Source organism: Salmo trutta, chromosome 33 (genome assembly GCF_901001165.1).
Source record: "Salmo trutta chromosome 33, fSalTru1.1, whole genome shotgun sequence".
NCBI classification, from domain to species: Eukaryota; Metazoa; Chordata; class Actinopteri; order Salmoniformes; family Salmonidae; genus Salmo; species Salmo trutta.
Window position 1 is genome coordinate 37,392,495 of NC_042989.1, and position 121,896 is coordinate 37,514,390.

Consider the following 121,896-nt stretch of genomic DNA (forward strand, 5'->3'; position numbering starts at 1 on the left):
CATAGATGGGCAGTTTTGATGGGCCAGTTGTTGCTCAGACCTTCTGGGGGGCCTGTGAAACTGTGGATGCCACTGAGAGACAGGCCATGTATATAGACTCTGTTAATAGACATAATAGGACATATGAAATATATTTATTATTTTTTAACTTTTGTGATTGTAATGTTCATTTTTGTTTTTATTTCACTTTTGTTTATCATCTATTTCACTTGCTTTGGCAACGTAAACATATGTTTCCCATGCCAATAAAGCCCCTTAAATGTAAAATTGAATTGATAGAGGACTCATCTTTGTATGTGTGCCATTATAGTGTCTGACAATATGGGCAGCGCCATTGAGGCTATCTCCATTTTAAAGTAGTAAATGTTGTTCTCCTTCATTGGCTGATTGCTCCCAACTCATGAAATCCCCACTCAGTGTACTGCTTTAAAATGGTGGAAGCACTCAATGGCAATGTCCATGCTAAAACAGATTATATCCATGACCAGTCCTCTCTCTATGACAACCGGCACAAGATATAGTCGTTTTTTTAAGATGCCGAAATGCCACTTGCCTCTACTTTTATCAGTGTATTCGTAACAACACAACCATTACAAAATATATATTTTGCGTGTGTTTGTGTGTGTGTGTGTGTGTGTGTGTGTGTGTGTGTGTGTGTGTGTGTGTGTGTGTGTGTGTGTGTGTGTGTGTGTGTGTGTGTGTGTGTGCCGGTGTGCGCGTGTGAGAGTTTCTGGTGTGCGTGTCTGTTTGTGTAACACCAGAGTAATACAGTATATCCATGTGCTGTACTTACATAGAACGCTTTAGTTAGAAAGGGAATTAAGAGGTCAGATTTACTGTACTTGAGTTAAGGTTTGACTGACAACCTGACAGGGTTGGGTTGTAACAGTATCTATTCTGGAGACATACAATCACACTGAACAATGTTTCCTTCAGATAAAAAGGCTCTTATAGAAAAGTCTTAATTTGTCACTAACTGTTGAAAAGGAGGAGTACATGTTAAGAAAGAAGATAAGTAGATAATATGATGAAGTCAGTCCCTCCAGGAATTTGCTGAATGTTTTTGTTATAGTTAGGGGCAAAAATGCTTGATTTTGCGGCAACCTTTCTTACATTTTGCATGGCAACTTGCAAAGATTGTTGTCCAATTTGACAATACTGCTTGGAATTGTAATGTATTTCCCAGTCCTTCTAGGGCTTTTCTATAAATGGAATGGGTAGAATGTAGACCAGCACGTTGCTAGGCTGCTGTGTTCCAGAGAATAGAATGGGTAGAATGTAGACCAGCATGTTGCTAGGCTGCTGTGTTCTAGAGAATAGAATGGGTAGAATGTAGACCAGCATGTTGCTAGGCTGCTGTGTTCTAGAGAATAGAATGGGTAGAATTTAGACCAGCACGTTGCTAGGCTGCTGTGTTCAAGAGAATAGAATGGATAGAATGTAGACCAGCACGTTGCTAGGCTGCTGTGTTCTAGAGAATAGTATGGGTAGAATGTAGACCAGCATGTTGCTAGGCTGCTGTGTTCTAGAGAATAGAATGGGTAGAATGTAGACCAGCACGTTTCTAGGCTGTTGTGTTCAAGAGAATAGAATGGGTAGAATGTAGACCAGCATGTTGCTAGGCTGCTGTGTTCAAGAGAATAGAATGGGTAGAATGTAGACCAGCACGTTTCTAGGCTGCTGTGTTCTAGAGAATAGAATGTATAGAATGTAGACCAGCACGTTGCTAGGCTGCTGTGTTCTAGAGAATAGAATGGGTAGAATGTAGACCAGCATGTTGCTAGGCTGCTGTGTTCTAGAGAATAGAATGGGTAGAATGTAGACCAGCATGTTTCTAGGCTGTTGTGTTCAAGAGAATAGAATGGGTAGAATGTAGACCAGCATGTTGCTAGGCTGTTGTGTTCAAGAGAATAGAATGGGTAGAATGTAGACCAGCACGTTTCTAGGCTGTTGTGTTCAAGAGAATAGAATGGGTAGAATGTAGACCAGCACGTTGCTAGGCTGCTGTGTTCCAGAGAATAGAATGGGTAGAATGTAGACCAGCATGTTGCTAGGCTGCTGTGTTCTAGAGAATAGAATGGGTAGAATGTAGACCAGCATGTTGCTAGGCTGCTGTGTTCTAGAGAATAGAATGGGTAGAATGTAGACCAGCACGTTGCTAGGCTACTGTGTTCTAGAGAATAGAATGGATAGAATGTAGACCAGCACGTTGCTAGGCTGCTGTGTTCTAGAGAATAGAATGGGTAGAATGTAGACCAGCACGTTGCTAGGCTGCTGTGGTCTAGAGAATAGAATGGATAGAATGTAGACCAGCATGTTGCTAGGCTGCTGTGTTCTAGAGAATAGAATGGGTAGAATGTAGACCAGCATGTTGCTAGGCTGCTGTGTTCTAGAGAATAGAATGGGTAGAATGTAGACCAGCACGTTGCTAGGCTACTGTGTTCTAGAGAATAGAATGGGTAGAATGTAGACCAGCACGTTGCTAGGCTGCTGTGTTGCAGAGAATAGAATGGGTAGAATGTAGACCAGCATGTTGCTAGGCTGCTGTGTTCTAGAGAATAGAATGGGTAGAATGTAGACCAGCTTGTTTCTAGGCTGCTGTGTTCTAGAGAATAGAATGGGTAGAATGTAGACCAGCACGTTGCTAGGCTGCTGAGAGAGAGAGAGAGATTAATTAAGTTTAGAGTGAAGTTGGCTAATCTGACATTTACACAATAGCACACTAAAAAGGATGTTATTTCTTATACATTCTTCTACAGTTTATATATTTTTTTAACTTATTTTACTTTCTTCTGCATATTTATTCTGTGCAGGCTACTAAAATAAGAGAGAGGAGGGGACTACTGACTCTTAAATTAGTTTCTCTGTGAAGGGGACCACTTCTTCTAAAATGAGTGTCTTTGGGGAGAGAGAGGAGGGGACCACTGCCTCTAAATTGAGTGTCTTTGGGGAGAGAGAGGAGGGGACCACTGCCTCTAAAATTAGTGTATTTAGGGAGAGAGAGGAGGGGACCCCTGCCTCTAAAATGAGTGTCTTTGGGGAGAGAGAGGAGGGGACCAATGCCTCTAAAATGAGTGTCTTTGGGGAGAGAGAGGAGGGGACCCCTGCCTCTGAAATGAGTGTCTTTATTTCCCCTGAACAAGGCAGTTAACCCACTGTTCCTAGGTCATCATTGAAAATAAGAATTTGTTCTTAACTGACTTGCCTAGTTAAATAAAGGTGAAATAAAAAAAGTCTCATTGAGCCGTCTTACATAAAAATAGAATTGAACTGAAATCTTTAGTCTGAATTCCCAATGGGTTTTCCTAAATGTAAAAACTGCTGAAAAGAAGGCCAAATATGATTTTAATTAACATGTTTTTGTATTGGTTGGATTCAGTTGCTTGTGCAGAATGAATTACACCTAAATGTAAAAAAAAAAAAATTAACACTTATCTTAACATCTCTTTCTCAGTCAGTTGAAGAGACTGTCATCACTTTAGTGAAGAAAGAACTGAAGAGTTTCAAGAGGATTCTTAGTCCAGATCTCCCAGAATGCTTAGAGTCAGAGAGAGGATGAGGAAGTGGTGGATGCTGAAGATGAGAAGCAGGTCCAGAGAGGGGGAATCACACTTCACTTCCTGAGGAACATGAAACAGAAGTCTGTTTATTTATGTTTTATACACAATTTTGTCTTTAGATGTGCTTCTTGACAACATATACTCAGAATCCAACCTGAAGAATAAGTTTCAGTGTGTGTTTGAAGGAATAGCTGTCCAAGGAAGCCTTCTCAATAAGATCTTTACAGAGCTGTACATCACAGAGGGTGGAAGTGGAGAGGTCAGTAATGAACATGAGGTGAGACAGATTGAGATGGCATGCAAAAACCAAACTACGCAAGAGACGCCAATCAAATGCAATGACACCTTCAAGCCTTTACCTGGACAAGACAACCCTATCAGAACTGTGCTGACAAAGGGAGTCACTGGCATTGGAATAACAGTCTCTGCGCAGAAGTTCATTCTGGACTGGGCCGAAGGAAGAGCTAATCAGGATATCCACTTCCTGTTCGGGAGCTGAACATGATGATAGAGAAAAAACACAGTTTGATTCAAGTTGTGGAAAACTGTTTTGTGTACGTGAAGCATTCTGGAATCTCCAACTTTGACAAGTACAAAGTTATGTTTGTCCTTGATGGTCTGGATGAGTGCCGACTGCCCCTAGACTTCAAGAAAAACGATAGCTGCTGTAATGTCACACAGTCAACCTCAGTGGACATGTTGCTGACAAACCTCATCAAGGGGAATCTGCTCCCCTCTGCTCTCCTCTGGATAACTTCCTGACCTGCAGCAGCCAATCAGATCCCTTCAGAGTATTTGGACCAGGTGACAGAGGTACGAGGTTTCAACGAACCACAGAAAGAGGAGTACTTCAAGAATAGAATCAGCAATGAGAACCTGGCCAGCAGAATCATCACACACATTAAGTCATCAAGGCGACTCTACATCATGTGCCACATATCAGTCTTCAGTGTGACTTTAGCCAGTGTTCTAGAGAAACTGTTGGTTGAAACAGAGGGTGGAGAGATGCCCAAGACTCTGACACAAATGTACTCACACCTCCTGGTATTTCAGACCAAACAGAGGAGTAAAGTAAAGTTTTACTTTATCGTGTTCAACACTGTACACAAAGTTAGAATCATAGGATAAATAAAGGGGGCATAAAAGCAGACAATGAAAGCTCTTACGATATTCAATGATGACATTTCTCTACAACAGGCTAAAGGCTACATATGCACCAGTAAGTCAGAACAGGTGGCTAAGTTAGGAGAGGAAAAGGGACTAAATTATTAGGGTGAGGCACATGGGCCACTAGACAACATACACTTAGTTTTACTTTCTTACCTACAATATACATATCTCCCTGGCATATTACATCATTTATGCAGCAGCTTCCAAGACATTTATGGACTCACCTTATTGTGCTGTGCTGACTTGAACAGGAAGGTGGGAAAATTTTGTCATCAAACTTTGTCATCAAAGTCTGGCATTCTCTGGCTTGATGGTTCTTTCAAGACAACTGGGAACTCTGAAAAAAACACGGTTGAATCATGATGTCATTGATCTTCAGTTTGGAGCTCTAGGAGGAGGCCCGAGTTCCCAACTTGGAATTCTGAGTTGAATGATTGTTCAAAATGTATTTCCCCAGTTGGAGCTCGTTTTTTCCCGACTTCCCAGTTGTCTTGAACTCATTGAAGTCAAGTTTTCGCAGTTCTGAGTTAACAATTGTTTTGAGCGGGGCACAACTCATCCTTCAATGACAGCATGGCCAATGTTGAATGTTTATTATTTAAAACTTGGAAAAGAACCCCTTAAAACCTCTACGGGATCGGTGTCCCCTCCCATGGGACGGTTAACGTGCGCTAATGTGATTAGCATGACGTTGTAAGTAACAAGACCATTTCCCAGGACATAGACATGTCTTATATGGGCAGAAAGCTTAAATTCTTGTTAAACTAACTACACTCTCCAATTTACAGTAGCTCTTACACAGTGGTGGAAAAAGTACCCAATTGTCATACTTGAGTGAAAGTAAAGATACCTTAATAGAAAATGACTCAAGTAAAAGTGAAAGTCCCGCAGTAAAATTCTACTTGAATAAAAGTCTAAAAGTATTTGGTTTTAAATATACTTGAGTATCAAAAGTAAAAGTATAAATAATTTCAAATTCCTTATATTAAATAAAGCAGACGGCTCCATTTTCATATATATATTTTTTAACGAGTTGCCAGGGGCAATCGCCAACACAAAGAAATAATTTAAAAACGAAGCATTTGTTTAGTGAGTCCGCCAGATCAGAGGCAGTAGGGATGACCAGAGATGTTCTCTTGATAAGTGTTTGAATCAGACCATTTTACTGTCCTGCTAAGCACCTGCTATTACAGTGAAATAATACCATGCTATTGTTTGAGGAGCGTGCACAGTTATGTACTTGAAAATGTATCAATAAACCAATTAGGCACAATTGGGCAGATATTTTTAACAGTAATGAAATGATTCATTGGATCAGTCTAAAATGTTGCACATACACTGCTGCCATCTAGTGGCCAGAATCTACATTGTGCCTGAACTGCAATAATAAATTGTGGCCTTTCTCTTGCATTTCAAAGATGATATAGCAAATGATATTCAAAGTGTTTCCTTTCAAATGGAATCAAGAATATGCATATCCTTGCTTCAGGTCTTGAGCTACAGGCAGTTAGGTTTGGGTATGTCATTTTAGGCGAAAATTTAAAAGAAGGGTCCTTAAGAGGTTTTAACCCCAGATTTGGGACCACACCGCCACTTCACTGAATAGCAGGCTACTGATTACATTGCAACGCTTGCAGTTGGCCACTGTCAATGATCCTTCCAAACCACTCATTGTTGAATTTGCGATTTACATTTAAGTCATTTAGCAGACGCTCTTATCCAGAGCAACTTACAGTAGAGTGCATACATTTTATTACATTTTAAATACTGGTCCCCCGTGGGAATCGAACCCACAACCCTGGCATTGCAAACACCATGCACTACCAACTGAGCTACATAAGGGACGATTTCCAACTTGTTGTGTAATGTTTATAGTTTTTTCTATATTTTCTCTTCATTCTTTCTCTTCGTATGACAAGGATTATTGATGACTGCTAGCTAAGATTTTGAAAGTAGTATGTTGACATGATCAGTCCAATCAAAGCTACTGTACATATAATGTGATTTGACATCATTTTATCTGTGGCAAATGACCTTGAGCCTTCTTGGATGGGCACTTCTACTGTAACTCTATGGCAGCACCGAAGGGGCTAGAATTTTCTAGCTCTGCCCTTAGACTTGGAGGTGACGTGGTGTCCCCATAAGTGACAGAACACTGAGCCAATCACAGTGCAATGCTCTGTATTTTCTGCTGGCTTGCCCCACCACCACAGAAAGGACTGAGCTAGGCTGAGACATCCGCATTTTTGAGCTGCCTTACTGAGGAAAAAAAAATAGAGACCATGTTTGTATGCAGCTTTATTAACTCAATTATATAAATCATCATTGTTTGCAAACTAATACGTGACACGTATTAGTGACAAAATAACATGCAAAACAGGCAAGCCCCAAAACAAAAAATTTTTTGTTTATTTTTTTGCAAAAATCTGGGGCTCAAAACAGAGCACCACCTGCCCCTAATGACGCGTCGCCACTGATGATAATGCACGGCCCCATGTCACAAGGATTTGTACACAATTCCTGAAAGCTGAAAATGTGGCAGTTCTTCCATTGCCTGCATACTCACAAGACATGTCAGCCATTGAACATGTTTGGGATGCTCTTGACCGACATGTAAAACAACCTGTTCCAGTTCCTGCAAATATCCAGATACTGACTGGTCTTCTGTTCCACGCCCCCCTACTTTTTTTTAAGGTACCTGTGACCAACAGATGTTTATCTGTATTCCCAGTCATGTGAATTCCATAGATTAGGGCCTACTTATGTAAATTGACTGATTTCCTTATACGAACAGTAACTCAGTCAAATCTTTGAAATTGTTGCATGTTGCGTTTATATATATGTTCAGTAGATATTATTAGTAAAAATCTGTTATTAACAAACTCTTGTGCAAGAAAACAAACAATAGAAGCCACTGGAATTTGGTTAAATGCAGGGAATGCAGGGAAACTTAAACTTAATGCAGGGAAACTTAACTCAGTTCTACCGAATTTCTATCAACATGTTAAATGTGCAAGCAGAGGGAAAAAAATTCTGGATCGCCTGTACTCCACACACAGAGACGCATACAAAGCTCTCCCTCGCCCTCCATTTGGTAAATCTGACCACAACTCTGTCCTCCTGATTCCTGCTTACAAGCAAAAATTAAAGCAGGAAGCACCAGTGACTCGGTCTATAAAAAAAGTGGTCAGATGAAGCAGATGCTAAACTACAGGGCTGTTTTGCTATCACAGACTACAATATGTCACGGGATTCTTCCGATGGCATTCAGGAGTACACCACCAGTCACTGGCTTTATCAATAAGTGCGTCGGGGACGTCATCCCCACAGTGACTGTACTTACATACCCCAACCAGAAGCCAACATTCGCACTGAGCTAAAGGGCAGAGCTGCCGCTTCAAGGTCTAACCCGGAAGCTTACAAGAAATCCTGCTATGCTCTGTGACGAACCATCAAACAGGCAAAGCGTCAATACAGGGCTAAGATTGAAGATTGAATGCTAAATGACTAAATGACTAAATGTAAATGTAAATTAATCATACTACACCGGCTCCGATGCTCGTCTTACGTGGCAGGGCTTGCAAACTAATACAGACTACAAAGGGAAGCACAGCCGCGAGTGCCCAGTGACACGAGCCAACAAGACGAGCTAAATCACTTCTATGCTCGCTTCGAGGCAAGCAACACTGAGGCATGCATGAGAACATCAGCTGTTCCAGACGACTGTGTGATCACGCTCTCCGTAGCTGACGTGAGTAAGACCTTTAAACACGTCAACATACACAAGGCTGCAGGGCCAGACGGATTACCAGGACGTGTGCTACGGGCATGTGCTGACCTACTGGCAGGTGCCTTCACTGGATTTTTCAACATGTCCCTGATTGAGTATGTAATACCAACATATTTCAAGCAGACCACCATAGTCCCTGTGCCCAAGAATACAAAGGCAACCTGCTTAAATGTCTACAGACCTGTAGCAGTCACGTCTGTAGCCATGAAGTACTTTGAAAGGCTGGTAATGACTCACATCAACACCATTATCCCAGAAACCCTAGACCCACTACAATTTGATTCCGCCCAAACAGATCCACAGATGATGCAATCTCTATTGCACTCCACACTGCCCTTTCCCACCTGGACAAAAGGAACACTTATGTGAGAATGCTATTCATTGACTACAGCTCAGCGTTCAACACCATAGTACCCTCAAAGCTCATCACTAAGCTCAGGATCCTGGGACTAAACACCTCCCTCTGCAACTGGATCCTGGACTTCCTGACGGGCCGCCCCCAGGTGGTGAGGGTAGGTAGCAACACATCTGCCATGCTGATCCTCAACACTGGAGCCCCCCAGGGGTGCGTGCTCAATCTCCTCCTGTACTCCCTGTTCACCCATGACTGAATGGCCAGGCACGACTCCAACACCATCATCAAGTTTGCAGATGACACAACAGTGGTAGGCCTGATCACCGACAACGATGAGACAGCCTATAGGGAGGAGGTCAGAGACCTGGCCGGGTGGTGCCAGAATAACAACCTATCCCTCAACGTAACCAAGACGAAGGAGATGATTGTGGACTACAGGAAAAGGAGGACCGAGTAAGCCACCAATCTCATCGACGGGGCTGTAGTGGAGAAGGTTGAGAGCTTCAAGTTCCTTGGTGTCCACATCACCAACAAACTAGGATGATCCAAACACACCAAGACAGTCGTGAAGAGGGCACGACAAAGCCTATTCCCCCTCAGGAAACAAAAACATTTTGGCATGGGTCCTGAGATCCTCAAAAGGTTCTACAGCTGCAACGTTGAGAGCATCCTGACTTGTTGCATCACTGCCTGGTACGGTAATTGCTCAGCCTCCGACCGCAAGGCACTACAGAAGGTAGTGCGTACAGCCCAGTACATCACTGGGGCTAAGCTGCCTGCCATCCAGGACCTCTACACCAGGCGGTGTCAGAGGAAGGCCCTAAAAATTGTCAAAGACCCCAGCCACCCCAGTCATAGACTGTTCTCTCTACTACCGCATGGCAAGCAGTACCGAAGTGCCAAGTCTAGGACAAAAACGCTTCTCGACAGTTTTTACCCCCAAGCCATAAGACTCCTGAACAGGTAATCAAATGGCTACCCGGACTATTTGGATTGTGTGACCCCCCCCCCCCCTTCTTTTACGCTGCTGCTGCTCTCTGTTTATCATATATGCAGAGTCACTTTAACTATACATTCATGTACATATGTTCATACTACCTCAATTAGCCTGACCAACCAGTGCTCCCGCACATTGGCTAACCGGGCTATCTGCATTGTGTCCCGCCACCCACCACCCATCCAACCCATCTTTACGCTGCTGCTACTCTCTGTTCATCATATATAGTCACTTTAAGCATATCTACATGTTCATACTACCTCAATCAGCCTGACTACCCGGTGTCTGTATGTAGCCTCGCTACTTTTATAGCCTCGCTACTGTATATAGCCTCGCTACTGTTTTTCACTGTCTTTTTACTGTTGTTTTTATTTCTTTACTTAACTATTGTTCACCTAATACCTTTTTTTGCACTATTGGTTAGAGCCTGTAAGTAAGCATTTCACTGTAAGGTCTACACCTGTTGTATTCGGCACAGGTGAAAAATAAACTTTGATTTGATTTGAAATAAATGATAAACAACTACTAACCGGTATAGCATTACTGTATAGCATAGCTAGGGGCACATAATGAATGTACTGTATTCTGGAGAAAAATGGTTCCTCTATAATGCTTGGGTTCATGTTTCCATAATGCAAATAGGTTTATGCCAAGTTCCATGCTTCCAATAACTATCACTGGTGCTCAACAATCTTATCATGAGTCACACTTTGAAAAATTCAGATTGTCCATCTGTAGAGGCTCTTATATTATTATCTATCTTGATGCCTAGTCACTTTACCCTCTAGTCATGTATATAAATACCTAAAATACCTTATTATTATCAATCCTAATGCCTAGTCACTTTACCCTCCCGTCATGTACATATCTACCTAAAATACCTTATTATTATCTATCCTGATGCCTAATCACTTTATCCTGCCTTCATGTATATATCTACCTCAAATACCTCATTATTATCTATCCTGATGCCTAGTCACTTTACCCTGCCTTCATGTACATATCTACCTCAAATACCTCATTATCTATCCTGATGCCTAGTCACTTTACCCTACCTTCATGTAGATATCTACCTCAAATACCTTATTATTATCGATCCTAATGCCTAGTCACTTTACCCTCCCGTCATGTATATATCTACCTCAAATACCTCATTATTATCGATCCTAATGCCTAGTCACTTTACCCTACCTTCATGTACATATCTACCTCAAATACCTCATTATTATCGATCCTAATGCCTAGTCACTTTACCCTCCCGTCATGTAAATATCTACCTCAAATACCTCATTATTATCGATCCTTATGCCTAGTCACTTTACCCTCCCGTCATGTACATATCTACCTAAAATACCTTATTATTATCTATCCTGATGCCTAGTCACTTTACCCTACCTTCATGTATATATCTACCTAAAATACCTTATCTATCCTGATGCCTAGTCACTTTACCCTGCCTTCATGTAGATATCTAGCTCAAATACCTCATTATTATCTATCCTGATGCCTAGTCACTTTACCCTCCCGTCATGTACATGTCTACCTCAAATAAGTTATTATTATCTATCCTAATGCCTAGTCACTTTACCCTCCCGTCATGTACATATCTACCTCAAATACCTTATTATTATCTATCCTGGTGCCTAGTCAGTTTACCCTGCCTTCATGTACATATCTACCTCAAACACCTTATTATTATCTATCCTGATGCCTATGTCAGCATCATCGTAAAAATGGGACCAAGGCGCAGCGGGAATATGAATGCTTGTCTTCTTTTATTAATGAAGAAAACCAAAACAAACACTTAAACAAAAACGACGCCGAGAACCAGTCCTGTGAGGCACACAGCTACACATACGGAACAACTACCCACAAAATCCCATAGAAAAACACCCCTCTTAAATAGGACCTTCAATTAGAAGCAACTAGGAGCAGCTGCTTCCAATTGAAGGTCAACCCCATTAACTAAACCTCGAACTAGACATACTAGATAAACATAGAAATATACTAACATAGAACATAGCCCAACAAACCCCGAAACACTCTAAATAAACACCCTTCTTAAATATGAACATAACCCAACAAACCCCGAAACACTCTAAACAAACACCCCCTGCCACGCCCTGACCAAAGTACAATAACAAACAACCCCTTTTACTGGTCAGGACGTGACAGCCTAGTCACTTTACCATACCTTCATGTACATATCTAGCTCAAATACCTTATTATTTTCTACCCTGATGCCTAGTTACTTTACCCTGCCTTCAGGTACATATCTACCTCAAATACCTCGTATCGCTACTATCAACAAACTATTTGTTGACAACAGCCATGCCCTTCTGTTCATAGTGTTTCCGGATGTAATTTGTGATGGCATTCTCGTTGTTGAGCTCCTTCCTGAAGAGCATGATGTAGCACTTGGGAGCAAAGTGACAGCAGAGGACGCTGTAATTGGACACCAATATGGCCGCCGCCTCGATGGCCTGCTGGTACTTCCCCGACATGTTGATGTAGACAGGGATGAAGACGATCCAAACCACCAGGAAAATCATCATGCTGATGGAAACAAAACTGGCGTTCTTATACAAATCTGGCAACTGCTTCCCTTTGAAAGCAAACAGGAAGCAGACCACTGCCAGCAGGGCAATGTAAGTCAACATGGCGCCAAAGAGCGTTTTGGAACCTATGTTGCACTCCAGAAGGATGGTGGCCTCGTCGAACCTGCTGCTTTCAACAATGAACGGTGGGGCGTAGGTTAGCCACAGCACGCACACGGCCACCTGGACCGCCGAGCAGCACGTTACCACAGCGATGGGTCGGTTGAGGCGCTTCAGTTTGTCGCCGACTGTAACCCTCAGATCGAAAGTGAAGCCCACAAAGATCTGGAGCAGGTTGGCCAGGATGCAGGACACGCAGACAGTGAAGGCCATACCAAAGAGTGGGAGACCCGCAAGGCAGGTGGTCTTTGTTGGCTCCCCCAGGAACATACTGATACAGCAGAAGCAGGTCAGCAGGGACAGCAGCTCCAGGAAGCTGAGGTAGCCTCCAGTGGATTTCACTATGGGTGTTCTTCGATCCACGGCAAACAAAATGGTCACCAGAAGGCTGACAACAATCCCCAAGACATCAAATGAGAGCAGAACAATGGTGAAAGCGTCAGTCCACCCCAGGTAGTCAATGGTTTTCATCAAACATCTGTCCATGTCTGAGGATGTGTACTCACTCTCTGGATGACAGGCCATGCACTTCTTACCTGAGGATTGAACCAAATATGACAGTATATGATATTTGTGATAATAATCATGTATTTCTAGGCTAGCCTACAATATGTTGTTTTGAGGAGTATGCAGGATATATTTACATGAGGACGTTTGGCTTTGAATAGAGTTGTATGAGAAACAGGTGTTGTCTGGTATAATGACACTGTTTGAAGCAGTCCACAGTAACCACACTTATGTAAATGCACTATATGCTTAGACACCCCATTTGCCCTCAGAACTTCCTCAGTTCGTCAGGCCATGGACTCTCCAAGGTGTCGAAAGCATTCCACAGGGATCTTGATATTTTACTGTACTTACCACCTCCGGTAGAAATGTATCCATGACCGCAAGGTAAACACGCCTTGCAGCAGGAGTTTATCGTTGAAGTTAACTCATATCCTGGATTACATGTCTTACTGCAGTTGGCAAAAGTCACCTAAAAAGAGAGAAGATTTAAGGGAGCACTTTACATTGCAGCATGGAATAAAGTGGTAATAATATGGTAGTAGTAGAGTAACAACTAATGTCAAGTAGACTTCATGTCCAATGCTATCTATTGTGTACTGTAGATTGAGCTCTTTGCCCCAATCTCAAATTAATAGGAGGCTAAGTGAACCCCCATCCAAGAATACTGATTTAAGATGGGAAGGCTTACTGTAACATTTTAAATGATGATTTAATATGGGAAGGCTTACTGTAAAGTTAAGAATACTGATTTAAGATTGGAAGGCTTACTGTAACATTTAAAATATTGATAAAATATAGGAATGCTTACTGTAACATTTAAAACACTGATTTAAGATAGGAAGGCTTACGGTAACATTTAAAACACTGATTTAAGATAGGAAGGCTTACGGTAACATTTAAAACACTGATTTAAGATAGGAAGGCTTACGGTAACATTTAAAACACTGATTTAAGATAGGAAGGCTTACGGTAACATTTAAAACACTGATTTAAGATAGGAAGGCTTACTGTAATATTTAAAACACTGATTTAAGATAGGAAGGCTTACTGTAACATTTAAAACACTGATTTAAGATAGGAAGGCTTACTGTAATATTTAAAACACTGATTTAAGATAGGAAGGCTTACCGTAACATTTTCGAACTCTCTGATGAGATGCTCTCTGATCTGGATGGGTTCATTAGGCCTATACTCTCCAACGGTTATCATCCGATTTTCTGAATCTGACATGTTCCACTCTACGATGTCATATCCTGTAGTAGGGTCACCATGTTCATCGAAAGCTATGTGTGTGGTATTGTCCACTATGAAGTTAACCCGCTTGAGTTCCTCAAGAAGCTGTGGACACAACCAGCTAAATATGAACAGCGAGCAGCATCTTATAGTTTACTCTGTGGTGTTATGTTGGAGAGATTGTATGTCTAAAATACAGCTAAAATACAGCCAACCCTATGAATCAATCCTAATTAACAACAGTGTCACAATAACGGTCCATTCAAATATTATATTATTTTTCTAGAATAACAAAAACAAAAAGATATGTTATGGTAGAAAATGTACATTTCCAGATGCACAAAGTAGACTAATATCGAGAATCCATGTCCCACATCATCTGTTGTGTAGATTATTTTATATATGATTCAATCTGAAATTAATGGGAAAGATTGGCACTAATTTCCTCGTTGTATTCGGTGTCTATCTTTTCCATTAACTTGGGGTTGAGGCACATAACTGCATCTACACTAGCCTACAGATAGTATAGGATCTTTAGAGGTCTGGAAACCAACACGTTTTTTTTGGAACTGATTTTGGAATGAAGTGATTTTAAAGTGTTAGTGATTACGTCAACCCACACAGTGCAGTGGCTTACCTCCCAAACAGCAAAACTGGCATTTCGTTTACACCTTACATTGTTGCAGTTCAGCAGGCTTCTCAGCCCCTGAGCAACGACTTTGACCGCTAGATAGATGTAATAAGACTCATCCTCGTCAATGTACTTCAATAAGCACCTTCTGTCCAGGCATGTCCTTCCACCACCCTCTGACTGGGATTTGGTGTCGGGTAATGTACAGTTCAGCACACTTTCATCTACCAAGGAATCGGGACATGGAGGATAATGACACATAAATTCATGGATAAAGCTGTTATGGGCTTTACTTTGGAACATAGAGTCACGGACGTAGTCATGAAAGCCCGGCACCTTGTTTCTCTTAGGAATGAATCCAAATACCCTCCCAACCTTTTGAATATCGGGCATTTTAGAAAACTCCTTGTTGGTGGACCAAGTGTCACATGCTATCCAAATTCTGCTGATCCCCATTCTAAGGACCTCTTTGAGGATGATCCTAACATTCATATCAGATGTGAAAATGACAATAGCCTCAGCAGACGAACTGCGAATCTTTGACATGAGCATGGCCAATTCTGTTTGCATTCTGGTCCCGTTGAGTAAAAAGTTTGCTGATAGGATCTCCTTGAAGTCCACACACAGTTTCCTGTCATTGAAGAGATCAATCAGCCTCTCGGCGCCATACTTGCCGTACTCATCGTCACTGCCTATCACTCCTACGCTCTCCCAGTTGAGATGCCTCACCAACTCAGCGATCGCTATGGTCTGATGCTCATCACTGGAGACCGTTCGCAGAAACGAGGGGAACTTGCACTTCCTACTGAGCAACTCACTTGTTGATGAATAACTGATCTGCAAATATGAGGAACAAAGTGTTTAACAGCGCTAGAGCAGAAGTTACAGTGACAATTGGTCATTATGTATTCCCACTTCAAATGAAACCTAAATGATAAAGGCTTTAGAGAGCATTCACAAAGCCTTTATAGAGCATTAAAGGCTCTATATAGCGTTAAAGGCTTTATAGCGCTTAGTAAAGGCTTTAATGAGCATTAAAGGCTCTATAGAGCATTAATAAAGGCTTTAGAGAGCATTAAAGGCTCTATAGAGCATTAATAAAGGCTTTAGAGAGCATTAAAGGCTCTATAGAGCATTAATAAAGGCTTCATAGAGCATTAATAAAGACTTTATAGAGCACTCATCAAGGCTATTAAGAGTATTTACGTTTTCATAAGCACAACAGATTCTTCATAAATAATTTATAAGCAAAGTCATACTACATGAATGTTTAGGGTTAGTCACTACATCAAGGGTTAGTCACTACATCAAGGGTTAGTCACTACATAAAGGGTTAGTCACTACATCAAGGGTTAGTCACTACATCAAGGGTTAGTCACTACATCAAGGGTTAGTCACTACATCAAGGGTTAGTCACTACATCAAGGGTTAGGGTTAGTCACTAGATAAAGGGTTAGTCACTACATCAAGGGTTAGTCACTACATCAAGGGTTAGTCACTACATAAAGGGTTAGTCACTACATCAAGGGTTAGTCACTACATTAAGGGTTAGGGTTAGTCACTACATCAAGGGTTAGGGTTAGTCAAGACATCAAGGGTTAGGGTTAGTCACTACATCAAGGGTTAGGGTTAGTCAAGACATCAAGGGTTAGGGTTAGTCAAGACATACAGGGTTAGGGTTAGTCAAGACATACAGGGTAAGGGTTAGTCAAGACATACAGGGTTAGGGTTAGTCACTACATCAAGGGTTAGGGTTAGTCAAGACATACAGGGTTAGGGTTAGTCAAGACATACAGGGTTAGGGTTATTCAAGACATACAGGGTTAGGGTTAGTCACTACATACAGGGTTAGGGTTAGTCACTACATAAAGGGTTAGGGTTAGTCACTACATAAAGAGTTAGTCAAGACATACAGGGTTAGGGTTAGTCACTACATACAGGGTTAGTCACTACATACAGGGTTAGGGTTAGTCACTACATAAAGGGTTAGGGTTAGTCACTACATAAAGAGTTATTCAAGACATACAGGGTTAGGGTTAGTCACTACATACAGGGTTATAGGGTTAGTCACTACATACAGGGTTAGGGTTAGTCACTACATAAAGGGTTAGGGTTAGTCACTACATACAGGGTTAGGGTTAGTCACTACATACAGGGTTAGGGTTAGTCACTAGATACAGGGTTAGGGTTAGCATACCTGAGCCACTGAAGGTAGAGCTAGTAGACGGGCAACAACTATTGACTTCTCTGAATACCTCTCCCCAATTACCACTTTAACATGTGGTTTGGTTACATTAGGCTTCACCCCTTGCCCCTGGATGTCCTCCATCATGCTCAGTGTTGCTCTGATGGTATTAGTTACATCCCCGCAGGTGTCGTATATTTCATATCCGACACTCACATTGGGCAACATCTGAGACCTGTTTAGCTCTTGGATGGCATAAATCATCACTTGCGATCGGAGGAACATCTGCACGTCGTAACTACAAACAATATACAATTAGAACGGTTTGGGAATAGTGTACTGTACGTTCTGGTTGCAGTCTTCTAGTTACATGGAATTGTAGTTACATAGCATTCTAGTTTTGAAAGCAAAGGTACAAATTAGCTACAAAGACACAGCACTTATTGATGACGCTCATTGATGTTCACATACGGCTGTATACTCACTCAATGCAAGTCTTTTGAGGAGGAATCGTGGATCCATTAGTTTCCACCTGCAGGTAAACAGGAAAAAGTCCACCCACAACAACGTCCCCAGGGACATAAATATGACAAGGATTGTTGTTGACTGAACAAGAAGGTTCCGAGACTATTGAGGTTACAGTCACAATTAAGAGCAACAAGACCCACATTGTGTATTTACTGTAGACAGGCGCTGAGGTCCTGTCTGTGTGATAACTCTGTGTCACTCCCTGTCTATTGAATACCTGTATATGACAGAGGAAGTTTGAATATTTGCATACAGACTACAAACAGAATTCAGAGTAACAGCTATGTCTATGTCACGTCCTGACCAGAAAAGGGGTTAATTGTTATTGTAGTTTGGTCAGGTCGTGGCAGGGGGGTGTTTGTTTTATGTGGTTTGGAGTTTGTTGGGATATGTGTTTATGTAGAGGGGTGTTTGTTTAGAGTATTCCGGGGTTTTTGGTTATGTTCTATGTTTTGTATTTCTATGCTCCGTCTATGTTGTGTATTTCTTTGTGTTGGCCTGGTATGGCTCTCAATCAGGAACAGCTGTACATCGTTGTTGCTGATTGGGAGTCATACTTAGGTAGCCCTGTTTTCACCTGTCCTTTGTGGGAAGTTGTTTTTGCACTGCTAGGGTTAGCCTGCATTATTGTTCGCTTTCTTGTTTTTTTTTTTTTTTTCCCTAATAAAAGTTAATATGAGCACTCAACCCGCTGCGCCTTGGTCCACAATATACGACAACCGTTACAGTCTATTTGTTTTCTAATTAAGGCATTGAAATAAATGTGTAGTTCTTATCTATGAAGATGAAAGGAAACCAATCACCAGTAGAATAAAACCCAGCAATTTATAATAGCATTAATGATGTATTCTTTAGGTTCTCAATATGAAACTTCTGGTTTATGGTTTGTTTACAACCATTGTCATTTTCTATGCACTCGTATTTCGTTTTTTCTTTGGCTTTCTAGACACAACCCAACAGGATTTATTGCCTTGTTCAAGGGCACAGCGGCAGTCGGTTTGGAATCTGACACCAGTATCCCTTCAAATGCCAGTTGAGTGTGTAAGTGTGTTATTTTGTAGTACTGTAGCAAGATGACTTTGAAAAGGTAAAAGAGGAGACTTGACTTGCAGGATCCGGTAGAAGTAAATGTTTTAATACAGAGTTCTGGGGTACAATGGTCTAAATAACGTGTGACTCGGCTATCTTGCTGTGACTGTGTCTGATGGAGCTGCTGGCACTCTCACATGAACCAATGCCTGGAAACACTTGCCTGGAACACAAAGAGAGAGGAGAGACAGTAGCACAGCTACCACAGGCCACCTGAGTAGTGACAGCTGGTTTGTCTGTGACCAATCCTTGTCTGGCCTGGTTGGAGATGGTTACCTAAGGGAGATTTGCAGTAACTCAAGACACAGGAGTAGTTGTCATTCTTACACGACATTGCACCATAACAGCTCTTCAGAGCACCCGGTTAAATCGTGTTTAAGAAGTGCTTTTCCATGGTAAAAATAGTAAGAAATAGATGTCATTGTTCTATTTTTGGGGATTGTGCTTAATTTACTGTAATCTTAAATAGAAATACTGAACTATTTTGACATTGTTTATTTTAAGCTAATTTCCCTATGGTGGACAGAACGTGTTGCTACATTACACTGACTAACGTTTTCACCACATAATAATTATAGGAAATACATGTCCTTTTTACTTCAGATAAGTGATATTTGTATAAAAGTTTACAATCGTCACAATCTCACAAAATCGATTGTTTAAAACAGATCAATATCTTTGGTTTAGTACCTGTGTTCTTCTCATAAGCACCTGTCTGTAGATGGACTTTGAACTCCGCTGTGATTTTCAGACCATGGTGGCAATCATTTTTTTAGGGCTCCTCCTATGAATGTCTCTGGCCTAGGTTTAAGCTATCATTCAAATGAAAACCAACCCGTTTGTCACGTATCCCCCCCAGGCTGCCCTGCATCACGCACTCCTGCTATCCATTACGCACACCTGCCTTCCCTTGTCACGCACATCAGCGTTATTTGACCCACTCATCATCTCTTTATTTCCTTCCCTATATTTGTCAGTTCCCCAGCTCTGTATTGATTGTCTTTTGTCTTTGACGCTGTTCCTGTCTCGTGTCATGTCCGTTCCTTATTAAATGTTTGACTCCTCGTACCTGCTTCGTCTCTCCAGCGTCATTCCATGTGACAGAATGCAGAAGCCAACATACGAAGCATCGGGGAGTACTGGCGTTCCGGTTAGTGGTGAAATCGCCTCTGGGTCGCCACCGATGGAACCGGGGGTGCCTAGCCAGCCCGTCGGGCTTCCACGCCCTGGCTGGCTCGAGAGGTTTCCTTGCCTTGGTTGGCTCCGCGGCTTCCCATCCCTCGTCACGCTCCACCGGATCATTGGGCTCTCTCTCTGCAGCGGGATCGTCAGGCTCCCATGCCTCAGCCGGCTCGCCAGGCTCTCACGCTCCTGCCTGTTCGTCGGGCTTCCACGCCCCAACCGGCTGGCCCAGCGCCCATGTCTCGGCTGGTTCACCCAGGTGGGAGGCCGGGTGGTGCCCTAAGAGGGGGGTGGGGGTGTACTGTCACGTCTGCTCCCGCAGTACCCCTGATAATACCCCTGAACACAAGTTGGACACATCAGTGTGTAGGGAGTAATTTTTATGCCTTCGTCTTCAAAATATCACAGCTTATTTCAGCATATTGATTATGAATTTAGACATTTAAAATCAGTGTTTTGACACTCGGCTATAACTCAAAAATACACGACAACAGAATAAACGGTCATTTAAAAAACAATTCAACAGCATTCTACTTAATCCAGTAAAAACTACTGAATGAGCTCAAAAATGTGCTATGATTTATTGATTTTGATGATATTACTGAAAATAAGTTTGTCTTGCCTGTCAGTACTCGTAAACTACAACACAACATGTCAATCTAACATACTACTAAGACCCAACGCGGTATTTCTTGAAGCTTAAAGCTACTGTATATTCACAATTACCATAGTTTGAAACTGTAAATGATTAAACTTATAACTATATTCCAAAATGAGTTTACCAAAGTTGAGACTTAAAACTATTGAACAAGAACCGATCACCTCAGATTTACAGTGGGGGGAAAAAGTATTTGATCCCCTGCTGATTTTGTACGTTTGCCCACTGACAAAGAAAGGTTCAGTCTATAATTTTAATGGTAGGTTTATTTGAACAGTGAGAGACAGAATAACAACAAAAAAATCCAGAAAAATGCATGTCAGAAATGTTATAAATTGATTTGCATTTTAATGAGGGAAATAAGTATTTGGTCCCCTCTCAATCAGAAAGATTTCTGGCTCCCAGGTGTCTTTTATACAGGTAACGAGCTGAGATTAGGAGCACACTCTTAAAGGGAGTGCTCCTAACCGCAGCTTGTTACCTGTAAAAAAGACACCTGTCCACAGAAGCAATCAATCAATCAGATTCCAAACTCTCCACCATGGCCAAGATCAAAGAGCTCTCCAAGGATGTCAGGGACAAGATTGTAGACCTACACAAGGCTGGAATTGGCTACAAGACCATCGCCAAGCAGCTTGGTGAGAAGGTGACAACATTTGGTGCGATTATTAGCAAATGGAAGAAACACAAAATAACTGTCAATATCCCTCAGCCTGGGGCTCCATGCAAGATCTCACCTCGTGGAGTTGCAATGATCATAAGAACGGTGAGGAATCAGCCCAGAACTACACGGGAGGATCTTGTCAATGATCTCAAGGCAGCTGGGACCATAGTCACCAAGAAAACAATTGGTAACACACTACGTCATGAAGGACTGAAATCCTGCAGAGCCCGCAAGGTCCCCCTGCTCAAGAATACATATACATGCCCGTCTGAAGTTTGCCAATGAACATCTGAATGACTCAGAGGACAACTGGTGAAAGTGTTGTGGTCAGATGAGACCAAAATGGAGCTCTATGACATCAACTCAACTCGCCGTGTTTGGAGGAGGAGGAATGCTGCCTATGACCCCAAGAACACCATCTCCACCGTCAAACATGGAGGTGGAAACATTATGCTTTGGGGGTGTTTTTCTGCTAAGGGGACAGTACAACTTCACCGCATCAAAGGGACAATGGACGGGCCATGTACCGTCAAATCTTGGGTGAGAACCTCCTTCCCTCAGCCAGGGCATTGAAAATAGGTCATGGATGGGTATTCCAGCATGACAATGACCCAAAACACACGGCCAAGGCAACAAAGGAGTGGCTCAAGAAGAAGCACATTAAGGTCCTGGAGTGGCCTAGCCAGTCTCCAGACCTTAATTCTATAGAAAATATGTGGAGGGAGCTGAAGGTTCGAGTTGCCAAACGTCAGCCTCAAAACCTTAATGACTTGGAGAAGATCTGCAAAGAGGAATGGGACAAAATCCCTCCTGAGATGTGTGCAAACCTGGTGGCCAACTACAAGAAACGTCTGACCTCTGTGATTGCCAACAAGGGTTTTGCCACCAAGTACTAAGTCATGTTTTGCAGAGGGGTCAAATACTTATTTCCCTCATTAAAATGCAAATCATTTTATAACATTTCTGACATGTGTTTTTCTGGATTTTTTTGTTGTTATTCTGTCTCTCACTGTTCAAATAAACCTACTATTAAAATTATAGACTGATCATTTCTTTGTAAGTGGGCAAATGTACAAAATCAGCAGGGGATCAAATACTTTTTTCACCCACTGTAGATTAGAGAGCCACTTTCTTGTCGGTTCAGTGTGAGACAGCGAGTGCCTTCTCACCTGCACTAACGCACACACAGTCTCAAGGTCACCCACACTAGTGCTGAGCGATTAGTGTTTTTTGAGGTCTCTTCAGGTTTCAGTTCAATAAAAAAAAAATCACGGTTTTCAATTTCGCACATAACTTTAAATGCCTTATGAAATAATGACATAAATTATTTTAGAGCAGGTTGTCAGCTCTATCTGCCCTGACGCTAACTGACAATCATGATAGGCACCCGGCCCGTTAGAGTAAGTTCGAGATCTCCTCGTCTGCCCTTACGCTAACTCATCAAGACCACCCAACCTACATGTTATGTTCTGTTAATTACTGATGTCCCCTTTAAGAATGGAGCACCCTTGGTCATGCGCAGTGTTGTTCTATGTTATTCTGGTACCAACTCGTTTTAGTAAATGTGAAGCTCCAGTTCAATTTCTTGTATTCAGAGTCTTTCTTATTATATAAATAAGTCATAAGAGCTAAGACACTACAATACACAACCTGTCTATGAGGTTAGGTTCAAAACAAAGAAATCAAAACATCTGACCTACGTGAACCTCTGAAGGAAGATTTTTAAAGAGTAGCTTTTTGGTAAACTCATTCCCTTCTTTGTCAATTACACACCTTGCTGTGCTGTTCATCTGTCTCTTCCTATCACAAGACAATGTATAATATTGTCACCCATCAGAGTATTGTCAATTTAATATTGTCTTTAGGCTACATTTATTATTATTATTATTGTTATTATTATTATTATTATTATTATGATGATGATGGGCCATAGATGGGCAGTTTTGATGGGCCAGTTGTTGCTCAGACCTTCTGGGGGGCCTGTGAAACTGTGGATGCCACTGAGAGACTTATTTAGAAAAATGTCAAGGACAGAGGTGGACATGACTTTAAAATTGTAAAGATATTAACATTTTAAATATGTTCCCAAGACAACGGCAAATGTAATTGATTGAAACAATTGCAGTCATGGTTGCCAATTGATTGTCAACAGCCTTTTGGCTATTGTAGTCTTTTGGCTGTTGACAAACAGGAATCTCTAAAGTTGTCCGAAGTGAGGCATGCAGCGTGCAACTGTGCCTGCGCCTGACCTTGAACGAACCCGTAAAAGGGATCACAAACCCGTGATCTCACCGCATTTTACCACTTCCTGTTTTTGCTGTTTAACAGGAAACTAGACTTCTAGGAAACCAGTTTAATCAAAGATTGTCTATTAAATTGACAAGATAGTCAAGTGACCGCTCTAAATGTAGAAATGCATGTCCTCAGATGGAAGACAGGCAGGAGAAGGCAAGATCAGGTGGGATTATTCTAGCCAATGAGAGGACAGATACGAGTGTGAACAGCAGGCCATGGAGATAGACACTGTATATAGACATAATAGGACATTGGAAATATATTTATTATTTTTTGTAACTTTAGTGAGTGTAATGTTCATTTTTGTTTTTATTTCACTTTTGTTTATCATCTATTTCACTTGCTTTGGCAATGTAAACATATGTTTCCCATGCCAATAAAGCCCCTTAAATGTAACATTGAATTGATAGAGGACTCATCTTTATATCTGTGCCATTATAGTGTCTGACAATATGGGCAGCGCCATTGAGGCTATCTCCATTTTAAAGTAGTAAATGTTGTTCTTCTTCATTGGCTGATTGCTCCCAACTCATGAAATCCCCACTCAGTGTACTGCTTTAAAATGGTGGAAGCCCTCAATGGCAATGTCCATGCTAAAACAGATTATATCCATGACCAGTCCTCTCTCTATGACAACCGGCACAAGATATAGTCGTTTTTTTTAAGTTGCCGAAATGCCACTTGCCTCTACTTTTATCAGTGTATTCGTAACAACCAACCATTACAAAATGTATATTCGATAAAATAAGCCTCACGCAGCAAATTAGCAATACATTTTTCTGTTACCATATTCAACTCTCTCATTTGCCTCCGTACAAAAATTCCTCACTTTGTGCGATTATTTTGTGGACAGATTTTGGCTGGAGTGAAACCTCTCGCTTACCTCTTCCTCTCTGGTTTAAAGCTACTTAATAACCAGACCGCCATTTTCTGTGTCAAATGCAATGGGGTGGTTCTAAGACAAACAGTAAATACACCAAACCTGTAAGTCTTTTTTTATCCGAATTTTTACAGTCCCATTATACAATTTTTAATGTTTTATTGATGTTCCTGATTGTTTTGGTGGCTGCTGTGGTGTATCTGTTCTTGGTAATAAGAGGGGAACCCGGTGTGAGGAATATGTGAACCCTTGTTTGCTTACATTCTGTCCCGCTCTCTTACACACTGTTTACCCAGTTATCGGATACCCATTTAACCTGAACATCACCGTTGCTATGTGATTTGAATCAGCACTATGGTGTTTCGTGATCTCAAGCTTTAATATTTTGTGATTCCTCACCAAACCGTGTTTTAGGGACCATCCGCAGTAGAAATCTGACTGCCTACATTTTCACCCGATTCTACATGTAAAATCTTTGAGCACTCGGTTAGCAAATTATAGCCAGCACTGTACTCTGTTCAGAGGTGCTAAGTACTCTCGGCCAGCAAACGCTTTTGGTGTGTCTGAACACTTAGATATGGGGTTGTCTCAATAGTTCCATTGCGGCGCATATTCTCATCTGATATTTATGCAGACAATGTCCTAGTTATCGGCGCCCCAAAAGGCTGCATGACTCTGCGTTGGTTTTAATCGTGTTCGAAGCACTTCTAGATGAACACATGATGGCAACATCCTGTGTATTCATGGTATGGATGTAGGAGATCTGAAAATGAAAGTAGTTCTGTTTTGTGGTAGTGCTATAGGTCTAGGGGGTGTGTCAGAAATATATTTGCTATTTTTACAGCCGGAATTATGAGTGCAATAGCTGGCGGAGGCGTGAAAGAGCTGGGTTTTGATGAATTAGCAAGTTGTATGTGTGAGGAAGGCTTGGCCACTCACTGACGGTCTTTGCTTTGTCATCAACTCCAATTCGGCTGGGAACCAGAATATTCTCATCCTGAGCCCGGTTTCCCAAAGCATCTTAAGGCTAAGTTCTTCGTTAGAACCTTCGTAGGAGTAACGTTAAATCTCCGAGCTGTTTCCCAAAAGCATTGTTATTAACGTTGCACTTGAAATGCTCGTAATCTAGCACCTACTTCAGACCACTCGTAGAAAAGCTAAGTGTGTCGCTTTTTTGCCCTTCTGCGTCACTTTATACACAGATCTCAACATAGAGACGGATAAACCGTGTGATTCTATGTGACCATGATAACTTCAGAACAAAGTTGACTACAAATACCAAGTTGCCAATATATTTGTTAATGATAGAAAACAAGCATCGTATACAAAGATTCTTCAAACAACTAAAAGCGACAGTAGAGTAGGGGTGGGATGGCCAAGAATCCAGAAGTGGCTGGGGTGTAGGTTTTAAGCATAGCCTGAAGGTAGGGATACAAGAGGGGCAGTTCCCCTTGCTGCTCAGTAGCAAGCACCACGGTCTTGTAATGGTTGGGGAGAATGGGCTCGTGGTAATGACTGGAGCGGAATCAGTGGAATGGTATCAAATACATCCAACACATGGTTTCCGGGTATTTGATGCCGTTCCATTTGCTCTGTTCGGGCCATTATTATGAGTCGTTGTCCCCTAAGCAGCCTCCACTGAGGGGGACACTATGTCAAACATGACGTAGAGGAAGAGGAGCTCAGTCTTGTCAAGTTTGAGCTTGAGGTGGTGGGCCGACTTCCAAGTTGCCATGCACAGAGAGATGCATGTCGCCACCTAGGTGTCAGAAAGGAGGAAGGAGAAAAGTAGTTGAGTGTCATCCGCATAGCGATGATAGTAGAGACCATGTGAGGATATGATGGAGCTGAGTAACTTGGTGTATAGAGAGAAGAGGAGAAGGCCGAGCCCTGGTAGACATCAGTAGTGAGAGCACGTGCTCAGATCGTCTCCACAACATCTGGTAGGAGAGGCCTGCCTGGTAGGATGCAATCTCATCTAGGAGGATGAGAGCAGAGGCGCGAGAGTCAGCTTTGGCAGAGCGGAGAGCCTCTGTGACGCAGAGGAGAGCTGTCTCAGTTGAGTGAGCCATCTTGAAGCTGGTTAGTGTAGCTTTTACTACTTGAGAAAAAGGTACAGGGACTCCTTTCAAAAGGGTACCCTGCATTTGTTTCTGTAGTCCACCAGAGGGCTGTGATTTTTGTAAAGAGGGGTGTGCTATCCACAGTGTATGAAATCTGGATCACCTACTTTTGGAGATGTGCTCGCCAATCCAAAATGGGTAGATTTTGGGAAGTGTGTTGCCAAATAACTGCGCTATGCTCAGGAAAATTAGAAAATGCCCCCCCAAAAAGGTGGAGGTTTTCCAATGACATCTTTGTCTTTTTCCTTTCACTTCACCAGAGGAGCCAGATGGAGAGGAAGAGAGAAGGAGGTTGTGGCCATAGATCTCAACTGTAAGTTGCTGTGTGTGTGTGAAAAATCAAGAAATACAATCTTGGTCAGACTTTTGGCAAGTCAAGATGATGAAAAATACCATATCACAAGCTCTGCTCTACTGTGTCAATCTCCAAACTAAAAGTTTTTAAAAAAATGTTAAGGAATGGATCATGAATTGTCTACTCGTATCTGATAATCATTTCAAGTAGCATGCAGACACAATATCAGTCTGATTCATTAAAGGTACACTATGCAAAAATCACTCCACCATTTACTTGTTGCTGAACTTCGAATAGTTTGCTTAATTTCAGTTTGTGACAAACAAGCAATTATCGTGTAGGTAAACATTGTACCATCTAAACCGGTTTTGAATATATTTTCCATAACCAAAAATACTTTATTTTCAACTGTTTGAAGCTGGTGTACAAAACCTAAAATAAAAGATAGAAAAACAAAACTTAACAGGAAGCATAAAAATTGCGCAGATAAAAACAGATCTTCCGCTTCTTAGACTTGTTTTCAATAATTTGTTTTATTTAACCTTTTTTTTAATTAACTAGGCAAGTCAGTTAAGAACAAATTATTATTTACAATGAAGGTCTACTCCGGACGACGCTGGGCCAATAGTGCGCCGTTCTATGAGACTCCCAATCATGGCCGGTTGTGATACAGCCTGGATTCAAACCAGGGTGTCTGTAGCGACACCTCTGACACTGAGATGCAGTGCCTTCGACCGCTGCGCCACTCGGGAGCCCTAATAAGAATGACAAATATACTGTATAATGAAAATGTCTATTTGAATTTGGTCAGGTCGCCCAAAAAGTCACATATTGCAGCTTTAATTAAACATATGGCCAGATCAGCAAAATACGAAACTGTGAAAAATCTGACATTTTGATAAATCAGACTTTTTGCACACTGCCGTTTCTGTTCTCAAATCCATGCTTGTTTCTAAATGAGGGCCTGTGTGTGTGTTTAATATAATACCAGCCGGCCACTATCAGTATGATGATTAAATCAGGGCTATAGCTATTTATTGTGTCATGGTGTTGTGGTTAGGGGCAAGGAGACATGTTGGATGTAGGAATTTTGTTTACAAAGAATGCACATCAATGTCCCTTTTCATTATAGTACTCATTACATTGTATTTATTCATTTAAAATATATGAACAAAAAATGCATGTTGCATTACACTTCAAAATCACATTGTCAGATGTTTTCAGACCTCTTGATGTACAAAACTCAGGTCTCAAAATGTCCAGGTTGGCATTTATTGTCATGAATCTTGCCCTGGTGGCCGTGCTGCAGAGTGGTCACTAACTGGCACACAATCTGATTTTTAAACCTTACCCTAACCTTAACCACGCTGCTAACCCTAATGCTTAACCATAACTTAAAATGTACCATGTAGCCAATTTTGACATTGCAGCTGGCCCATTTAGCGGAAATCGCTCAGTTTTGCCTCCAGGACAAGATTCATGACAATAAATATCAACCACAACATTGCAGAATGTGATTTTGTAGTGTAATGTGCCTTTTAACTTGAAGTGGCATTTCTCAAATTGCAATTCGACATAGCACAAAACAGAATCCAGATGGAAAATGTCTCCACTGTGTCAACTTCAAATGGAATGAACCTAGTGTCTTTGTTTTGATCAGGGTCCATCAGGAGAGACCCGGCTCCCCTGTACCCAGCTGTGTATCTATGAAGAGTGAAAATTCTCTATATCTGCCAATAGACTTCAGTGGTGGAGACTTTACCCATGAACAAAGGTACAGTAAAACAATATATCTATATATGACTATATATTTGCAATGAATGAATTACACTAAAATCGAAGTCACATAGTCAGATTTTTTCAGTCATCCGTTGTACAAAACAGCAGTGGTGGAAAAAGTACCCAATTGTCATACTTGAGTATAAGTAAACATTTACATTTACATTTAAGTCATTTAGCAGACGCTCTTATCCAGAGACTTACAAAGATACCATAATAGAATATGACTCAAGTGAAAGTCTCCTAGTAAAATGCCACTTGAGTAAAAGTCTAATATATATACTTCAGTATCAAAAGTAAATGTAATTGCTAAAACATACTTAAGTATCAAAAGTAAAAGTATAAATCATTTCAAATTCCTTACATAAAGCAAATCAGACTTCGCTATTTTCTTGTTTTTTAGCCAGGGGGCACACTCCAACACTCAGACATCTTTTCTAAATTCAGCATGTGTGTTTAGTCAGTCTGCCAGATTAGAGGCAGTAAGGACGACATGGGATGTTCTCTGTTTAGTGAGTCCGCCAGATCAGAGGCAGTAGGTATGACCAGGGATGTTCTCTGTTTAGTGAGTCCTCCAGATCAGAGGCAGTAGGGATGACCAGGGATGTTCTCTGTTTAGTGAGTCCGCCAGATCAGAGGCAGTAGGGATGACCAGGGATGTTCTCTTTATAAGTGCATGAATTGGACCAATTTCCTTTCCTGCTAAGCATTCAAAATGTAACGCGGACATTTGGGTGTCAGGTAAAAAGTATATAATTTTCTATAGGAATGTAGTGAAGTAAAAGTTGTCTAAAATGCCCCCAAAAAACATCTTTAGATGTTCTTCAAGTACTTACTTAAGTACTTTACACCACTGCAAAACAAATGGACTCAACTTGACATAGATTCTGAAAACCAGACCACTGGGGCACAAGCTGGTTCAATCAACGTTGTTTCAACCTCATTTGTATTGTGACGTGGAAAATATATTGGATTTGAAAAAAGTAAGCAACTGTTGTTTTTTAGGGTGAAATTTCAACCACAGGATTATGTCATCAGGGTAACCAAATTTCAACATAGACAAACCTTACATAAAATATGTTGAATGTGTACCTTTAAAACAATGTCATATTTTCAACGTTATATCTACTATCAGACAAAATAAAAACAGTAGGTTGGGCTGCACCTCCTAGGGGAGAATTGATCTATAGCTCCAGTTTGATCTCCCACCCAAGGCTTTAGCCATTCCCAGCCATGCTTAGCTATGATATTTGTCCCTGACTAATACCGACGTGCTATCGTGAGAATTACTGTTGAGAGAGCTCCACTTAAAAACCAAATAGATTCACTGTTGCTATAGAAGTAATCTCAAAGGGTAGGTTTAACAGAGCAAATGAAATGTGACCATGCTTTATCAATCATCAATGATGCTATTTAGGCCAATATAGCATTTGCAAAGCCATCAACAGCAATTGTTTAAATTCAACCCAGAATTCAACAACAAAAATGTTCAATAGCATAAGCCTAGGGTTTCAAGCTCTGGTTGATTTAAAATGGAATGATATTTAGTGATATTGAATTGTTTGATTTTCAACGCAACCAGATATCAACATTTGAAGGATATGTATCTTCTGCTTGGATAGTTCCCATCTGTACCACTGACTTAGTCTGGCTTTAATGCCAGTTTATCTACAAATTAATAATTGATATGTTGCGTTCACTTCGCCATTGCAACCAAAAATCTAAGTTAAAGAATAGGACTCAAATTAAGTCAACATTTTATTTAAAGTGCATTAAAACATTTATTTGATTTACTCCTATTCTATAACATAGATTTTTGGTAAAGATGGAGACAAGAATCCAACATATCCATTATTAATTTGTAGACAAACTGGAATTAAAGCCACAGTAAATTAGTGTCTCAGATGGAATTATCCAAGCAGAAGATAAATCTCCTTCAAATGTTGATATTTGTTTGCGTTCTCAACCAAACACAATTTAATATTACTTTTGTAAGACAGTAAATAGCCTAAAATTAAGGCTGTTTTACAAACTAATGTAACATTCAACCTTAAAATGAGTATCACATCCACGGCCACATTTTGAGGTTACTGTAACTATAAATGTCTTCTTATGTAATCATATAATCATAGCATGTTCTAGATAGCATGCAAAGGTCGCCGCAGGTCAGTGGAGATCTTCACATTGCTGTAATAATCTGTCAGAATGTCGAACGCCATTGATCACCATGCAGTCCAGGTTGTTTTGTTCTGCTATTAGATGAAGCACAGTGATAACACATTAATCTGATGTATAAATAAACAAAATATCTGACATTGTATTCCCATTTTAACTTTGCTGTGCCTTTAAATGGTTGAAAGCGCAGTGATAAAAATGTGGGTGACAATTAAACCCAAAATCTGACATTGTTTGTGCATTGGAATATGGTTGTGCTTTAGATGGTTGAAGCATGGTGATGACACATTGGAAATTCAACTAACTTTTTGTCTGGGTGAATATAGCTTGTAATGTCATTGATCAATGTTTCAACTAAATATTACTCAACTATCCACGTTAACATGATGTAGGGTACCCAGTGGGAGGACTGGGGTCAATTTGAGTTGAAGGCAGTCAAATCAGGAAGTAAACTTAAGTAACAATTCAACATTAGAAAAAAGCCTATATATTTTCAATGACTGAGGAATAGAATCTATATATTTTTACGTTTTTTTACTTTATTTTATTTTATTAAAATCACTTCCTGAATTGACTGCTTACAATTTGAATTGACACCAGCCCGGCTGGAAACATCTGACAATGTGATTTTAGAGAGAAATGTTTCTCTACAGTAAAGTGGTATTCCATAAATCGCAGTTTAACATACCACAAAACAGCATCCAGATTAAAAAACTATGTTTTTCCATGTATGAATGTGTTATCCAATGTGTTTCCATAGGCTAATAGCATTAAGGCCAAATCCAATGTTTCAACAACAACAAAAATCTCATCAGTCTACAGACAATGCCCCATAATGACGAAGCAATAACAGTTTTCTTGAAATTGTTGCTAATATATTAAAAATATAGAGATGTTTCTACAACTTCATTGGAGTCCACCTGTGGTGAATTCAATTGATTGGACATGTTTTGGAAAGGCACACACCTGTCCCACAGTCCCACAGATGACAGTGCAAGTCAAAGCAAAAACCAAGCCAGGAGGTCGAAGGAATTGACTATAGAGCTCCGAGACAGGATTCAAATAAACGGAAATAACAATTTGAGCAAAATGATTAATCATATAACGTTGAGTAAATTATTTTTTAAGCATTGATGACCTTAGATTTTAGCATTTGTGGCCTCCATTTCAGAAAATCCTAATTTACCTAAAATGTCTCATTGGTGTTTCCATCATTGGTGTTACTACTCTTACTGATGGCACAATGTTATCATATTGGTTAAAAACTATTTAAAGTAATTAAGCTTCCACAAAATCTTGAAAAATGAAGTACATTTTTCCCAAATTGCCATGCCTAAATGCCACCATAATTCACGAAAGACCTACATGTGCAGAGCGTAGGGTTGTTTAGTGCACAGGAAAGGGTATCCTGAACACAGGTCTCACAGCCACTCCATATGTACTGTATAATAGGCCATGGTTGCCTGGCATTTGTTTTCATGATAAGAGTCAAATGAAAACATTATTTTTCTAAACAACTGAACGCTAAAAATGTCCTGCTAAAAAAATCTGATTTGCTTCTTCTTCTTTTTCAGAACAATTGGTGACCAAGAGCAGAGGTTAGAGTCAGAGATTCCGAGTGGTCAGTACACTTGTTCACTGATTGGCCAGCTTTAGTCCTTTCCTGGTATCAATTCATAAGGATTGTTTAAATTAAATAATTAATAAATAATACATTGTTTTAAAGGGATGTTTCTCTCAAAATACAGCTTAATGATTTTTTTCCTACTTGTCTTGGCTGTAGTCGAATCCCCAGGAAAGTTGTTGTGTGTATTTCGATAACACTTGATAGTGTCTCGCGCTCTTCTCGCCGCCAAAGCTACGACACAGTGTAGCAGCTTAAAACCTACTCTTGTCTCGACGCCCTCTCCTATATTTCTGTATTACTGATGACGTCTCCTCTCCTCTATTACTGTAGACTGATGACGTCTCCTCTCCTGTATTACTGTAGTCTGACGATGTCTCCTCTCCTGTATTACTGTAGTCTGACGACGTCTCCTCTCCTGTATTACTGTAGTCTGACGACGTCTCCTTTCCTGTATTACTGTAGTCTGACGACGTCTCCTCTCCTGTATTACTGTAGTCTGACGACGTCTCCTCTCCTGTATTACTGTAGTTTGACGACGTCTCCTCTCCTGTATTACTGTAGTCTGACGACGTCTCCTCTCCTGTATTACTGTAGTCTGACGACGTCTCCTCTCCTCTATTACTGTAGTCTGACGACGTCTCCTCTCCTCTATTACTGTAGTCTGACGACGTCTCCTCTCCTGTATTACTGTAGTCTGACGATGTCTCCTCTCCTGTATTACTGTAGTCTGACGACGTCTCCTCTCCTGTATTACTGTAGTCTGATGACGTCTCCTCTCCTGTATTACTGTAGTCTGACGACGTCTCCTCTCCTGTATTACTGTAGTCTGACGACGTCTCCTCTCCTGTATTACTGTAGTCTGACGACGTCTCCTCTCCTCTATTACTGTAGTCTGATGGCGTCTCCTCTCCTGTATTACTGTAGTTTGACGAGGGCTCCTCTCCTGTATTACTGTAGTCTGACGAGGGCTCCTCTCCTGTATTACTGTAGTCTGACGATGTCTCCTCTCCTCTATTACTGTAGTCTGATGGCGTCTCCTCTCCTGTATTACTGTAGTCTGATGACGTCTCCTCTCCTGTATTACTGTAGTTTGACGAGGGCTCCTCTCCTGTATTACTGTAGTTTGACGAGGGCTCCTCTCCTGTATTACTGTAGTCTGACGAGGGCTCCTCTCCTATATTTTCTCTCGTCCCGACTCCTGGGTGCTGCTTGACTTTCGCGCTCTACTCTACTGTCACCCAGCATTCTGCAAACTGAAGTGAATTCCTCAAGTATGGAGCAGAATATTCTGCTCATATCAGGCCAATGTAGGGATATGTAATTATGTGAATGTATGTTTGCGCGCAAGCAAATGATCATGTAAAATGTATTTATGCAGTGAACTTGTTTACGACGATCAGATCAGTCAAATAGAAAACTTCGACAAATCAGATGTATTCTTTTGTGCTCAACCACCTCTGTGAACAAAATACTTATCCAAAAGCAAAAATAGCCAAGGTCAGTGGACAAATCATAAGAGATTATATTTTGAGTGGACGATCCCTTTAATTAACCTCTATACTGCTAGAGCTAACAAATCAAAATGAGGAGTTATCATCCTTCATATCAGTGTTTCTAATGTTGAGAGTGCTTATGTTATTCCTCCTAATACATTTATTTGACCACTGATGCTGAAAATGATGAATGTAACTGTGAAAAGAATGGTTTCAGGATTATGGAAAATGTATTTGTAATTTGCATTCTTAAATTGAGGGGTACACTACACTTTAGTAATTATCAGGGAACATTACAAATGTAGTTTGACAGATATTCCAAAGTTAAGGATTTTGCTATTTATAATACTTGTTTCATCAAATAGATGAACTTCCTCTGGTGTACCGACTCAAATCTACCCTGAAGAAGAGACATGAATGCATATTTGAGGGAATAGCTAAACAAGGCCACTCAACCCTTCTCAATAAGATCTACACAGAGCTCTACATCACAGAGGGTGGAAGCGGAGATGTCAATAACGAACATGAGGTGAGACAGATTGAAACAGCTTCCAGGAAATCAGCAGCACAAGGGACAAAAATCAAATGTAACGACATCTTTAAACCCTCACCTGGACAAGACAAACCTATCAAAACTGTGTTGACAAAGGGAGTTGCTGGCATTGGAAAAACAGTCTCTGTGCAGAAGTTCATTCTGGACTGGGCTGACGGAAAAGCTAATCAGGATGTCCAGTTCATATTTCCACTTCCTTTTCGGGAGCTGAATTTCATGAAAAATAAACAAATCTGTTTGAATGAACTTATAGATCACTATTTCATTGAGATTAAAGAATCTGGAATATCCAACTTTGACAGCTACAAAGTTATGTTTGTCCTTGATGGTCTGGATGAGTTTCGACTTCCTCTAGACTTCAAGAACAACGAGAGCTGCTGTGATGTCACAGAGTCAACCTCTGTGGATGTGCTGCTAACAAACCTCATCAAGGGGAATCTGCTCCCCTCTGCTCTTGTTTGGATAACATCCCGACCAGCAGCAGCCAATCAGATTCCTCCAGAGTGTGTTGACCAGGTGACAGAGGTACAAGGTTTCAACGACCCACAGAAAGAGGAGTACTTCAAGAATAGAATCAGCGATGAGAACCTGGCCAGCAGAATCATCACACACATTAAGTCATCAAGGAGCCTCCACATCATGTGCCACATACCAGTCTTCAGTTGGATTACGGCCACTGTTCTAGAGAGACTGTTGTGTCAGGCAGAGAGTGGAGAGATGCCCAGGAATCAGACTCAAATGTACACACACTTCCTGGTATTTCAGACCAAACAAGGGATTCAGAAGTATCTTGAAGACCATGACCGAGATCCACACTGGGATAAAACGATAATTCTCTCTCTGGGAAAACTGGCCCTCAAACAACTGGAAAAAGGCAATCTGATCTTCTATGAGGAAGACCTAAGGGAGTGTGGCATTGATGTCAGAGAAGCATCAGTGTACTCAGGAGTATGCACGCAGATCTTCAGAGAGGAGTGTGGGCTGTACCAGAACAATGTGTACTGCTTTGTGCATCTGAGCATCCAGGAGTTTCTTGCTGCATTATATGTGTTTCTCACATTCAACCAAAGCAGAGAGAATCCACTGGTCAAAAAGAGATCTTCATTCAGGGACCATGAATCATCAATCGGACACAAATCTACAATCGACTTCTACAACAGTGCAGTAGATAAAGCTTTACAGAGCGAGAATGGACACCTGGATCTGTTCCTTCGCTTCCTTCTGGGCCTTTCACTTGAGTCCAATCAGACTCTCCTACGAGGCCTACTGTCACAAACAGGGAGCAGCTCACTGACAAATGTTGAAACAGTCAAATACATCAACGAGAAGATAAGGGAGAATCCCTCACCAGAGAAATGCATCAATCTGTTCCACTGTCTGAATGAGCTGAATGACCACTATCTAGTGTGGGAGATCCAAAGCTACTTGAACTCAGGAAGTCCCTCAGAAGCCAAATTGTCACCTACAGAATGGTCAGCTCTGGTCTTTGTGTTGCTGACTTCAGAAGAGGAGCTGGATGTTTTTGACCTAAATAGATTCTCCAGATCAGAGGAAGGTCTTCTGAGGCTGCTGCCAGTGGTCAAAGCCTCCAGAACAGCTCTGTAAGTACTTATAATGGTTTCATAACTTGGTTGGGTGTTTTAGACTTAATATTTTGGCAGTTATGTTTGAAAATGTTCACATTATGTTGATTCAATTTCAATTGATGTTCTATTCAGGTTGAATAGATGTAAACTCACAGAGAGATGTTGTAAAGAGTTGGCATCCGCTCTAAGCTCAAACTCTTCACAACTGAAAGAACTGGACCTGAGTGACAATGACCTGCAAGATTCAGGAGTGGAGCTGCTGTCTGCTGGACTGGGGATTCCACAGTGTCAACTGGAAACACTGAGGTGAGTTAGGTACATTGGCCCTTATCAAATGAAGGTGCGCTGATATGATCATAAAGTGGATTTTCCTACCCAAATATCGCGATGTAAGGGTGTGTAATTATGTTCGTTTCATGTCACATGCAGGTAAACATTGAACTCTGCTATAACAATCAGATCCGTCAAATACGAAACTTTGATAAATCAGCCGCCCACCTTTGTTGGATCTGAACCACTGCCACTCGTGGATTACGAGTCCTGCGTATCACACTATTGCCCCTCGCAACCAACCTCCTTGCACTGCATTTCCTGTTTTGACTCTTTCCGCGTTTCCAATAACTGCTGCTTGAGGCCGCAGAATATTTCTCTAAAAACTGTGATTCCAAAAAGATGAGTCGGGAGATTTGGTCAACTCAACTGATTAACCTGTTGGGGATAGGGGGCAGTATTTGCACGGCCGGATAAAAAACGTACCCGCTTTAATCTGGTTACTACTCCTGCCCAGTAACTAGAATATGCATATAATTATTGGCTTTGGATAGAAAACACCCTAACGTTTCTAAAACTGTTTGAATGGTGTCTGTGAGTATAACAGAACTCATATGGTAGGCAAAAACCTGAGAAGATTCCTTACAGGAAGTGGCCTGTCTGACAAGTTCTTGTTCTTCTTGGCTCTGTTTATTGAAAACTGAGGATCTTTGTTGTAACGTGACACTTCCTACGGCTCCCATAGGCTCTCAGAACCCGGGAAAAAGCTGAATGATGTAATTCCAGCCTCTGGCTGAAAAACATTAGCGCGTTTGGATAGTGGCCGGTCAGAGTACCATCAGACTGAGGCTCGTGCACGAGTCGACCCCATGTTTTATTTTCTTTCGTCTTTGAACATAAACACGCTTTCCCGGTCGGAATATTATCGCTTTTTTACGAGAAAAATGGCATAAAAATTGATTTTAAACAGCGGTTGACATGCTTCGAAGTACGGTAATGGAATATTTAGATTTTTTTTGTCACGAAATGCGTTGTGCGTGTCACCCTTCTTTACCATTCGGATAGTGTCTTGAACGCACGAACAAAACAGAGGATATTTGAACATAACTATGGATTATTTTGAACCAAACCAACATTTGTTATTGAAGTAGAAGGCCTGGGAGTGCATTCTGACGAAGAACAGCGAAGGTAATAACATTTTTCTTATAGTAAATCTGACTTTGGTCAGGGCTAAACTTGGTGGGTGTCTAAATAGCTAGCCCTGTGATGCCGGGCTATCTACTCAGAATATTGCAAAATGTGCTTTCACCGAAAAGCTATTTCAAAATCGGACATAGCGAGTGCATATTGTTATGTTTTTTGTGAACGTTTATCGTGAGTAATTTAGTAAATTCACTGGAAATTTGCGGGGGGTATGCTAGTTCTGAACGTCACATGCTAATGTAAAAAGCTGTTTTTTGATGTCACAGAGTCAACCTCTTTTTTGATATAAATATGAACTTGATTGAACAAAACATGCATGTATAACATAATGTCCTAGGGTTGTCATCTGATGAAGATCATCAAAGGTTAGTGCTGCATTTAGCTGTGGTTTGGGTTTATGTGACATTATATGCTAGCTTGAAAAATGGGTGTCTGATTATTTCTGGCTGGGTACTCTGCTGACATAATCTAATGTTTTGCTTTCGTTGTAAAGCCTTTTTGAAATCGGACAGTGTGGTTAGATTAACGAGAGTCTTGTCTTTAAAATGGTGTAAAATAGTCATATGTTTGAGAAATTGAAGTAATAGCATTTCTAAGGTATTTGAATAACGCGCCACTGGATTCAACTGGCTGTTGAGTAGGTGGGACGATTTCGTCCCGCCGACCCTAGAGAGGTTAATCAGGAATGAGCAAGTTCAGCTTTACCACAAGGACCCCTTCTTCATGTCCTCATTACATTTTGTGCAATAACTCTACTTTTGATATATTTAAACAAACAATATTGGAATCCCCATGGTCACAAGCATAAACTATCAACTCCATTGGCCTGATAGATTAAGATCAAATTTGAGTTTTGCTTCAAATGTGTTACATTTAATAAGATTCAAGAGTCATAAAACAACTGAGGAAAAACTAAATTGCTACTGTGTATACCACATGAATGAGAATGAAATGCCATTTTTGTCAACTCTGTAAAACATCAACACAGTCAGATTTTAGTCTAATGTCAACTCCTTAAGAGTGCTGAAAGATCTGATAGAATAGTTATTTTTTTTATTGGGGATTTTCAAAATAATAATTTTACTAATTTTACAAAAATGGTCGTATTGGACTTTTAGATGCAAAAAAACATGTTTGTTTTGAGTATCTGTTGTCAACTCTGTCAGGGGCTTTTTGTCCATCGCTGATGGCTAACCCCCTTCAGATTGATTTTGTTGGTCTATTGAATATATAGAATATTTTCTGCTAAAATATTTTTTTTAAATCACTGTTCTGCAACATATACTTAAACAATTGAAGTATTTTCTGTGCTAGACTTAAGAGATAGTGTTTGCTTTATAAATGTTGTATTATGTTCTAAATCTTGAAAAATGTGCCAAAATGCTAACAAAATTAACCCTGAAGCATTTAATAGTACTATAAAACAAAACAAATATAAGTTTGTAATTTAGTAGTACATATTTGAATCATCTAATGTTAGAATTAAACAATCAATGTTAACAACATTTTAAATATATATTTTGATAGACCAAAGTATCAGCTATCGTACCATGTAAAGCAACAACCTAATTTTGTAGAAAAAAATAAAACACATAAGACGCAAACAACTGGATTTATGTCAACTTCGTCAGACACCATAAAAGGCTTTTCATTTTTTAAATTATAGTCCAACAAGTGTTAAGGCCTTAAGAGAAATGTTGATTGTCCCGTCTTTCAAACAGCAACTTTTTTTTCTCAGACTCATGGCAAAATATGTAAAATAGCATGAGAACAAATGATCTGTTGGCATTTATAAAATTGTACCAAAACTTCCTGTTTCCATTACTTCCTGTTTCCATTCCATTCACATAAAAACTGTGAATGGAAACGTGGTTAATGAGTCAATTGTTATGCCTCTGAAGTGATAATGGCCTGTTACTTTGGCTTCTAAGAGTTTCATGAGTAGAATCTAAGTAGTGGATGATTTGTATCCAATTTGTTTTGTCCAACTTGTTTCATTTTAGGTTGAATAGATGTAAACTCACAGAGAGATGTTGTGAACATTTGGCCTCAGTTCTCATCTCAAACTCAAACCTGAGAGAGCTGGATCTGAGTGACAATGACCTGCAGGATTCAGGAGTGGAGCTGCTGTCTGCTGGACTGGGGAGTCTGCAATGTAAACTGGAGACACTGAGGTGAATTATTGAACACTTGAGTTTACAACCATATTTACTTTGGCCCTCATTTATTAAATGAATGTGACTGATAATAATTTGTTAATATTAACAATTACATAATAATATGGTAACTGTCTAATTAAAAAAACAATTAAATAATAATAATATGGCATATGTTGCTCGCTTCAAGGCAAGCAACACTGAAGCATGCATGAGAGCATCAGCTGTTCCGGACAACTTTGTGATCACGCTCTCCGTAGCCGATGTGAGTAAGACCTTTAAACCGGTCACCATTCACAACGCCGCGGGGCCAGATGGATTACCAGGATGTGTACACAGAGCATGCGCTGGCAAGTGTCTTCACTGACATTTTCAACCTGACCCTGACTGAGTCTGTAATACCAACATGTTTCAAGCAGACCACCATAGTCCCTGTGTCCAAGAACACAAAGGTAACCTGCCTAAACGACTACCGACCCGTAGCACACACATCTGTAGCCATGAAGTGCTTTGAAAGGCTGGTCAAGGCTCACATCAACACCATTATCCCAGAAACGCTAGACCCACTCCAATTTGCATACAGCCCCAACAGATCCATTGATGATTAAATCTCTATTGCACCCCACACTGCCCTTTCCCACCTGGACAAAAGGAACACCTACGTGAGAATGCTGTTTATTGACTACAGCTCAGCGTTCAACACCATAGTGCCCTCAAAGCTCATCACTAAGCTAAGGATCCTGGGACTAAACACCTCCCTCTGCAACTGGATCCTGGACTTCCTGACGGGCCTCCCCCAGGTGGTAAGGGTAGGTAACAACACATCTGCGAAGCTGATCCTCAACACGGGGGCCCCTCAGGGGTGCGTGCTCAGTCCCCTCCTGTACTCCCTGTTCACCCATGACTGCATGGCCAGGCACGACTCCAACACCATCATTAAGTTTGCAGATGACACAACAGTGGTAGTACTGATCACCTATAGGGAGAAGGTCAGAGACCGGGCCGTGTGGTACCAGGATAACAACCTCTCCCTCAATGAGATCAAGACAAAGGAGATGATTGTGGACTACAGGAAAAGGAGGACTGAGCACACCCCCATTCTCATCGACAGGGCTATAGTGGAGCAGGTTGAGAGATTCAAGTTCCTTGGTGTTCACATCACCAACAAGCTATCATGGTCCAAACACACAAAGGCAGTCATGAAGAGGGCACGACAAGCCTATTCCTCTCAGGAGACTGAAAAGATTTGGCATGGGTCCTCAGATCCTCAAAAAGTTATACAGCTGCACCATCGAGAGCATCCTGACTGGTTGCATCACTGCCTGGTATAGCAACTGCTCGGCCTCCGACCGCAAGGCACTACAGAGGGTAATGCGAACGGTCCAGTACATCACTGGGGCATCCAGGACCTATATACCAGGTGGGGTCAGAGGAAGGCCCTAAAAATTATCAAGACTCCAGCCGGCCTGGTCATAAACAGTTCTCTCTGCTACCGCACGGCAAGCAGTACCGGAGCTCTAAGTCTACATCCAAAAGGTTGCTTAAACAGCTTCTACCACCAAACCATAAGACTCCTGTCCAGCTAATCAAATTTGAGATTTTTGGTTTCAACCGCTGTGTCTTTGTGAGACGCAGAGTAGGCGAACAGATGATCTCTGCATGTGTGGTTCCCACCGTGAAGCATGGAGGAGGAGATGTGATGGTGTGGTGGTGCTTTGTTGGTGACACTGTCAGGGATTTATTTAGAATTCATGGCACACTTAACCAGCATGGCTACCACAGCATTCTGCAGTGATACGCCATCCCATCTGGTTTGCGCTTAGTGGGACTACCATTTGTTTTTCAACAGGACAATGACCCAACACACCTCCAGGCTGTGTAAGGGCTACTTGACCAAGGAGGAGAGTGATGGAGTGCTGCATCAGATGACCTGGTCTCCACAATCACCTGACCTCAACCCAATTGAGATGGTTTGGGATGAGTTGGACCGTGGAGTGAAGTAAAAGCATCCAACAAGTGATCAGCATATGTGGGAACTCCTTCAAGACGGTTGAAAAGCATTCCAATTGAAGCTGGTTGAGAAAATGACAAGAGTGTGCAAAGCTGTCATCAAGGCAAAGGGTGGCTACTTTTAAGAATCTAAATTCAAAAATATATTTCATTTGTTTTGCATGTTTTTGATTGCTACATGATTCCGTGTGTGTTATTTCCTAGTTTGATGTCTTCACTGTTATTCAACAATGTAGAAAATAGTAAAAATAAAGAAAAACCCTTGAATGAGTAGGTGTGTCCAAACTTTTGACTGGTACTGTACATATTTACAAGTATCTTCACATAGGGATGTTTTTATTAGTTAAAACACAAACAGGTTTGTTCTTAACATTAGAAAAAGGGCTTTCTTAAATTCACTATGTTGATTTTAATGCCTGATCTCGACGGGTAAATGATTCCAGTCAGTAGAGCCTTTGTACTGTATCTGAAAGAACATTCTCCAACCCCATGATGTTGTTGTACAGTATGTGGCACTGTCTGCTTTTCAGCATATGCAGGTCATAATTGTGTAAATGAGAATTGGAATGTGGAAAGGGTTCTACATGGAACCAAAAGTTTTCTACCTGAAACTAAAAAGGGTTCTCCTATGGGAAGAGCAGAATAACCTTTTTTCTAAGAGTGTAGTGAAGATGAGGTCAACTACATTGCCTACCTGGGAGGGAACTGGGAAAGAGTGAGGTCAAAAAAGTAAAGAAGTGGAAAGAAATGAGTCGGGAGGTTGAAGTCTCCGAGTAGGGTCAGAGGTCAGGCATGGTCGGGGAATGAGCTATGCAGTATGTCCAACTCCTCAATGAATAAAATACAATTGTTCACAGACTAGCAGACCCCCTAAATATGAGATGATCCTACCCCATTACCCATTTCCCTGGACGTGATAGGAGGACGTCTGCACTCTTTAAATGTCCTTTTTACCAAATCATGTCTGTTCCAGGTGCGTAGGTATTAAAATTCTGGAAGAGATGGAGATCCGCACACTGTCAAAAAGAGGAATGCATTGAAAACCAAGGCCTAAATGCTGTATAAAATGTAATTACTTCAACAATTAATTTATATTATAGGCTACATGGATGTAACCTCACAGAGCATTGTTGTGAAGCACTGGCCTCAGTTCTTAGCTCAAATTCCTCATGCCTGAGAAAGCTGGACTTGGGTGTGAATGACCTGCAGGATTCAGGAGTGAAGCTGCTCTCTGCCGGACTGGGCAGTCCAACCTGTAAACTACAGACACTGATGTCAGTATTACGGTCGTTATTGAAGAGCAGAACCTTGTTGAATTCCTTAATTTAGAATATTTATTTGAAAGCTTTTGAAATAAATATATATTCAGGGAGTTCTGGTGTTACACTGTGCAAATACAGGTGAATTTTGATCCAATTTGTTCTGTCCAACTTGTTTTCTGTTAGGTTGAATAGTTGTAAACTCACAGAAAGATGTTGTGAACATTTGGCCTCAGTTCTCATCTCAAACTCGCACCTGAGAGAGCTGGATCTGAGTGACAATGACCTGCAGGATTCAGGAGTGGAGCTGCTGTCTGCTGGACTGGGGAGTCTGCAATGTAAACTGGAGTCACTGAGGTGAATTATTTAGCAACTTGACTTTACATCCATATATTAACTTTGGCCCTCATTTATTAAACGAATGTGACTGATCGTAACATGGACATTCGCTTATATCCGCGCAAGATTCTGTATTTATCAATATCAACGTGATCATATGGTGTGTTCGAATGAATCCCAAGTCTGCTCTGAGATGTGCGTACAGTCAGTTTTACTGGTGAACAAGTGAACGTCTGTACATAGAATATCAAATTGTTACTGTCACCTCTTGATACATCTTCTCTGCTCTACTGTTCATACAACAGTGGATTCTTAAAACATTAAATGATAATTATATGGCTACTACTGTAATAAAAATAACAATAGTATGGTAACTACTGTCTAATAATAACAACTAAATAATAATAATATCGTAGCTACAGTCTAATAACAATTAAATGATAATATGGCAACTACTGTCTAATAATAACAACTAAATAATAATAATATTATTGTAGCTACAGTCTAATAATAACAATAACAATTAAAAGATCATAATATGGCAACTACTGTCTAATTACAATTAATAATAGTATGGTAACTACTGTCTAATAATAACAACTAAATAATAATAATATCGTAGCTACAGTCTAATAACAATTAAATGATAATATGGCAACTACTGTCTAATAATAACAACTAAATAATAATAATATGGTAGCTACTGTCTAATAAAAGTAACAATTAAATAATAATATTATGCCAACTACTGTCTAATTACAATTAACAATAGTATGGTAGCTACTGTCTAACAATAACAATTAAATGATAATAATATGGCAACTGTCTAACAACAATTCAATAATAATATGGCAACTACTCTAATAAGACCATTATTATTTAATTGTAATGGTAGCTACTGTCTAATAACAATACAATAATAATTTGGCAACTACTGTCTAATAATAACAATTAAATAATAATAATATGGTAGCTACTGTCTAATAAAAGTAACAATGAAATAATAATATTATGCCAACTACTGTCTATTAATTACAATTCAATAAGAATAGTATGGCAGCTACTGTCTATTAATTACAATTAAATAATAATAATATAGCAACTACTGTCTAATAATGATTAGGTAGCTACTGTCTAATAACAATACAATAATAATTTGGCAACTACTGTCTAATTACAATTAAATAATAATATAGCAACTACTGTAATAATAATTACAGTTAAATAATAATATGACAACGTCTAATAATAACAATTAATATGGTGACTGCTGTCTAATAATGATAACTATTAAATAATAATATGGCAACAACTGTCTAATAATAACAATAATAATAAAATAATATGGCAACTACTGTCTAATTACAATTAAATCATAACATGACAATGTCTAATAATAACAATTCAATAATATTAATAATAAAAAATGAAAACTTACATTAAAGCATAAAGGTTCTCCTGAGTGGCGTAGCGTTCCAAGGCACTGCATCGCCGTGCTTGAGGCGTTACTACAGACCCGGGTTCGATCCCAGGCTGTGTCGCAGATGGCCGCGACCGGGAGACACACGAGGCGGCACACAATTGGCCCAGCGTCGTCCGGGTTAGGGGAGGGTTTGGCCTGCTGGGATGTCCTTGTCCCCTCGTGCTTTAGCGACTCCTTGTGGCGGGCCGGGCGCATGCACGCTGACTTCGGTGGCCAGTTGTATGTTGTTTCCTCCGACACATTAGTGCGGCTGGCTTCTGGGTTAAGCGAGAAGTGTGTCAAGATGCAGTGCGGCTTGGCAGGGTCGTGTTACGTAGGACACATGGCTCTCGACCTTTGCCTCTCCCGAGTCCGTACCGGAGTTGCATCGATGGGACAAGAATGTACCTACCAATTTGGATATCACTAAAAAGTTTAAAAATAAAAGCATAAAAACATTTTACAACTAATAATAGACCTACAACTTATTTATTTTATTTCACCTTTATTTAACCAGGTAGGCCAGTTGAGAACAAGTTCTCATTTACAACTGCGACCTGGCCAAGATAAAGCATAGCAATTCGACACATACAACAACACAGAGTTACACATGGAATAAACAAAGATACAGTCAATAATACAGTAGAACAAAAGAAAACAAAAAGTCTATATACAGTGAGTGCAAATTAGGTAAGATAAGGCAATAAATAGGCCATGATGGCTAAGTAATTACAATATAGCAATTAAACACTGGAATAGTAGATGTGCAGAAGATGAATGTGCAAGTAGAGATACTGGGGTGCAAAGGAGCAAGATAACTACTCATACAACTAATATAAACTACTAGTACAACTAATATAAACTACTGCTGAAACTACTAGTACAACTAAAATAAACTACTGCTGCAACTACTCATACAACTAATATAAACTACTGCTGCAACTACTAGTACAACTAATATAAACTACTGCTGCAACTACTCATACAACTAATATAAACTACTGCTGCAACTACTAGTACAACTAATATAAACTACTGCTGCAACTACTAGTACAACTAATATAAACTACTGCTGCAACTACTAATACAACTAAGTACCTATAATATATACATACATATTTACAAATAGCTTCACATGGAGATCTTTTTATTAGGTAAAAATACAAAGTTTCTTCTTAACATTTAAAAAAAGGGTTTTCTTACATTCGCTGTGTGATTGTAATGCCCTGATCTCCATTAGTACATTTTTCCAGTCAGTTTGGCCTCTGTACAGTGCCTTCAGAAAGTATTCACACCCCTTGACTTTTCCACATTTTGTTGTGTTACAGCCTAAATTTAAAATGGATTAAGTTGAGATGTTCTGTCACCGGCCTACATACAATACCCCATAATGTCAAAAATGAATATTTTTTTCTTGAAATGTAAAACATTTCTATAAAATGAAAAGTTGAAATGTCTTGAGTCAATAAGTATTCAACCCCTATGTTATGGCAAGCCTAAATAAGTTCAGGAGTAAAAATTGGATTAACAAGTCACATAATAAGTTGCATTGACATGATTTTTGAATGACTACCTCATCTCTGTACCCCACACATACAATTATCTGTAAGGACCCTCAATCGAGCAGTGAATTTCAAGCAACCACAAAGACCAGGGAGGTTTTCCAATGCCTCGCAAATAAGGGCACTTATTGGTAGATGGTTTAGAAGAAAAGAAACAGACATTGAATATCCCTTTCACCATGGTGAAGTTATGAATTACACTTTGGATGGTGTATCAATACACCAAGTCACAACAAAGATACAGGCATCCTTCCTAACTCAGTTGCCAGTAAGGAAGGAAACTGCTCAGGGATTTCACCATGAGGCCAATGGGGACTTTAAAACAGTTACAGAGTTTAATGACTGTTGTAGGAGAAAACTATCACAGCCAACATTGTAGTTACTCCACAATACTAACCTAATTGACAGAGTGAAAAGAAGGAAGCCTGTATAGAATTAGAATCATGTTTGCATTAAGGCACTAACGTAAAACTGCAAAACATGTGGCAAAGAAATGTATTTTATGTTCTGAATACAAAGCGTTATTTTTCTGGCAAATCCAACACAACACATCACTGAGTACCACTCATCATATTTTCAAGCATGGTGGTGGCTGCTTCATGTTATGGGTATGAATGTCATTGTTAAGGACTGGGGAGTTTTTTGGGGGGATATAAATAAATGGAATAGAGCTAAGCACAGGCAAATCCTAGAGGAAAACCTGGTTCAGTCTGCTTTCCGACAGACACTGGGAGAAAAATTCACTTTTCATCTGTACAATAACCTAAAACACAATTCAAATATACACTGGAGTTCCTTACCAATAAGACAGTGAATGTTCCTGAGTGGCCTAATTAAAATCTATGGCAATATTCTAATATGTATTGATTCAGAGGGTTGAACACTATCTAATCAAGATATATTAGTGTTTTATTTTTCATATATATATATGTATATTTTTTTTCTTACAAATGTTAGAATTTGTCTTCCACTTTGAAATGTGTGTATTTTGTGTAGACCTTTGACAAAAAACAACAACAATTATATCAATTTGAATCTCACTTTGTAACACAACAAAATGTGGAAAAAGTCAAGGGGTGTGAATATATTCTGAAGGCACTGTATATGGAAGATCTTACTCCAACCTCATGATGTGATTGCTGCTGTTGTTGAAGGAGTAATTATATGTATCACTGTATGTTTCTCAGTGTAGGTCATTATTGCAAATGTGAATTGGTTTATCTGGTTATATAAAGGTGAAATAAATCAAATCAAGTAGCCGATCTTGCTCTCTGACTAGCGTAGCGGCTAGTGAGCTCTCCCTGGCTACGGTTCAACATTTATTTACATGTAATTGTAGCAAATATCAAATATATCGTCCTGAATATGAAACAATTTGTTTAGAAAACAAATAGCTCTGTAAATAGTACCCTCCTGATAACCCTAGTGTTAGTGGCCGCCCCCAATACATTACAAATCCACTTCATTACATTAGCCACTAAGATGTAGATTTTTTTTACTTTTTTTTTTAGGCTGAACCGATGTAACATCACAAAGAAAAACTTGGAAGAATGTTTCTCAACTCTCAGCTCAAACTCATCACAACTGAGAGAACTGGACCTGAGTTTGAGTCAGCCAGGAGATCTAGGAGACCCAGGAGACCCAGGAGTAGAGCTGCTCACTGATGCCCTGGAGGATCCTCAGTATCATCTCAAAACAGTCAGGTAAAACATTTCTGTTTTTTAATCTGTCAAATGTATACACGTGTACAATATACGATAAGGTTTTCAGAGTCACTTCATGTCCTTGTGCTTTTCTTGCAGTGGCCACGATGAAGAGTTTTTGCTGTTTCAGAGATGTAAGTTATTTGCTGTTAAATCAAGCTTTTACATCTTGAATAGGTCATATTACTAAAGTATCCAAAAAGCATGAAAAAACAGCACACTAGTAAAGGTGGACGGCCAACCATGACTTCATTCAATTTGTCATTTTTCATTGCAGAGTGTGTGAAGGAACAACACATTTTTTTCATGTATATTTATCAGGCTTATTACAAATGAAGTCGGTCGTCTTCACTAATGTTTTGAAAATTGTTCTGGATACTTACATAATGACTTTTACATACTCTGTTCTTCCTTGATTAGCCTCAGTAGTTGCATGTGAGCTAACACTGGACCCGAACACAGCATACAGACATCTCTCTCTGTCTGAGGACAACAGAAAGGTGACATGGGAGATAGAAGAGCAACTGTATCCTGATCACCCAGACAGATTTATGGACTGGACACAGGTGCTTTGTAGAGAAGGTCTGACTGGGCGCTGCTACTGGGAGGCAGAGTGGAGCGGGGATGTGGTTGATATAGCAGTAACTTATAAAGGAATCAGCAGGAAAGGAGTGGGAAAAGACTGTGGGTTTGGATTTAATGACAAGTCCTGGAGAATGTTGTGCTCTGATCAGAAGTACACTGCCTTGTACAATAATAAGTGTACTTTCATACCTGTCCCCTGCTCCAACAGAGTAGGAGTGTATCTGGACTGGCCGGCTGGCACTCTGTCCTTTTACAGCATCTCCTCAGACACAGCAACTCTCCTGCACACGTTCCAAGCCAAATTCACTAAGCCTCTTTACCCAGGGTTTAGGCTTTGGGTTGGCTCTTCGGTGACCCTGTGCCATGTAGACACCAAAGCCTTCAAAGAAACACAGTCATAAGTTTGTCATGATAATAGTGAAGGACACACATTTGCTGTGTTCAGTGGAAAAAAAGATCAGAATTTGTCTGCCTGACTAAACGCAGCCGTTGAGCTGCATGTTAAAAATCTGTTTACTCGTGCAGTTTAAAATTCACTTCGTATAACACACCAAGCTTTAAAAGACCCATGGTTTTCAAATATCCCAAAAATATTTATTAAAAGAGAGAACTTGCCCAAGCCTCCCCCATTTCTCCTTCACCCAAATCCAGATAGCTGATGTTCTGAAAGAGTTGCAAAATCTGGACCCCTACAAATCAGCTGGGCTAGACAATCTGGACCCTCTCTTTCTAAAATGATCTGCCGCAATCGTTGCAACCCTTATTACTAGCCTGTTCATCCTCTCTTTCGTGTCGTCTGAGATCCCCAAAAATTGGAAAGCTGCCACGGTCATCCCCCTCTTCAGAGGGGGAGACACTCTAGGCCCAAACTGTTACAGACCTATATGTATCCTACCCTGCCTTTCTAAGGTCTTCGAAAGCCAAGTTAACAAGCAGATCACTGACCATTTCGAATCCCATCGTACCTTCTCCGCTTTGCAATCTGGTTTCCGAGCTGGTCATGGGTGCACCTCAGCCACGCTCAAGGTCCTAAACGATATCATAACCGCCATCGATAAAAGACAATACCGTGCAGCCGTATTCATCGACCTGGCCAAGGCCTTCAACTCTGTCAATCACCACATTCTTATCGGCAGACTCAACAGCCTTGGTCTCTCAAGAGATTGCCTTGCCTGGTTCACCAACTACTTCTCTGACTCAAATCTCTAGCCACTTTAATAATTAAAAATTGGATGTATCACTAGTCACTTTAAACAATGCAACTTTATATAATGTTTACATACCCTACATTACTCATCTCATATGTATATACTGTATATACTCTATACCATCTACTGCGTCCTGCCTATGCCGTTCGGCCATCGCTCATCCATATATTTATATGTACATATTCTTATTCATTCCTTTACACTTGTGTGTAAGGTTGTTGTGAAATTGTAAGATTACTTGTTAGATATTACTGCATGGTTGGAACAAGAAGCACAAGCATTTCGCTACACTCGCAATAACATCTGCTAACCATGTGTATGTGACTAATCAAATTTGATTTGATTTGGTTGATCTATGGTTTTATGGTACTTTTTTTTTATGGCTCTTGACTTTCTATTCTGTATTCTGTTTTTGTTTCGTATGTGTATTTTGTCAAACATTGTTTGTCAAAATGCTTTTTGATACTACATGCATACGTTTTGACTATAACCATTTAAAACGTTTGCATAAAAGCTCCATAGACTTCAATGATAATTTTTTGGGGGATTCGCCACTGCTCTTTGCTTCAACATAGCTTTTGCTACCAATTATACTTTATAAACTATAAAGCTTGTTGAGAAACACTTTATATGAAGGGGTTTACATAACACCCTTCTAAAAAACAGTCATAACACACTGCAAAAGTAAATATCATTCATAACAACCATCATAAGACATTTATTGAACATCATTCATTAGGAGTTATAAAGTAGAAGTTGCCCCCCCCCCCCGCCCCACGTACATTTTTATAAATCCATTGTACAACAAAAAATTGCTTATATTTTTACTGTCACAGTACCCGACCTGACACACTATTGAAACAACAGTCTGGAACTGGCACAGTGTCAGCCCAGCATTACCACGGATAAAAGGGGAAACACAGATTACACGTGGGGTTAAAACCTCAAGCAACCACTGGGTTTTCCACTCACCACTGAATAGGGAAAGGGGCATGTGAAACTCAAATACACACATTTAAAAATATTACTAAATTGATTGGAGTCCACCTGTGGTAAATTCAATTGATTGGACATGATTTGGAAAGGCACACGCCTGTCTATATAAGGTCCCACAGTTGACAGTGCATGTCAAAGCAAAATGAGGTTGAAGGAATTGTCCGTAGAGCTCCAAGACAGGATTGTGTCGACGCACAGATATGGGGGAAGGTACCAAAAAAAGTCTGCAGCATTGAAGGTCCCCAAGAACACAGTGGCCTCCATCATTCTTAGAATGGAAGAGGTTTGGAAGCACCAAGACTCTTCCTAGATCTGGGCGCCCGGCCAAACTGAGCAATCGGGGGAGAAGGGCCTTGGTCAGGGAGGTGACCAAGAACCTAATGGTCACTCTGAGAGCGCTCCAGAGTTCCTCTGTGGAGATGGGAGAACCTTCCAGAAGGACAACTATCTCTGCAGCATTCCACCAATCAGGCCTTTATGGTAGAGTGGCCAGACAGAAGCCACTACTCAGTAAAGGCACATGACAGCCCGCTTGGAGTTTGCCAAAAGGCACCTAAAGGACACTCAGACCATGAGAAACCAGATTTTCTGGTCTGATGAAACCAAGATTGAACTCTTTGGCCTGAATGCCAAGCGTCACATCTGGAGAAATCCTGGCACCATCCCTACGGTGAAGCATGGTGGCAGCATCATACTGTGGGGATGTTTTTCAGCGGCAGTGACTGGGAGACTAGTCAGGATCAAGGGAAAGATGAATGGAGCAAAGTACAGAGAGGGAGATCCATGACGAAAACCTGCTCTAGAGCGCTCAGGGACTCGGGCGAAGGTTTACCTTTCAACAGGACAACGACCGTAAGCACACTGCCAAGACAATGCAGGAGTGGCTTCGGGACAAGTGTCTGAATGTCTTTGAGTGGCCCGGACTTGAACCTGATCGAACATCTCTGGATAGACCTGAAAATAGCTGTGCAGCAACGTTCCCCATCCAACCTGACAAAGCTTGAGAGGATCTGCAGAAAAGAATGGGAGACACTCCCCAAATACAAGTGTGCCAATTTTCTAGCGTCATACCCAAGAAGACTCAAGGCTGTAATCGCTGCCAAATGTGCTTCAACAAAGTACTGAATACTTATGTAAATGTGATATTTCATTTTTTGGGGCAAAATGACAAAAAAAAGTGGTTTGTAATTATGGGGAATTGTGTGTAGATTGATGACGGGGAAAAAAACAATTTGATCCATTTTAGAGTAAAGCTGTAATGTAACAAAATGTGGAAAAAGTCAAGGGGTCTGAATACTTTCCGAATACACTGTAGGGCGGCAGGTAGCCTAGCGGTTAAGAGTGTCGGGCCAGTAACTGAGAGGACGCTGGATTGAATCCCTGAACCGACTAGGTGACAAATCTGTCAATGTGCACTTGAGAAAGCCACTTAATCCTAATTACTCTTGTAAATTGCTCTGGATAAGAACGTCTGCTAAATGACTAAAACGTGTAAATGTTGATTTAGGTGTAAGGCCCTGCGACAGGCTAGCATCCTGTCCAGAGTGTTTACATCAAGCTTAATCATGCTACAGAAACAGGAAATTTACTCCTATGAGCCATTTGGGTCAAGGCTACTTGCATCTCTTTGTCCATGTTAAAAGGAAGTCTGTCCTTTCTGTACAGTTCTGGGTATTTAAATATAACCTATACTATAGCACAATATAACAAGCTGCAGAGGCATATCTATATTTCAGTTAAGTGTTTCTGTAAATTGTGTAGCAGTTCTTGGAATATTTATTTTTTCCAAAGATGTTTTCTATAGACATTCACCATTCACAAACCTCATGGAGCGTCCTCCATTTTGTTTTCTTCAATGGTGGGATTGGTAGATATTCTTCTGATTGAAAGATGTTCAAATAGTAAGCTTTTTATTCAGAAAGACAAGAATAAACCATGAAAATGACGTTCACACAGCACCCCTACAATTTCCTCTGTCTTTTGTCATGCCGAAGCGAACAGAGAAGCAGTGGGGAATGGAACAATAGAGAGGAGATGAAAGGTGTGGACAAAAACAGGTGGAAGTAGGAGAAGAGAGAGAAGAATAGAAAACGAGTGGGTGGTTGAGAGAAAGGAGGGCAGAGGGCACTGCCACTAGCCTTTATGGTGAGTCTCCTCTTTTCAGTACAGAGCCTCTCCTGCATCAAGACCCCTATACTGTACTGTTCTAATACTAGACTATAGTATACTATGCCTCTTTGTGGCCAAGCCCTGGAGATTTCACCAACCTTAGAGATCCGCAGACAAATCCCTGAAGAACAACAAGACCCCTGGCCCTGACAGCATCCCTGCTGAGATGTCCAAACCCGTGCACCCAGCACACTCTGTTTATTACCAAAGTCTAGGAGCATGAAACTGTCTCCCAGCAGTGGAGGCACGCCAACATAATACAATAACAAGTCCACTTGTGGCTGTTGCTGCCAAAGTCCCAGCCAAAGTACTGCTTCACAGACTGGTCCAGAACATCACTGAAGACCTGCTAACTGAGTCACTGTGTGGTTTCAGGAGAAACAGGAGCGCTGTGGGCATGACAGCTTGTTGGTGATGTGGACACCAAGGAACTTGAAGCTCTCAACCTGTTCCACTACAGCCCTGTCGATGAGAATGGGGGAGTGCTCGGTCCTCCTTTTCCTGCAGTCCACAATCATCTCCGATCAGTGTAGATCAGCAATAAATGTTTGGAGAAGACTTAGCCTAATACTGAAACATGTCTGTATTCCCAAATATTGTATTTCCTCTGTTAAGCTGTGTGCACTGAAATGACATGTATGATTGTTGCTGACACTCAGATGTTCTGATAAAGTGATTTAAATAGTCTAGAATGCACCGCTGTGCTCAACTCAAACAGCGCTGCATAGCCTATTGTAGCTGCTGGGAAAAGTAATTCAAAGCCTCCACTTTATCACTCAGGTCAAGATGCAACTTTCCAGTGCTACCATTTTTTGCCATGTAATGCTGTTATTAAAACGAATCAGACAACCCCATAGCAGATTAGTTAAGTTGGCTTGTTGCTGTGTGCTTTAGGAGAGAAATATTCAGTTGCAATAGGGAGGAAAACATGTATTCTGACAAGCAGTCAATGCATTTTTGAAACCAGTTTTGGCAGTTTTGGCAGTAACCTCTGTTTAAAAAAAAAGAATGGGGAAGCAGTTTTTGCTACCATTTTTTACTTCTCTACTCCTCCAGTGGCATCGTTTTACAAAATCAGCTACAACTGGAGTTTCAAGCATAGTTTGGGAGCCAAATTAACATGGCTCTTGTAGGTGAATGGAGCCAAATGATCCGGCTGACAGAAAAGACTCGGAATGCCCATCACTACAGAACAGAGTTCAAAGGGGACAATAACATTTAAAAGGGCAATTACATATTTTGTAATAGAAACCTTTTTTTTTCTTTTTTCGAGTGAATAATTACTATTTATATATTTGTATTTATAATGAAACAATAATTAATAATAATACCAATCAGGATGTTGTTCTTTCTAAAAATTATCCCGGGGGAGGACCCCGGACCACCTAAGCAAGGGGACTGGAGTTAATCAAACTCGCAGTTTAATACATGCACAAAATTATCCTCTTTCCCTAAAAGCATGATGGTCATGACTTTCTGACATGAAAGGACAGGTTAATTTGGCCCCAGACAATCGATCTGAGATCGAATTAAGTTTCAGTCACACCATTTTTTTAAATTTATTTTAAACCCTGCGTTTAGGGCAAAGCATGTTGCTGGCTCACACCTAAGAACCAATTTGTTATGTAACTTGTGTCTAGGATTCCTGTTCCTCTCGGTGTGTCTTGGTACACAACTCCGATTTAAGTTATCAGTTTAAGATCTTAGATACTGTATTATCGACAATGTTACAAACGGCAAGAATGTGGGAGATTGGCTATTAAAGAACTACAGAAAGAGGACCTAACAGCTTTTAGCAACCAGCAGAAAAATAGCATGGGACAATGCTTTGTGATTCGTCACATCACTTCTATCCGACAACAACATTTTCAGCTACTTTACTCCTATACTTTTTTGTAATGTTTAAGATTCTAAAGCCTGACGCACCCACCAATGGGGGACAGATTTAGAGTTCAGGCCTAAAACCAAGAGAGACGTCAGCCCTGATAGAGTGGCAGGACTAGTGGTGACTAACCCTGTGGCTATTATCTGGTGTATCTGGTTGTGACGTCAGCAAGTCTCTGGGGTATTGGCACAGATATGGTGCTTGCACATGATAGTAGTGTTCACTTCAGCACCAATTTAATTATCCGTCTGAACTAGTGGTTTTGAGACTGAAGAGTTAACCTTCGCATAACCCTCTTTTGAAGAAACAAGTTGGTTCTCATTTGTGCGTTGTCTGTCTGCCTGTCTGCCTGTCTGTATTGGGTACATAAAGCATTTTTTTTATGCCTATACCTGTATGTTTGTCTTTGAAAGAAAAATAATATTAATTCAAACGAGTATGTCGCAGACAATGTTATTGTTGAACCCATGTTGAACCCATGTTGAACCCATGTTGAACCCATGTTGAACCCATGTTGAACCCATGTTGAACCCAGGTGAACCCATGTTGAACCCAGGTGAACCCATGTTGAACCCATGTTGAACCCATGTTGAACCCATGTTGAACCCAGGTGAACCCATGTTGAACCCAGGTGAACCCATGTTGAACCCATGTTGAACCCAGGTGAACCCATGTTGAACCCATGTTGAACCCATGTTGAACCCAGATGTCAAAGAGAGCACATGGTCAGCTGCATTCTGACGTCTTTATTGGGTAACTGGTGTCATCAATTTGATCCAGGCACAAATCACCATTTTGTGGTTTTTCAAGGAACATTTCCAACTCTTCCCCTGAGTCGAATGAATTAACCCCAAACTCGATCCAAACTATTCCAGTGCCACTCTCTGTTTGGACCATCGTCCTTGTCTTTCATTGTCGTATTTTCCCGGTTTTCATTCTTTATTCTTTCTTTCCTGTGCTTCTTTCCTACACTATCCCCACCATTCTTCCACTCCTGTATCCATCTCTTTGTCCCCCTGTGTGTGTGGAGTGCTGTGTAGCATTGGCAGCGGATCTGGTTTCTGCTGCCAATCTATTAGTGATGAGGACATCAGACTGACATCTATTAGTGATGAGGACATCAGACTGACATCTATTAGTGATGAGGACATCAGACTGACATCTATTAGGGATGAGGACATCAGACTGACATCTATTAGTGATGAGGACCTCAGACTGACATCTCTTAGTGATGAGGACCTCAGACTGACATCTCTTAGTGATGAGGACCTCAGACTGACATCATCTATTAGGGATGAGGACATCAGACTGACATCTATTAGTGATGAGGACATCAGACTGACATCATCTATTAGTGACGAGGACGTCAGACTGACATCTATTAGTGACGAGGACATTAGACTGACATCTATTAGTGACGAGGACATCAGACTGACATCTATTAGTGACGAGGACATTAGACTGACATCTATTAGGGATGAGGGCTTGGTGGTTACAGGAACCAATGGCTTGGATTTGCATCCTACCTCCGGCGGTAGTCAGACAAGCATTGAGTGTAGACAGATCTGGGCAGAGAAACTATTTAAAGCATAATTATTCCACCCTCTAAATCATTGACAGGTGGCATCATTGACTTATTACATCAATACATTATTTTGAAAGATTAGATGTGAAATAATATGCATATATGAAGCGACCAGAAAATCTAGTCACAATGCAGACACAGTGGACTGATAACAAACACATTTTAATATCATGTGTAGACAAATTTCTTGAAATGTGGGCACAATCAGAATGTAGACAGGATCAGGACAAAGGACCCATTTTAGCACCAGGTATAAACGGGGCTACTGAAGAGGCGTTTGAAATGGCATTATGAGTGTTATGAATGATGTTGTTTTTCTAAATTGCTTGTCTTTTTTGTTGTTGCTTGAAAGCGCTTTGAGACTATTTATGTAATGAAGAGCATTATACAAGTTGAATAAATAATAATAATTATTATTTATATTATTTTTATTATGATTATTGTTATTATTGTTATTATTATTGGTATTATTGTTATTGTTGTTATTATTATTTGCAGATTGGGGTGATGACAGTTGATATAAAGCTGAAACCAACTCTCACTTCACCCTTTTAAGCCACACCAATAGAATGTTAAACAAAGAATAAAAAGTATTCAAGGTCTCATTTCTCACAATGATTTAACTGTCATACATTTACATAATTACACGATAAAACCGTCAGGGTCTCATGGAAAAAGACTACGGAGTGGAAAGCAAGTGTCCGTCTGGCAGAGTTGATGATTATACATTTAGGGCTAAAATAGTCATATGAATACTATTGCATAACACAGAGTTTGACAGTCTGTGTGTCCTTATTGAAAGCCACCAGACCTTGACATGTTTAGATCTCTGCATGTCCTGTTATTCTCACTGAATAAACTTGTGCAGTTTGGAAGAACTTCCATTTTTCTTTAGATGTGAGAAACATTTCAGTCAAAGGGTTCTCCTAGTCTAGTGTGTGAAATCTCCTCTCTCGTTGTTGTGTGTGTTGTATGTCGTTAGTAAGACTGGGATGTAAGAGTGTTCATTGTCTCAAATGCAGACCTGGGTTCAGGTAGCCTGGTGGTTAGAGCATTGGACTAGAAATCGAAATCCCCGAGCTGAAAACTTAAGTCTGTCGTTCTGCCCCTGAACAAGGCTGTTAACCCACTGTTCCTAGGCTGTCATTGAAAATAAGAATTTGTTCTTAAAATAAAAACAGTATTAATTTTCTTTAAAATACTTTGAGCCATTGACTTACCCTGGCTGGACTACCAGATGGGCGGAGTTTGCACTTATGAGACTATTCCATTGGCTCCGTTGGCTAGCCTCAGGATCCTTTCAAGTATTTGAAAGAAAGCTATAAATACTATTTGAACCCAGGTATGTTCCCTAATTGTAGTGTCTTTTGTGTGTTTCTGTCCAAGGCTCTCCTCGTCAAGTCTGTGAAATCTCTCTGTGAAATACTTCCCCACTCCCACTACCAGTTTGGTCTTGTCAGTATGATTTGATGTGCCTTAATACAGTATGTTATGTCTGAATGTTTGTTAATACACTGTTATGTCTGAATATGTCTTACTACATACAGTATGTTATGTCTGAATGTTTGTTTATACAGTATGTTATGTCTGAATGTGTTCTAATACAGTATGTTATGTCTGAATGTGTTCTAATACAGTATGTTATGTCTGAATGTGTTCTAATACAGTATGTTATGTTTGAATGTGTTCTAATACAGTATGTTAACTTATCTCTGAACTAACTGTTTCCTCCAGGCAGAGTGTGTTAGCCATCAAGCCTGCTGGGAGGAGCGAACCCTGTGTGTCTGTGTGAGTGTATGTGAGTGTGAGTGTGAGTGTGTGTGTGTGTGTGTGTGTGTGTGTGTGTGTGTGTGTGTGTGTGTGTGTGTGTGTGTGTGTGTGTGTGTGTGTGTGTGTGTGTGTGTGAGTGCTGGGAGGGGTAGTGACCCTGTTAGAGGAGGAGGGAGGGATTGTGGGATGTGTGTGGATCTGGTGAATGTCTCCTGCCTGCCGCAGTGAGAGAATTACCCTCATTTGCCTGGGGGCCTCGACTATGATCAGATCAGATGAGCCCCTCTGAATCCTGTTGCACTCTGGCTTAGAGAAGACAGTGGAGAGAAGAAGAGGGAGTCAGAGTTCCATGTGGTAAGCTGACTAGATAAGCACGCTTATTCTGCGAGAGAGAAAGAGAGAGAACATTTAAAAGTCATGCGAAAACTATTGCATGTATAGCTGTTATTTGGAGTGTGTGTGTGTGTGTGTCCTCTCTGTCTGTCTGTGTCCTCTCTGTCTGTCTGTGTCCTGTCTGTCTGTCCTGTATGCCTGTCTGTCTGTCCTGTATGCCTGTCTGTCTGTCCTGTATGCCTGTCTGTCTGTCTGTCTGTCCTGTATGCCTGTGTGTCCTGTCTGTCTGTCTGTCTGTCTGTCTGTCTGTCTGTCTGTCTGTCTGTCTGTCTGTCTGTCTGTCTGTCTGTCTGTCTGTCTGAGTGTTTTTGTATTTGATATGTGACAATAGGGATCCTCTGTCTCCATGTATTAAGGACCTGCTGCCATTGGGACTTTAGAGTTTTGCTGTTGTAATTGGCCGTTACGAATAGTTGAACTGGAGAAAGTCAAAAACCGATTCAGGAACTATCAACTGGCATTCCTTTAGTTTTTTTAACTGTCTAACTGTTTGGGATTACGTTTTTTGCTTTTTTTTGAATATATGACATGGTTGGTATGATTTCTGTAAGCTATACGGTAGTTTGAGCTGTGGACAAATTAATTTACCTTTACTAACAAATTTGGAAAATAATTTGGAACTGACGTAGCAAAAAGCATCAGTCCTGCTTTTTCACAAAATTCTGTTTTAGAACATTTGCTGCTTTGATTAAATCAGTACGTCACCTGAATTGTCTGATAGTGAAATCCTTTAATTTTATTCACGCATTAATTGAATATAAATATAATGGTGCTTCAAGCCAAGGACTTGCGTTTAAACGGACAGTGAGCTAGAAACCTAAAGCAAATTATTATAGGAAGAGGAGGAAGGGATGTGCTACTAAGGTACACAATAGTAAATGTTGGTAGACAGAAGGTGCTCTTTGGTAAAATGGGTGAATTGGTCATCAAAAAGAAAGGAGGACCAAGGCACTCTTCATTTAATTAATTACTCCCTGACGAAGGCCATGTAGCCGAAACGTGTCGGATTTTTAAAACCTTGTTTCCATTGGAACATGCCATACAAATAAAGGCATTTTAATTCATTATATGAAGAGTGCCTTGGTCCTCCTTTCTTTTTGATGACAAATTATTATAGATTCCACACAACACACAAGAAGCCTGAAAGTGCCAGAGGAATGAACTGAGCCCAGAGCTAAAGGAATAATCTCTCTCTGTGTGTGAAAACATTGGGATTGATTGGATTCCCTGAAATGTTCTTCAGTACACTGAGTTGGATTGTAGTTCAAAGTGGTGCTGCGCACACAAAGGTGGTCAAGATGGCCCCTCAGGCAATCTGTTATTGTGTCAACTCCTTCTTGTTTCTTTTAACGTTGCAAAGGGGAGTCTATGATAAATACTATGAACTGTCTCGATCACTGAAGTCTAGCAATGTCCTTGAATTTGTTGAGCAATTTGTGGTTAGCCCACTTTCGAAAAGGTTAGAGCTGCCCTAAACATCATGACTGTCACTGATAATGACTGAGGAACTGGCATCGTGTCCTGTGATAGACAGCTTTAGAACATCACGGTCAACTGGAGGGTCTCTGTCGGTCTCCGTGTATCAACTAAAAACACAGGTCAATTTTAAAAGGAGGGACGAGTGCAGGTAGACGTGTTACAGTAAGTCATTAGCAACATGGAGACATTCAGAACGTGTCCCTTAGATAAGGGAGAGGTACGGTGGGGAATTCCGTTTCCTAACATCGTGTTTTCACAGGAAATCTCTCGCCCTTTCCGTCTCGGGGAGCATTCAGCGGGACACAACCTTTTGGAACGTTCAGATGGCATATTTCTATGTGGAACAAACATGCCTGACATGTATGCACATCAAAGCATCCCATTGGCTGTTTGTGGCATTTCTATCTGCAATGTTCGATAACATTTGGCTACTGAATGTAGCTCTGTGTCCTAATAGTGTTGCTTTAAAGGTCCAATGCAGCCGTTTTTATCTCAATATCAAATCCTTTCTGGGTAATAATTAAGCACCTTTCTGTTATTGTTTTCAATTCAAATAGTCAAGAAGACACAAAAATAGCTTCTTAGAAAAGAGCAATTTATCACTCAAGAATTTAGCTAGGATTCTCTGGGAGTGGTCTGAGTGGGGAGGGGGAAAACTGAAAAGTAGCTGTTATTGGCAGAGAGGTTTGGAACTTTCATTCTTATTGGTCTATTAAAGATGCACTCTAAAACCATTCTTTTTCATTTTTCTTTTAATTTTCTTTTCCCCTTTTTTCTCCCCTATTTTGTGGTATCCAGTTGGTAGTTACAGTCTTGTCTCATAGCTGCAACTCCCGTATGGACTCGGGAGAGGCGAAGGTTGAGAGCCGCGCGTCCTCCGAAACACAATCCAACCAAGCCGCACTGCTTCTTGACACAATGCCCACTTAACCCAGAAGCCAGCCGCATCAATGTGTCGGAGGAAACACCGTACACCTGGTGACCGTGTCAGCGTGCACTGCACCCGGCCTGCCACAGGAGTCGCTAGAGCGCGATGGGACAAGGACATCCCTGTCGGCCAAATCCTCCCCTAACCCGGACGACACTGGGCCAATTGTGCGCCGCCCCATGGGTTTCCCGGTCGCGGCCGGCTGAGACAAAGCCTGGACTCGAACCCAGAATCTCTAGTGGCACAGCTAGCACTGCGATGCAGTGTCTTAGACCACTGCACCACTCAGGAGGCCTACACTCTCAAACTTTTGTATGATTTCAGCCAGCTGTTTTGAAAGTGGCCACAACTAGTCCCTGTTTTTTGTGTGTACTACGTCACAAATCCAATTCGTACTATATGATACACATTTATTGAGGTTAAGATCCTGGTGTGGTGCATCTTTAACTAATTTTCCACCTGGTGATGTCATCACACAGGTCAAAACTCCATCCCACCAAAACAGGCTGAAATTTCAGGTAGGTCTTTCCAAACAGCTCTTACACTAAAAGGACATTATCATCATTTTCACAATTTCACAGTATTATTCCAACCTCATAGTGTGGTAGTATAACACAAGAAAATCACACTTTTGACTGCACTGGGCTTTTAAGAGTGTGCAGTGTCACCTCATTTCATGTGTGGTGCACCCTGGGAGAAGGCATACCCCTTTAGACAGAAACAGAAGGTGAGAGAAAGAAATGTTATTTATACAAAATACTTAATGCGGTGAGACACAGCACACAGACTTTACATTTCAATCAATGTGCTACAGTAGTAAAAATAGATCCTTCCTTCACTGTGTGTGTGTGCGCGTGCATGCGTGTGTGTGTGTGTGCGTGCATGCGTGTGTGTGTGTGTGCGCATGCGTGTGTGCGTGTGCGTGCATGTATGTGTGTGTGTATCCAGGCTGGGTATCCTCTCCAAGTCTATTGTCATCCACAATGACTTCCTTCCCTCGATGAACGGAGGTGATGGTCAAAACCCCACACCAGGAAGTAGATAGCCCTTTTGTTACCCAGCAGCCCACAGGATATTTTGGGGCTGCTCGATTTTCCACTTCCTGTTTTTCTTATTCCTTGTTGTTGTCCCACCCCCTAAATGTTTCTTATTATGATGATTGGATGATTTATTTTTCTGAATCATTTCCAGAAAGTTTAAAATAATGGATCATACACTACTGTATGTTTCCTAAAGTCTCACCCTGTCCAGATAAGTCCCACTCTTTTCAGACTTAGTTTTTTTTGTCAGCCAGTTTGAATGATTAGTCTAAGACACTCCCCTTCTATCTTTAATCACAATATGTATTTGTTTTAGTTACAACTCAACTCATCATTCAACTGAGGTTCCAGTGTTATGATGCTTCAAAACAGATTTCCAGATAGAAACTGTGATGTGAAACATGTTCTATCAAGCTCTAAGTCATGTTTATGATCTGTCATATGTTGTAATGGAATCCTGGCAGAACACTCTGTCCTGTATGTCATGAGGCACCTTTAGACTCTGGAAATACGATGGTCATCATTACATGACTGCAGGTTGAAAGGGGTTAGATAACTGGGTCGCATTTGCTGGATACCAAATGGAAGAAAACAGACTGGAACACGGAGGGACTAACTGAACTTGTCCAATAAGAAATGCTCATTTTCATATTTTGTTTGCGAAGACATTTCGCAATGTTTTTGAAATGGTGTGCACTAATGAATAGGACCCTGGATCCATCACTCACCCCTATCCTAATGCTGAATCCATTCCAAGCCCATCACTGATCCCTATCCTAATGCTGAATCCATTCCAAGCCCATCACTGATCCCTATCCTAATGGCCTCTTATTGACTCCTCCTTTGCAGATCTGAAATGGCTGGACACATTGAGCAATAGGCGGGAATCCCATATTGCTGAAATTAGTCTCATCCTTTCACATCCTGAAAAGAAAGGTCAAGGAATCAGTCTGGTGTCATTTCGTGTGTGTGTGTGTGTGTGTGTGTGTGTGTGTGAGTGTGTGTGTGTGCGCGAGTGCAAGTGTGTGTGAGTGCATGTGAGTGTGCATGTGTTTGTGTATCCCAGGAAGCTAGAGATTGGTATCTCGTTCTCCTTCCTTATTCTTCCTTCCTGGTTATTAGATAAGGGTAGAGCAGGCACTCAGTAAAGGAGGGAACTGGGATTAGAGGAGGGGAAGGAAGAAATAATTATTAATACTGAATGTAATGTCATAAAGATTACATTACATTTTAGTCATTTAGCAGACACTCTTATCCAGAGCCACTTACAGTAATGAATGCATACATTTCATACAATTTTTTTATGTGCTGGCCCCCCGTGGGAATCGAACCCACAACCCTGGTGTTGCAAACACCATGCTCTACCAACTGAGCTACAGGGAAGGCTGGCCATAAAGCATTACTAATTAGTGAATGTGATGTCAAAGCATTACTAATAGTGAATGTGATGTCATAAAGCATTACTAATAGTGAATGTGATGTCATAAAGCATTACTAATAGTGAATGTGATGTCATAAAGCATTACTAATAGTGAATGTGATGTCATAAAGCATTACTAATAGTGAATGTGATGTCATAAAGCATTACTAATAGTGAATGTGATGTCATAAAGCATTACTAATTAGTGAATGTGATGTCATAAAGCATTACTAATAGTGAATGTGATGTCATAAAGCATTACTAATAGTGAATGTGATGTCATAAAGCATTACTAATAGTGAATGTGATGTCATAAAGCATTACTAATAGTGAATGTGATGTCATAAAGCATTACTAATAGTGAATGTGATGTCATAAAGCATTACTAATAGTGAATGTGATGTCAAAGTAATATAATTAGTCAATGTAATATAAAGTAACACATTTGTCAGGTTGAAGGTAAATCAGGAAGTAAATAATGTATACAACTATTTCTGACATGAACACAAACATTGAGCTAACCCTCGGTCACTGCAGATGTGGCCAGAGCATTGAGCAATGTGACTTTAAACGTTACAGTTTGAGTTGTATTTGTATTTATTATGGATCCCCATTAACTGTTGCCAAGGCATCAGCTACTCTTCCTGGGGTCCAGCAAAATGAAGGCAGTTATACATTTTTTTAAACATTACAAGACATTCACAACAGATTTCACAACATTTTAAGTATGTGCCCTCAGGCCCCTACTCTACTACCACATATCCACAACACTGTGTATAGTGCGTATGTTATCGTGTGTTTCTATGCTTGTGTCTGTGCCTATGTTTGTGTTGCTTCACAGTCGCCGCTGTTCCATAAGGCGTATTTGTATCTGTTTTTTAAATCTAATTTCACTGCTTGCATGAGTTACTTGATGTGGAATAGAGTTCCATGTAGTCATGGCCCTATGTAGTACTCTGCGCCTCCCATAGTCTGTTCTGGACTTGGGGACTGTGAAGAGACCTCTGGTGGCATGTATTGTGGGGTATGCATGGGTGTCCGAGCTGTGTGCCAGTAGTTCAAACAGACAGCTCCTCTACACTGAGCCAGGAGAGATTAACATGCGTATTATTAATGTTAGCTCTCTGTGTACATCCAAGGGCCAGCTATACTGCCAATTGCAATTTTCCTAAGTCCCTCTTTGTGCTACCTGACCACACAACTGAACAGTAGTCGAGGTGTAACAAAAGTAGACCGTCTCCCGTCGGACCGTCGCCCTAATGTACCCGGAACAGCAAGTTATTCGCCCTTTTAACGTGAGGCTGCATGCCTCGCGTACTCGGAACAGGAAGTTACATTTTTGTAAAGGGCTTTATATAGGAAGGGAGAGAAGGGATTGTTTCATTGTTTATAACCAATGTCTCTTCACATGGGCGGGGACACTGAGTTGGGCATAGTTCACACATGAAAACCCAATTCTCTCATTTGGAAGCTAAAATTACATTTCATCTTCTTACAAATAGTTTCATATTTAAACATTTAAATTGCACAACAATTCCATGTGAATCTGATAACTATAATGTGTAGACTTTCCACGATACAGTTTGTCATCCTACCATTAATAAGAATGTCTCAGATGACAACTGAACTGACATCATATTCATTAAGTACCAACGCATATTCTCAACTGGTTGGATTACCGAAATATGGTTCCTTTCCCCCACCTTTTGATATTCCCAGACTCTATATGTTTAACAAAGGCTTTTTCAAGAGTCCTTCTGTAGAGTCAAGAGAGAGAGGGAAGGGAGAAAGGTATTTATGGGGGGTCATAAACCTACCCACAGGCCAACGTCATGACACCACCCATTCTGAAACTAATTGCAGCTCTTTGTTAAGTGGGGGTGGCAGGTAGCCTAGTGGTTAGAGCGTTGGACTAATAACCAAAAGGTTGCAAGATCAAATCCCTGAGCTGACAAGGTAAAAATATGTCATTCTGCCCCTGAACAAGGCAGTTAACCCACTGTTCCTAGGCTGTCATTGAAAATAAGAATTTGTTCTTAACTGACTTGCCTAGTTAAATAAAGGTAAAATAAATAAGAAAAGTATTTCGGTAGCTGTCGTGTATAGTGGCTTTACTCAGTGTGTCTCTGTGGCATGTCGTTAGTAAAGATTGCACAAAGTAAGGGGCCTAGGTGCTTCCTTGGGGAATTCCTGGTTCTACCTAGATTATGTTGGAGACTCTCCATTACATGACACCCTCCATGTTTTATTAGACAGGTAACTCTTTATCCACATCATAGCAGGGGGGTGTAAAGCCATAACACATATGTTTTTCCAGCAACAGACTATGATCGATAATGCCAAAAGCTGCACTGATGTTTAACTAAACATCCCTCACAATCTTTTTATCATCAATTTCTCTCATCCAATCATCAGTAATTTGTGTAAGTGCTTGTTGAATGTTCTTCCCTATAAGCGTGCTGATAGTTTGTTGTCAATTTGTTTACTGTAAATAGCATTGTATCTGGTCAAACACAATTTTTCCCAAAAGTTTCCAAAGGCTTGGTAACAGACTGATTGGTTGGCTATTTGAGCCAGAAAAGGGGGCTTTACTATCCTTAGGTAGGGGAATAACTTTAGCTTCCCTCCAGGCCTGAGGGCACACTTTCTAGTAGGCTTAAATTTAAGATATGGCAAATAGGAGTGGCAATATAATCAGCTATTATCCTCAGTCATTTTACATCCAAGTTGTCAGACTCCGGTGGCATGTTGTTATTGATAGACAACAATACTTTTTCACCTCTTCCACACTTACTTTACAGGATTCAAAATTACAATGCTTGTCTTTTATAATTTGGTCAGATATACTTGGATGTTGAGTGTAAGCGTTTGTTGCTGGCATGTCATGCCTAAGTTTGCTAATCTTGCCAATTAAAAAAATCATTAAAATAGTTGGCAATATCAGTGGATTTTGTGATGAATGAGCCATCTGATTCAATTAATGATGGAGCAGAGTTTGCCTTTTTGCCCAAAATGTTATTTAAGTTGCTTCAAAGCTTTTTTTCTATAATTGTTTTTGTGTCATGTATCTTTGGGGCAGCAGGTAGCATAGTGGTTACAGCGTTGGGCCAGTAACCAAAAGGTTGCTGGATCAAATCCCTGAGCTGACAAGGTCTTTCATTCTGCCCCTGAATTTTTTTATTTATGTATTTATTTCACCTTTATTTAACCAGGTAGGCAAGTTGAGAACAAGTTCTCATTTACAATTGCGACCTGGCCAAGATAAAGCAAAGCAGTTTGACACATACAACAACACAGAGTTACACATGGAGTAAAACAAACATACAGTCAATAATATAGTAGAAAAATAAGTCTATATACAAAGTGAGCAAATGAGGTGAGATAAGGGAGGTAAAGGCAAAAAAGGCCATGGTGGCGAAGTAAATACAATATAGCAAGTAAAACACTGGAATGGTAGATTTGTAGTGGAAGAAAGTGCAAAGTAGAAATAGAAATAATGGGGTGCAAAGGAGCAAAATAAATAAATAAATACAGTAGGGGAAGTGGTAGTTGTTTGGGCTAAATTATAGATGGGCTATGTACAGGTGCAGTAATCTGTGAGCTGCTCTGACAGCTGGTGCTTAAAGCTTAAAGCTAGTGAGGGAGATAAGTGTTTCCAGTTTTAGAGATTTTTGTAGTTCGTTCTAGTCATTGGCAGCAGAGAACTGGAAGGAGAGGCGGCCGAAGGAGGAATTGGCTTTGGGGGTGACCAGAGAGATATACCTGCTGGAGCGCGTGCTACAGGTGGGTGCTGCTATGGTGACCAGCGAGCTGAGATAAGGGGGAACTTTACCTAACAGGGTCTTGTAGATGACCTGGAGCCAGTGAATAAGGCAGCTAACCCACTGTTCCCCGGTAGGACATCCTTGTAAATAAGAATTTGTTCTTGACTGACTTGACTAGTTAAATTAAAATATATATATATTGGTTTCATTGTGTAGTTTCATCTTATTTTTATTCAGTTTAGTCACATGATTTCTCAATTTGCAGTACGTTTGCCAATCGGTTGTACAGCCAGACATATCTGCCATTTATTTTTCCTCATTCCTCTCAACCATACAGTTTTTCAATCCAAGGGGATTTAACAGTGTTTACAGTCATTTTCTTTATGGATGTATGCTTATTAGTAACTGGGATAAGCAATTTCATAAATGTGTCAAGTGCAGCGTCCGGTTGCTCCTCATTACACACCACAGACCAGCAACATTTGAATCGCTACAAAACTTCTTGTAGGACCTCTTATACACTATGTAAGGCCCAGCCTTTGGGTCTTTGGTTTTCCTAGATGTGGCTACTATATTGGCATCATTACATCCGATGGATTCGGATACTGCTTTCAAACAAATTTCTGCAGCATTAGTAAAGATGTGATCAATACATGTTGATGATTTCATTACTGTGCTGTTTGTAACTACCCTGGTAGGTTGATTGTTAACCTGTACCAGGTTGCAGGCACTAGTTACAGTTTGTAGTTTTCTCTTGAGTGGGCAGCCTGATGATAGCCAGTTAATATTTAAATCTCCCAGAAAATATACTTCTCTGTTGATATCACATACATTATCAAGCATTTCACACATGTTATCCAGATACTGACTGTAAGCAATTGTTGGTCTATAGCAGCTTCCCACCAGAATGGGCTTTAGGTGAGGCAGATGATCCTGTAGCCATATTACTTCAACAGTATTTAACACTAGATCCTCTCTAAGCTTTACAGGAATGTGGTTCTGAATATAAACAGCCACATCTCCACCTTTGGCAGTTCTGTCTTTTCTGTAGATGTTATAACCATGTATTGCTACCACTGTAGCACGACTCAGGATATGACCCAGATGCAGACACAGGAGGCAGATTGTATAGTTCTCAGATGATTTATTGTAAACACGGGGCAGGCAAAGGGCAGGTCGAGGACAGGCAGAGGTTCGTAATCAGGTCAGATTCAGGCAGGTACAGGACAGCAGGCAGGCTCGGGGTCAGGGCAGGCAGAATAGTCAGAACCGGGAAAACTAGCAAATAGAACTTGATAAAAAGGAAGACGGACAAGCAAGCTGGTAAGACCTGACCAGACAAGACGACTGGCAACAGACAAACAGAGAACACAGGTATAAATACACAGGATAATGGGAAGATGGGCAACACCTGGAGGAGGGTGGAGACAAGCACAAAGACAAGTGGAAGAGATCAGGGTGTGACAGTATCATCAAAGGTGTTATCAAAGTGAGTTTCAGAGATTGTCAGAATATGAATGTCATTTGTTACTAGCAAATTATTGATTTCATGAACCTTGTTTCTTAAGCTACATATGTTAACGTGAGCTATTTTTAAACCCTTTTCTGGGATTCTTGATAGTTTTACTTGCTTTACTGGGAAGCTTAGCAGAGGTAGACATGCTCAGGTTATTTATGTTAGTGCAGGGTGAGCTGCACACAGTGGACTTCCTGCTAGGATACATCACCTCAGTGCTAACAGTATAACTGATTCATAGGCATATGATTGCTGCATACAATAGCTGTAGGATCAGCAGAGCCATTCAGGGCAGTAAAAGGGACATAAATTAGGTTACTTACATTGTCTTCCAACGCCCCTGGGATAATGTACATTTGCTTAAGCATTATGCCAACTCAGTGACACAATGGTAGGGATTAGCTGAGCTGGGCTTGGGTCATTGATAAGTCATTGTGTCAACGCAGCCTTATAATGCTATGAAAGGATCCAGGAACCCAGTTCTTTAAAAGGGGGGCGGGTGATGGCTGGTCAGTTGTCAGTGGCAGGTCGCTGGCTGTTTCTTGCTGGCACGGCTGCATGTTAGCGTTTGGTTTAGCCTCTCAGAGCTTAGTCGGGTGTGTCCCCAGTGTCTGTAGTCGTGGGGGATACAAAACATACAGTTACAGCATGTACTGGCCAACAGTTGGAGTCACACTCACACGCTGGAAGTAAAGACTTTCCTTCAGTAGTTCTATAGAGAGTGTTGAATGAGTTGAGCTCTTGGGTGTAAAGTTGAATGAAGAAAGTTGACCGAGAAAAAAACGAAGATGTTTGTAAATGTGTTAAATAAAGAGTTTTAATTAAACGGTTATTTAAAAGTAAAAAATGAAAAGTTTGGCAGGCAGCCAAGTCGCAACAAACAGCAACACAACAATGTTATGAAGAGAATCGTTCAGAAACGTTACAATCGTGTGTCAACCTTGGTGTCCTCAATGTACCTGCACCTTTTTGAAAAGCATAATGTCCCTGCATGGAGAAAAATACACCCAACAAAAATATAAAACGCAACATGTAAAGTGTTGGTCCCATGTTTCATGAGCTGAAATAAAAAATCCCAGACATTTTCCATATGCACAAAAATATGATTTGCTCAAATTGTGTGCAGAAATGTGTTTCTATCCCTGTTAGTGAGCATTTCTCCTTTGCTAAAATAATCCAACCACCTGACAGGTGTGATATATCAATAAGCTGATTAAGCAGCATGGTCATTACATAGGTGTACCTTATGCTGGGGACAATAAAAGGTCACTCTAAAATATGCAACACAATGCCATAGATGTCTCAAGTTTTGAGGGAGTGTACAATTGGCATGCTGACTGCAGGAATGTGCACCAGAGCTGTTGCCAGAGAATGTAATGTTAATTTCTCTACCGTAAGCTGCCTCCAATGTCGTCTTAGAGAATTTGGCAGGTCATGATACCGTCCTCACAAACGGAGACCACATGTAACCACGCCAGCCAAGGACCTCCATATCCGGTTTCTTCACCTGCGGGATCGTCTGAGACCAGCCACCGGGACAGCTGATGAATCTGTGGATTTGCACAACTGAAGAACTTCTGCACGAACTGTCAGAAAGCGTCTCAGGGAAGCTCATCTGTGTGCTTGTCGTCCTCAGCAGGGTCTTGACCTGACTGCAGTACGGCGTCGTAACTGACTTCAGTGGGCAAATACTCACCTTCGATGGCCGCTGGCACGCTGGAGAAGTGTGCTCTTCATTGATAAATCCCGGTTTCAAATGTACCAGGCAGATGGCAGACAGCGTGTACGGCGTCACGTGGGCGAGCGGTTTGCTGATGTCAACGTTGTGAACAGAGTGCCCCGTGGTGGCGGTGGGGTTATGGTATGTGCAGGCATAAGCTACGGACAACGAACACAATTACATTTTATCGATGGCAATTTGAATGCACAGAGATACCGTGAGGAGATCTTGAGGCGAATTGTCGTGCCTATAATCCACCTCCATCACCTCATGTTTCAGCATGATAATGCATGGCCCCATGTTGCAAGGATCTGTACACAATTCCTGGAGGCTGAAAATGTCCCAGTTCTTTCATGGCCTGCATACCCGCCAGACATGTTACCCATTAAGCATGTTCCAGTTCCCACCAATATCCAGCAACTTAGCACAGCCAACTCTATGCGAAGGAGATGTGTCGCGCTGCATGAGGCAAATAGTGGTCACTGGTTTTCTGATCCACGCCCCTACCTTTTTTAAGGTATCTGTGACCAACCGATGCATAACTGTATTCCCAGTCATGTGAAATGCATAGATTAGGGCCTTATTTATTTATTTCAATTGACTGACGTCCTTATATGAACTCAGTAAAAATCTTTGAAATTGTTGCATGTTGCGTTAATATTTTTGTTCAGTGTACATGCATACATATGAAATGTATAACAGTTGATCTGTCCCCAAACCAGTTAGCTTAGTCCCAGTTATATGATCTGAAGCAAGTCTTCTCAAGGTGCAGACAGGAACATTGTTATTTTAGTGCAGATTTGATTGAACCACTAAACCTAGCCCTGGTTGAACAGACTGAACCCTGCGCTCACTATTGTTGTGAGGTGAAACAATGCCCCTTCAGTTCAACATCTAGTTTGATTTACATTTGATTGAGTTGTTAGCTAAAAAAAATTAAACATGAAATCAACAAATACTTTAACCATGTCATTGGATTTCAAAAAATGTAAAAGGACACATTTCCCAAATTCCTTTCCAATCAGTTTTCCACAACGTCATCACATTGCATTTTTCTGTTGATATTATGTCGAAACACATTGATTCAACCAGTTTGTGATTATGGGGTAGTGAGTGCAGCAGTCCTTAGAAAACCACCCAGGGAAGTCCCAGAAGGCCCCAAAGCAGAGTCCCTGGCCTCCTGGCTGTAAGGGCATAGTGCCAGCTGTCGGACCATCACACAAAGGGCTCACTGGGACCCGAGCCAGGGGTGCCAAGCACCTGCCAACAAATCAAATCAAATCAAATCAAATTTATTTATATAGCCCTTCGTACATCAGCTGAAATCTCAAAGTGCTGTACAGAAACCCAGCCTAAAACCCCAAACAGCAAGCAATGCATGTGAAAGAAGCACGGTGGCTGGGAAAAACTCCCTAGGAAAAACTCCTGAGAAAGGCCAAAAACCTAGGAAGAAACCTAGAGAGGAACCAGGCTATGAGGGGTGGCCAGTCCTCTTCTGGCTGTGCCGGGTGGATATTATAACAGAACATGGTCAAGATGTTAAAATGTTCGTAAATGACCAGCATGGTCAAATAATAATAATCATAGTAATTGTCGAGGGTGCAACAAGCACGTCCGGTGAACAGGTCAGGGTTCCGTAGCCGCAGGCAGAACAGTTGAAACTGGAGCAGCAGCATGGCCAGGTGGACTGGGGACAGCAAGGAGTCATCATGCCAGGTAGTCCTAGGGCTCAGGTCCTCCGAGAGAAAGAAAGAAAGAAAGAAAGAGAGAATTAGAGAGAGCATATTTACATTCACACAGGACACCGGATAAGACAAGAGAATACTCCAGATGTAACAGACTGACCCTAGCCCCCCGACACATAAACTACTGCAGCATAAATACTGGAGGCTGAGACAGGAGGGATCAGAAGACACTGTGGCCCCATCCGATGATACCCCCGGACAGGGCCAAACAGGCAGGATATAACCCCACCCACTTTGCCAAAGCACAGCCCCCACACCACTAGAGGGATATCTACAACCACCAACTTACTGTCCGAAGACAAGGCCGAGTATAGCCCACAAAGATGTCCGCCACGGCACAACCCAAGGGGGGGGCGCCAACCCAGACAGGAAGACCACGTCAGTGGCTCAACCTACTCAAGTGACGCACCCCTCCCATGGACGGCATGGAAGAACACCAGTAAGTCAGTGACTCAGCCCCTGTAAAAGGGTTAGAGGCAGAGAATCCCAGTGGGAAGAGGGGAACCGACAAGGCAGAGACAGCAAGGGCGGTTCGTTGCTCCAGCCTTTCCGTTCACCTTCACACTCCTGGGCCAGACTATACTTAATCATAGGACCTACTGAAGAGATAAGTCTTCAGTAAAGACTTAAAGGTTGAGACTGAGTCTGCGTCTCTCACATGGGTAGGCAGACCATTCCATAAAAATGGAGCTCTATAGGAGAAAGCCCTACCTCCAGCCGTTTGCTTAGAAATTCTAGGGACAATTAGGAGGCCTGCGTCTTGTGACCGTAGCGTACGTGTAGGTATGTACGGCAGGACCAAATCGGAAAGATAGGTAGGAGCAAGCCCATGTAATGCTTTGTAGGTTAGCAGTAAAACCTTGAAATCAGCCCTTGCCTTAACAGGAAGCCAGTGTAGGGAAGCTAGCACTGGAGTAATATGATCAAATTTTTTGGTTCTAGTCAGGATTCTAGCAGCCGTATTTAGCACTAACTGAAGTTTGTTTAGTGCTTTATCCGGGTAGCCGGAAAGTAGAGCATTGCAGTAGTCGAGCCTAGAAGTAACAAAAGCATGGATTAATTTTTCTGCGTCATTTTTGGACAGAAAGTTTCTGATTTTTGCAATGTTACGTAGATGGAAAAAAGCTGTCCTTGAAGCAGTCTTGATATGTTCTTCAAAAGAGAGATCAGGGTCCAGAGTAACGCCGAGGTCCTTCACAGTTTTATTTGAGACGACTGTACAACCATCCAGATTAATTGTCAGATTCAACAGAAGATCTCTTTGTTTCTTGGGACCTAGGACAAGCATCTCTGTTTTGTCCGAGTTTAAAAGTAGAAAATTTGCAGCCATCCACTTCCTTATGTCTGAAACACAGGCTTCTAGCGAGAGCAATTTTGGGGCTTCACCATGTTTCATTGAAATGTACAGCTGTGTGTCGTCCGCATAGCAGTGAAATTTAACATTATGTTTTCGAATGACATCCCCAAGAGGTAAAATATATAGTGAAAACAATAGTGGTCCTAGAACGGAACCTTGAGGAACACCGAAATTTACAATTGATTTGTCAGAGGACGAACCATTCACAGAGACAAACTGATATCTTTCCGACAGATAAGATCTAAACCAGGCCAGAACTTGTCCATGTAGACCAATTTGGGTTTCCAATCTCTCCAAAAGAATGTGGTGATCGATGGTATCAAAAGCGGCACTAAGATCTAGGAGCATGAGGACAGATGCAGAGCCTCGGTCTGACGTCATTAAAAGGTCATTTACCACCTTCACAAGTGCAGTCTCAGTGCTATGATGGGGTCTAAAACCAGACTGAAGCGTTTCGTATACATTGTTTGTCTTCAGGAAGGCAGTGAGTTGCTGCGCAACAACTTTTTCTAAAATTTTTGAGAGGAATGGAAGATTCGATATAGGCCGATAGTTTTTTATAATTTCTGGGTCAAGATTCGGCTTTTTCAAGAGAGGCTTTATTACTGCCACTTTTAGTGAGCTTGGTACACATCCGGTGGATAGAGAGCCGTTTATTATGTTCAACATAGGAGGGCCAAGCACAGGAAGCAGCTCTTTCAGTAGTTTAGTTGGAATAGGGTCCAGTATGCAGCTTGAGGGTTTGGAGGCCATGATTATTTTCATCATTGTGTCAAGAGATATAGTACTAAAACACTTTAGTATCTCCCTTGAGCCAAGGTCCTGGCAGAGTTGTGCAGACTCTGGACAATGAAGCCCTGGAGGAATACCCAGATTTAAAGAGGAGTCCGTAATTTGCTTTCTAATGATCATGATCTTTTCCTCAAAAAAGTTCATAAATTTATTACTGCTGAAGTGAAAGCCATCCTCCATTTGCGAATGCTGCTTTTTAGTTAGCTTTGCGACAGTGTCAAAAAGAAATTTCGGATTGTTCTTATTTTCCTCAATTAAGTTGGAAAAATAGGATGATCGTGCAGCAGTGAGGGCTCTTCGATACTGCACGGTACTGTCTTTCCAAGCTAGTCGGAAGACTTCCAGTTTAGTGTGGCGCCATTTCCGTTCCAATTTTCTGGAAGCTTGCTTCAGAGCTCGTGTATTTTCTGTATACCAGGGAGCTAGTTTCTTATGACAGATGTTTTTAATTTTTAGGGGTGCAACTGCATCTAGGGTATTGCGCAAGGTTGAATTGAGTTCCTCGGTTAGGTGGTTAACTGATTCTTGTCCTCTGACGTCCTTGGGTAGGCAGAGGGAGTCTGGAAGGGCATCAAGGAATCTTTGGGTTGTCTGAGAATTTATAGCACGACTTTTAATCTTCCTTGGTTGGGGTCTGAGCAGATTATTTGTTGCAATTGTAAACGCAATAAAATGGTGGTCCGATAATCCAGGATTATGAGGAAAAACATTAAGATCCACAACATTTATTCCATGGGACAAAACTAGGTCCAGAGTATGACTGTGGCAGTGAGTAGGTCCAGAGACATGTTGGACAAAACCCACTGAGTCGATGATGGCTCCGAAAGCCTTTTGGAGTGGGTCTGTGGACTTTTCCATGTGAATGTTAAAGTCACCAAAAATTAGAATATTATCTGCTATGACTACAAGATCCGATAGGAATTCAGGGAACTCAGTAAGGAACACTGCATATGGCCCAGGAGGCCTGTAAACAGTAGCTATAAAAAGTGAAACACAATACACAGCCAAGCCAGGGGGTGCCAAGCCAGGGGGTGCCAAGCACCTGCCAACACAATACACAGCCAAGCCAGGGGGTGTCAAGCCAGGGGGTGCCAAGCACCTGCCAACAAAATACATAGCCAAGCCAGGGGATGCCAAGCCAGGGGTGCCAAGCACCTGCCAACACAATACACAGCCAAGCCAGGGGGTGCCAAGCCAGGGGGTGCCAAGCGCCTGCCAACACAATACACAGCCAAGCCAGGGGGTGCCAAGCCAGGGGGTGCCAAGCACCTGCCAACACAATACACAGCCAAGCCAGGGGGTGCCAAGCCAGGGGGTGCCAAGCACCTGCCAACACAATACACAGCCAAGCCAGGGGGTGCCAAGCCAGGGGGTGCCAAGCACCTGCCAACACAATACACAGCCAAGCCAGGGGGTGCCAAACACCTGCCAACACAATACACAGCCAAGCCAGGGGGTGCCAAGCCAGGGGGTGCCAAGCACCTGCCAACACAATACACAGCCAAGCCAGGGGGTGCCAAGCCAGGGGGTGCCAAGCACCTGCCAACACAATACACAGCCAAGCCAGGGGGTGCCAAGCACCTGCCAACACAATACACAGCCAAGCCAGGGGGTGCCAAGCCAGGGGGTGCCAAGCAAATGCCAACACAATACACAGCCAAGCCAGGGGGTGCCAAGCACCTGCCAACACAATACACAGCCAAGCCAGAGGGTGCCAAGCCAGGGGGTGCCAAGCAAATGCCAACACAATACACAGCCAAGCCAAGGGGTGCCAAGCCAGGGGGTGCCAAGCAAATGCCAACACAATACACAGCCAAGCCAGGGGGTGCCAAGCCAGGGGGTGCCAAGCCAGGGGGTGCCAAGTCAGGGGGTGCCAAGCCAGGGGGGAAGGAGGGAGCACATATTGTTGCACTATTTTTCGCATAGCAAATAGAATGATTGAGTGAATGAGTGAGTGAGTGAGTGAGTGAGTGAGTGAGTGAGTGAGTGAGTGAGTGAGTGAGTGAGTGAGAGTGAGAGTGAGTGAGGAGATCAGGGCTGATCAGGGACTAGATTTGAAAAGTTAGAACAGGGCTGTTCAATGTTGGTCTTGGAGGGCAAAATCACTTCTGGTTTTCATCCTCTCCTTCTAATAAGGGACTGATTCAAATCAAATCAAATCAAATTTATTTATATAGCCCTTCGTACATCAGCTGAAATCTCAAAGTGCTGTACAGAAACCCAGCCTAAAACCCCAAACAGCAAGCAATGCATGTGAAAGAAGCACGGTGGCTGGGAAAAACTCCCTAGGAAAAACTCCTGAGAAAGGCCAAAAACCTAGGAAGAAACCTAGAGAGGAACCAGGCTATGAGGGGTGGCCAGTCCTCTTCTGGCTGTGCCGGGTGGATAATTATAACAGAACATGGTCAAGATGTTAAAATGTTCGTAAATGACCAGCATGGTCAAATAATAATAATCATAGTAGTTGTCGAGGGTGCAACAAGCACGTCCGGTGAACAGGTCAGGGTTCCGTAGCCGCAGGCAGAACAGTTGAAACTGGAGCAGCAGCATGGCCATTCAGACCTGGGACACTAGATGAGTGCAATTATCTACCAGGTAGAAACAAAAACCAGAAGTGTTTCAGCCCTTCAGAACCGTAATTAAACAGCCCTGGCTTGGAACAAGCAGCCCCAGGAGAGGGCATATTTTGGGCAGACAGGATGGATCACAGTCATCCATAATGACAGTCAGCCAAAATAGCGTTCCACATGACAAAGATTTTTTGGGGTTCAAATCAAAAGGGCTGTAGTCAATTGCATTCACATATAACAACATATGTGGTCCTCTGTGGCTCAGTTGATAAAGGAAGGCACTTGCTACTCCAAGGTTGTGGGTTCGATTCCTGCTGGGGCCACCCTTATGGAAAATGTATGCACGCATGATTGTAAGTTGCTTTCAAATAAAAGCGTCAGCTAATTGGCTGAGTGTCTGAGCTGAGTGTCTGAGCTGACTAATGAGCTGACTAATGAGAGAAAAAGCAGCAGAAAATATGTTGTACTGTAGTCCTAGTAAGCCGTTTGAATTGGAATTGACTTGAGTGTCTGCTACGAAGATCTTTGAGTTGACTAGCAGGCCGAAGCATTCGACCCCTCCTATAGTCAATGACCATCCAGCACCACTTGATGTGTGTGTGTGTGTGTGTGTGTGTGTGTGTGTGTGTGTGTGTGTGGGGGGGGGGGGGGGGGGCAGGGTTCTAATGCCCTGATATGAGAACGACTGCAGATGAACACATTCTGCTCCATCTACTCACATCAGGGCATTAGAACCCATAGCAGGTCTCTCACACAGACACACATCAAGGTTATTATAGTTTTGTGTTTATATTATACATGTATTTTGAAATCAGTTTAGTTTCAGTTAGTTTTTTATACCTGATTTGCTATTTTTTGTTTAGTTGAAGTTGTATACAGATATTTCTATTTTGTTTTAATATTATTTAAGGCTCTATTCAATCCGTAGTGCTGAAGATCCGCTTTATAGCGCGATTGGCAATTAAAGGCGGAGACTGCATTCACGGTAAAAACTGCATATGTCGGCTTAATCGGAAATTACCTTTATATTTTAATGCGGATCTTCCACGATACTTCGGCGACACGGATTGAATCCAGCCCCTTGGTTTCAGTTTTAGGCCACTTTCACATATCCCCTTATGATCCGGATACTGGAGCGTTTGGTACTGGGTCCAAGATCCAGGACCAGATTACCAGGTATTATGATTCGGCGTCGCGAGTCGCGAGTTGGTCTGATGTGATGTCATCAGCCTCCATCTTGCTGGAAGAACAATAGAGGAGCAATGGAGGACAAAAGGGGGAAGAACCACAATGCAAGTTTGCAGTTCATCATGTCCTCTATGGTACCTTCCATCCTCCTGTAGTTCATTATGTCCTCTATGGTACTGTACCTTCCATCCTCCTGTATTTCATCATGTCCTCTATGGTACTGTACCTTCCATCCTCCTGTAGTTCATCATGTCCTCTATTGTACTGTACCTTCCATCCTCCTGTAGCTCATCATGTCCTCTATGGTACTGTACCTTCCATCCTCCTGTAGTTCATCATGTCCTCTATGGTACCTTCCATCCTCCTGTAGCTCATCATGTCCTCTATGGTACTGTACCTTCCATCCTCCTGTAGCTCATCATGTCCTCTATGGTACTGTACCTTCTATCCTCCTGTAGTTCGTCATGTCCTCTATGGTACCTTCCATCCTCCTGTAGCTCATCATGTCCTCTATGGTACTGTACCTTCCATCCTCCTGTAGTTCATCATGTCCTCTATGGTACTGTACCTTCCATCCTCCTGTAGTTCATCTTGTCCTCTATTGTACTGTACCTTCCATCCTCCTGTAGTTCATCATGTCCTCTATGGTACTGTACCTTCCATCCTCCTGTAGTTCATCATGTCCTCTATGGTACCTTCCATCCTCCTGTAGCTCATCATGTCCTCTATTGTACTGTACCTTCCATCCTCCTGTAGTTCATCATGTCCTCTATGGTACTGTACCTTCCATCCTCCTGTAGTTCATCATGTCCTCTATGGTACCTTCCATCCTCCTGTAACTCATCATGTCCTCTATTGTACTGTACCTTCCATCCTCCTGTAGCTCATCATGTCCTCTATGGTACTGTACCTTCCATCCTCCTGTAGCTCATCATGTCCTCTATGGTACTGTACCTTCCATCCTCCTGTAGTTCATCATGTCCTCTATGGTACCTTCCATCCTCCTGTAGTTCATCATGTCCTCTATGGTACTGTACCTTCCATCCTCCTGTAGTTCATCATGTCCTCTATGGTACTGTACCTTCCATCCTCCTGTAGTTCATCTGAAACTAGCGTTTATTTTATAGCAGACGGCAGTTGTTTCTTATTAATCAAATCAAATGTTATTTGTCACATACACATGGTTAGCAGATGTTAATGCGAGTGTAGCGAAATGCTTATGCTTCTAGTTACGACCGTGCAGTAATATCTAACAAGTAATCTAACAATTTCACAACAACTACCTTATACACACACAAGTGTATGATGAAGAATATGTACATATAAATATAAGGATGAGCGATGGCCGAACGGCATAGGCAAGATGCAGTAGATGGTATATTTATGTTTATTTATTTCACCTTTATTTAACCAGGTAGGCTAGTTGAGAACAAGTTCTTATTTGCAACTGCGACCTGGCCAAGATAAAGCATAGCAATTCGACACATACAACAACACAGAGTTACACATGGAATAAACAAAACATACAGTCAATAATACAGTAGAACAAAATAGAGTAAAGTATATACATATGAGATGAGTGTCGTGTCTTTGGCTATGCCGGATTAAGTGATATGACATGCTATTCTATAAAATCCTTTCTCTGTAATTAATATTACCTGATTAAGCTAATCATATAAATGTCATTAACTAGAAAGTCGGGGCACCACGGAAGAACGTTTATAGAGGCGTTATCTTCCGAATAAACTCTTAAAAGACTTAGTAATATTTTACATCGATAGCCGTCATCTCATAATGAAAGTGGTAAATTCTTGGTTATCTTCACGAACCCTGGCTAACAAGTTGAATCAGCAATACAAAATTGGGTTTAATTATTTATTTACTAAATACCTAAACTAATCACACAGAATTACATATACACAGAATACAAATGATGTCATGCAGAAAACGCCCCTGGTGGACGGAGCCGACATGACGGCTTGTTACACAACGAAAGGGGGTTGGGCTTGAAGGAAAGAGCGGGAAGACTTAGGAACAAAGAAACAGCAGCTATGCTATCGTAAATACAGTATCTTATGCATTCTAAATTACCGCCCATTTGGAAAAGGAAAACGCAATAAATATTTACCCTGAGCTGCGCTTCGGTAGGTTGGTCGTAGATGCTGGCCGGGTTGGCCGACAGAACTTCCTGTCCTCGGAAGAATGTCAATGGTGGTAAAGTGGATACGTGGTAGTATCTTCGTCTGTGGTAGACTGGATCCGTCGTCCGTCCTTTCCTAGCCCACGTCTACAGCGGCCGCTGCTAACTCAACGGCTAGGAAGTATCACTTCAGTAGTGAATAAGTTCAAAGTTCATACCATTCACAACCAAAGCTCACGCCGAGGTTGGCTTAGTTCTGTACTTGACATGTGTGTCCTTGTAACGCAGAGGCTGCAGACCTCACGTAGTGGAACTCACTGGTTACATTGTGTCATTGTCTTATATAGTAGAGAGGGGGAAGGATGTGTTTCAAGGTTTATGACCCCTGTCTCTTCACAGGGGCGGGCCACTGATCAAGCAGGGCACTTTCCTTATGAAAACCCAATTCTCTCAATTGGAAGCTAAAATTACATTTAATCTCCTAACAAACAATTTCAATATCAAACATTTCAATTGCATAACAATTCCATGTGACTCTGATAACTTGAGGGTGTATACTTTCCCAGGTACAGTTTATGTCGTCCTGTCATCAGATCATAATGTCTCAGATGACAACCGAACTGACATCCATACTCATTAAGTTTCAAAGCATATTTCCAACTGGTTCTATTTCCGAAATATGGTTCCTTTCCCCCAACTTGTTTGATGCTCCCAGACTCTCTATATTTAACAAAGGCTATTCAAAAGTCCTTCAGTACGGTCAGAGAGAGAGGGGGAGGGAGAAAGGTATTTATGTGGGGGGTCATAAACCTTACCCACAGGCCAACTTCATGACATGAGTAATGTAGGGTATGTAAACATTATATAAAATGGCATTGTTTAAAGTGACTAGTGGTACATTTATTACATCCAATTATTAATTATTAAAGTGGCTAGAGATAATGAGTAATGCAGTCTTATTAATTAATGGATTATCAGACAGTCAAAAATAAAGGCATACACACAACTAATACACTCAGTGTGCATAGCTAAACTCACGACAACGGAAAATCACACATGTATTTGAAAAACCATTTAGACATAATTGTAAAACACTCTGATGATGTATACATTTTTCTTTAAGGTCAATAATGATGGCTAATGAATATGCGCTGCATGTGAAGTTTCCATCTCCTAATAGAAAAATGAATTGGCAAATTAGTCAGGATTTACCAGCTAATTTATGTATTGTAGGTTTTCCATCAGATGGATGAAGCGATTTATCTAAAAATGTAGATCTCATTGTATTTCATTACGGACAGCTGGAGTTTCATATTTTGAGCTGCTCGTTGCCTTAGTACCCTCTTGTTTGTTTCACTTCAGAATGAGTACACTGTATGTTAAAGGGATAGTTCACTCAAAACTATATTTGTATATTTTTTTTCATTAGTCCGCTGTTAATAAAATCCCCCAAAAAGTGTGCAGTATGTCAGCAGTGACTCATTTCAGATTATATCACTATTGAAGACTGCAGTTTTTCTGTTTGGTTTTCATTGATTGAGAACTAGAATGAATAATGGCTTGTGGCAGGGTTGTTGATCAATTAGACATGTATGACATTATAACTCATTCCCGCAAACAGAGGCTACCTCAGAGCTGGCCAGACGTTGTCATGCAGAGGCTACCTCAGAGCTGGCCAGACGTTGTCATGCAGAGGCTACCTCAGAGCTGGCCAGACGTTGTCATGCAGAGGCTACCTCAGAGCTGGCCAGACGTTGTCATGCAGATGCTACCTCAGAGTTGGCCAGACATTGTCATGGGTTTTTTCCAAACACACTGGATCCTAGCCTTCTAAAGGATAGAAAATATACCTAGTGTACGTACCCCTACTACCAGGTTCTCTCTCTCTGTCCTTCTCTCTATAGACTATCTTCCATCAACCCCCCTGCCCATTCCCCTCCAGGAAAAAGGAGTCAGTTGCAGAGTGGAGAAAAACACAAGACTGTGAAAGAAAACAAAAAAACGTCAAAAAGACTTTTGTCTTGAAGGAGGGAGAGAAACACCAACTGGGCGAGAGGAGGGGCCGCCTCAGCCATGGGCAAACAGAACAGCAAGCTACGGCCGGAGGTGTTGAATGACCTGCGCGAGAACACAGAGTTTACTGACCACGAGCTCCAGGAGTGGTACAGAGGCTTCCTAAAAGACTGCCCCACGGGCCACCTGACTGTGGATGAGTTCAAGAAGATCTATGCCAACTTCTTCCCGTACGGGGACGCCTCCAAATTTTCCGAGCACGTCTTCCGCACGTTCGACACCAACGCAGATGGGACGATAGACTTCAGGGAGTTCATCATCGCGCTGAGCGTAACGTCACGAGGCAAGCTGGAGCAGAAGCTCAAGTGGGCCTTCAGCATGTACGACCTGGATGGGAACGGCTACATCAGCCGCGCGGAGATGCTGGAGATCGTACAGGTCAGTCTCAATCCCCTATCTTCCACCGGTGTATTATAGCATCCGCTCGTGATTGGGAGTGCCATAGGGCAGCGCACAATTTGCCCAGCGTCGTCCGGGTTTGGCCTGGGGTAGGCCGTCATTGTAAATATGATTTTTAATTTTTTTTATAAAATCAACACAATAACCAATGGATTATAGAAATGAGTCATTCTTGTGGAAGCTAATAGACTGAAGCGTCAAAACACAGCATCTATCACATAGTAAGAAGACACGGTGCTAATCAGTGTATCCCTCATTTATCCACTTTAAAGCTAGAATCTGCAGTTGCTATATACATACTTGGACTTACATTCGGAAGGTACTCAGACCTCATCTTTTTCCACATTTTCTAACGTTACAGCCTTATTCTGAAATGGATTAAATAATTTTTTCCCCCTCATCAATCCACACACAATGCCCCATAATGACAAAGCAAAAAAAATGGTTTTAGACATTTTAGCTAATGTATAAAAAAATAAAAATATGCAAATATCACATTTACATAAGTATTCAGACCCTTTACTCGGTACTTTGTTGAAGTACCTTTGACAGCGATTACAGCCTCGAGTCTTCTTGGGTATGCTTGGCACACCTGTATTTGGGGAGTACCTCCCATTCTTCTCTGCATATCCTCTCAAGCTCTGTCAGGTTGGATGGGGAGCGTTGCTGCACAGCTATTTTCAGGTCTCTCCAGAGATGTTAGATCGGTTTCAAATCCAGGCTCTGGCTGGGCCATTCAAGGACATTCAGAGACTTGTCCCAAAGCCACTCCTGCGTTGTCTTGACTGTGTGCTTAGGGGTCGTTGTCCTGTTGGAAGGTGAACCTTCGCCCCAGTCTGAAGACCTGAGTAATCTGCAGCAGATTTTCATTAAGGATCTCTCTGTACTTTGCTCCGTTCATCTTTCCCTGGATCCTGACTATCCTGAAAAACATGACGCTTGGCATTCAGGCCAAAGAGTTCAATCTTGGTTTCATCAGACCAGATAATGTTGGTCTGAGAGTCCTTTAAGTGCCTTTTGTCAAACTCCAAGTGGGCTGAGGATTGGCTTCTGTCTGGCCACTCTACCATAAAGGCCTGATTGGTGGAGTGGTGCAGAGATGGTTTTCCTTCTTTTCCTTTTGGGAGATTTTCTCATCTCCACAGAGGAACTCTGGAGCTCTGTCAAAGTGGTACCATTGGGTTCTTAGTCACCTCCCTGACCAAGGCCCTTCTCCTCAGATTGCTCAGTTTGGCTGGGCAGCCATCTCTAGGAAGAGTCTTGGTGATTCCAATCTTCCATTTAAGAATGATGGAGGCCACTGTGTTTTTGGAGACCTTCAATGCTGCAGAAATGTTTTGGCACCCTTCCCAAGATCTTTGCTTGTCTCAGAGCTCTACGGACAATGCCTTCGACCTTATGGCTTGGTTTTTGCTCTGACATGCACTGTCAACGGTGGGACCTTATATAGACAAGGGTGTGCATGTCCAAATCATGTTCAATCAATTGAATTTACCACAGGTGGACTCCAATCAAGTTGTAGAACAGCTCAAGGATGATCAATGGAAACAGGACGCACCTGAGCTCAATTTCGCGTCTCATAGCAAAGGGTCTGAATACTTATGTAAAGAAGATATTTCAGTTTTTTGTTTGTAATAAATGTGAAAAAAATTCGAAACACCATGTTTTCACTTTGTCATTATGGGGTATTGTGTGTAGATTGATGAGGGATTTTTTTTTTTAAATACAAGGCTGTAACGTAACAATGTGGAAAAAAAGTGAAGTGGTCTGAATACTTTCTGAATGAACTGTAGCTACTACGAACCTCTTAATGTAACTGTTAAGGTGTTGTCTTGACAGACGCTGGATCAGGGTTCGAGTCCCAGTCAGGGCTTCCCCGAGAATTCACTACATTGGTTTCAGAAGTCAGATGGCGCCCTTGAGGCCATCCAAGAGGCGTGTACACGTGAGGGAGTTGGTATAGTAAGCGTGGGGACACGCTCTCCTGAAGGAAGGGGGTAGTGTTGCAACCATAGATCCATTTCCTGTAGTCTAGTGGGATCATGGGTGGAATGCTATTGTTCTTTTTCATAATTAATAAACATTAAAACGATTTAACCCACTGAAAATCCGGTGTTTCAATGTCAAACAGTTTTGTTATATTTCAGTCTTCTGTGATGTGTAAAAAGTGCAATATTGGGATGCAAAATCAAAAGGTAATATATTTCAACTCTATATCTGTAATGGTACAGGTGTGTTCTGTTTTTAAGGCCATAATCATGTGTGTGAGGTGTATACATTTGTTTCAAAGTAGATTTGTTTTAAGACTACCAAGAAACACTGAGTGATCCTGATTTAGCCCACCACAATAAAAGGTTAAGCTAACATCTAGCGAGCTCGTCAAGAGGTCATTTGATGCAAAATGGATCATACTGTGAAACTTTCTGTATTTTGAAAGTTATATATCTTGACAACTCGCTGACATGTAAAACAGTTTGGGACTGAATCAATAGAGGACTAATGAAACAAATACCAAAATAGTCATTTTGTGGATTTTACCTTTAACTGACCCTCATGTTTTACTACAACTTCTGAGCCTGTTGGAGAGGATCAGCAACGTGAGGTGTACTGTAGGATCACTGATCTACAAATAGTATTCCCTGTGAAATATATATATTTATTAAGATTAGCAAAGCTTCGCCTCACCCGGTTTAGGCAATCCCCCCACCAAATACACAGGCACAACCAGACCTGGATTGATTGGAGAAAGCTATGTGTCAATTACAGAACATTTCCTAGAATCTTCTGCCTGCAGCAGCACTAGTGGATAATGCTGGAAATACCGGTAAAAGCACAGTGCCTCAAGAAGCGCACCATAAACCACAGCTCCTACTCATGAGCTTAGTTCAACTGTGGTACCCCATTAGAACCCAAAATAGAATCTTGTTTTACTACAATCTTTGTAAACAATATTAATGTAAACAAACACTGTATAGCTTAAAAAAACATGGTTAAAACTATAATTTTCAGGCAGTCCTGGCATCCATAGCTCTATGAATTTTAGGGGATATATGTATACATTCCTCAGCTTTTTAACAAAACAGAGGAGGGGTGCCTGCATTGTTATTGTTTCAATTAAGGATTATAGCTTTAACTCTCTACTCCTATGGTCCTCTCTCTATTCATCTATGTGCCATCTCCCTAGGCCATCTACAAAATGGTGTCCTCTGTCATGAAGATGCCAGAAGACGAGTCCACACCTGAGAAGAGGACAGACAAGATCTTCAGACAGATGGACTCAAACAATGATGGTGAGGAACCCTGCACGGGATTCATCCCAAATGGCACCATATTCCACAAATACAGGGAATAGGGAGCCATTTGGGACTATATCGGTGATAGGGTGCCATTTGGGACTATATAGGGAAGGGTGTCATTTGGGACTATATAGGGAAAAGGGTGTCATTTGGGACTATATAGGGAATAGGGTGCCATTTGGGACTATATAGGGAATAGGGTGCCAGTTGGGACTATATGGGGAATAGGGTGCCAGTTGGGACTATATGGGAAATAGGGTGCCATTTGGGACTATATGGGAAATAGGGTGCCATTTGGGACTATATAGGGAATAGGGTGCCAGTTGGGACTATATGGGGAATAGGGTGCCATTTGGGACTATATGGGGAAAAGGGTGTCATTTGGGACTATATAGGGAATAGTGTGCAATTTAGGACATAACCAACCCAGGACTATTTAGTGCAGGCGTCACTATTAAGTGGTTTCTTCTGCAGGGCTATTCAACTACCAGCCCATAAAGGGGTTAGGGTAAAACTTTACTGCTGGTTTTCCTTTCTCCCTGATCATTTGATAGCTTGGATAGTCTGAAAGTTTGGTAGCCTGATAGTTCGATAGTCTGATTGTTCAACAGTTTGATAGCAATGATTGAAAGAGAGAATCAAAACCACAAGTGTTTCTGCACATCATTTAATGTGGCCTGCTTTATTAGGTGAATCTCAATAGTCTAAAAGTGGATAAGTGGCGCCCTCTATCTTTATGTGAAGGCATTACAAACATGGACTCGGACAATAGCGACCTTAACCCAACATCTAGCGACCCTGTCAAAGGGTTGGGATCTCTTGGCGTAACAGCTATGTTGGGTTGATAGTCATTGGACTGGAGTTTGAGTATGTGTGATCCCTGAGGGAATTGAACCCATGACCTTCCAACTGAGCCACACAGGCTAAGTGATAGTATCCAACTGACAGGTAGCCTAGTAGTTAGAGCTTTGGGCCCGTAACTGAAGGTGTTGCTGGATCAAATCCCTGAGCTGACAAGGTAAAAATCTGTCGTTCTACCCGAGCAAGGCAGTTAACCCACTGTTCACCGGGATGTTGATTATGGCAGCCCCCTGTACCTCTCTGATTCAGAGGGGTTGGGTTAAATGCAGAAGATGCATTCAGTTGTACAACTGACTAGGTATCCCCCTTCCCTTTCCCCACAGGCTAAGTGATAGCTTTGAACTGAGCCACACAGGCTAAGTGATAGCTTCCAATAGTCCAGTTTGTCTGCAGAATTTTTTTTTTTTTACCTTTACTTAACTAGGCAAGTCAGTTAAGAACAAATTCTTATTTTCAATGATGGCCTAGGAACATTGGGTTAACTGCCTTGTTCAGAGGCAGAACTACAGATTTTGACCTTGTCAGCTCGGGGATTCAAAGTGCAACCTTTTGGTTTCTAGTCCAACACTCTAACCACTGGGCTAAGCTGCCGCCCCAGCAATGCAGAAGAGGGGAATCAGTGTATGAGAGGGAGCCACTTTAGACTACTGGGATGGACCCCTTTCTCTGCCTCCACCCATTAGCTCTTATTTTAACCTTCGATGAATAACCAAGTTCCTCATCCAATCCCGTGGATTATTATTGCAGGTAGGCTGTCCCTGGAGGAATTCATCAAAGGTGCCAAGAGTGACCCGTCAATAGTCCGCCTGTTACAGTGTGACCCCAGCAGTGCCAGTCAGTTCTGAACGAACACACACACACACACACACTACTTTTAAGCCCACTGTCACATGACTATGGAGATTATATAAATATTGTAATTATCATCACTGTTGTTTTGAAGATCGTTTGATTTGTACTGTTACAGTTCCATTTCAATCCATAGGAGGGTAATGTTTATAAAATGTAATCATTTTCATATTGTATTTTACTGTAAATGTAATGTGTCCATAAGTATGTTTTAGTATCCTGATAGTGTTTGTTGTGCAACAATGACATCCACAATGAATTGAAGTATTGCATATACAGTATCAAGCCCCTGAAAAGACCCAAGGCCCCTGAAAAAGACCCAAGGCCCCTGAGAAAGACCCAAGGCCCCTGAAAAAGACCCAAGGCCCCTGAAAAAGACCCAAGGCCCCTGAGAAGGACCCAAGGCCCCTGAGAAGGACTTACAAGACTCTTTGTTGCCAGATAATGACAAATGTTATATTTATTCTGTTTTATTGCAAGAACATTTTGTTAAATTCACCATAAGTTAGGTTTTAGGCCCTGTGCCTTTGAATGTGTGGCTAACGGATCCTACCCACTTCCGCTAGTATTGCTAGAATTTCAAAAAAATGCTAGCCAGGAGAATCTGGACGTTGCGTAATAAACAGCTAACAATGGTTGGGAGGAAACAACAATAGGGAAAGATGAGAATAAAACTTCTAAATAATTACTTTAACCTCCAAAACACAGAGGTTTGGCTTGAAATGTGTCTGTTAAAACTAATAGTACCTCTAATGCTGTTTTGCTGAGTGTTGTGACAAAACGTTCCTATACCTACTGCCAAGTTTGTGTTTGTAGAATTGAAAATAAAGTCTACTGTTATGTCAAAAACCCTTCAGCTACAGTGCACGTTGTTCTTCACTCTTTCTTTGTCACTATTTCATCATATCCGTGGACACCACACTTCCTGCCTGCCACCTGGCAACCGAACGTGAGAGCTTCCTGTACTCCTCCTCCTACCAGGGGAGAGGGAGACAATAGATGATTGATTGCATTTTAGGTGTAGAAAATACAAATATCACCTTACCATTTGACTATGTGTAAAATAAAAATAAGTAATATCTCACCATTTGACAGGGTGTAGATCACTGATGCATTGAAAGTGTCGCCTGCTCCGAGCGTGTCCACAACGGCCTCCGGTGGAAAGGCATCTGAGTGGACCACTATGCCATCAGGACCCATCGCATCTGCCCCTTTCTCTGCCCAGGCACATATGAGGACAGCCCTGGAACACAGGAAGCCTACTTTCAGGTGTTGAGACTACAATGGCAAACTGGATCAGAATATGAAGAGTTAACAGTGGCATAAAGTTTTAGACTGCACACCCCCACATGCTCGCCTTCTTTTTCCCAATCCGTCTGTCTGTCTGTCAGTCAGTCAGTGTCTTTCCGTACATCTGTCTCTCTACCTACCTGCCTGCCCCTCGCTCTCTTCCTCTATCTGTGTGTCCACTCACCCTTTCTTCACTCTGTGGTAGAGGCCCTTCAGAGCACTGGCAGCGGAGTGGAAGCCAAAGTGCATGGCCACATCCTTACTGACAAACACCTGGAGAGGAAATGTTGCATCAGGTCAGGTACAGGGCAGTGTTATGACAGTTACCAGGTTTGGTAATGCCCTCTTTAATGCCAGCAATGACATAATCAGGATAAATAGTGATGAACTATCATTTTATACATGTTATATAAATCATATGACGCATGCGCTGTTGTTGCTTACATAGTACCACAGTGAAACCACTCCACTTTTAAAATGCAAACTATGAATCGTGTCTTATAAGGCCATGTGTGCTGGGCATCCTGAAGATGCAAGGCTTCTCATAATAAAAATGTATCAAAATCAATCCCCAAACCTGTAGAGAACGCTGAACATGTTTTTGATACAACATTCCTATAGAGCATTGTCTGTTTAGATGTTGTCGGGAGGCATTGTTCCAGAGTGTTATGGGTGATACTCATGCTATCAGTGAAGGGCGTCGTACCACATCACCATGTTGGAAGAGCTGGTACAGAGGCTCCCTGGTCTTCTCTATCTCCACGGATACGGTGATCCTGTGTTGCTGTGGCAACGTGTTGTTAGACAGCTCCACCTGCTGGATCATCTTCACCTGCTCCTCAGCATTACGGCCCTGTCATGTGTCAAAATGTTATAAACATGACCAAAACCTGTCATGGATGTTACACTGCTGGTCATGTTTATAACCTGTTTGTATTTTAAGTGTTATAAACAGTACATGATACAAAAATGGTTGAATCATGATTAAATATAGAGTTCTATGAAATTAATGGTAATGGGGCAAGCTGCAGTTCAAATAACAGCAAAAACACAAAGACACCTGTTTAGGTAAACAGTTTAGGGATGGGGCTGGAGAAATGTAACCACTCACAAATTCATAGACAGGGCTATGGATGAAAGGACTGATCATCCATGACATTAAAATGGTTGTTTTAACCATGCGTTTTACAATTACATTGTTTACAAACAATGGCATAAAACAAGCTTATACTTTGGGTTGATGGGGTTACGCAGCTGAACGAAGCTCATGAGGCATATATAAGTTATATTCTTCAATAATCAATGGCTATATATCATTAATTTCAAAGTCCAAGTAATCGATTGCCCCTTTAGCCTCTGAGTATCCGGATGACTGTGTGATCACGCTCTCCGTAGCCGATGTGAGCAAGACATTTAAACAGGTCAACATTCACAACCGATTACCAAGGACGTGTACTCAGAGCATGCGCGGACCAACTGACAAGAGTCTTCACTGACATTTTTAAACTCTCCTGACCAAGTCTGTAATACCTACATGTTTTAAGTAGACCACCATAGTCCCTGTGCCCAAGGAAGCAAAGGTAACCTGCCTAAATGATTACCGCCCCGTAGCACACACGTCAGTAGCCATGAAGTGCTTTGAAAGGCTGGTCATGGCTCACATCAACAGCATCCTCCCGGATATCCTAAACCTACTCCAATTCGCATATCGCTCAAACAGATCCACAGATGACAGAATCGCACTCCACATTGCCCTTTCCTGCCTGGACAAAAGGAACACCTATGTGAGAATGCTGTTCATTGACTACAGCTCAGCGTTCAACACCAGAGAGCCCACAAAGCTCATCAATAAGCTAAGGACCCTGGGACTAAACACCTCCCTCTGCAACTGGATCCTGGACTTCCTGACAGGCCGCCCCCAGGTGGTAAGAGTAGGCAACAACATATCTGCCACACTGATCCTCAACACGAGGGCCCCTCAGGGGAGCGTGCTTAGTCCCCTCCTGTACTCCCTTTTCACCCACAATTGCGTGGCCAAGCACAACTTCAACACCATCATTAAGTTCGCTGACGACACAATGGTGGTTGGCCTGATCACCGACAACGATGAGACAGCCTATAGGGAGGAGGTCAGAGACCTGGCAGTGTGGTGCCAGGACAACAACCTCTCCCTCAACGTGAGCAAAACAAAGGAGATGATCGTGGACTACAGGAAAAGGAGGGCTGAACACGCCCCCATTAACATCACTAGGGCTGTACGTAGAGCGGGTCGACAGTTTCAAGTTCCTTGGTGTCGACATCACCAACAAACTATCATTGTCCAAACACACCAAAAAAGTTGTGAAGAGGGCACGACAAAACCTATTCCCCCTCAGGAGACTGAAAAGATTTGGCATGGGTCCTCAGATCCTCAAAAAAGTTCTACAGCTGCACCATCGAGAGCATCCTGACTGGTTGCATCACCACCTGGTCTGGCAACTGCTCGCTCCAGAGTGTAGTGCATACAGCCCAGTATATCACGGGGGCCAAGCTTCCTGCCCTCCAGGACCTCTATACTAGGCGGTGTCAGATGAAGGCCCAATACATTGTCAAAGATTCCAGTCACACAAGTAATAGACGGTTCTCTCTGCTACCGCAAGGCAAGCGGTACCAGAATGCCAAGTCTAGGACCAAAAGGCTCCTTAACAGCTTCTACCTCCAAGCCATAAGACTGCTGAACAATTAATAAAAACGGCCACTGGACTATTTACATGGATCCACCTCTTTGTTTTTACATTGCTGCTACTCGCTGTTTATCATCTATGCATAGTCACTTTACCCCTACCAACATGTACAAATTACCTCGACTAACCTGTACCCCCGCACACTGACTCGGTACCGGTACCCTCTGTAGAAAGACTCATTATTGTGATTTTATTGTGTTACTTTTTATTTTTTTAACTTTAGTTTATTTAGTAAATATTTTCTTAAAACTGCATTGCTGGTTACGGGCTTGTATGCGAGTATTTCACTGTAAGGTCTACACATGTTGTATTTGGCGAATGTGACAAATAACATTTGATTTGATCAATAAGGTCAAAGTTGAACCTAAATCTAGAGTAGAGTGTTCTATAACCTCTGTGAGCTCACCTCCCAGTGGATCCATTTGTACTGACTGAGATCTACCTTAGAGAAGTCTGTTGCTGACACATCAGGTAGGTTCCTGAGAGAAAGAGAGAGAGGGGGGGACAGGGAGAGAGGGGGGGACAGGGAGAGAGGGGAAGAGAGGGAGAGAGACAGAAGAGAGAGAGGGGGGGAAACAGGGGGAGAGAGGGGAAGAGAGGGAGAGGGGTAAGAGGGAGAGGGGAGGGAGGGGGAAGAGGGGAAAGAGAAGGGGGAAGAGATGGAGAGGGGGAAGAGAGGGGGAGGGAGGGGGGAAAGAAGGGGGAAGAGAGGGAGAGGGGAGTTGGAGAGAGGGGGAGGAAGGGGGAAGAGAGAAAGAGACAGAGGGTGGAGGGGGAAAGAGAAACAAAGAGATTTCCTTTTATAAACAAAATTATTATTAACCTTAATGGATAGGCAACCTGGACTCAGGGGTAGATGTAACATAGTAAATGTTATTCCGGGACACAATTAGTATGATTAGTATGCCAGGTCGCAGTTGTAAATGAGAACTTGTTCTCAACTGGCCTACCAGATTAAATAATGGTGAAATAAAAAAATAAAAATGATATGTTATGTTTCGTATGGTATGTATTAATTTGTGGATGTCCATTATCCATTTCGTATGATATGTTATGAACTGCAATTCGTACAATATGCTACAAATTTGCAAAACGTATAATATGTTACGAATTCCAATTTGTTGTAGCTAACATTAGCTAGGTGGCAAATACTAACATTAGCTAGGTTGCTAATGTTAGCTAGGCTAGGGGTTAGGGTTGAGGAGTCAGGTTAAAAGGGTTAAGATTAGTGGAAGGTTTAGCTAAGTAGTTACAAAGTAGCTAAAAAGTAGTAAGTAGCTAGTTAGCAAAAATGTTACATTTGTCCATGATGAAATTCAGACATTTGCTTTATACGCCTGCTCATCCAACCACCCTACTTTAGTTTTTGCCTTAAATAACCTTCTGTCTTTTGTAAACATACCAAACGTAACATATCATACAAATTTGAGTGTCCCCGGATGTACATTTATATGTTACGTCTAGTCTATGAGACCAGGCTGGGATAGGAAATCAAGCCAGCTTAATAGATATAGAATAAATTAGAATGAGAAAAGTTAGGCTATGGAGTTCATAATCAAAATCTGGGAGGGTGTCAATCTCAAATCCGATTGGTTGTCAGGTTACACCATAAAGCTCTAGAAATGCAGCCTACCAAGTTTGACAGAAAACTCATCTTGAAACGAGGGGAAGTTCATACTCCCACCCCACTAGCTTATTGGCTGCTTTTTAGGCAATTGAGAAATAAATGGACCGGAGGAATAAAAAAGGCAAAATCTCGGTATTTTCTTGATGCTATGGCAGAGTCTGCTGGTGATCCCTGTAAATTCTGGAAAACTGTTAACTCACTTAAACGAGGAACCTCCTCAATGTCCCTGCCAAAGCAAATTACATCGGAATCTGGGATCGTTAGCGATCAAACATAAGTTTGTGATGTTTTTAAATAAGCACTTAATTTCTGCTGGTTTTCTTTTTGAAAAAATAAATAAATAAATGGCCAACATGATCCTGACCGGTCTATTGTTTCAGCCTGTCGGCCCCCAACTGATGTGGAAAACAGTAAGCCGGATTTTAATTTCCAAAAAGTCAGAGACGATGAGGTTTTATCTGCACTATCTGCTATAGATTCAAAGAAATCATTAGGCGCTGACAATCTGGATCCATATTTACTCAAGTGTGCGGTATCTATCATTGCTAGTGCAGTGACGCATATCTGCAATCAAACATTAGTGGTTGGAAAGATTCCTAAAGCTTGGAAAACAGCTTTTGTTTTACCACTCCTCAAGGGAGGTGATGGTAGTGAATTGGATGGTAATGAAATGAATCTCCTGTTTGGCTAAAATTCTAGTCATTTGTGAATAGGCAACTACAATCATTTTTTACTGTTAACAATACTCTTTCTAGAAATCAATCTGTCTTCAGACCTAAACACAATACCACTAAGGCCACTGTACGTGTTGTAAATGATATTGCTAATGCCCTAGATAATAGAAAGTACTGTGCCGCCTTGTTCATAGATTTGTCTAAAGCTTTTGACACTGTAGACCATGCGATACATTTGGGTAAACTGTCATTAATAGGACTGGGATTGGATGCCTGTCATTGGTTTCATGACTAGCTAAAGGATAGAAGTCAAGCTGTTAGAGTCGATGGCATCCAGTCGGAGCCATTGGAATTGGTTAAAGGGGTCCCACAAGGTTCTATACTTGGTCATTACTGTTCACTATCTACATAAACAATATCGGTGATGGGGTAAGAAAGTGTAAAATTCATCTATATGCTGACGACACTGTCATGTACTATATTGCTTCAACGGTTGACCAAGCATTATCGCAGCTGGAGACAGATTTTAAGATATTACAAGGGTCTTTTTTACAGTTGAAACTTGTTTTAAATGCAAAGAAAAAAAGTCATTTTATGATTTTTAATAGGTCCAAAAAGTTGGTTGAAAATACACATGCAGATGGCTCTTGAATTAATCAGGTCTCTGCATATAAATACTCAGCGATATGGCTGGATGATAAACTGTCTTTTAAAATGCATGTTGACGAACTTTGTAAACGGCAACAAAAAATAAATCAAGCAAGGCTTCCTCTATAAAAACAAAACATGTTTGTTCTCCACAAATAGAAGACAAATTGTGCAAGCTACTTTTATGTCTCTTACAGATTATGGGGATAAAATTTACAGTTGAAGTCAGAAGTTTACATACACTTGGTTGAAGTCATTAAAACTAGTTTTTCAACCACTCCACAAATTTCTTGTGAACAAACTATAGTTTTGGCAAGTCGGTTAGGACATCTACTTTGTGCATGACACAAGCAATTTTTCCAACAATTGTTTACAGACAGATTATTTCACTTATAATTCACTGTATCACAATACCAGTGGGTCAGAAGTTTACATACACTAAGATGACTGTGCCTTTAACCAGCATGGAAAATTCCAGAAAATGATGTCATGGCTTTAGAAGCTTCTGATAGGCTAATTGACATCATTTCAGTCAATTAGAGGTGTACCTGTAGATGTATTTCAAGGCCTACCTTCAAACTCAGTGCCTCTTTCCTTGACATCATTGGGAGCAATTTCGAAATGCCTGAAAGTACCACGTTCATCTGTACAAACAATAGTACGCAAGTATAAACACCATGGGACCACACAGCCGTCATACCGCTCAGGAAGGAGACACGTTCTGTCTCCTAGAAATGAACGTACTTTGGTGCGAAAAGTGTAAATCAATCCCAGAACAACAGCAAAGAACCTTGTGAAGATGCTGGAGGAAACAGGTACAAAAGTATCTGTATCCACTGTAAAAAGAGTCCTATATTGACATAACCTGAAAAGCCGCTCAGCAAGAACGAAGCCACTGCTCCAAAACCACCATAAAAAAAGCCAGACTACGGTTTGCAACTGCACATGGAGACAAAGTTCATACTTTTTGGAAAAATGTCCTCTGGTCTGATGAAACAAAACTGCCCATAATGACCATTGTTATGTTTGGAGGAAAAAGGGGGAGGCTTGCAAGCCGAAGAACACCATCCCAACCGTGAAGCACGGGGGTGGCAGCATCATGTTGTGGGGTGATTTGCTACAGGAGGGACTGGTGCACTTCACAAAATAAATGGCATCATGAGGGAGGAAAATTATGTGGATATATTGAAGCAACATCTCTAGACATCAGTCAGGAAGTTAAAGCTTGGTCGCAAATGGGTCTTCCAAATAGACAATGACCCCAAGCATACTTCCAAAGTTGTGGCAAAATGGCTTAAGGACAACAATGTCAAGGTATTGGAGTGGCCATCACAAAGCCCTGACCTCAATCCTATAGAAAATGTGTGGGCAGAACTGAAAAAGCGTGTGCGAGCAAGGATCCCTACGAACCTGACTCAGTTACACCAGCAGCTCTGTCAGGAGGAATGGGCCAAAATTCACCCAACTTATTGTGGGAATCTTGTGGAAGGCTACCCAAAACGTTTGACCCAAGTTAAACAATTTAAAGGCAATGCTACCAAATACTAATTGAGTGTATGTAAACTTCTGACCCACTGGGAATGTGATGAAATAAATAAATGCTGAAATAAATCAAATCATTCTCTACTATTATTCTGACATTTCACATTCTAAACATAAAGTGGTGATCCTAACTGACCTAAGACAGGGAATTTTTACTAGGATTAAATGTCAGGAATTGTGAAAAACTGAGTTTAAATGTACTTTGCTAAGGTGAATGTAAACTTCCGATTTCAACTGTACATGCACGCTACGGCATCAACACTTAAACCGCTGGATGCTACTTCATTTGGCACTTAGGTTTATTACGGGTGCTAGCTACAGAACTCACCACTGTGTTTTATATCAACATGTGGGTTGGACTTCACTGTTCATGAGACGAGAACAACATGCTCTCGTGTTTGTCTATAAAGCACTTCTGAATAAACTACCTTATTTATCATCACTTATCAACATTAGAATTATAATTCATGAAACCAGGTCTCAAACATGGATTACACTTGAGGCCCATGCGATTTCCACAGAGTTGGGTATGGCTGCCTTTTCCTGTTACACTCCTTGCCTATGGAATAGCCTGCAGATGAAACTTAAACTTAAGACTCTTGTCCCCCTTGCCCATTTTAAACATTTATTAGAGGATTTTTATTTTTGTATTGCTGGTAACTGTTTCGGGTAATGCAAGTTCTTGTGCTGTTAGGGGAATAACCTATGTGTAAATGTAATCTGCTGCTGTATTTTTTAGTGTTAACTGTGATTGTTTTGTTTGTCTTGTGTAGTTTCTTAATCATTGTACCTAAACTGTATGTGTAAACATGTATACGCAGGGCCCAGCTGTAAAAGAGACCTTGGTCTCAGTCTGTGTTCCTTGTTGAAATAAAGGTAGAATTTCCATACTTCTCCATGGAAATCACATCACATGATACAGTATTATCAATGGATGAAATGACATTGTAACAACACATTTAGCATGCAGTGATCGAATTGGTAGAATTAGAGATGATCCCCCAGAATTAACCCACGCAGCGCCACTGCAGACAGACACGCCCCTAACCCTACGATTACGGGACATACTGCTGCAAACTGTAAAGCTGATGATACATTGGCAATATTGCCTCACATTTGCTAGTGTATCATGGCCTTAACTGACTTGGCTTCTGAGTTACATCCATCTATACTGTAATGAATATCTCACTCACTAATTATTAACTCACTCACTTGGCTCAAGAAGTATGACTAAGAATGACAATCTTACAACACCCTTTGAGCTGATATTGTGAGGCAGTTATCTGGCTACAGCGTTGTGCGACTCTCCATTCTGGCTCTATTCTACTGCAGTGGAGCAGCATATCCCGTATTAGACCCAAACACAGCATTTACAGGATCCAGCGCCGGATCGTCCGCCACGTGCGTGTCTTACGTGTCGGAGAGCACGACCGTGCGTGAGCCGCTGGGGGGACACACCACGCAACACGCACATGGGGTCTCCCCCTCCCGTTGCCAGGCAACGGACGAAATGTCCACCCCGCGGCGAGAGAAATCGCCCACGATGAAGCTGACAGAGCAGGGAGACAGACAGACACACACAAACACGCAACCCTCAATGAACCCAATGATAATGATTACTACATACATCGTCGTAATATCATAGCATCATTACTGTAATAAATAATTATGATAATAACACGCGTTTCGTCTGGCCTGAAGGGACGGAGCGGGGGAGAACATTTGCTGCAGACTGGGAGAAGAGGGCATAACCTATGACCTCTGAGAAGCATACCTGGGAGATGGGGTAGAGCAGGGGGTTAGTGGGGACAGGTTTCCACCTAGTGGTAGAGACAGGGATAGCAGCACAGGAGAGCCGAAGTGGAGAAGTGAGCGTGAGTGAGGAATTTCGGGAGAGGATCTGAATTGAACCTACAAACACACACCTAAACACAGACACACACACCTAAACACAGACACACACACCTAAACACAGACACACACACCTAAACACAGACACACACACACACCTAAACACAGACACCTAAACACCTAAACACACACAAACCTGTTCATGTGTAGGATGGTGCGAGTGCCCGTGGTCACATTGCTTATGATCATAGAGGTAGGGAAGGAGCTGTGAGGGTGTTCTGATAGGAGAGAGATGTCAATCTGGTACTTCTGAAAGTCATCTAGTACGAAGCTGTGGGATATAATCACTGTATAAGAAAGAGAGACGTCTAGATAGACAGTTATTGTTGTTGAGATCCATAACTCTTCTCGATCATAGCACCGCCACCTCACGAAAATCTGGAATAAATAATGGCTGATCACGGCAGATTTGGAAGATGTCTTTGTAACACCAAAAGGACATGAAATAACAAACAAAAAAACAGCCTGAACAAATCCCCTAAAGTAAAACTAAGAATTCATTCTACCGAAACACATTAAATAAATCCCCAAAAGTAGACCTAAGGAAGATGATAGAATAAAATACATGTTATTATTTTTATAATAATCCAAGAGTTTGTCAGATGTAATATCTGTTTTTATAAACTGGGTGGTTTGAGCCATGAATGCTGATTGGCTGACAGCCGTGGTATATCAGACCGTATACCACGGGTTATGACAAAACATTTATTTTTACTGCTCTAATTGCGTTGGCAACCAGTTAATAATAGCAATAAGGCACCTTGGGGGAATTGTGATATATGGCCAATATACCACGGCTAAGGGCTGTGTCCAGGCACTCCGCGATGCGTCGTGCTTAAGAACAGCCCTTAGCCGTGGTATATTGGCCATATACCACACCTCCTCGGGCCTTATTGCTTTAAATTGACAACATGCTACTTACTCTGCAACATGCCCAGGAGCTAGGGACCCCATGAACGCACAGGGAGCGCCAAGGAGTGACAGCACAGTGCACGAGTTGGACGCGTTCCCACCACGCTGCCATCGTTGAGACAAACACCTGTGCGCACATGCAGAGGCATGGATGAATAACAGACAGCTGTAATATCTTAGTTTAGGTAGTAACCATGACTGCCCTCCTTCAAGTCACTCATTTGCTGTTGTGAATTTACTGACTAGTGTAGCAATACTGAAACAACGGCTTTCATGTTTATTTTCGGGCTAGTCTAGTGCAAGTAGGATATATCTTAGTAGGTCTAGGCGTGAAGAACGTGAGATCGAAGTTAACGTAAAACTCACTTCATTATGATTTTTGCAAGCTAGTGGTACAGCGAAGTGTGTAGTTCGTTTACAAGTGGATGTGTCACAGCCCCTAGCCATAACATTTACGTCTACCCTTACCTTAACCATTTTAAATGTCAACTTCAAATGGGGTAGGGACGTACCAAGGATCCCGCATCGCAATGAGCTAAGTAGCAGTTTATTGCGCAGGCGCAGAGCTTTATTCGCTCCGCTCCGTGATCATAAAAAGGGTGTGAGTGTTTTTAGGACTGTAGCTATGTAATTGAAACGGTAAATGCAGCAGAGATGATGAGTGCATTCAGTATGAAACATCACTTACCTTGTGTCAGTGTCCTCTTCCGGGTATTTGTCCACTACATTGATAATATCCAGACATACCAGCCCGATGCACAGTATCTTTTTGTCACCCATGTTCCCTGCGTGAAATAACGGGACTTTGAACTTCGGATACAATGTTGCTCATATCACACTTGTGTGGTCTTTGAACCCCAGATAGGTGACCACCAATAGGGAGAGACGAGCACGGTCTGGCTCTGCTTTGCTGCGCGTGTGCGCCTGCGCCGCTTATCCTTCATCTTTAAAGAAACATGTTTTTTCCCCCCCGAAAGTTCCCGAGTGTAACCGAAAGATGGTGCTGTTGAAAGCGCACCTTTAATCATACAGTATGCTACAGGTATTCTATTCTAGCTGGTAGTTCATTGGATTCATCTGGTGTCCCAGCTCTAAACCAGTCCCTGATTTGAGTGATTTAATTAACGCAGCAGTACTCGGGTCTCCAGGCTCGGAGTTGAGAACCACTGAGCTAATCAGAAATGATTTGGTTATGGCTTTGAATAAAGTGTTGGAAAGTTTCAAGTGATTATTTATTTATTTGCGCACATTTTCTAAATGTATAAATAGGTCAGAGTGACTTGACATGAAAGCCTACTACTACATATACCATTTACCCAGTGTTACATTGAAATAATGTTTTACATGAGTAACTTGATATTCGTGGCCTGTGGAGTTTAGAATGCAGACCCGTTCTACAAGCTCAGAATAATGTGATGTCACAGTGCGCGGTTGCTCCGGCGACCACAGAAATCCCAGAGTGAGAGGTTCTGCTTCCAAACAATATGTCCTGTCACTAGTGATTTGTTACAAGTTAGGTACAGTGGTCAACAGCGCAGTGTCACCATGTTGCTGAATAGAATGGTGGTATTTGGACTCTTTTGTCTGGGGATACTGTAGAGAGGCAGTGATTCGAAGGCACTGAATTTAACAGGGTAAGTTACGGGGCCTGAACTATACTATCGGGTAGCCCGGGAAATATTGTTGGTGTCTCAGATTGTTCTGGCAAGTCTCACATAGAAACGTCATTGGGAGGAAGGATGTTTGAAACGCTTTTTACATTTGTATCCAAAACAATGTTTTAGAAAATTATGAAAGTGGCTATTTTATGCTCTTTGTAGACCTATACATAGCATGTATAGTTCTAAAAAGACCCTATGATGCAGACATCTTATGATAGACATTGTTGTCATTATACTAATAGTGTGCTCTAACATATGCAGTGTCTTGATGAATTTAAAAAAAAAAAAACGAATTTATTAAACAAACAAAAAATATATATATATTTTTTGAAATAATGTTTGGAACATTATATTCTTCAAATACATCACATTTCCAGAGTGGGCTACCTGGTACTTTTGAAAATATGACATTATTGACGTTGTTGGTCATTAACCAATCACAGCAGTCCTTTACAATGGCATATTCAGTAAATCACCAGCAGAGGGAGTTCTTTTTGAATCCATTTTCCCATTCACTGTGTTGGAGGTGCTCATTAAATGTATCATCAATTAAAAATGAGCAGAGAGCCCACTCTGGAATTTTGATGTACTTGTAGAGCGGTGGTCATCAACCCGGGCGGTCGACTGGTGCTGTTGGTGGTAGGGGCACTTTGCCTTCCCTAGTGCCGGGAAGACAAAGTGTTTCCTTTTTGAACAATTTCCTGTGTCTGAAGTAGAACTCTGCCTACCCGGCAGGCCCAGAGAGCAAATCAAGTGCACCTATAGGCCTACCGCAGGCCAATCAGATAGCTCAGATCACCATGTCTGCACAGTTTCCTCGAGCCATTGACAGTAAAAAGAAGCCTCGAACATACAGAAAAGTCAATACTGTGAGATTTCTAAAATGTTAGAACCATAACTTCAGAGAGACTCACTGAATACAGCAAAGAGCTGCTGTTTTTATGGGTGAGTTCATGTTTACGTTGTTATTCAGTACTGTCAACACTTTGTTCAACACTTTCATGAGCCATAAAATGTGCCTTCTCTCTACTTCCACTCAGGCTACAACCAGCACTGCAGCTGCACTGAATGAGTATAGCAAAGTGTTCTGATAAGATTGTGTTGTTATATTAGTGTCTGGTGTCTTTTTTAATATCAAGCAATATTTCACTTTCTCTGGTCATAGGAGTAACAACATGAATTGGTGCATGAGGCCTTACAGGAGGCATGTGAAGGTCTATAAAGGGCCTTACAGGAGGCATGTCAAGGTCTATAAAGAGGCCTTACAGGAGGCATGTCAAGGTCTATAAAGAGGCCTTACAGGAGGCATGTCAAGGTCTATAAATAGGCCTTACAGGAGGCATGTGAAGGTCTATAAAGAGTCCTACAGGAGGCATATGAAGGTCTATAAAGGGCCTTACAGGAGGCATGTGAAGGTCTATAATGAGGCCTTACAGGAGGTATGTGAAGGTCTATAAAGAGGCCTTACAGGAGGCATGTGAAGGTCTATAAAGGGCCTTACAGGAGGTATGTGAAGGTCTATAAAGAGGCCTTGCAGGAGGCATGTGAAGGTCTATAAAGGGCCTTACAGGAGGCATGTGAAGGTCTATAAAGAGGCCTTACAGGAGGCATGTCAAGGTCTATAAAGAAGCCTTACAGGAGGCATGTGAAGGTCTATAAAGAGTCCTACAGGAGGCATGTGAAGGTCTATAAAGAGGCCTTACAGGAGGCATGTGAAGGTCTATAAAGAGTCCTACAGGAGGCATGTGAAGGTCTATAAAGGGCCTTACAGGAGGCATGTGAAGGTCTATAAAGAGGCCTTACCGGAGGCATGTGAAGTTCTATAGAGTCCTACAGGAGGCATGTGAAGGTCTATAAAGGGCCTTACAGGAGGCATGTGAAGGTCTATAAAAAGCCTAAAATGTCCACATATGATTTTCACTGAAATAGTTTGTGGTAAAAATGTAAAAAGCATTTCAAACATCCTTCCTCCCAAATAAGTTTAAATGGGAGAATTGCCAGAACAATCTGAGATTCCCAAAATATTTTCTGGCTATTTTCCCGGCGTGGAATCGGCCAGATAAATACAGTAAGCGTTATTAGTAGTATTGGTAGAAAATAAAATGTAACCCTTGCCTATACCTCCTCCACTACTCACCCTATATACACCCATCTATTCTCCTCTCCTCTCTCCCCTCCTCTCTTGTATCTACACCCACTCTCCTCTCCTCTCTCCCCTCCTCTCTCGTATCTACACCCACTCTCCTCTCCTCTCTCGTATCTACATCCACTCTCCTCTCCTCTCTCCCCTCCTCTCTCGTATCTACATCCACTCTCCTCTCCTCTCTCCCCTCCTCTCTCGTATCTACATCCACTCTCCTCTCCTCTCTCCCCTCCTCTCTCGTATCTACATCCTCTCTCCCCTCCTCTCTCGTATCTACATCCACTCTCCTCTCCTCTCTCCCCTCCTCTCTCGTATCTACATCCACTCTCCCCTCCTCTCTCCCCTCCTCTCTCGTATCTACACCCACTCTCCTCTCCTCTCTCCCCTCCTCTCTCGTATCTACATCCACTCTCCCCTCCTCTCTCGTATCTACACCCACTCTCCTCTCCTCTCTCCCCTCCTCTCTCGTATCTACATCTATTCTCCTCTCCTCTCTCCCCTCCTCTCTCGTATCTACACCCACTCTCCTCTCCTCTCTCCCCTCCTCTCTTGTATCTACATCCACTCTCCTCTCCTCTCTCCCCTCCTCTCTCGTATCTACATCCACTCTCCCCTCCTCTCTCCCCTCCTCTCTCGTATCTACACCCACTCTCCTCTCCTCTCTCCCCTCCTCTCTTGTATCTACACCCACTCTCCTCTCCTCTCTCCCCTCCTCTCTCGTATCTACACCCACTCTCTTCTCCTCTCCTCTCTCCTCTCCTCTCTCGTATCTACACTCACTCTCTTCTCCTCTCCCCTGCCCATCGTCTCTCCATCTCCTCTCCCTCCCCAGGCTGCAACCATGACCCAGAGTGGAGATGTGAACGTGCACAGCGTGGTGGCCAAGGATCGACTGGAGGTGCTGCAGGTGTACCGTCTGCTGCAGTGCGTACGCGAGGGAGACACGCCCGCGATAGAGAAGATGGTGCGCCTGGGCGTGCCCAACCTCATCAACCTGACAGAGCCCAGCGAGGGAAATGCCGCCATGCACCTGGCCTCCGTGGCCAACGACACCGACATGGTGCGCTTCCTGCTCTCACAGGTAGGCCCGGTGTCCAGTCTACCAATCATCATTTAGCGTTATCAGGCCCGGTGTCCAGTCTACCAATCATCATTTAGCATTATTAAAACCGTCGCCTTCATCCTAAACAGGGTTCGCTGTCACTTTAAATCCTGATACTAGTTTAGTTCCCCTATTTGTGATTACAGTACAACATTGACCAAGAGGTCTGGACCTTTGTGCCGTAGGTGGGAGTGCAGTCATACAGTCTCTGGTTCAAGCCCTGCTCTAGCTTATTCTCTGAATCATTACAGTATCCATCGTCATATTTCCTGCTTGTTCTTTGGGTGGTTTAGACCAGGTTTTATTGTTAAGCACTTTTTCACAAATGTATTTGATAAAACCTTTAGCTCTATTGATCTTCCGCACCGTTTCCTCCCAGGGTGCACAGCCTAACATCCAGGACAAAAAGGGGCGTACGCCCGTCATCCTGGCCGCTCAGCTGGGTCATGACAACATGGTCGCCCTGCTGGCCAAGAATCACGCCAACATGGACGTGGTTGACACCGAGGGAAAAGGTAGGTAGGGAGAGGTTCTCTACCCTGCTCCCAGATCTGTTTGCACTGTCTTGCCGACTCCCATGGTCGTTGTCTGTGACATGGTCGTTGTCTGTGACAGTGACTCCTATGGTCGTTGTCTGTGACAGTGACTCCTATGGTCGTTGTCTGTGACAGTGACTCCTATGGTCGTTGTCTGTGACAGTGACTCCTATGGTCGTAGTCTGTGACAGTGACTCCTATGGTCGTTGTCTGTGACATGGTCGTTGTCTGTGACGGTGACTCCTATGGTCGTTGTCTGTGACGGTGACTCCTATGGTCGTTGTCTGTGACGGTGACTCCTATGGTCGTTTTCTGTGACAGTGACTCCTATGGTCGTTGTCTGTGACAGTGACTCCTATGGTCGTTGTCTGTGACATGGTCGTAGTCTGTGACAGTGACTCCTATGGTCGTTGTCTGTGACAGTGACTCCTATGGTCGTTGCCTGTGACGGTGACCCCCATGGTCGTTGTCTGTGACGGTGACTCCCATGGTCATTGCCTGTGACGGTGACCCCCATGTTTGTTGTCTGTGACGGTGACCCCCATGGTCGTTTTCTGTGACGGTGACTCCCATGGTTGTTGTCTGTGACGGTGACCCCCATGGTCGTTGCCTGTGACGGTGACCCCCATGGTCGTTGTCTGTGATGGTGACTCCCATGGTCGTTGCCTGTGACAGTGACTCCCATGGTCAAGCCAGAACAAACAGATGTGGGAGCAGGCTAAGGGACGTTGAAAATGATGGGCCAAACATCACCAGAGCCATATACTTAGAGAGTTGGGCCAATTTTTATATCATTCTAATTCTAGACATTCAGTGACATGGCGTTGTTTAAATATTCCCCATGTCATGTTAATGGACAGCTAACATGGCTGCCATATCATTTTGTAGTGTCATGTAAATGCGTCATAATGCGGAAATCTCAATGCCCCATCTTTCTAAATACATGGCTCTGAACAACACCAACTGTAGAGGAGTTTTGTATCTGTTCTAACCCCCCTAACCCACCTAACCCTACCCCCCAACCCTAACCACCTAACCCACCTAACCCTAACCCCCCTAACCCTAACCCACCTAACCCTAACCCTAACCCTAACCCCCCTAACCCTAACCCCCCCTAACCCTAACCCCCTAACCCCCAACCCTAACCCCCCTAACCCTAACCCCCTAACCCTAACCACCTATCCCCTAACCCTAACCTCTTAACCCTAACCACCTAACCCTAACCCACCTAACCTTAACCCCCCTTAACCACCTACCCCCTAACCCTAACCTCTTAACCCTAACAGACAAGACGTTTCTCTCCAGGCACACTGTTCTACTGCATCTCTCCTACCAAGCGTCACATGCGCTGCCTGCAGGTGGCGCTCAACAGCAAGGCCAACGTCAACAACGTGTCCTCAGCCGGGACACCCGTCTTTCTGCTGGCCTGCGAGCGCGCCCACGACTGTGAGAACATGTGCATCAGCATCCTGGAGAGAGGGGCTGACCCCAATGCCACCAACGAGGTAATCACAAGACAACCGTGCTGGAAAGGACGCAATTGGCTGTGACATAATCAGACATCAAATCACGTTATTTGTCACATGTGCCGAATACTCTGTAAATGAGGCGTTTGGTCTTGATAAAATGAAGAGTTTTCTTTCTGTACTTTACTTCAATCCTTTCTTGTATGATTTCAAATAGTGACAACCAAGATCACCGTTCTCTTCCTACTACTCCGCCCTCAGTTGCCTTCATCTCCTTTACTTTGTCATTACCGTATTAACATTAGCCTGTTGCTGGCTCTCCTGTTCCCCCTTCCAGGCGTCTGGTCGTTCGGCCCTGATGGAAGCAGCCAGGGCGGGAGCTGTAGAGCTGGTCAGGGCCATCCTCCAGAAAGGGGGAAACCCCAACGCCGTGGACAAGAAGAGGATACACGCTGCCCACCTCGCTGCAGAGGGGGGCTTCTTTGAGGTACTACAGAGGTGCTGGTTAACAAAAGGATACCTTAGTAATCAGGTTTGAAACCAGGTTCTTCAACATACAGTGCATTCGGAAAGTATTCAGACCCCTTGTTACGTTAGAGCCTTATTCTAAAATGGATTAGATAGTTTTTTCCCCCCTCATCAATCTACACACAATACCCCATAATGACAAAGCAAAAATGTTTTGGGAATTTGTTGCAAATTTAATAAAATGAAAAAACTGAAACATCTGTCAACGCACCTTTGGCAGCGATTATAGCCTTGACTCTTCTTGGGTATCAAATCAAATTTCAAATCACATTTATTTATATAGCCCTTCTTACATCAGCTGATATCTCAAAGTGCTGTACAGAAACCCAGCCTAAAACCCCAAACAGCAAGCAATGCAGGTGTAGAAGCACGGTGGCTAAGAAAAACTCCCTAGAAAGGCCAAAACCTAGGAAGAAACCTAGAGAGGAACCAGGCTATGAGGGGTGGCCAGTCCCCTTCTAGCTGTGCCGGGTGGAGATTATAACAGAACATGGCCAAGATGTTCAAATGTTCATAAATGACCAGCATGGTCAAATAATAATAATCACAGTAGTTGTCGAGGGTGCAACAAGTCAGCACCTCAAGAGTAAATGTCAGTTGGCTTTTCATAGCCGATCATTGAGAGTATCTCTACCGCTCCTGCTGTCTCTAGGGAGTTGAAAACAGCAGGTCTGGGACAGGTAGCACGTCCGGTGAACAGGTCCGGGTTCCATAGCCGCAGGCAGAACAGTTGAAACTGGAGCAGCAGCACGGCCAGGTGGACTGGGGACAGCAAGGCGTCATCATGCCAGGTAGTCCTGAGGCATGGTCCTAGGGCTCAGGTCCTCAGAGAGAGAGAAAGAAAGAAAGAAAGAGAATTAGAGAGAGCATACTTAAATTCACACAGGACACCAGATAAGACAGGAGAAATACTCCACATATAACAGACTGACCCTAGCCCCCCGACACACAAACTACTGCAGCATAAATACTGGAGGCTGAGACAGGAGGGGTCAGGAGACACTGTGGCCCCATCCCATCCGGGTATGACGCTACAAGCTTAGCACACCTGTATTTGGGGAGTTTCTCCCATTCTTCTCTGTAGATCCTCTCAAGCCCTGTCAGGTTGGATAGGGAGTGTCCCTGCACAGCTATTTCCAGGTCTCTCCAGAGATGTTAGATTGGATTCAAGTCTAGGCTCTGGCTGGGCCACTCAAGGACCTTCAGAGACTTGTCCCGAAGCTACTCCTGCGTTGTCTTGGCTGTGTGCTTAGGGTCATTGTCCTGTTGGAAGGTGAACCTTCGCCCCAGTCTGAGGTCCTGAGCAGGTTTTCATCAAGGATCTCTCTGTACTTTGCTCCGTTCATCTTTCCCTCGATGCTGACTAGTCTCCCAGTCCCTGCCGCTGAAAAACATCCACACAGCATGATGCTTCCACCACCATGCTTCACCGTAGGGATGGTGCCCAGTTTTCTCCAGACATGACGCTTGGCGTTCAGGCCAAAGAGTTCATTCTTGGTTTCATCAGACCAGAGAATCTTGTTTCTCATGGTCTGAGAGTTCTTTAGGTGCCTTTTGGCAAACTCCAAGCAGGCTGTCATGTGCTGTCACTGAGGAGTCTGGCCACTCTACCATAAAGGCCTGATTGGTAGAGTGCTGCAGAGATGGTTGTCCTTCTGGAAGGTTCTCCCATCTCCACAGAGGAACTCTGGAGCTCTGTCAGAGTGACCATCTGGTTCTGACCAAGGTCCTTCTCTCCCGATTTCTCAGTTTGGCTGGGTGGCCAGCTCTCGGAAGAGTCTTGGTGGTTCCAAACTTCTTCCATTTAAGAATGATGGAGGCCACTGTGTTCTTGGGGACCTTCAATGCTGCAGATGTTTTTTGGTACCCTTCCCCAGATCTGTACCTCGACACAATCCTGTCTCAGAGCTCTACTGGCAATTCCTTCAACCTCATGGCTTGGTTTATGGTCTGACATACACTGTCAACTGTGAGACCTTATATAAACAGGTGTGTGACTTTCCAAATCATGTCATATCAATTACATTTACCACAGGTGGACACCAATCAAGTTGTAGAAACATCTCAAGGATGATCAATGGAAATAGGATGTGTCTGAGGTCAATTTTGATTCTAGTGGCAAATTGTCTGAATATTTATGTAAATAAGGCATTTCTGTTTTTTTTTAACACATTTCAAAAAAATGTAAACCTGTTTTCACTTTGTCTTTATAGGTTATTGTTTGTAGATTTATGAGGAAATGTGTTTATTTAATCCATTTTAGAATAAGGATTAAGGTAACAAAATGTGGAAAAAGGGAAGGGGTCTGATTACTTTCCGAAAGCACTGCACTAAACTGTTATATGAAGTGTTCTGGCTACATGACGAACACAGGCTGGAATAATTTTTCAGAAAGGCTGTATTTCATATTGCCCAATTTAGTTTCAAAGCCTGGGGGAGAAATAAATAATAAATAAATGATAAATGTATTGTTTGTATAATGTGACAAGGTGGCGTTACACGGACCCTGTAGCATTACACGGACCCTGTAGCGTTACACGGACCCTGTAGCATTACACGGACCCTGTAGTGTTAAACGGACCCTGTAGCGTTACACGGACCCTGTAGTGTTAAACGGACCCTGTAGCCTTACACGGACCCTGTAGCCTTACACGGACCCTGTAGCCTTACACGGACCCTGTAGCGTTACACGGACCCTGTAGCGTTAGACGGACCCTGTAGCCTTACACGGACGCTGTAGTGTTAAACGGACCCTGTAGTGTTAAACGGACCCTGTAGCGTTAGACGGACCCTGTAGCCTTACACGGACCCTGTAGCGTTAGACGGACCCTGTAGCGTTAGACGGACCCTGTAGCGTTAGACGGACCCTGTAGTGTTACACGGACCCTGTAGTGTTAAACGGACCCTGTAGTGTTAAACGGACCCTGTAGCGTTACACGGACCCTGTAGCCTTAGACGGACCCTGTAGTGTTAGACGGACCCTGTAGCGTTAGACGGACCCTGTAGCGTTACACGGACCCTGTAGCGTTACACGGACCCTGTAGCCTTACACGGACCCTGTAGCGTTACACGGACCCTGTAGCCTTACACGGACCCTGTAGCGTTACACGGACCCTGTAGCGTTAGACGGACCCTGTAGCCTTACACGGACCCTGTAGTGTTAAACGGACCCTGTAGTGTTAAACGGACCCTGTAGCGTTAGACGGACCCTGTAGCCTTACACGGACCCTGTAGCGTTAGACGGACCCTGTAGCGTTAGACGGACCCTGTAGCGTTAGACGGACCCTGTAGTGTTACACGGACCCTGTAGTGTTAAACGGACCCTGTAGCGTTACACGGACCCTGTAGCCTTAGACGGACCCTGTAGTGTTAGACGGACCCTGTAGCGTTACACGGACCCTGTAGCGTTAGACGGACCCTGTAGTGTTACACGGACCCTGTAGTGTTAAACGGACCCTGTAGTGTTAAACGGACCCTGTAGCGTTACACGGACCCTGTAGCCTTAGACGGACCCTGTAGTGTTAGACGGACCCTGTAGCGTTAGACGGACCCTGTAGTGTTAGACGGACCCTGTAGCGTTAGACGGACCCTGTAGCGTTAGACGGACCCTGTAGTGTTACACGGACCCTGTAGCGTTAGACGGACCCTGTAGCGTTAGACGGACCCTGTAGCGTTAGACGGACCCTGTAGCGTTAGACGGACCCTGTAGCCTTAGACGGACCCTGTAGTGTTAGACGGACCCTGTAGTGTTAAACGGACCCTGTAGTGTTAAACGGACCCTGTAGCGTTACACGGACCCTGTAGTGTTACACGGACCCTGTAGCCTTAGACGGACCCTATACTTGCTATGATGATTAATTATGCATTTTATTTGTCAAGTGTACTTTTGTTTTGCGTTTTGTGCACACATGCTGAAATAAATAGTGTCTTATATGTATAACACTGAAATAAAAATCAATAGGTTTGCAAAGGGAGTGTATATCAAATGTATTTATATTTATATAGCCCTTCTTACATCAGCTGACATCTCAAAGTGCTGTACAGAAACCCAGCCTAAAACCCCAAACAGCAAGCAATGAAGGTGTAGAAGCACAGTGGCTAGGAAAAACTCCCTAGAAAGGCCAAAACCTAGGAAGAAACCTAGAGAGGAACCAGGCTATGAGGGGTGACCAGTCCTCTTCTGTTCATAAATGACCAGCATGGTCAAATAATAATAATCACAGTAGTTGTCGAGGGTGCAACAGGTCAGCACCTCAGGAGTAAATGTCAGTTGGCTTTTCATAGCCGATCATTGAGAGTATCTCTACCGCTCCTGCTGTTTCTAGAGAGTTGAAAACATCAGGTCTGGGATATTACTGGAAACTTTCTAAGCTTACCAGTAAACTAGCAGGATTTTGGTAACTTTCAAGTGAAAAACGACAATAGTTGGAAGAGTTGCAAAGTTAATTAAAAATGATTCCATTGTTGATTAGATGCTTTTTTGTACTAACTAGGCTATTTTCTCAGTTAACCCACTGTTCCTAGGCCGCCATTGTAAATAAAAATGTGTCCTTAACTGACTTGCCAAGGTAAAAAAGAAAATATAAAAAACTAAATGGACTATATGGACACATATACAGTACCAGTCAAAAGTTTGGACACACCTACTCATTCAAGGGTTTTTCTTTATTTTGACTATTTTCTACATTGTAGAATAATAGTGAAGACATCAAACCTATGAAATAACACATATGGAATCATGTAGTAACCAAAAAAGTGTTAAACATATCAAAATATATTTTATATTTGAGATTCTTCAAATTGGCATTCTCTCAACCAGTCACCTGGAATACATTTCAATTAACAGGTGTGCCTTGTTAAAAGTTAATTTGTGGAATTTCATTCCTTTGTAATGCATTTCAGCCAGTCAGTTGTGTTGTGACAAGGTATGGGTGGTATACAGAAGGTAGCCCTATTTGGTAAAAGACCAAGTCCATATTATGGCAAGAACAGCTCAAATAAGCAAAGAGAAATGACAGTCCATCATTACTTTAAGACATGAAGGTCAGTCAATCCAGAAAATTTCAAAAACTTTGAACGTTTCTTCAAGTGTAGTCAAAAAAAACATCAAGCGCTATGATGAAACTGGCTCTCATGAGGACCGCCACAGGAAAGGAAGACCCAGAGTTACCTCTGCTGCAGAGGATAAGTTCATTAGAGTTACCTGCACCTCAAATTGCAGGCCAAATAAATGCTTCACAGAGTTAATGAAACAGACACATCTCAACATCAACTGTTCAGAGGAGACTGCGTGAATCAGACCTTCATGGTTGAATTGCTGCAAAGAAACCACTACTAAAGGACACCAATAAGAAGAATAGACTTGCTTGGGCCAAGAAACACAAGCAATGAACATTAGACCGGTGGAAATCTGTCCTTTGGTATTATGAGTCCAAATTTGAGATTTTTGGTTCCAACCACCGTGTCTTTGTGAGATGCAGAGTAGGTGAACGGATGATCTCCGCATGTGTGGTTCCCACCGTGAAGCATGGAGGAGGAGGTGTCATGGTGTGGGGGTGCTAAAATATATTATGATTTTTTAAAACACTTTTTTGTTTACTACTTGATTCTATATATGTTATTTAATAGTTTTAATGTATTCACTATTATTCTACAATATCGAAAACAGTAAAAATAAAGAAAAACCCTTGAATGAGTAGGTTTGTCCAAACGTTTGACTGGTACTGTATACAAAAAGTAATGCTATATAGGAATATATATATATATATATATATATATATATATATATATATATATTTAAGTTATTCAAGTGTAAATGACCAACGTTACCATACATTGCCATAGATTACCTGTTAATTCCGAAAATTACCGTAACTTTGGTAAATTACTGCTAGCTTTGCAACCCTAAAAATAAATCAAATCAAATGTATAGATTAGGTCTAATTCTCTTTTCCCTTCCAGGTGATAGTGGTGCTGTCTGCTTACTCTGCAGACTTGAGTGTGACTGCCACAGACGGGAACACCCCCTTGCACTTGGCTGCAGCTGGAGGCTTCACTGAGTGCTGCAGGTTCCTGGCTCAGAGAGGTGGGAAACCTGACTGACTGGGCAGAGAGCCCACGGGTTGTGCAGGCTTTGGTTCCAGCCCAGCACTGCTAGCACACTGAATTCAATAAATCAGTCAACTGCTCATGAAGACATTGATTGGCAGAATCGGATGTTTTAGTGATGGGACGGAACAAAAAGCCTGCACACCCTGTATCTCTCTAGGACCACGGGTGTTGACCTCTCTTTCATCCACAGAAGATTAGCAAGTCTCTAACCTCAGCACCATATATACTGTAGCTAAAGCTAAGCAACTCTAACCCCAGGGCCATATATACTGTAGCTAAAGCTAAGCAACTCTAACCCCAGGGCCATATATACTGTAGATAAAGCTTAGCAACTCTAACCCCAGGGCCATATATACTGTAGCTAAAGCTAAGCAACTCTAACCCCAGGGCCATATATACTGTAGATAAAGCTTGGCAACTCTAACCCCAGGGCCATATATACTGTAGATAAAGCTTAGCAACTCTAACCCCAGGGCCATATATACTGTAGCTAAAGCTAAGCAACTCTAACCCCAGGGCAATATATACTGTAGCTAAAGCCAAGCAACTCTAACCCCAGGGCCATATATACTGTAGCTAAAGCTAAGCAACTCTAACCCCAGGGCAATATATACTGTAGCTAAAGCCAAGCAACTCTAACCCCAGGGTCATATATACTTTAGATAAAGCTAAGCAACTCTAACCCCAGGGCCATATATACTGTAGCTAAAGCTAAGCAACTCTAACCCCAGGGTCATATATACTTTAGATAAAGCTAAGCAACTCTAACCCCAGGGCCATATATACTGTAGCTAAAGCCAAGCAACTCTAACCCCAGGGCCATATATACTGTAGCTAAAGCTAAGCAACTCTAACCCCAGGGCCATATATACTGTAGCTAAAGCTAAGCAACTCTAACCCCAGGGCCATATATACTGTAGCTAAAGCTAAGCAACTCTAACCCCAGGGCCATATATACTGTAGATAAAGCTTAGCAACTCTAACCCCAGGGCCATATATACTGTAGATAAAGCTAAGCAACTCTAACCCCAGGGCCATATATACTGTAGCTAAAGCTAAGCAACTCTAACCCCAGGGCCATATATACTGTAGATAAAGCTTAGCAACTCTAACCCCAGGGCCATATATACTGTAGATAAAGCTAAGCAACTCTAACCCCAGGGCCATATATACTGTAGATAAAGCTAAGCAACTCTAACCCCAGGGCCATATATACTTTAGATAAAGCTAAGCAACTCTAACCCCAGCACCATATATACTGTAGCTAAAGCTAAGAAACTCTAACCCCAGGGCCACATATACTGTAGATAAAGCCAGCCAACTCTTACCTGTAGATTACATCTTAAAATTCAATATGCCTTCTGTGTCAACCCCAGGCTGCAACGCCAAGCTGAAGAACACCGAGGGTTTGATCCCCAGTCAGATTGCCAAGAACAACAACCAGAAGCCAGCCATGAAGGAGCTGAAGAAGGCAGAGCGTCTGGAGGTGAAGTTCTCCAAACCGGGCGCCGTCAATCCCAATGAGCTGTGGGCGCTCACGCTGCACGACTGGTCCTGCGAGCACGAGGCATCGCTTCGCACCGCCATGGAGATCGCTGAGGAGGCTGTGGGTCCCGTGGAGACGGTTACCCGGGAGACGTTTGTGGCGGTGCTGCAGGATCACCGGGCGCCAGTGGATGGCGAGAACCTCCAGAAGGTCATTCTAGAACTGATAGTCATTCTAGAATGTATAGAGCTGATGTTTAACTGTATGTGTTTGATATCTGATCTGTGGAACGTTGGGTTGTGTTCTTGTTTATGGCTTTAATGGACAACCCTCATGGGCAAAGCAGTACATTTTCAACACAGTAACTCTGGTCTACAGTAGTTCAATAGAAAGGTGAATAGGGTGTAATTTGAGAAGCAGACGGTTTAGTATAGTGTTTTACATTGTGCTCTTATTCTGCAGTATGTCCTGAACTATAGCCTCATTGGTGCCAGAAGAAAAACACTTGAATTAAAATGAATTGTTGTGATTATTTCTATCCAGGTGATTCTGGAGCACGACAAGAAGCGCGAGGGACTGATCAATGTGACTGATTTCTTCAAAGGGGTGCGCTACCTCCAAAAAGCCTTCACCCTTCCCTCCTACGAGCCCAAGAAGAAGAAAGCCGGGAAAGGGGGGAAGGGGAAAAAGAAAGGTAAGTTCGTCCTCCCCATGCCCATTTGCATTGTCCCTCCGGAGCTCATCTTCCGGCGCGAGGACGGCGGGCCGCCCCACTTCATGGTGGAGAGCTACCAGCAGTTCACCGACACCAAGCGGTTCGACCGCGACCACCCGCCGGGCCACCCCATCGAAGACGACTCAGCATGGTACGTGGACGAGCCGGAGAAAATCTATATCAACATCAACTACTGTGTGAAGACGGGGGACCTGGAGTCTCTGAGCCTGGCCTTCAGTCAGGGGGTCCCTGTGGATGTGAAGGACTGCTACTATAAGACGCCCTTGATGACCGCCTGCGGGAGCGGGAATTATGAGGTGGCCAAGTTCCTCATCAGCCTGGGGTGAGCAATGAGCATTATACCAGGGTTGTGGTCAATTCCATTTCAATTTCAATCAATTCAGAAAGTTAACCAAATACCAATTCCAAATGGTGCTAATTGAAAAGCAGGAAAAACATTATTGGAATTGCAATTTGAATTGAAAATGGAATTGCTCCCAATCCTGGTGAGCAATGAGCATTATACCGCCCTGTAGTATTGCTGTTCCTCATTTTCAGTTCTGATGCTGGTTAATTCAATAGTGATCAGGTTTCAGTGCTGATGCTGGTCTATTCAGTAGTGATCAGGTCTCAGTGCTGATGCTGGTTTATTCAGTAGTGATCAGGTCTCAGTGCTGATGCTGGTTAATTCAGTAGTGATCAGGTTTCAGTGCTGATGCTAGTTTATTCAGTAGTGATCAGGTTTCAGTGCTGATGCTGGTTTATTCAGTAGTGATCAGGTCTCAGTGCTGATGCTGGTTTATTCAGTAGTGATCAGGTTTCAGTGCTGATGCTGGTTTATTCAGTAGTGATCAGGTCTCGGTGCTGATGCTGGTTAATTCAGTAGTGATCAGGTCTCAGTGCTGATGCTGGTTTATTCAGTAGTGATCAGGTCTCAGTGCTGATGCTGGTTTATTCAGTAGTGATCAGGTCTCAGTGCTGATGCTGGTTTATTCAGTAGTGATCAGGTTTCAGTGCTGATGCTGGTTTATTCAGTAGTGATCAGGTCTCAGTGCTGATGCTGGTTTATTCAGTAGTGGTCAGGTTTCAGTGCTGATGCTGGTATATTCAGTAGTGATCAGGTTTCAGTGCTGATGCTGGTATATTCAGTAGTGATCAGGTCTCAGTGCTGATGCTGGTATATTCAGTAGTGATCAGGTCTCAGTGCTGATGCTGGTTAATTCAGTAGTGATCAGGTTTCAGTGCTGATGCTAGTTTATTCAGTAGTGATCAGGTTTCAGTGCTGATGCTGGTTTATTCAGTAGTGATCAGGTCTCAGTGCTGATGCTGGTTTATTCAGTAGTGATCAGGTCTCGGTGCTGATGCTGGTTTATTCAGTAGTGATTAGGTCTCGGTGCTGATGCTGGTTTATTCAGTAGTGATCAGGTCTCCGTGCTGATGCTGGTTTATTCAGTAGTGATCAGGTCTCAGTGCTGATGCTGGTTTATTCAGTAGTGATCAGGTCTCCGTGCTGATGCTGGTTTATTCAGTAGTGATCAGGTCTCAGTGCTGATGCTGGTTTATTCAGTAGTGATCAGGTTTCAGTGCTGATGCTGGTTTATTCAGTAGCGATCAGGTTTCAGTGCTGATGCTGGTTTATTCAGTAGTGATCAGGTCTCAGTGCTGATGCTGGTTTATTCAGTAGTGATCAGGTCTCAGTGCTGATGCTGGTTTATTCAGTAGTGATCAGTTTTTTTATTGATCATTAGTCAATGAGCCAGCTCTGGACCACAAGGGGCTTTCACTAATCAAGTCTATTGATTCCTATTTTGAGTGAATCTTATTCGTTACTTGCCGATGCATCTTACTGGTTTAGTGGGTGGTTAATAGGTCAGTGATCAGGTTATTGGCCATTAATCAGGTGTATGGATCTGCTACAGTGCTGATGTGACCGCGTCCGACCAGTTCAGTTGGACACCGCTGCACCACGCCTCCCATGCAGGCCAGGTGGACATCGTGGACCTCCTGGTGCATTCTGGGTCAGTGGTGGACGCCGTGGCCATGAATGGGGCCACGCCCCTCATGAGAGCCATCGAGAGCTGCAGACCGTGCTGTGTGGATTACCTCATCAAGGCCGGGGCCAGGGTGCAGGCAGAGAACAAGAAAGGTACTACTACTCATACTCTCTACACAAAAAAAAACGGATGACTCTTTTAAACGCTCGGTGAGACTGGTCAAAAGGTAGGGGACAAAACATTAGGCTCTTTCCATGACATAGACTGAACAGGTGAATCCAGGTGAAAGCTATGATCCCTTATTAATGTTACTTGTTAAATCCTCTTCAATCAGTGTAGATGAAGGGGAGGAGACGGGTTAAAGAAGGATTTTAATAGCCCTTTTGAGACAATGGAGACATGGATTGTGTATATGTGCTATTCAGACGGTGAATGGGCAAGACAAAATATTAAAATGCCTTTCAACGGGGTACGGTAGTAGGTGCCAGGCGCACCGGTTTGAGTGTGTCAAGAACTGCAACGCTGCTGGGTTTTTCATGCTCAACAGTTTCCTGTTTGCATCAAGAATGGTCCAGCACCCAAAGGACATCCAGACAATTTGACATAACTGTGGTAATCATTGGAGTCAACATGGGCCAGCATCCATATGGAACGCTTTTGACACCTTGTAGAGTCCATGACCCGACGAATTGAGGCTGTTCTGATGGCAAAAGGGGGGTGCAACTCAATTTTCGAAAGGTGTTCCTAATGTTTTGTACACTCAGTGTATCGGGAATAGGGTGCCATGTTCATGTTATCAATAGTCCAGCAGATGGCCCTGTTTCCCTTGATGTGATGTATTCCTCCAACCCCCCCACCCCCCTCCAGCCCTTCCACCCCCCCAACCCTCTCCACCCATTCCACCTCCTCCCCCCCAACCTCCTCCAGCCCTTCCACCCCCCCAACCCTCTCCACCCATTCCACCTCCTCCCCCCCAACATCCTCCAGCCCAGCTCACAGTCTCTGGCTCCTCACTCACGCGTGAAATTAAAATGTGATACGATAACAGGTCTATCATCCCCAAATCCCTGTAGCAACTGTGGACAGGTGGAGAGAAAGTTGCAGAGTAGAGGACTACTGTTATGTATGAAAGTTGCAGAGTAGAGGACTTCTGTTATGTATGAAAGGTGCAGGGTAGAGAACTACTGTTATCTATGCTATTTCTTGTCCACATATAGATTTCCAAATATTACCTCCATGTGTATTTGTGTATCACTGGTTTAGCTTTTAATATACGCTACCATTCAAAAGTTTGGGGTCATTTAGAAATGTCCTTGTTTTTGAAGGAAAAGCACTTTTTTTTTGTCCATTTAAAATAACATCAGATTGATCAGAAATACAGTGTAGACATTGTTAATGTTGTAAATGACTATTGTAGCTGGAAATGGCTGATTTTTTATGGAATATCTACATAGGCGTACAGAGCCCCATTAACAGCAACCATCACTCCTGTGTTCCAATGGTACGTTGTGTTAGCTAATCCAAGTTTATGATTTTAAAAGGCTAATTGATCATTAGAAAACCCTTTTGCAATTATGTTAGCACAGCTGAAAACTGTGTTCTGATTTAAAGAAGCAATAAAACTGGCCTTCTTTAGACTAGTTGAGTATCTGGAGCATCAGCATTTGTGGATTCGATTACAGGCTCAAAATGTCCAGAAACAAAGGACTTTCTTCTGAAACTCATCAGTCTATTCTTGTTCTGAGAAATGGCTTTTCCATGCGAGAAATTGCCAAGAAACTGAAGATCTCGTACAACGCTGTGTACTACTCCCTTCACAGAACAGTGCAAAATGGCTCTAACCAGAATATCCTTTGCCAAGATAATCCATCCATGTGATAGGTGTGGCATATCAATATGCTAATTAAACAGCATGATCATTACACAGGTGCACCTGTGCTGGGGACAATAAAAGGCTGCTCTAAAATGTGCAGTTTTGTCACCCAACACAATGCCACACAACACAATGACTGAGCGTGCAATTGGCATGCTGACTGCAGGAATGTCCACCAGAGCTGTTGCCAGAGAATGGAATGTTCATTTCTCTACCATAAGCCGCCCTAAACATTGACTGCGCCCCTGCCCAGTCATGTGAAATCAATAGATTAGGGCCTAATGAATGTATTTCAATTGACTGTTTTCCTTATATGAACGAACTGTAACTTTGCAATATCTTAGAAATTGTTGCATTCATATTTTTGTTCAGGTAAATAATATAGGCCATTTAGCCAATGCTTTTATCATAATTGACTTAGTCATGTGGAAATACATTTTTCTTTATGCATGGGTGGTCGCGGGGATTGAACTCACTGTCCTGGCATTGCAAGCGCCACGCTCTATCAACTGAGCTACGTAAGACCACTGTGTACTTTCAGTAGGTATAACTGCTTTAGCTACTGTTATGTTACTCGGAAGGTACAGAATATGGTTCCAATTAAAACGCTGTGGTCTCATTTCAGAGCAGAATTGCCTGGACATTGCCAGAGCATATGGAGACATCAGGATAACTGATCTGGTCCAGGTCAAGTTTGACAGCCTCCCCAAGTCCAAGGAGGGGAAGGGGAAGGGAGGAGGCAAACCTGCGGCCAAGCCAGCCAGTATAGCTGCTCCTAAGGTAAATAACTACCTAAATAACTATCTGGTTATGTTATTTCCTTATTATGGTTAGAAACATACACATACTGCAGACTAGTTTTATGTGTCTTGTATAGACACTGAGTGGACAAAACATTAAGAACATCTGCTCTTTACATGACATAGACTGACCAGGTGAATCCAGGTGAAAGCTATGATCCCTTATTGATGTCACCTGTTAAATCCACTTCAATCAGTTTAGATGACTACTATAGTTTAGAGACAGGTTCAAGCAGGATTTTTGAGCCTTGAGACAATTGAGACATGGATTGTGTTAATATGTGCCATTCAGAAGGTGATTAGGCAAGACAAAATATTTCAGTGCTTTCGAATGAGGTATGGTAGTAGGTGCCAGGTGCACCGGTTTGAGTGTCAAGAACTGCAACGCTGCTGGGTTTTTCCACACTCAGTAGTTTCCCTGTGTGTATCAATAATGGTCCAGCACCCAAAGGACATCCAGACAACTGGACACAACTGTGGGGAAGCATTGGAGTCAACATGGACCAGCATCCCTGTGGAATGCTTTTAGACACCTTGTAGAGTCCATGCCCCCGATGAATGGAGGCTGTTCTGAAGAAAGGGAGGGCAGGTTTGATTTGATGTGTGGATCTGCCTGTGCGTGTGTGTCTTTGTGTGTAACGTTTGTGTGTGTATATGCGTGTGTCTGTCTATCCGTCTCCATCCAGTCTGACTCTGTGTCGGCGACCTCCTCTGAGACGGCGGTGAGGAAGGTTTCTCTGAAGGACAACATCATCTTCCTCAACACCCAGATCACCAGTGGAGCCACCAACCGACTCGACATCAGCTTTGTGCCAAAAACAGTAGGTTCCCACTTCTCCGCTTCCTCCGTGACAGAAGGCACCTGATCTAGCCAATGACCTCATCCTCTGATTAGCCTGTTGTTTTGTTCTCAACTTGTTTTTGCTATCGAGGCACTCTTAGGTGGCTATTACATAACGTCAATTTCTTTCTCCCTCCTCCCCATTGTCTCGCTCTGCTGCCCCTCCTCCCCATTGTCTCGCCCTGCTGCCCCTCCTCCCCTTTGTCTCGCCCTGCTGCCCCTCCTCCCCAATTGTCTCGCTCTGCTGCCTCTCCCCCCTTTGTCTCGCTCTGCTGCCCCTTTCCCCCACCTTGTCTCGCTCTGCTGCCCCTCTCTTACCCACCCCTCTTTGTCTCGCTCTGGAACCCCTCTCCCACCCTCCCTTCTTTGTCTCGCTCTGCTGCCCCTCCCCCACACTTTGCTAACCCCCCTTGCCTCGCTCTGATACCCCTCCCCCCATTGTCTCGCTTTGCTAACCCCCCCTTGTCTCGCTCTGCTGCCCCTCCCCCACACTTTGCTAACCCCCCCTTGCCTCGCTCTGATACCCCTCCCCCCATTGTCTCGCTTTGCTAACCCCCCCTTGTCTCGCTCTGCTGCCCCTCCCCCACACTTTGCTACCCCCCCTTGTCTCGCTCTGCTGCCCCTCTCCCACCTCACCCCCTTTGTCTCGCTCTGCTGCCCCTCTCCCACCTCACCCCCTTTGTCTCGCTCTGCTGTTCCCCCCCTTTGTCTCGCTCTACTGCCCCTCCCCCCTCTTTGTCTCGCTTTGCTAACCCCCCCTTTGTCTCGCTCTGCTGCCCCTCCCACCCCCTCTTTTTTCTCACTCTAACATCTCTTGTCTCTGTTTCTCTGTCTCTCTATTTGTCTCCCGATCTTTCCTTCTCGCTTTCTCCCCTTCTCTAATTCTCTCTCTCTCTCTCTCTTTCCCTCCTCTCCCCCTTGTCAGGTGTGGGGTAAGCAGCTGACCAGCAGCCAGCTCATTGAGAGGAAGGAGGAGAGGAGGGACCGTCTGTCCTACGAGGTGGACTTTGAGGACTTCATGATGCCTTTCAACCAGAACATCAGGCAGAAGGCCCAGGAACTGGGAGGCCTCGACAACTGACACAGACAGAGGCAGTGTCCCAAATGGAACTCTTTTCCTATTATATAGTGCACTACATTTGACCAGGGCCCATAGGGTATAAACATAGTGTTTGTCAACATAGTGCAGTAAATGGGGAATAGGGTGCCATTTCAGATGCACGCAGAAAGAGACAAAAATAAACCATATGTCCAGTCAGTTTTGATTCAACTAGCAGTTTTTATAATGCCAGCATGCTATCATATTGTTACTGACATACAGGTCACATATGCCATATTGTAGTATTGTAACATAACGATAGACACCATAGTTCTCAGTTGTTTGTACATCACAAGTTGTTGGTGGCACCTTCATTGGGGAGAATGGGCTTGTTGTAATGACTGGAGCGGAATCAGTGGAATGGGATCAAATACGTGGTTTCATTCCATTCACTCTGTTCCAGACATTATTATGAGCCGTCCTCCCCTCACCAGCCTCCTGTGCTCT

At 42.3% G+C, this 121,896-nt stretch overlaps 5 protein-coding genes and 1 long non-coding RNA gene across 11 annotated transcripts; 4 read left to right on the forward strand and 2 right to left on the reverse strand.

The window, feature by feature from the left end:
* Nucleotides 1-12,184: 12,184 nt before the first annotated feature.
* LOC115172164 (G-protein coupled receptor family C group 6 member A-like) lies at nucleotides 12,185-17,970 on the reverse strand. Its single transcript, XM_029729322.1, has 6 exons — nucleotides 17,634-17,970; nucleotides 17,161-17,446; nucleotides 14,970-15,800; nucleotides 14,228-14,437; nucleotides 13,451-13,568; nucleotides 12,185-13,125 (listed from the first exon to the last, which is right to left on the reverse strand). Exons 1-6 carry the CDS (start codon nucleotides 17,816-17,818, stop codon nucleotides 12,185-12,187), a joined length of 2,571 nt encoding a protein of 856 aa, XP_029585182.1. The 5' UTR covers nucleotides 17,819-17,970.
* Nucleotides 17,971-24,452: 6,482 nt separating this feature from the next.
* On the forward strand, nucleotides 24,453-49,215 carry LOC115172937 (NACHT, LRR and PYD domains-containing protein 3-like). Of its 2 annotated transcripts, XM_029730823.1 has the most exons (12): nucleotides 24,454-24,548; nucleotides 26,828-26,880; nucleotides 28,523-28,636; nucleotides 32,391-32,437; nucleotides 34,302-36,090; nucleotides 36,208-36,381; nucleotides 39,552-39,722; nucleotides 42,815-42,988; nucleotides 43,160-43,330; nucleotides 47,848-48,039; nucleotides 48,139-48,173; nucleotides 48,460-49,215. In XM_029730823.1, the coding sequence occupies exons 1-12, from the start codon at nucleotides 24,504-24,506 to the stop codon at nucleotides 49,023-49,025; spliced, it is 3,531 nt and encodes a 1,176-aa protein (XP_029586683.1). In that variant the 5' UTR covers nucleotides 24,454-24,503; the 3' UTR covers nucleotides 49,026-49,215. The 2 variants fall into 2 exon arrangements, with proteins under 2 accessions (XP_029586684.1, XP_029586683.1); XM_029730824.1 differs by lacking the exon at nucleotides 42,815-42,988 and having other exon boundaries at nucleotides 24,453-24,548.
* A 2,886-nt stretch (nucleotides 49,216-52,101) lies between these two features.
* Nucleotides 52,102-57,072, forward strand: LOC115172939 (uncharacterized). The gene is made up of 2 exons (XR_003871518.1): nucleotides 52,102-55,545; nucleotides 55,589-57,072. It is a non-coding gene; the product is annotated as an uncharacterized LOC115172939 (long non-coding RNA).
* A 1,346-nt stretch (nucleotides 57,073-58,418) lies between these two features.
* On the forward strand, nucleotides 58,419-88,616 carry LOC115172941 (hippocalcin-like protein 1). Of its 2 annotated transcripts, XM_029730832.1 has the most exons (5): nucleotides 58,419-58,591; nucleotides 61,517-61,555; nucleotides 82,194-82,740; nucleotides 85,946-86,051; nucleotides 87,666-88,616. In XM_029730832.1, exons 3-5 carry the CDS (start codon nucleotides 82,363-82,365, stop codon nucleotides 87,761-87,763), a joined length of 582 nt encoding a protein of 193 aa, XP_029586692.1. In that variant the 5' UTR covers nucleotides 58,419-58,591; nucleotides 61,517-61,555; nucleotides 82,194-82,362; the 3' UTR covers nucleotides 87,764-88,616. The 2 variants fall into 2 exon arrangements, with proteins under 2 accessions (XP_029586692.1, XP_029586691.1); XM_029730831.1 differs by lacking the exon at nucleotides 61,517-61,555.
* khk (ketohexokinase) lies at nucleotides 88,202-99,993 on the reverse strand. Of its 4 annotated transcripts, XM_029730827.1 has the most exons (9): nucleotides 99,783-99,993; nucleotides 99,105-99,221; nucleotides 98,319-98,453; nucleotides 97,686-97,820; nucleotides 92,187-92,259; nucleotides 89,764-89,910; nucleotides 89,242-89,330; nucleotides 88,853-89,010; nucleotides 88,202-88,741 (listed from the first exon to the last, which is right to left on the reverse strand). In XM_029730827.1, the coding sequence occupies exons 1-9, from the start codon at nucleotides 99,872-99,874 to the stop codon at nucleotides 88,644-88,646; spliced, it is 1,044 nt and encodes a 347-aa protein (XP_029586687.1). In that variant the 5' UTR covers nucleotides 99,875-99,993; the 3' UTR covers nucleotides 88,202-88,643. The 4 variants fall into 4 exon arrangements, with proteins under 4 accessions (XP_029586687.1, XP_029586689.1, XP_029586688.1 ...); XM_029730829.1 differs by lacking the exon at nucleotides 97,686-97,820 and having other exon boundaries at nucleotides 99,783-99,992; XM_029730828.1 differs by lacking the exon at nucleotides 98,319-98,453 and having other exon boundaries at nucleotides 99,783-99,990.
* A 608-nt stretch (nucleotides 99,994-100,601) lies between these two features.
* Nucleotides 100,602-121,675, forward strand: LOC115172144 (ankyrin repeat and EF-hand domain-containing protein 1-like). Its single transcript, XM_029729309.1, has 12 exons — nucleotides 100,602-100,728; nucleotides 103,731-103,979; nucleotides 104,380-104,515; nucleotides 105,842-106,041; nucleotides 106,340-106,489; nucleotides 112,492-112,615; nucleotides 114,018-114,337; nucleotides 114,671-115,185; nucleotides 116,762-116,988; nucleotides 119,335-119,489; nucleotides 120,196-120,330; nucleotides 121,276-121,675. The coding sequence occupies exons 2-12, from the start codon at nucleotides 103,740-103,742 to the stop codon at nucleotides 121,429-121,431; spliced, it is 2,358 nt and encodes a 785-aa protein (XP_029585169.1). The 5' UTR covers nucleotides 100,602-100,728; nucleotides 103,731-103,739; the 3' UTR covers nucleotides 121,432-121,675.
* Nucleotides 121,676-121,896: the final 221 nt, after the last annotated feature.

Bases quoted from the DNA above. Each gene is read 5' to 3' on its own strand.
- LOC115172941 (XM_029730832.1), top strand. From the start codon at position 82,363: ATGGGCAAACAGAACAGCAAGCTACGGCCGGAGGTGTTGAATGACCTG. The intron at 82,741-85,945 runs GTCAGTCTCAAT...CCATCTCCCTAG, and splicing joins AGATGCTGGAGATCGTACAG to GCCATCTACAAAATGGTGTC. The intron at 86,052-87,665 runs GTGAGGAACCCT...TTATTATTGCAG, and splicing joins GATGGACTCAAACAATGATG to GTAGGCTGTCCCTGGAGGAA.
- LOC115172164 (XM_029729322.1), bottom strand. From the start codon at position 17,818: ATGTGGGTCTTGTTGCTCTTAATTGTGACTGTAACCTCAATAGTCTCG. The intron at 14,438-14,969 runs GTAAGCCACTGC...TTGTGTCCACAG, and splicing joins CCAGTTTTGCTGTTTGGGAG to CTTCTTGAGGAACTCAAGCG. The intron at 13,569-14,227 runs GTAAGCCTTCCT...CTCTCTTTTTAG, and splicing joins GAGAGTTCGAAAATGTTACG to GTGACTTTTGCCAACTGCAG.
- khk (XM_029730827.1), bottom strand. From the start codon at position 99,874: ATGGGTGACAAAAAGATACTGTGCATCGGGCTGGTATGTCTGGATATT. The intron at 92,260-97,685 runs GTAAGACACGCA...TCTTTCTCTCAG, and splicing joins ACGGTCGTGCTCTCCGACAC to GAACCTACCTGATGTGTCAG. The intron at 88,742-88,852 runs GTGAGATATTAC...CTCCCCTGGTAG, and splicing joins GATCTACACCCTGTCAAATG to GAGGAGGAGTACAGGAAGCT.
- LOC115172144 (XM_029729309.1), top strand. From the start codon at position 103,740: ATGACCCAGAGTGGAGATGTGAACGTGCACAGCGTGGTGGCCAAGGAT. The intron at 103,980-104,379 runs GTAGGCCCGGTG...GTTTCCTCCCAG, and splicing joins TGCGCTTCCTGCTCTCACAG to GGTGCACAGCCTAACATCCA. The intron at 112,616-114,017 runs GTGGGAAACCTG...TGTCAACCCCAG, and splicing joins CAGGTTCCTGGCTCAGAGAG to GCTGCAACGCCAAGCTGAAG.
- LOC115172937 (XM_029730823.1), top strand. From the start codon at position 24,504: ATGCAATGGGGTGGTTCTAAGACAAACAGTAAATACACCAAACCT. The intron at 26,881-28,522 runs GTAAGTTGCTGT...TGTTTTGATCAG, and splicing joins TGTGGCCATAGATCTCAACT to GGTCCATCAGGAGAGACCCG. The intron at 36,382-39,551 runs GTGAGTTAGGTA...GTTTCATTTTAG, and splicing joins TGTCAACTGGAAACACTGAG to GTTGAATAGATGTAAACTCA.